Source organism: Leuciscus leuciscus (genome assembly GCF_965113295.1).
Source record: "Leuciscus leuciscus genome assembly, chromosome: 18".
NCBI classification, from domain to species: Eukaryota; Metazoa; Chordata; class Actinopteri; order Cypriniformes; family Leuciscidae; genus Leuciscus; species Leuciscus leuciscus.
The window spans coordinates 17,354,241-17,491,538 of NC_138742.1; the positions used below are offsets into that span (position 1 = coordinate 17,354,241).

General features: G+C 38.2%; 2 protein-coding genes across 20 annotated transcripts; both read right to left on the reverse strand.

Annotated features, from left to right (window-relative positions):
* Positions 1–11,563: 11,563 nt before the first annotated feature.
* Positions 11,564–114,697, reverse strand: rap1gapa (RAP1 GTPase activating protein a). Of its 19 annotated transcripts, none has more exons than XM_082146418.1 (27): positions 114,501–114,697; positions 73,233–73,268; positions 55,434–55,527; positions 43,863–43,898; positions 41,679–41,726; positions 41,200–41,238; positions 40,890–41,075; positions 39,573–39,676; positions 37,560–37,638; positions 37,287–37,340; positions 36,975–37,058; positions 35,932–36,032; positions 34,745–34,874; positions 32,266–32,421; positions 32,100–32,171; positions 30,395–30,481; positions 28,511–28,651; positions 26,621–26,764; positions 22,962–23,039; positions 21,100–21,209; positions 20,102–20,197; positions 19,549–19,665; positions 18,017–18,152; positions 17,783–17,894; positions 17,574–17,677; positions 17,333–17,380; positions 11,564–16,441 (listed from the first exon to the last, which is right to left on the reverse strand). In XM_082146418.1, exons 4-26 carry the CDS (start codon positions 43,878–43,880, stop codon positions 17,372–17,374), a joined length of 2,205 nt encoding a protein of 734 aa, XP_082002544.1. In that variant the 5' UTR covers positions 43,881–43,898; positions 55,434–55,527; positions 73,233–73,268; positions 114,501–114,697; the 3' UTR covers positions 11,564–16,441; positions 17,333–17,371. The 19 variants fall into 19 exon arrangements, with proteins under 19 accessions (XP_082002544.1, XP_082002540.1, XP_082002556.1 ...); XM_082146414.1 differs by lacking the exon at positions 114,501–114,697 and adding an exon at positions 92,359–92,543; XM_082146430.1 differs by lacking the exons at positions 20,102–20,197; positions 114,501–114,697 and adding an exon at positions 92,359–92,542 and having other exon boundaries at positions 19,549–19,662.
* Positions 114,698–126,088: 11,391 nt separating this feature from the next.
* Positions 126,089–136,240, reverse strand: slc2a1a (solute carrier family 2 member 1a). Its single transcript, XM_082146433.1, has 10 exons — positions 135,955–136,240; positions 133,414–133,509; positions 132,024–132,184; positions 131,698–131,938; positions 131,451–131,613; positions 131,189–131,376; positions 128,735–128,839; positions 128,537–128,638; positions 128,239–128,442; positions 126,089–128,156 (listed from the first exon to the last, which is right to left on the reverse strand). The coding sequence occupies exons 1-10, from the start codon at positions 135,970–135,972 to the stop codon at positions 127,968–127,970; spliced, it is 1,467 nt and encodes a 488-aa protein (XP_082002559.1). The 5' UTR covers positions 135,973–136,240; the 3' UTR covers positions 126,089–127,967.
* Positions 136,241–137,298: the final 1,058 nt, after the last annotated feature.

The following is a 137,298-nucleotide window of genomic DNA, read 5'->3' on the forward strand; positions in this document are numbered from 1 at the left end:
CTACTAGGTGCTTATGATTTAAAGTAGTTAAATTACAGAACAGTCCCTTTAGGCAGCCATTTTGGTTACAATCCGCCCAGTGAGATGAGTTTACTAATTCATGAGTTAATATTTTACCCCCACCTGTGGTACAAATGTAATTTTTGTTAAAAATCTAATAACATGAAACCTATTCTAGAAACATTCAACTTTTGAGTTACCCCTCAACACTGCCAAAGCACAATGACCCACTGAAAAATGTGTTCAGCAGTACTTTGCTTACGCAGCAGCAAACTTATCATGCTATTTATTATGACAGCATCACATCATAACAGTCATCTGACAGTAAGTGTCAGCACCGGGTCAACGGTATTATCCCTGGCCCAACTGAATAAACAGGGCACTCGGTTCCATGCTGGTGCAGCTAGCTCTCATGCTAGAGCCGCTATTATCATGGCATGCTCCATTGCTAACTGGAAACATTATTCTGCTGTAACAGCAAACTCCAGAGGCTTGTCAAACTGGTTGTTTAACAAGCAGGTGGTGAGGTCCTTCTCTCCTAAACCTCATTCTGTTTGAGTCTCAGCCCCACTTACGTCTCCCAGCAACCCAGAACCACAGCCACCAAACATGTCCTGCATACTTGAAAAAATAAATAAAAAGAAAGCAGCCTCAATTTATGTGGAGGGATTACGACAGTCGGAAAACTGTCTGCGACACTCCGTAAGTGGACTAAAGAGCTCATAGCGACATGTTCAGCAATTCCATGCCCATTTTTGCCCAAAAAATGACAGACTGACATGCCGGTCCCACTAAAAAATATGTGGTCATTAATGTTTTAAACTCCTCCTACTTCTGGGCTAATCTGAGGAGTCACAGGAAAGAGTGTCTGTGAGAATTTTTGATGATACACGATTTGCAGAGTTGGAAGCGATGTTGGAAGGCTTGTGTTGATTTGAAACTTTGTGGAAACACTGATCTGTAAGACAGACAATGTCATATAATATACCCATTTTATATATATAGAAAGCAGAAAGCAAAGCTGCAGTAAATTATAGTGAATAATTTTGTTTTGGCTTCTTCCATGTTATATTTCCAACTTGAATGCATGATATCTCATAACAAATCTCTGAGGTACTCAGGAGGACTTAAAGCAGCATAATTTACTGGAGGTCACATGAGCGGATATCTGTCTGCACTCCCATTGGTAGTTGCTGTATTGCTGTTCATTAGAATAAAGCTTAAACCCACAATGCTTGATGGTATCATGAACATGTGATGAGTGATTCCATTAGCTGAAGGTACTTTTATTGAGTACTCTATTCAGTGCCTGATATCACTTTGGCTGCATCCAAAAATCACATAAGTAATTACTTCACGACTGTGTGGATCCGGATGTACTACATCTTATCTATCATGTGACCTACCAGCATACCAGTTGCATCACTTCACTACCATTCACAACTCCTCTCCCGTGGCCTCATTTGATATTAAAGTGTCCATCAGATGTACACTTCAGAATCTCGACGGAAGTAGCTATACATTTGGACATACTCTTTTCACATACAGTTTTTCGCCCTCTGCGTAATAGGGAACCGAATAGTTCATGATTTTTATTTATTAATGCAAGTTGCTTTTATTCCTTGTTGTGTTAAGACCACAGTAAATCCACAGTTTAGTGAATGTAATGTCAGCGTTCGAGTTTGAATGTTTTTATTATTCAGAGTCAGTATGATGTTGCTACTCACCTTGAAAAATCCCTACACAGAAAGGATAAAGGGTTTGAAATGGTTGTAGTTCATAATACGGTCCACGTGTGCGGTGAACTAAGCCCTTGTGTTTTTTCATCACCGTTCTCACAGATCGTAAGTCCAATCATAACTTTTCCAATGTGCCAAAAAACACTGGCTTTCAGATGGGCTCCTGTCTGGTAGGAGAGGCAAAGAGAGTGTGAGTCTATATAGTGTACAATCTATCTATCATAGGGTCGTGACCCTGGCTGAGGAGGCAATTGGAGGACAAATGCAATACCTTTCTGTTTCTTTGGTTCTCTCTCTCACTCATTCCCTCTCTGTCTCAGTGTGTCACGACTGTTGCAGGCTGCAGCTGTTCCCCTTGTTTTCTTTGGGTATAATGAGGCAGTGCCGGTGCTGCAGGTTCTCATGATCTAATAGTTGAAGCGTTCAGACAGAGTTCACTCACTCACTGCTGTTTTTTGAGGGGAGACCACAGACGTTTCCTTTGAATGTCTGCTCTCATATCCTCTGTTGCTTTCTCTTTATGAACTCTGACGACTGTTGAGGGTCGTGAGAATTTAAACAAGCGTAAAAAAGTGTAAGAGACGAGCAATACTCTATACTAACTGAAGTATAAAGGTGATAAACAAAATAAACTATTTTCAGTAACTATACAAAAAGTTTAAAGTTTGGCCACACCTACTTTTTTTTGTAATTATATATATAATTTATTGTTTTCACTGTTGGATTCACATTTTGATAACTAGGAAATTAAAGTATAGTTATTATGTAGTGAACATAAGATGTAACATAAAGCAAAAGTAGCTTGTTTTAAATATATTAAATATTATTAGCGTTTAAAAGTTAATAATAAAAATAATGCATCCATCCCTCCATCCATTTACCAAACCACTTGTCCTAAAAATAATAATCCATCTGTACATCCATCCGTACATCCATATATACGTCCATCCATCCGTCCATCTTTACATCCATACATCTGTACATCCATCCATCCATCCTGTAAATACATACATGCTGCACATACTGTACAAACTTAATGTACACATACATACTGTCCATACATACATACTTTACATACATACATACATACATACATAATGTACATACATATGTAGAATTAAAATGAATTATGTATGGAACTGTTTTAGTCCTGTTTTAAATATGTTAAATAGTATTAGCATTCAAAAGTTAAAATGAATGACCAAACAAACAAACAAACAAATTTAGAAAGCCATATAACTGGGCCTGAAATAAATCAAGTTAAAGCTGCTCTACTAGCAAAAGCAAATGAGATGAGTTAAGCAGAACTGCTGCAACTCATTGACAAAACTTATAGTATATGCAGTGAATCACCTCTGATCTGAACGCACAGCACTCTTATGGCAATATATTCCTCTCTTAACTCAGACAAATAGATTGGATGTTAGACCGAGACTCAGAGAGTTGTGTTCATTCATTCATTCAGTCTAATTCCAAAGTTACAAAGACACAACGCTTAGACAGCAAAGAGCTGTAATAAGCACATCTTTTTTAAACATATGTTTAAAATATTATAAGTAAGCAAGTCAGTGTTAAATGTATTGTTCATTAATTCATGCTCATTCATAACAATAACGTTAATTTATTCTAGAAATATAAATAGTGTATATATAGAAATTAATATTAAACTAGATTAATAATATATATTTTAAAATATCGCTCCAGATCGACAGTACCACATCATTGTTTGAGGTTTTATAACACATACTGTGTGGAGGTTTAGCAAGACGTGCGTTTAACCCCTCTTCCCTTCCTCTAATAGAGGGGTCATTTACTTCAAAGTGACCTCAGCCGCTGTAAAAATATGATGTATTTTCCTGTCGGAGGTTGAGACTTTGGCAGTGAGTTTAGTCTGTAATGTTCAAGGGAATGGTTTTCAAATTTCACAGGGGCCAACATGATATTAATGCAGAGAGACACTTACAAGATGGGTGAAGATTCTGGGACAGAGGAAGTCTTGACCCACAAGAGGGGGGCAGGGAAGCAGTACTAAACCTCCAGACACTCCCTCTGCCTTTTACTGGCACATAAACCACAACAGATCTTCCTGACGGCATCATGCACTCCCCTCCCGTAAATAGAAAGCTTTTCCTGCCTGTCATGCAAACAGCATGGATGCAGTCTAGACGTTCTCTAGTTAGAGCTGGTGTCAAATAAGGAAGCCTGGGCCTGAGCTAAAGTGAGGTAGACATTGCTGAATGCTGTCCAAATGGAAGAAATAAGGAGAAAATCTCAGCCAGATGTTATGAAAAGTGTTTTGTGAGAGAGGTGAGCATTAAGGTTAACAACACACCGATTTGAAGTCAAAGTCAGTGGGGGCCGCGTAATCTGCTCTGACAAGACAGTGTGTGTGGGCTCTTCATTAAGGGGTCTTTAGGGTCTTCATGTAAAGTTTGTAACATACTTTGGTTAAAATTCCTCAATGGTTGTGTAAAACAACACCCTTTTTACCTCCTCAAAAACAGCTTTGTTCACAGCGACCCATTTTGGTGCATGTCTCTTTAAATGATAATGAGCAACTGCTCACCCCACCCATCTCTTCCATGGGGGGTGTCGACACAAGACAGGCCCTGTTTACACGAGAACGCTCGCGGGTGAAAACGTAAAAATATTTTATCAGATGTGCCTTTCGATTAGACGGCGACAGCGTTTTTGGGGCTTAAAAACGCAAAAAAGTGAAACCACCCTCCAGAGTGGAAATCTTAAAAACGCTCCACCGTCGCGTTCCCGTCTAAAGGGTAAAAACGCAAAAGTCTGCTAGACTGCTAGGTTGTACACAGGCGCGCGGGCTTGGTGTTGTTGTGTGGCAGTGCTTCACATTGCCACCTAGCCGCCTGGAGTGCATACTACATCGAATTTCACACACTTTTGCGTCACCATATGCACGCAGATTTCCCCCCCATAACGCTCGTCTAAACGCAGAATAAAAAGTGATAACGCAACGCCACTTTTGCGTTTTCTCTTCAGATCGTTTCCGTGTAAACATAGCCTTAAAGTGCTGCCTTGGCAGACAGTATACAAATGGCTGAGGGCGGAAATATGCTAATACGGGACAGTCCGTTAGTGGTCGTGGGCGGAGCATGAGCAATATGACATCATATTGCTCAGAAAATCCAAACGGCTTGATTATTGAGACTGTTTAGGCTTTTTGAGGGGAAAAAAGAGGAGTGAATGGATTTTTTTCATTGTATGGTGTATGCAAACACCATATAAAAGTGAATTTTGCATCCGATGACCCCTTTAAAGCTGTTCTGTAATACCTATAATAGCTGCGGTCTATAATACCTGGGAAGATCAATATGTTAGCAACAGCAGGCAGCACATACTCATTCCTGGGTATAATCACCTATAATAAAATATTTGTTTGCAAAATAGTTGCTTGCCATTTTGGAGTATGCATCAGAGTGCATTTAAATGACCATCAATAGTGAAACATGCTTTTTCCCTGCAAAAAAAAGATAACAATAAATACATTTAAAAAATAATAATAATTAACAATAATTATAAAATAAAACAATTTAAATATATCAAACATTTTTGTAAATAATGGTACACAACTGTTCAAAATGTGAGGTCAGTAAGATAAAAAAAAAAAAAAGAATATTCAGCAAGGCTGCATTAAATTAGTCAAAAGTGAGTGACAGTATAGAGACATTTAGGTTACACTTTATATTCGATGGTCCACTTTAGACACTCTACTAACTATAAGTAACTTTCTACGTGTCAACTAACTTATAGTTAGTAGAATGTCTAAAGTGGACCATTGAAATAAAGGGTTACTGAGATTTATAAAGTTGTTCCTTTGAGCTTTCTATTCATTATAGAATCCTAAAAAAATGTATCACAGTTTCCTTAATTTAGCAGCACAACTGTTTTTAATATTGATAATAATAATAAATGTTTCTTGCACCCAATCAGCATATTAGAATGATTTCTGAAGGATCATGTGACACCGAAGACTCGAGTAATGATGCTGAAAATTCAGCTTTGCATCACAGAAATAAATAACATTTTAAAATATATTAGAATTGAAAACAGATGTTTTAAATTGTAATATTATTTCACAATATTACCATTTTACTGTATTTTTTATCAAATAAATGCAGACTTGGTGAGCGTAAGAGACTTTTGAACGGAATGTTACAGCATCTACTAACAGGGTAAGGCTAACCAGCCAAGCCTTGAGCACCTGGCACTTACAATGTTGTCCACTTACGTCATTTTCTCCGAAGACCATCCTATCCATCACACTGACTTTCAGGAAATGTCTGTGCGAAGACCTTGGCATTTCAAGCACGTCATTTTATCAGACTGGTCTATTTCTAACTGTAAACCATGCCCACATCATCAGATTCTGTCTCTCACAGTTGTCTCGAAGAGATATTTATGTATGACTGCTAGAATATACCCTTCCATCAGTGAGGCACTCTGCTGTGTAATGTTGCCTGCTATTTTGTCCATGTGGTTCTAGGAATGTCTTTCCATGTCCACTCGTTCAGTCCAGCTCAAGCTTTACTGCACAGACCACATGGAAACATTCTTCTTCACATAAGAAAATGTCAGGAATGACACAAGACTTCTCAAGTCTGACTTGATCACATGATCAATGCAATACTGACGTCTCCCACTAGAGCAGAGTAATCTCTGCACCAATTCAAACATGAATTTTTCATCAAGTCACCATGAAATAAAAAATGGAATGAATTTGGAATATTGCCTTATTTATTATAAATGATTTATTTGTGCACATCATTATTTTTAAATTCATGTGCTCTCACAATGTTTAATCAAAATAACTTTCCCTCCCTCAGTGACTTCTCTACTCTGATGATGTGTTTACTGGCATGAAGGGGTGGGACAACCTGTCACTCACACGACATCACAGCAATAGCAAACCACAACGATCCAGTCGTCGACCGGATAGACGAAATCAAGTCCCGCCCCTTTTTTTTGTCTTGTTCCAGAAGCCGTTTCACTTGGATGTACGTCTTGAAGAAAATACTTCCGTTTATATAGCTATATGTATATATTGGAAAAATGCACAAAAGAAGAATTTTAACTAGCAATCTCAGACTTGCAGCATATGAGCTATTAGGTAAAGCTGTGAGAGGATTAGTTGGTATAAATAGATGACCTCTGTGTCAGCTTAAACACTCCAATGGTAAAGTGAGAGGCAAAAATGATATTGTGATGAAAACTAAACATCTTAAAAGATGTTAAAAGCCAGCTAATTAGACTCTGCGAGGCATTGAGGAGTGTGTGAGCGAGGGCTTTGAGTGTGACGGGACAAATGAGCCACTAAATGAGGGCTGATGAAAGCAGTGTGAATTATTCATATTATGGGACAAAGTGTGAAATGATTATCTCCATCCAGTACAGTCCCTTCAGTTCACACTCACGCCCAGCTGCTTGCGCTTCACATCTACACACCAAACACGCGGGCTCAAAAACCTTCAGATTTTGAGCTTCACACTTCTGATTCGGAATGAATATTCTTTTTGTGGTAATCAACATTATGCCACAAATGTTGTCAACTGAGCACAACTCTTACTGAACCTGGAATATTCCTTGAAGTCTGGAGAAAAACCTGGAGAAAAACAGCCGTGGTTATTAGTTTCACATGTAGGCTACCAGAAGACCGTGTCATAGCAGCTCATAAGAAGGTCAACAAGTTTGGAACGTGTAATGTAGATGGGCAGTCTAGCCTTTCTGTGACGGCAATGAGAATTATGTAATTGAGGAATGTACAGAACTCAAATAGTATCATGTGATATGTGATCATGTGATTTGCGCTAGCATGTGCTGATCACTGGTGCATGTATTATTAACAGAAAAAACCCCACTAAGTTTACCTTTACAAAGCTTAAATTATCAGCATAATGTATAGCCAATGCAAAAAGCGTAAATACTTGCACAACCCTGTTCATTTTATTCCGCTGTTCTCTGTCTCACCTGTCGTCGGCTCTAGTCATCAGAGCCGTGTTGACAGGCTCTGCTCGTAAGTCTATGTTTCGACCCTGGGAACTGTTTTCACAGTGTAGGTTGAAAGAACAGCACCGGTTTACAAGAGCTGGAAGAGAACCTGGGACTCCTCCAAACTCTGATTCATGGCCACCCTCACACCTTACCAGCTGTGCCTGACATCAGTCCACATCAACATCCCACCTTTGACTCAGTGGACATGGGAACAAGTATTTAATCAATGTTTCACAAGTTCACACTTATAAATAAGATAGAGTAAAGAGTATGCGTATTTGGCGTGGGCTACTGTCCGAGTAGACGATGAGCTTGGAATGTGGCCTGAACCCAGAGTACTCCTCCCTATAGGCCTCCTCTCATGCTGATTGGATAGACATGTTAATTGCTGATTGGAATGACGTGTTGATTGGATAGGTTATTTGTCGTGTTCCTCCCGAACTTTAATGAAACATCATATCATTATAGTGAAAGTATCCTGTAGGCCTATGATGCAATTATTTTTGTATGATTTGTCTTCTGTTGTAGTATTTATCATTATTTTGAACGATTTGCTTTTATTTTTATATTTTCAGTGTTCATTTTCAAGTTTTAGTCATTTTAGTACTTTAACATTTCAGTTTAATTGTCAAGACAACATTTGTAATTTTTTTTTCGTTGAAAGCTTTTTATATAACATTTGTATTTTTGTTTATTTCAGCTTTATATCAATTACCCAAAAATTATTTTAATAGTTTTAGTTAACAGTAACAACAATAGCATAATGCTCAATAAAATATTGCTGTCAGACTCAGGAACACTTTTATCCAATTTCAACCTTGGTTCACATTTTTAGCAGATGAAAGGGTGCCTTTGATTTAGTTATTGTATAATTTTTAAACTTGATGCACAAATTAATTGGACATAGTGTTGTGATTTGTCTGTCATCAGAAGAATCGGGGAACCTTATGCGCAACAAACTTCCGTATTCTGTAAAACAATTTGCGTTGTTTCCGTTCAGGTCTTTTGTATGTGCTTTGTTAAATATAAAGCCGTTTTACTCAAGATAACTTCAAAGGAACGAGCAAAGATGAGCATAACTGATGTCCATCGCATATGCAGATTGGTATCGACATTTTTTCTTCTTCTTCTCACTAACATTTTGATATGCAAACTGAATAAAACACCAACAAATAAAATAAATAGATAGGTTAGCAGATTACCTTAAAAATCAATAGACATCGCCATCAGTTCGCACTGTCATTAACACTTTGTCTGACAAGCGGATGCAATGAGACATGTTTTCCTGTTTGTTCATGTGACGTCCGGTGTGGTGAACAAATGAGTCCTATCAAAGCCCGTCTACGGAAAGCCTGTTCACTCCAACGCCCTATTAAGTCCTATTGGTTGTAGTTCCAATCAGAGTTCCACTGGGGGCGCTCGCCATGAGTGCAAAATGAATGGGAGTCTATGGGGCTAGACGGCTAAATTTGTCTCTTTCACCCAATTGTCGTTGAGAAATCTCAGATTTGATTGTAGGTTTTGCAAGTTCAACATTGGTTATAGGTCGAAAGTTGAATGAACGAGTACTTATGTCCTTTCGATTTCTTACAGGTTGAGTTGTTGTTGCCCATAACACGCTAGCATTCTGCTAATGAACGCTGATTGGTCAATGAAGGACTGATTACGACCAGAGATACCGCTTGATGGCATCGTGGCATCCGAAGCGGGACCAGAAACAAACAAAACAAAAACTCTTCTAGCACGTGTATTTTCCTGTGTCAGCTGTGTTGTCGATGCCTCGACAGAAAAGAAAGTGCAGAGCGCGAAAGCACCAAAGTGATTGAAGGATTGCCGTGAAGCAGTATCTCTGGTTGTACGATGTGAATGACATCATTGACATTTTGAAAGACTTTTTAAAGAAAATAATTGACTCTAAAAAATCTAACACCAAGCAATGTGTAATTTCTTTGCATCCCCTTTCGAAAACAACATTCAAATTACTAGACAAAAAATTATATCCTGAGAAAAGTGGATTTTGAGGTGTATAGCGCCATAGACCTCCATTCATTCTGCACTCGTCCTGTGAGCGCCCTCATATGGAACAAGAGTGGAATTGCAAACGGAAGTTTATTGAGTGGCACTTCTCCCCTCATTAGACTTTCTCTGGTCCTATTGAAGAGATGAGTCCGAGCTTAGGACCCCATTAGTATGCCAGTAGTATGCCTGATCTAAATCTGTTCTCGCGACAACTTGTAGCTAACTTGAGCTGTTTTAGTGTTATTATCATAGGCAGTAAAAGAAATGGACACTGTGACCACATTGGATTCAACAGAGAAAAGTGAAGTCAATTAGAAGCACTCACTTCCTGATGGCTGAGCGTACTGCGCAGACTCAAACTGAGCTCGACGACGTAGATGTGACGTGAGCAACCTGTCTGTCTTCTTGTAGCTGTGCCAAGAGAAATCTGAATCATTCCCTTCCGAAACTTGCAGAGACGGAGATCGTGAGTAGGAGGTGTCCATGAGCTAGCAGCAGGAGCAACTTTTGCTAAGTTTTCTAATTCATTATTTTGTCATTTTGCCTCCACGTCCCCCCGATTGCCGGCTAGCTTCTCCTCCTGTCCATACGGTAATTTCTCTACTGTGCGACAGAGAGTCGCATGGTGGTTTTGACGCAATCGTTAGCCTATTTTTACAAAAACTGCTTCCAGGGGGCCATAACGTAAGATACAAGGTAATGGAGCAAATGGAATGCTAACAGCAGGTGATGGTCTGCTAATCAATGGCGGCCCCCAGGGAAGCTTCAGTTTCCGGCTGATGGATTACCCCCTTGGTTATTATGTGGTAGCTTTATGTAGAATGCTAAATCCTGCTGCTATATGCAAGGTAAGATTAAATTAAATTGTATATTGTATATGTAAATTGTATATTCTATAGCTAATATTTAAAATCTCAAGTTGCGTCAATAGCAGAGGAGAAAGACAGCGAAATTAAAAAATACTACTGTTATTGTGTCACGAAATGTAGTTTTAAGAGTTTCTTAGTCAAGAATGTAGTGTGTTTGAAGCTCAAATATGTTGTTTATTTATAATTTAAAAAAACAATAACAATGAGAAATGTTTAATTTTACAATCTATAGCTTCAGTTAAAAACTAGTATATGAAACATATAAGTTAAAATACATTAATGACTCGTTATAATGTAGTACAAACGTCTTCTGTAATAAAGTGATTTTGTATGATTTGTAACCAGGCACTAAAGCGATTACCCATAAAATGTGCTTTGAACCAATCGGATTGCTTGGGTCCTAAGCTCGGACTCATCTCTTCAGTAGGACTCATTTGTTCACCACACCGGCATAAGCCCTTTCCATCATGGAATATAGTTTTTATTTTATATCTTTTAGAAATGACCACGTTTTGCATCATGTGAATATTGCCCTCTGCTGGTGTGGAGAATGTATTTACATTTTTTTAAAAAAAAAGTCATTTACAGACAGTGACTAGGTAATTTAACATATTTATAGCATTATAAATGTGTATTCAATAAAAAAAAAATATGGAAAACTTTACTAGATTTGCGATGTTGAGAACTGTGGAAACAGTCTGTGAAAAGGGTCCATTGACAAAACACACCCATTGCATTTCAAGCTTAGTAAGAATCACATACAGTACTTCACACATATATGGTCACATGCATAAATTAATTCCTCATACTTGTGCTTTAATACTATAATCTATATGGGTATGCTTTTAAAAGAAAACAGAAAAGCACTGATGTATATCTCAAGTCATTCAGCTATGCCAAATTGGAAATCAGACAAGCATGTTCAATGAAATATCACACTCAAGTTTATTTGTTTCAGATTTTCTGGGCAGTATGTACAAAAAAAGCAGTATTTACAATGATGATTGCACAGGAAAAGGTCACAGAAGCAGCAGCTCAAAGGAAAGCATAACAATGTCTAAAAATTCATACCCTGTCATCAGCATGGATTTTGTGCTGCGTCTCTTTTATTTCCCCAGACAAATATGACTTCTGCACAGGAACAGCAAATTACAGTCATATACATGGACACTGCAAATAAATGGTAGAATCATGTCTCACCACAAGGGGGCACAGAAGCCCTGCGCAGAGCAAACAAAAGCAGACTAAAACATATTTCAAAAATATTTGTTTTTTATTGATACACAACTGTTCCAAAAAGGGGTTTTAGTTATAGTGTTAGCTATTCTTTGTAGTTGTTGTGATGGTGTCCAGCCTTTTAGCCCAATATTGGCTGTGTCTGACTCTGAAACCTCAGCTGCCTAGTCAATCAAAGACTTGACAGGCATAATGAATCTGCTTTCATATAGGCTTCCAAGGCACCTTAATGTCATTTAATTATATATATATAGGTTTGTGGAGTATTGTTGGCAAAAAGTACACATCTGTACTGCCTTCAAAATCAACAAACTGATGGCAGCTTAGACAAAATATTGCACAAATATTGGATTTGGATGTACCTTTTTCCCTTTCTTACCTTAGTATATTGCCTGCAACTCAGTTATCAGGTTTCAGACAGAGCCAATGTCTGAAGGTGATGATACACAGGGCAACTTTTTGAGCAATGTTGCTGGGAAATCTCGCCTAGCGATTGTTGCTTGGGCACTTTCCCATTGAAAATGGGCAATAAATATATATCTGGATAATTTAGATCGGTCGTGGGCCCTGTGTCTCATCTGGTTGCCCGTTGACGGCAACATTGCCCAGCAACATTGCCCAAAAAGTTGCCCTGTGTATCATCACCTTGAGTATGCCATCAGGACGGATCAATTATGGGAAATGTATAAAACAAACATGGATCAGTAATGGCGACTACATTTCATCTTAATGGTGTAGGACGAGGGGCGGTATAAAAGCAGTTTAATGGAAGCCAGTAAGGCCAATCATTTATCAGAAATAGATTACAAAATATTCTGCTAAGCTTTCCCCTTCATATATTTTGACACTTAGAGTAAGGCAACTCCAAACCACTCTGTCATATTTAGGCTCCATTCAATGCTTTTTGCCTTCAACAGAAAGAGCAAACATCACATTGACTGATTTTTGGCATTAATGATTGGTTTATAGATTAGCAACAGCACATTTGTTTAACTCACAAGTCTTGTTTAGACTTTTTAAAAGAGGACTGGCACCTTGGCACACAGCTCAAACATTAAACCATCTGTATGTTCAAGCGCAAAGCAAAGAATAGACAGTTTGAATTGAGTCAACATAAAGTAAGAATCTCCACTAGGGATTTTTATACAGTTCGGAAAAAATTGAGAGAAGAGTCACCATAAGGAATGCCGCACTGAAGATGAAACTCAAGACATCGCAGCTTTTTATTTATCACAAGCTGCTTATGTGGCAAACAGATAAACAATCAACATGTCGAACTGGTGCATCAAAGCTGAGCATAAACCATGACATACACTACAGTTAGTCCTGCTTGGTCAGCTGGTCAGAAAGCTGAGCTGAATTAGTGTGTTAGCTCACTGTTGTTGTAACACTGACATGGCTGAATTTATTATCTGTTTGAGGGTAAGGTAAGGCATCTGCAATGTATCATGTAATACAGTGCTATGCATAAGTTTACACACCCATGCTAAAGTTGACTAAAAAGAGGAATAAAAAATTATCTTTTGGAAATTGAACTTAATGCCTTAATTAAAAAAATTTGGAAAAATCCAACCTTTAAGGACACCAATTTTCTTTGTGAATGAATAATGTATCGTAAATAAATAAATGTTCTTCCTTAAAATACAGGGTGCATATTTTAAGGAATTAAAATAGCCCCACATCATCACATAGCCTTGACCATACCTAGAGATTGGCATGGAGTACTTTCCATAAGATCATCTCTCAATGGAAATAAACCAGCTATTAGGCTAATTGAAATAAAACCATGCCAATCTCTAGGTATGGTGAAGGCTATGTGATGATGTGGGGCTATTTTAATTACAAAGGCCAAGGGAACTTTATCAGGATGCATAGTATCCTGGATCTATGAAGTAACTGGCCTTTAAAAATAAAAATCTGCCTGCCTCTATGGGAATTTAACATAGGGGTGTCCAGACTTATGCACCCTGTATTTTAAATTGGTAAATTGGTGTCCTTAAAGGTTGGATTTTTCCTAATTTTTTTAATTAAGGCATTAAGTTCAATTTCCAAAAGATGATTTTTTATTCCTCTTTTTAGTCAACTTTAGCATGGGTGTCTAAACTTATGCATAGCACTGTATATTCAGAGGGTGTCTCTCACACTTCACCAAAATTTCATGTTTTGATAATAATCAAATGTGAATATGTTATTTGACTCACACTCATTAAATGCCCCATTTCTCCATGCACAAGTGATAATGGCAGATAGACACATTATTTAAGAGTAACAGCACTTTTCAGTTTCTGACATATGAGAAAATCTCACCAATAATTATGTGCTATATAAATAAAAGAGCTATGGGTGCACATTACTGAGAATCAGTACCATATCAGTTTTTGGCTGATATTAGAATTTTTAAATATCAGTACTGGCCAATATTGGATGTATAATTGTTTTATTGGATGTATACTGTAATTTGTATAATTGATTTTTTCCTTTATTTGTACATTTAGATTACCTTTGTCATGTAATGCTCACTTAAAGTGCCCCTATTATGGATTTTTTTAAATGACCTTTCATGTAGTGTGTAACATAGCTGAGTAAAATAACTGAATGAAAACATCCTGGAAAGTTTTTAATCTGAAAGTGCACTCTATATAAAGTCTCTCAAAAGTAAGAGTCGACTCTGAGTCAATTAAATGAATCGTTTTTCAAACGAATCCGAAGCCGTTTCGTTGTGACGTCAAGACGAAACATTAGTATATTGTCCGCCCACTTAATGAGCGCGCAGACACCAGGGAAAACTTGAGCCTCAAACACTGCAGCTGATTCCTGTGGATACTGGATAGCATCATGTCGAGAAGACGCTGTGCTCTACAATGTGAAGGTTAAGCCAGTTTTTTTTCACTGCCCAAGGACGAGCATGTGAAGTGGTTAAAATTCATCTTTACCACGATACCACAGAAGTATAATCCTAAACTTTTGCTGTGTTCCCTTTATTTTACTGACGACTGCTTTTCAAATCTCAGTTTGTATGCACTAATGTATGCACTGTTATTGATACAGTTCCCACATGTTCACTGCAATAAATTAGAAAAATACTCTGTAAATAAATACGTTTAAGTAAAATAATTGGTTTGTTGATGGACATACACTTGTTAATGCTGCTGGTGAGGAATTATAGTTGCAACATCTCATAATGTACCTCAGACTGAGTAGTGTATCACTGAGAAACGTCCTGCTCGAGTCGTCCTTGTGTTGGAGGTTCGGGTTGAATTACTAGTTCTTCCTATGTTTCATCATCGGACTCGCGCTCGGATTGCTATGGTAAAACCGACGTCATTGTTCATTACTGTCTTTAGTTTACGGTGTAGAATCGCTGGGCGTTTTTGTTTTCGATACACGCGCTGTACGCAGTAAACCAATCACAAAAGACTGAGCCGTCTGGCCAATCAGAGCAGAGTAGCTCGCGGAAAGGAGGGATTTAGAGAGACTGATTAATCTGTTGAGTAGTTTGAGAATCATTGAAAAATGTGGTGATGTGCAAATGACCTTTGATGCATGTAAACCTGTTGTAGGAGACTCCAAAACAACATTAGGAAACTTTAAAATAGCATAATAGGGGCACTTTAAAATTAATCTTTAAAATATCAAATTTTATACTGTTCATTCTAATGCTGTGATACCTTACTTAGTAGCATTTAAAAAGTTACATTTTATTTTTATTTGTTGTTTCTTTACAAATAAGTATAGCATTTTAATATCTGTCATAACATGAAAATAATTAGCAGCTTATCAGATATATTTCTAATATCGGTGCACCCCTACTCAAAATACTATGCAATGACTGAACTGAAATTCACAACACAGCTTTTTTTATTAGTTTAAAAACTTTTTGAGTGGAGTTACTCTTAAATAATGTCAAAAGATGTATTGCACAGCTGTTATAAACATTAGATCAAGGGGTTTTACACCTGAAATCTGACTGAAAGAACATCAATAATATCAGAATATGAGAAATGACCCTGTCCCAAATAGTGCATTTGATGTGTACTGTACTTGCAGATGTGCGATGACCGTATCAAGTCCCATTTGTCATTTTAGGTTTCAGAGGAATGCTCTAAGCACCCTGTTGCACAGCCCACCATTTGGGACAGGGCTGAAAATGCTTTCATCGTGCAAGCAGGTAAAATGTCCTTGAGGAGAAAAACTTCACAGAACTGAATTTTAGCACAGTGTTAGGACTTCAAACAACCTGCTAGTTTAGCCACTCATCCGCACAATGACATGTCATTAGACACTGCTACAGAGGAGGTTCTCATTAATTTACTGATGTACTCACAAGGGGGTTAAGGACAAGCCTGAAGGAGGGCTAGTGCACAGTTTCTGGCTGCATATCCAACTCCTTCCTGTTTCTAGTCAAGTCTGCGAGGGTAGTGAGTGTCCTGATGGAGGCATGGTCACATGATCATGGTTCCGGGCCATGCATGTTGTCACTCATGCAGCCGACTGGTGTCATCGTCCTCTTCATCAAGTAACCCGAGCTCTCCTTGTCTCTCTAAGGTGTTTCTAATGGAAATGCTGTTCAAACAATATGCTGTGAGACAATAATCAGGCCACTGACACCGCTTTTCCACCGCTGGGCCGAACTGTTCTAAGAACAGTAAGGAACGGTTCTAGTTTTCTATTTTAATATATAAAAAATAGAGATTTTCAAGCAGATTTTTAAAGCAGAAACTGTGATACATTTTTATTTGATGGATTTTAATTTGGATTTGATTTGATAGCATTTATTTAAAACAGAAATGCACTGTTTACTATAATTGTACTGTATACTATTAATTATAAATGCATTGCAATGAGATAAATGAGTTTCCTTCTTCTGCTGAACACAAAAGAAGATATTTTGAAGAATGTCTGTAATCAAACAGTTCCATAAGTCAATGGCTACCGTCAACTGTCTGGTTACCAACATTCTTCAAAATATCTTCTTTTTAGTTCAACAGAAGAAAGAAACTCATACAGGTTTGGAACAACTTGAGGGTGAGTAAGTAATGACAAATTTTTCATTTTTGGGTGAACTATCCCTTTAACCTAATCTCATTTAGTAAATTATTGATTACCTAATAATGAATCTCAGTCATAAATTTACTGATTAATTAATTTTGTTTCCATATTAGTTAATAGTAGTAGATGAAGTGTTAATGTAGTACTACTCATTTATCATGCATAGTTACCAATTAATGATGGACGATTATCTAAAGTGTTAACAGAAAAAGTTATGTGGTCTATCTGTAAGTGTCCTGAAATTTGTTCTTTCATTTAGCCTTACAAAAAACATAATCCATATGTAAATGACCCAACATATGCATCAATATTCATAACTTACATAACTTTAGTCTTAATAATATAATATAGGCAATACAAAAGACCAGCCTGTGATATTCAGTTTAGAATAACAGTTTATCTAACCTGTTGATGGATGTCCATGAGGCAGTCAAGCAGGAGAGGCTAGCAGTTCTGCACAGACAGTCACAGAGTTACCACTTACACAGACAGAAATAAAGAATGGCAAAGTACATTCACTTGCCCAAAACTTGACTAAAGAAGCTGTCATTCTTTATGTGCAAACTGCATGCATTTACACACTTAAATCTGCATGCAGATACAACACTTAAATTCAGCATCTTTAGACTAGGCTAGCAAGACTCACCGATGTGGATTTGGGGTCATGCGGTCGCTCAAGTTTGATGCGAATGTCTGTACGGTTCTGCTCCTGGTTTCTTCCACCATCCTGCTGTTGAGTTTTGCCAGGGGCTGGAAAAATAATACATTTATTATATAGAAAGACACACAAACACTACACTGCTACACAAATATATTGTGTGAATGAAACTCTTTTGTACAGCTTGTTTCTCTCACCAGGAGAGCTCCCCCTACTGGTTGTACTGGTAGTGCTCATGTTGTCCTCAAGCCATGTGCTGTATGTCAATGAGTCTCGTTTATGAGGAGTATCTGCTGATGACAGACTCTCCTGAATGGAACAAATTCAACAAATTTCTCGAGACATACTTACAATACATATGAAGTTTGTTTAAGTGTTTCTAGAGATGTTTATTACTTGTAATGCATTATCAATTAATGTGCTGTTCTCACCATGCCGGTGTCATAGTCCTCTGTAGCTTCTGTTTCGTTCTCCTCTACCACACTAGCAAAGCTGCTGGCATTAGAGGAGGAGCGGGACAGGTCATGAGCCTCAGGAATGGACGGAGCCCGGCAGTAAATGCTTGAACTGCACACACATACATACAAACAAATAAAAACATGCTCTTAATGTATTCACTCATAACAAGCATGAAACTTCCATAGTTCTTGCTGTCAGATCACTTACATCCCTCAAAATGCACAACCTACCAAGCACCAAATGTGAGTAAAAGCTGACTTTGGTAAGTAAAGAAAACTGAATACTGTTAAATGCAATGGAAAGTGTAATAATAATAGAGTGTTTCTTCCACTGTGGGCCATTTTGGCCTTATGGAAATTTTCACACTCTCACTAGTTTAGTTTGATGTCCAACAGTGGACAATTTTAACAGTGTTCATTAACATTTCCACAACATCTCAAATTACAGAAGTGATGAAGTTAGCTAGCCAAATACACACAATTAAATACTATTTTTCACTTTTGCATAATAAAAAAATAATAAAAATTCAAGCTTGTTTGGACACAATTATTTTATTTTTTTGGTGTAAATATTATGCTTATTTACAAGTTCATCATTTTTATTTTGGGGGTCTATTTACATCAAAAACATAATTTTTTGCATACCGTACATTGCTGCAGAGCCTCTTTTCACCCTCTACCTGAAATGCTCTGTTTTAGTCCCTGCCTCTTTAAAGCTTGCTTTTCTGAAAAAAAGCCCAGTCTGCTCTGATTGGTCAGCAGGCCTAGTCTGTTGTGATTAGTCAACCACTTAAGGGGCGGTCAAACTGCACTATTCGTTCAACTGACTTCCATTCAAACGCATGCGAATGCGTCAGACCGGAAACGCAAGCTAATGCAAAAATGGTCGCATTTCGCTGCGTTCCAAAGTTCACGTTTGGTGAGCTCTGACCTGCGAATTCGCATCACGTGAAGATCAGTAGAAGATCGATACGTCACGTGGCTGAATACATATTTATTTATTTTTTTTCAGTAAAGTCAAATTGATATTTTTTACATTTTGAGTGTATTCCTATTGGTTATATGTTGAATTCATGTTAATTAAAAAGACGCTGCAGAGTGTGACGTCATATGACGACCGTTGCAGTGTCCGAAGAAATTTTGCAGGCTCAAAATCTAGTGTGGCCGCGGCTTTATGGCATGTGTCGGAAATGTAATGCCCCATCACCATAATCGAATTTCTGCTTCTGAGGCTTCATGAGCAGCTGTGAAAAGCATTATATAGTATCTATGACATCTATATTCAAAGTCCTCGCAGAAAAAAAAAAAAAAAAAAAAAAAAAATCACAAATAGCTATATTTCACACTAATGGAAAGGCAAAATAAAAAAGAATAAAAGTTGTACTCTTCATATAACAAAAAGCTGAAATCAACCCCTGAGACGTAAAAATATGGTTTAAGGCAAATTCATAGTCTGATCCTCACTGATAAATGTGAGCAAATCATATAATCACTTTTCACTTTACCTGTTCTTAGTGATGAGGACCTCAGGAGAGCTCTGATTGGAGGAGTTTTCAGACTTGGGTTCCTGGGAGGCGTGGCCACTGTCAGGAGTCTTCTGTGTGTTGGGGGAGCTCTCCCTACTAACGCACACACACACACTGACCGTTAGAGGGCAGCATAAGCATTATGTTTGCAAATCTACAAGTCAACCATGAGGTGAAGGAATCCAAGCTCAACTGCAGTCAACTAAAAATTAGGTTTGGTTAGATACAACAATACATGCTGTTTCACATCACTACACTGAAACACATGAGTTCAGAGCAACATCATTCAAGGGGCCTGTAAGTATCAAAGCACATTTGACAAAGGCCAGCTCATGCAAAATCCGTACAACAGACATTTGATTGGCTGAAAAATGAGCAGACCACCAATCAGCTAGCATAGATTTTGCATGTGCGACCAGTTGAATGTGCTTAAGGCCATAATTCATAGCATTTCAGATGCATTTCTATGGCCAGGTAAGGTAAGCAGCTAGTCTATGGTTAAAGAGGTGGTATTCTATGGTAGCATTTATACTTGGAGGGATCCACGATGAGCCTCCCATTCTTGAGAGTGACGCTGGGTAGAGAGAGACAGAGCACTGTCCTGTCCTCTGACAACAGAGCGGCAATTCTTCACCAAACACATAAACACACATAAAAGGAAGGAGTTCAGTGTAATATTATGCTTTATGTTCTGCCTCTTTTTGTATCAAATGTAATTTTCTCAAAAAGAGGTAAATATATATCTTAAAAGTATTGTTTATAATTTGCATGTACATGTGCATGATCAATAAATGATGAAGATTGTTGGAACATTTCGATTCTGTCAGTACTGACAATTTCATCAACCAGCTTAATAACTCTCTTTAACTGGCCCAAGCCATCAAGTCATTCTTTTTGTTGAGTCCTGCTCTCGCCAAAACGCACACAAACTCTATCATTCAAAAGTTTGGGGTCGGTAAGATTTAAAAATATATATATTTGAAAGTCTCTTATGCTCACCAAGTCTTCATTTATTTGATAAAAAATAAATAAATAAAAATAAAAACAGTAATATTGTAAATATAAATTGTAATGAAATGTAATTTATTCCTGTGATGACAAAACTGAATTTTCAGCAGCCATTGCTGCAGTCTTCAGTCACATGATGTTTCAGAAATCAATCTAATATGCTGTTTCGATGCTCAGGAAACATTTCTTATTATTATCAATGTTGAAACAGCTGTGCCTTAATATTTCTGTGGAAACCATGATACTTTTTTTCAGGATTCTGTTTTTGGTAACATTACAAATGTCTTTGCTGTCACTTTTGACCAATTTAATGCATCCTTGTTGAATAAAAGTATTAATTTCTTTGAAAACCAAACTTTCAAATGGTAGTGTGTGCACGAATTTCACAGAAGACCTTTCTTCTGCAAGCAGGTGTATGCACAAGGGTCACTAGGTCTTGAAACCAGTACTGTCTGAATCTGTGATACTATAATGCTCCACAATTGCAGCTCCAGAAGTTCAGAAGTGTTCTCATCCTCTTACCTTTTCTCCTGGACCTCCTGGATATTCTCAATGCCGATAGCGCTGCTACGTCGAGAGTTGAAGGGTCCTGACTTTTTCCTAGTTGGGCTTTTTCCAGGAATGATCAAAGACTGTGGGAGGGAACAAGAAGTTCAGTGAGCCGAGGATTCAAACATAGATATCACCTTCACACTGATGGCCACCATGTGGTCTCAAAGGAAACTTTAAAGATATTACATCCTGTATAGGACAGGTCTATTTTATACCACTTGCAACTGTGGTCTGTAATTTCTTATATCGTCCAGTCTTTGTGAGAACAAAATACACTGTTTCGTAGTTTGACTGGCAGGGTGGATGTGAAGTGTGTGCTTGAGGGTTTGGAGATGAAAGATGGGAGCAGGATCTCCTGAGCTTCACTGGACGGCTGTGTTCTCGCTGGGGACACTTTGTTCTCTTCAAGCTTGAGCGCTGGGATTTTACAGCTACTGCTTTATGACTTCAAATGAAAGGCCTTCAAAAAAGGCTTTTATCTAAAATGGCTTCAAAGGCTTCGGAAAGACTCTGTTGCCCTTTTCTTTTGTGTTTCTACACTATTAGCTCGCAAAGAGTGTACAATTATCAGACGAGGGGATAGAAATACACCAAATAGTACACAACACCACATGACAAGAAGTGACATTGGACATTCAAACATACAGTAGCAGAGCAATGCATGACACACAGGAAGTGATGCTGAAAGGGGAGCTTGAAGAAACACTGAAATAATGCTGCTAAATGTAGATGAATCTAGATGTACATGGGTCATTATAAAGAACAGTGCTAATGGATATAAAAATGTGCAAAATGACTCTCTGACTGAACAATGCTTACAGTAGGATATGGTGTGTTTACAAAGACTGGATTATGTGGCATGAAGATCTGCATGGAACAACTGTTAAAATGATGGATGCACGATATAGCAGGTCCATATCAGTTATTGGCCGATATTAAAGATAATTTTATTTATTGTTATTGGCTGATATTGGGTATTTATTTGTGAATGCTCATTTCCTCTTCTTTTACAATTAGATGAACTTTTTCATAATGTAAAGCTCACCTAAACCTCTAAATAATAATTAATTAGTTAATAATAATCAATTTAACAATGTAAATGTAATACTTAGCAAATCTCAAAATTAATATACATTTTTCATAATTTTATGATGCTTCACTTGTAGCTTTTAAAATGATAGATTTTACTATTTTTATTTATTCAGACAAAATAGTATAGAATTTTAATATCGACATTTATCGGTAATCTGCCATAAAAAAAATGATTATATAGAATATTATTGGTTATTGGTATCTGCCATCATTTATTGTTGCAACAAATTAAAAATGAAATAAATAACTTAAATTAAATAACAATAAATTAAAACGAAAAAGATGTCATTATAATGTTAGATGTAGACTTGTAGATGTAGTCAAGTTAAATGCCTTATTCAATAAGAAACATAGGTGTGTTGCTGTGCACACACTGGTGTCATTTGTTGCTGACAAAACATTGAAAATATGTATTTCCAGACAATTTCCAGCTGACAAACAAAAAATCTCACTTATTATAGTTAGTACTAAAAAATGTAAACAGTGCAAACAATTAATCTGAATGCGCATCTATCCCTCAAATCCTCGTCTTTATTTGAGTAAAATTGAATTTGGCATCAGCCCTGACTATGAAGTTCCATAATCCTATTTTTATATTGTTAGGATGAGTGCATTGAGAACAGAGAGTTAAAGGGCTCTCGCTGACTGTATCAGCAGCTGTATGGTGTAAAAGTGATGTTTAGGTCATGCAGTGAGAACGAATGATGCAGAGGAGAGAGGAGTGAGAGTTATACATGAACCTCTTCTATGGTTCCTATTCCTATGGCACTGCCACGCCGTCCATATTTACTGGGACTTTTGCCTGGGACAAGCAATGACTGCACAGAGCCCACAGAGAAAGAGAGAAAGAGAACGAGAGAAATTATGAGTCCATGCAGCAGGTTATGTGTTATACAAACAAAGTAGGCTACAGACATCTGTTAGAGGGAGCATGAACAGGAAGAAAAAAGCTGTCATAAGCACAACAGAGGTAGCCACATGAGGAGAAAAGGGCCGGAGGAACTTCAGCAGGTCCCGGGACCTGTGAAGTACAAGAAAGCAAAAGTAGTAGCACACAGCACACCATTGGAGACAACGGGACAGTTGACATTTTAACACGGTTTAACAGTTAGTCAGGTTAACATTATTGGAACAGGTTAAGTCAGACGACAAAACTCATACACATCATACTGTTAAATAAACATTAATGCAATGTTATTTGTAACTGAGCTCTATTTAATTTGACAGTTGCTATACAGTTTGTTACATTGTTATTAATTTTGCATATTGTTGGATTAATGCACGCAGCAGCTCCATTTGGATTTTGAGGACGTTTCTATTTACAATAAAATAAATGTGTACGAAAAATTTAAATAAAAGTAAAAAAAAGAATAAATAAATAAATAAAAAGATAATTTACAACACTGTCAATTTTACTATCCATAATTCGTGTTTATGTTATTAATTTTGATATTGGTGGATTTATGCACTTTTCAGTATCGGTGTGATTGTAAGCATGTTTTTATTGACTTGGTTATGATAGATCATTTTGGTATGTGTTGGGGTGTCACTTGATGTCCAATGGACATATACTTTAATATATTGTCCTGAAGCAAAACCAGTTGAGAACGGTCACAGGAACCTTAATGGGGTCCCCTCATCGACGGCCCTGGCTGTTATAACATAATCACCATAGGGGGATGAATCACTTTACGCAATTTCTAATTTTCACCTCTGAGCTTTGGGATTGAAGTCCCCATAGTCAAAATATGGTCTATATTCTTCATTGCGTAACCTGCTGTGAAGGTCAAAAAAGTTCATTTGACTGACGTGGCATATGATAGTGCTATAAATAACAGAAACATTAACTGTGACAAAGGCATGGCTCAGTAACTCTGAAGTCTGTTCCAGCGTGAGTCCCTCTGGGGAAAGATTTCACTAGGCTCATATGAGTTTTGCTTACGAGGGGCACTGGCATGACTTAGCATGGCCTTCAGTGTGTGATAGTCCCCAGGGCAAGGAGCAGCACCATAAGAGCCACTGCACTTGATGGAGCAAGAGCTGGATGGCCGAAGAACGCCGTCTCTGCACTTATCCTGTGCGATAACCATACTTACCGACAGCACACCTGCATATTAAAACATTAGCACAGCAGAATCCATTCAACATACACACACACATATAATCCTCTTTGCAGGTCCTTATGTGGTGCTGATGTGCGGCTGATCCTGTGGGGGATGTAATAGGTCAAAACATTCACAACTGTCTTTATACTAACATTGCTGGCAGGCCGCCTTATCCTACATCTAGATCAGATAATATTCATTCCTGAGAGACACTGGAAGGAAAATAACAAAATAAAAATCTCACATGACCCCTTGTAGACTATCTGACAGTATTTCATTCCCTCATGAGCAACATGCAACACATTCATAACTTTATATCATGCACCTCTCAAAGGATCCCATCTCCACCATAACACACAGACACACACCTCCTGTGATGACAGAGCGGTTAAATGAGTTACAGTCTTCTCTGGGGAAAACTCAAATTCAGGTAACATGCTTTTGGGTCAATGACATATTTATACTTAAAAAAATAAAAATAAAAATCTATTTTAAAACATCTGTGCCAAGCTCTCAGAAATGGATTTGTGATGGATTTGAAAAACTTTTCAATTTAATGACTTGAAAAAATGTCATGTGATCCAATCATTATTATTTTCAAGAAGGTTTTTAAATATATATATATTTTCAAGGCAATACTAATATAATTTTTTTTATGAATCTCACAAATTGTTTATTCATAAACATAATACATTTTTAATGGGAGTCACCACGTGACATTTTGCAACCTGAACTAATCTTATCTGATATTTTAAGAGATGTATTGATCTTGACATACAGTCATAAGGGTCTTTAAATTAAATAATAATGAATTAATTAAAATAATGTAACTTTTTTTTATATTAGTAAGTAGTTTTGTTCAAATAAATTCTTATATTACTGTTTAACATTTATATAAATTGCAACATTTCTTTTAAAGGGGTAATGAATTGAAAAAAACAAAACATTTTCCTTGATCTTTTGACATAAGAGGTCATTGTGCTATAAAAAAAAATCAGAGTTTCAGAGATCAAAACTTCCTCATTAAATCCCAAAACAGCTTTTAATTGGAAAAAAACTCCCAAAATGACTCGTTTTGAATTTTGTCACATTATTACATCATCGTGCGACGAAACTCCACCTCTGCAGAAGATCAACGGCTACTTCTACATCATTGCCTCTTTAGCCCCGCCCACCAATTCACACAAGTGGCCTTCTTTGTGATCCCAAGCAAGGATGAACTTTATTTTGTAACACAGTAAAAGTCATCCTGTCAACTATAACTGTGGTAACTCCAAGAACTCACAGTAAACTTAATTTGCCACAACCAAGACCTATAAGCATATGTAATATGCATAAATGTTTCACAGTTGGCTTATGCTTCAACTATGTAGAGATAAACACCTTTCTGTAGTGTTTTCCTTTCAATACAAATATATAATGTAATAAAATATGATACTATCTCACAAATACATAAGGAATAAATATAAATAAAGATGACTAATTACCAAGCTGTAGCCGACAAGTGTCCTTGGTATTTGAGGTGTAGGTCTGTCTTTTAGTGTTTGGTTAAAAACAGGATAGAAAATGTATTATTACTTCTAAATTAGGATGTTTTTTTTTCATGTAAAAATCGGAATAAAAATGCTAACATTATAAGTGGACCTCAAGTTCATGCCCCCTTTAAGTTTTCTTTTCAAGAATTTTATTAAGGCTTTTTTTTTTCATCATGAAAAAATTATCAAGATAATTGTATCACCCTGACATTTTTGACAAAAAATTTTTTTTAATAGAGATTAAAAAACATGCTCATCATAAAATAGGTGTATTGAATATGAATGGCTTTTTAAATGTCTTTTTGAATAAGTTAATGTCATTGACCCTTTTAACTCAGGAAATATTGACTGTTGAGAGCAGCGCACACGAGCAAGGCCAGTGAATTAAGTGATCCTTTCAAGAAACATTCCTGAGGTAAACTCAACGGTAATAAGTGAAAGATTCCAGTGAAATACAGACTGAGAATATCAGTGGCTGTAGAGATGACAAAAAAAAAAAAGAATGATGGGAATGAGGAAAAAAGGGACTCGTGCATGAGGGCAATTATTAAGTTGAGGTTGTTTGATTAATCATGAAACATTTCGCCTTTGTTGTGTTGTTTGTCTTTAGTTAGTTTAGCAACTCAAGCTTAAGTTTCAGTGTAGTCAGGAATTAGTGAAATATGTGTAACCAGGACTGGGTTTTTACCTCATAGTGGAGGGTAGTGAGGGGACTAGCATAGTTTTGCCCTTTGGGAAGCCTGTAGGGGGGTTACTTACTATCCCAGGGGGTTTGGGGGTCTCTGGTGAGAGGTGGTTGATGTTGTTGTGGGTGAAACTGCCGCTGTGACTATTGGAGACTGTGTACTTCCTGATATTGAGGCCCATGGTGTCCAGAGACTGGCTCCTGCTGCGGATCACCCGCTACAGCACAGGGAGAGATGAGGAGGAGACACGGTGAGCAGCGGCAGGTCAGGGTGGGCCAATGGAGTGGGTCTGAAGCCAATCAATCAAGTTGCTAAAACAACTCAAGCAACACCTGAGTGAACCACAGGTGAGGAGAGAGTGCAGTTTTGTCCGTAAAAGAAAAAGCATGTGGCCAGAGAGAAGAAGGATGACATGAAGCCTGAGCACAGGAAGTCATTGAAAGGATGGCTAAGAGCTACCGAAGCTAGCTGTGTAAGAGTGTAAATGGATATCGATTAAACATCACCCGCTAAAGTGCTGCCCGATTTTTAAGGGAAAACTCCCAGAATGCCACAACCACAGAAGAGCTGGAGAACATCCTTTACGCTAATGTGTTTGTCTACAGACAGCTGCTGAAGAAAACTGTGTGAATGAGTGGTTGCGGAAGCAAATAAAATAGGTTAAAAGAGATAATGAAAATGATTTTTGAGAAATCTGATAGATTTTTATGTCTGGATGACCACAATCAATGCGTGAACACCACTGGACACATTCAATTATAAACCCGGCTGTCGAGCACATACAAACAGTCTGTCTATAATGAATTTATAGGCCATTTGAATTTTGGGCAGAGAAAATTCTGTCTTCTTGAATAATAACCTCGGTAACACTTTAGTTTAGGGTCCAATTCTCACTTTTAATTAGCATGCACATTACTAGGATATTGGCTGTTTATTAGTACTTATAAAGCACATATTAATGCCTTATTCTGCATGACCATATTCTACATCCCTTTATGCTACCCAATACCTAAACTTAACAACTACCTTACTAACTAATAATAAGCAGTAATTAGGAGTTTGTTGAGGCAAAAGTAATATAGTTAGTTAATTATAATAACCCTGGTATATAGAGGTTATGGTCACATTTTAGATTAGGGTTCAATTCTCACTATTAACTAAAACAATAAAAAGCATTTCCGTTACTTGAAATAAAATAAATGTTAACTGAAATTAAATAAAATACAAAAAAAATATTTTATTTCAGCTAGTTGCCAAAGCAACATTTCTCATTTTCATTTAGTTTAACTTGATGTACTAAAACTGAAATAAAATAAAAATTATACAAAACTATCCAGACATACGACACAATTTAAAAACTTTACCTAAAATTAAAATGACAACAGAAAATACAAAAAATTGTATTTAAAATATATTTAAAAAATCTCAATGACACTAAAATAACACTACTATATACTAATCACGCATAATTCTACATATTACAGGAAAATATCTGTGTACGATATAATTAATCATGTACTACTGATTAATTTGCAAAGTATTTTAGGAAGCAAAATAGTGTAGAGCCCAAGATAATTCTCATGAGTGTATCTATGTTCAACAATGTGCTAATTGGACTAATTAGTGTAAATTATGGTAATGAGTGATTTAATTTAGGTAGCATTGGATACATCACTTGGCAGCTGGAGTCATAAAGGCGGCACCATCTAAATCCCAAGAGAGAAAAGAAATGCTACGGTTCATTTAGAACAACAGCAGCAAGATCAAAAAAGACAATCTGAACGAACGACTCATCTCACGTCCTTTAAAGAATCATGACTGTAAAACAACCAGAATACACCACGTCCACCATTCACACACAAGCAACAGTAATGCTTCACAAACATCCCCATCCTCCTCTATTCTGGATGTACAGTAAGTGACCTCACAGAGACCCCCAGAGCCCGGTGTCCTCGTGGATTACCTTGAAAGATTCAAAGAAGCCCCCACCCCCTCCTCCTCCATTCTCCAGTTTGTCCTCCTCTCCTCCCAACCCCATCATGGCCTGACTGTTGATGTGCAGCTCCTCATACAGCGTCTCCAGCAGGGCAGACCGGGTGCGCTCCTAGGAACAAACAGGGTTATTGTATTTGAATATAAATAGTAAAAGAATGTTAGATGAGGCAGTATGCATTTGTTTTATGCTGCATAATCATTATATGCTGCATATATCTTAAATTATCAACATCAAATTTTCCTGGGAATTTAACCTATTAGCTTGGTGTTGCATGTGTCTTGCTCTATGAGTGAATGTGAAGTAAAACGTTCCTGGATCAACATCCTTTTTGATCCTGGAAACACATTCCAATCAACCAATCAGATTTAAGGGATAGGTTTTGGGCTTTATGCACAGCTACACTACTTCCTGAACTTCAGCCAGCTCTTTATTTCCTGTCTGTCATAATTGGACAAACTGATTAATCCAGGTGTGCCTGACCTCAGTAACAATAATCAGACACACCTGGATTAATCAGTTTGTCCAATAATGACAGACAGGAAACAAAGAGCTGGCTGAAGTTCAGGAAGTAGTGTAGCTGTGCATAAAGCCCATTGAACGTACCCCAATTATGGTTTTCCGAATATTCCCTTTCATGCAGTGTGTATTATAGCTGTTTGTGAATGTAAAAGTTCTGCAAAGTTGTAAAGTCGAAAGTGCACGATAAACAAAGTTATTGTCTCCCAAAAGAAAGAATCGACTCTGAACCGTTTGTATGAGTCGTCTGTAATTTGAATCCCACTGCTTTACGGTTATACGTCACTAGATAAAACATTTGCATAATGCCGGCCTATGTTGTATGTTGTCCGCCCGCGAACAACTTGACCCGCCCTTAAACACGTAATTTCCCAAACAATGTGGGATTCGCAGAACGCTTGCTCTTGAAAGATGAGTCAGTACCAGCTTGCTCCTCAGAATCACAACTTGTAAGTATGAATAATTAATTATTGATGTATATAATTTCTACCGGGTGTTCAAAATTCTCCGTTTTGTGTTTTATATTGTGTAACTCACTGAAATACTTCTGCTAAGCAGCTGTGGACCACTTTGGTTGCAGCTGTGCACACTGGTAGTGGTTGAGTAGAGATTCCCTGATATGATTGTAAAGAGCTTTGGGTGTACAGTAGTACATATGAAAGCACTATATAAATGAATGAAATTCATTCATTCATGTGCACTGCAATACATTTTGAAATATACACATCAGTTTGTTGATGAACATACACTTGTTAATGCGGATGGTGAGGAATTACAGTTGCAACATCTCATAATGTACCTCAGACTGAGTAGTGTATCACTGAGAAACGTCCTGCTTGAGACGTCCTTGCGTTGGAGGTTCGGGTTGAATAACTAGTTCTTCCAATGTTTCATCATCGGACTCACGCTTGAATTTATATGGTAAAATTGACGCCATCGTTACTGTCTTTAGGACTATAGGACTTAAGGACTGAGGAAGCCTTCTGAGCTGAAATTTAGGTAATCTGTCGAGTTGCTTGAGAATCATTGAAAAATGTGGTGATGTGCAAAGTATATTATCAGAAAATGGAAGTGTTTTTTGACCTTTGATGCATGTAAAACTGTTGTCGGAGACCTCCAAAACAAGATTAGGAGTCTTTAAAATAGCACAATAGGGGCACTTTAATGTCAAGTTTCTTCACCATTTTTCTTCACCTATCATTTCCCGCTGATTTTAGGACTATGTTTTTGGACAGGATTGTTGTTCTAGGATCAACAAAAGATTTTGATCCAGGAACATGTCTTTCTTGTGATGACTATATGAGCACTGATTTCTGACATCTTACAGTCACTCACCTCTAATTTGGCAAATTTTTCAGCTTTGTAACAAGCGTATTCAGCATTGATCAGCTTGGAAAGCAAGAATTCATGAAACTCTGGACCCTGTACGAGACAGAATGATGTAGGAGGATAACAAATGAGAGAAAGACAGTTGGATGGAAATTAGTGTTTTTTTTTGTTTTCATTACATACTGTACAATACTGTTCAAAAGTTTGGGGTCAGTTTTGGGGTCAGTATATATATATATATATATATATATATAATTATTTCAGTCATGACAACTCTCTGAGTGTTTGGCATGGTAATAGCTATGACAATGTTGACATGTTTGGTCTTGATGGAATGAATCTGAAGCTGCTGCAAAGCAAGTACGCTTCTTGCTACTGTCACAAACATGTAATACATACACAACACTCTGCTGTGAGCAAGTAAGACCTGCTGCTGCTCTACAATATAGCATACATGAATTACCCGTAGCAGATCTATACAGGTGAAGCTGGGGAAGGTGGAGGGTTTCTGAAAGTGCGCTGCAACTGCTACAGCAAATGCATCTAAAGTTTCATGACAGAACTTTGCATTTCAAACAAAATGTTTTTTTTAATCTTCTATTAATAAAAGAATCCTGAAAAAATATTAGTTTCAACTATTTTCAACATTGATAATAATAAGAAATGTTTCTTATTTGCAGCAAATCAGCATATTAGAATGATTTCTGAAGGATCATGTGACAGTGAAGACTGGAGTAATGATGCAAAAAAAACTAGCTTTGCCAACACAGGAATAAATTACATTTCAAAATATATTTAAACAGACAACAGTTACTTTAAATTATATTTCACAATATTATTGTTTTACAGTATTTTGACCATATAAATGCAGCCTTGGAGAGCATAAGAGATTTATTTCAAAAACATTCAAAACAATCTAACAGACCCCAAACTTTTGAAAGGCAGTGTAGTATTTGGCAGATACTTTTTCCTTCCAAATGCCTCTTAAGCCTGGAACACGCCAAGCCGACAGTCGGCCGTCGGGCAGTTTTTGTGCTTTGGCCGACTAAGTTTTCTCAGTGTGTTCCACACCGTTGGCTGAAATTGGTCCTCGACAGCTTTATTTCGGCTGATTCTACATGTTGAATCGGCGTCGGGCCGTCGGATAGAGAGAGAACTCTGATTGGCTGTTCAGCTTAGTGAACGAGTCAGTGTGAGAATAATAGCAAAACAGCGAGCAAAGAAGTCAAAACGGTACAGATAGAAGGCTGTTCTAATGTTCCTTGACGAATATTTCAATATTAACATGAGCGGAGTGGAATAAAGAAAGTGTTTTGCAGGATTGATATTCAAAACGATAAGCACGCACTGCTTTGTTTATGGTTTTTGTGTCTCTGCATCCAGCAGCGTCGGTTTCCCTTTTTGAATGATGAATATAGACGAATATTGCTGCAGAAATAGACTCATTTACACGCAGGCGCAGAACGTGCATTTTAGCTGACAGTCGGCTGTAGTTCTCTCGGTGTGTTCAAGTGCAGCTTTTTACCCCAACGCGAGGCGACAACACAGTCGGCTTTCATCAGCGCTAGTTCGTCGGCGTCGGCTTGGTGTGTTCCAGGATTTAAAGAGCATTTTAAGCACTGAATATATTTAATCAATGCTTTCCTTAAGAACTGAACCCATGACTTGATGTTGCTAGTGCAATGCATCTAAATTAGATTAATCAACTCACTTTCTTAAAAATGGCTGGGTTGGGGAGGGGTGGTCCGAAGAATGGGACGTCATCTCGCGCAGTTACCGAAACCTGGAGAATGACAAATATGTGTATCATTTAATGACTCACAGGGAAGTGTTATAGAATCTCTAGATTGCAGTAACACTGTGATGATGTACAGTACTTTGTAGAGGACGTTGTCAGAACAGGCATTTTCCACTTGCACCACTATATAGGCATGCAGGAAGTTGGAAGCAATCATGTCTGGCACAAATGGAGTGCTCTCCTCTTGAAACACGATGGCCACGATGTCATTCCCTATATGCCTCTTCCTCTGCAGCTATAACAGGACACAAGAGAGTTTATTTTCATAATCCTTCATTTAAAATCTCCTCATGTAACTGCACTTTTAACATGATTGCAAACGCAAATACTAAACAGTTGTTAGAGTGGGAATTCATTTAGAAAATGTTTAATGGTTTAGCAGCTTTCAAGTCAAAGAATAATTCAAAAATGGGTCCTGGATGCTGATTGGTCAATACAGTGTTGCAGCTAAAATACACAATATAGTAATGTATGATGCAAAACACCTATTCATCATCATAAAGGCCAACAATTAACCTTTAACAAACCTACACTACAGTTAAAAAGTAATATTGTGAAATATTACTACATTATTACATTTTAAAATAGCTGTTTTCTATTTGACTATATTTTTAAATGTTATTTATTCCTGTGAATTTTCAGTTGTCATTACTCCAATCTTCAGTGTCACATGATCCTTCAGAAATCAATATGCTAATTTTATGTTAAAAACACATATTATAATCAAGCTTGAAAACAGTTGTGCTGCTTAAGACAACTGTGATACATTTGTTCAAGGATTCTTTGGTCAATAGAAATTTATTTGAAATGGAATATAAATGTCTTCAACTTTTGACCAATTTAATGTGTATTTGCTGAAAAAAAGTATAATATATTTGGAAAAATGAAGTTATGCTGAGCCCAAACTTTTGAACAGTAGTGTTCTAAAGAACACAAATTATAAAGAATAGTAGCACATAATAAATTAGCTTAAATACAGTTTTAATGAAAACATGTGTTTTCAATACTTTTATTATGCAATATCTATTATATATAAAATCAATAAGGCACTCAAATACGTGCTACATTGTGCATAGCCTGTACATATTTTATACATGAATATATTGACAATGTAGCTCAACATTTCATACTTTAATGCGTAGGAATGAAATGAGCCAGTCCAAACATAGGTATTTGATGTGGTAAACAAAACCACAGTTGCGATGAGTGCCGTTAAATGCTCTTCGGGCTGACATCTCATGATAAATCCAATTCATTTTGAAGGTTGAATTTATGTGTCAATGATGCCATGTGCTGAAGTTGTTTTTCACAACATGTCACAACAGATGGCTGGCAAGGACAAACACAGAGGTTGTTGCCGCTCATTTAAACATGGACATCAGTTCACCAACTTGATCTGCTGTCAACCTCCAATCACTGCAGAGTGTGTGCACACATGACAGCAAGAGAGAGAGAGAGAGAGGAGCTCGGTTCATGTGTTCTAAATGCAGAAGATTCCCTGAGGAGTAAGCTCTAAAAACACTCTTCCTCTGAGGGAGCAGCACTGCCAGTGAAGGTGCAGAATAAAGGTCACTTTATGAGTCAACAATCATCTGCCAGCACATCAGCAGAGTGTGGCTGCAGGAAACAGCATATTGGAATGGATTTCACCCCTCCTGTCCATCCAGATGGCTTATACCTATGTGGCTTGTTTTTTTATTTATTTTATTTTACATCAGAATAGTATCTACAGAGATGGATCATTAGGGACAACTGATTATATTTTGTCATACTAACGCTTACAACATTTGTACTGATTAAAGGTTCTAAGAAAGGGATAATGTACATCCAGCTGGTTGTTAACTCAGAATAAACACAGACAGGGAGATCAGATCTTGAGATATTCTGAGATAACAACCGGCTGTATGTACATTATCCCGCTTATTACACGGCTACTTGCCACATAAGTAAATAATTAGACACGAAATATTGATCTGAGTCTAAATAATTTATTAGGTCTTTAAACGCAACACTTCCGCGGAGAGAGCAGTTGCTAGCGCTGCAAGTTCAAACTAGACGGACATTTAAGGAATCCGGTACAGTCATACCACTTATTACACGGCATTTTGCAACATAAATAATTATGGGGATAAGAGATATTGATTTGAGATTAAACTGTTTTAAATTCGTACCTGTTTGTATCTTATAATTCAACAGTGTACAAAACAATCGTCGCAAAATGGCAGCAGCTGCGTTTGTATGAAACAAGAGAGAGCGAGTCCACGATACTGGATGACATAATTAAATAACTGTACACAAAATATTGACTTGACTGAGCTCACCAAACGCAAAACTTCCATGAAAAAAAAACTGTTCCTAGCAAGCGTATAGCGCTGCTGACTTCAGTAACCCGGATGAGCCTGTGTTATCTGTTTTCAGTGGTTGTTATCAAGGAATAACATACCGCTGGATGGCATGATTGACCAATCAGAATCACGTATTCCACAGAGCCATGTAATAATAACAAGGAAAGCACATGTGATATGAGTTAACCCACAGCTTGGTGCGATGGTGAGTACCTGCTGTGTATCGCCCTCTGTGTAAGGCAACTTAGTTGACACATGGAACATGATCTCCTTGTTGTGGAAATTGTGGTACACAGACTCAGAGCCTGTCTGTCCATGTGTCACGTCCAACCCTCCACGAAACCTAGAAGGAAACATATACAGAGGTTTGCAGACAAGACATTAATTTTAGCATTAGCATTAGCATTAAAAATCACATCCAAGATTTTGTATCCTTTATAATAGGGATATACTGTATTCATAAAGGTTACAAAAAGAACACTCATGGACGAACTCACTAAATGGTATTTTATGGCAATATATGGAGGAGCCAAATTAAATTAAATTAAGGAATAAATTATTTGAAGGATAAACGATAGAGAAAAGTGACTGGTTTTTGATATGTCTATTTATTTGTCAATTTTGAAAGATTTATATTATTGTATTATTTGTTGTTAAATTTCAGTATATATATATTTTTTAATTAAATCAGACAATTTAAGTGATTCATTTGCATTTTAATTTTAATTAATAAATAATAATTAATACATTTATTAAATTAATATTCCTTTATTATTATTGTAAATTAATTCTTTTATTTAGTTCTTTACAGTGTTGTTTAAGTATTATTTATATACAATTGTATACTATTAGTACTATTAGTTATTTATTAATATTTTGAATTAGTTTTTATTTTCATTTTTATTAAATTTTCTGTGTGCTTTTGTCATTTTTGTTAGTTTTTGTTTTTCTTTAAACATTTCTATTTAGCTTTTCAGATCTTAAAGTTTTTTTAAGTTTAAATTTTTCATACAGTATTTATATTATAGTATAATATTTATGCTGCATTTTTTTTTGTTGCTTTATTTCAATTATTTGCAGCAATCCAGTTTAATCAGGCACTAAATATGCAGACATAGCACCATAAGAATTTAAAGTCACTTTCTTTTTCAAAGAATAAACACTGCAAATTGTAGGTAGATATTTTGTGTGATATTTGGGGGTCAAGCAAGTGCAAATAAACAACTCTAAAAGCAAGTGTAATTTATTCTTTGTGAAATCTCTCCTCAGATGCGCACTTTTAACTCCAACATCCAAAGCTTCTATTTTAATTAATGCATGCAGTTATTTCATCTAGTGCATCTACATTTCGCTCGTGCCGTACTGAGAGAGAGTAAGAGCGTTCTGTTTAGAAGTGTTACCCTTTGAAGTCATGGAGCTCGATTTTCTGTCCCAGAAACTCTAAAAACTCCACCAAAGCAGGACCCTCCTCGTTATTCCCGAACAACTCCTCCTCTGAGGTCTACACAGATAAAAACACATGATGCTGATAAGATTTAAGCAAACATTTGTACCCTTGGCAGTAGACACCCACCAGGCACAATGGTTCTGTTGAGGTCTATGCAACAAAGAAGCTTCATGCATTATCATAACTTCAATTACAGAACAAAATAAAGTAATTCAGCCTTTCAGATATCCCAAATCACAATAGCAAGACCACATAATGTTACAGCACAAAGCCTGACATTCAACAAAACCCAAATGAAATGAACCCACAAACAAAAAAGCAAAAACATCTTGATGAGGACAAAAGCAAACTCTAAAATTAGCAAACCTAAATGGCTCATCATGGGTCAATTAGCTTGATGCAAATGCTAATTGTTCCTCTGAATAAACATAGTCTCCCATTTAGAGTCAAATAAGGGCAAGCGGAAGATTTGAGGGCTGATCCATAAGGTGCATTTCGAACATGAGCACATCCCATCAAAGGCCTTGGTGTTCTTGCTGCACACTGGAAAGGTTGAGTATGTAAACACATCGATCTGTGAGATGAAGAGGTTAGTCAGGCCTCCGTTCTGATGCTAATACGCTAAGGGTGTTACTGGCAAGCCTCCTCGAAGAACCTCTTAAGTACCTCTCGCTCTCTCTCGGCTCCTCTCTGCGGCCTTAAAGGTCAATGACTGTCCTAATGTAATCAAAGCTCTTCTCTGGGAACAATAGCCTTATGATTTTAATACAAGACAAATGAAGACAATGGTTTGATTGTTGTCTAAGCAGAGGAGCCATTGTGAGGTCGAGAGCAGGAAGGACTACTTTGTTAGATGGTTGATTCAAAACATCCAATTTTCAAAGGTGGTGTTCTAAATAAAGATGAATTATGAAGGTGAGTTACAGCAACAATTCATCTCTGTGCATCTGCTAAATGACAGGAGCAAACGGAGATGAGGCTTCCCATGCGACTCACCTGTCCAAACTTCTGATAAATGACTCCAAACTTGAAGTTGTTGCTTATGACGTGTTCGTCGAATGTGACAATGAGTCTGGAGGCCTGCGGGAGGGGTAGATGATTTAAATAGCATGATAAGTGTCCTTTAGGTACCGCTCTGTCAACACTGCAAACCCTTGAGAGACGCAGAGCAACACTTCTGCTGAAACTAGCGTATTTCCCAGTGCCACACTTAAATTAACCAGGACAAATGATTCGGGATCATGCATTGGTGTATAAAGCTTATCACTATGCTGCAGATGGGTCATACAAAGATGTATGGTTGCGTACCTTTGGGTAAAGCACCGGGAAAAAGCGGTCCACGTTCACCTCTTCACAGACGAGCTGATAATAACGAAAAGACAAAGCACATATTGATTCTCCTCATTCTCATTTGATCTTGCAAAAGTGAACACTATGGTCATCTGTCCAGGCAGGACAGAACAGACTCATGGGGGAGTGAGACAATCAGTCATGTCACTCAGAGAGAAGTGTGATGAATTGGAGGGCATGAAAACAATAGTGCTGACCCCTTCACCCCCTCCTCGCATGATTCACTCTCACCTTGGCCATCTGGACAATGTTGGGGAATTCGGTTAGACAAGATATTGGAATCACATCGTGATACGTTTTCATTTTTGTTCTGTAAAAAAAAGAGAGACAACATAAGATTAAAGTTAAACTGCAATATACACACATTTTATAAAAATACAGTTTTCAATTGTAGTCTTTAAAAAAGGCATCTGAAATAATAAAGTGCAATGTAGTGTTGTCAAAAATAAAGATTTTTTTGATACCGAAATAGCCTATCTGAAATTCTTTCAATACTAATTTTCCACAGAATAGATAACAGATACCAGCTGCGCTTTCTCGCCCTCTCATGAATCTCTCCGACAGCGAGTTGACACACAAACCCGCCTCCCCTCACTCACATTTTTCATTTGGTCCGGATGAATATGAATCGCCATGTGGTTGCTCATATTGTACATAATTGTACATAATTTTACTCATTACCTGAAGTTTAGTGCTCACATCCAAAGTGCACACACGTAAAGCAGCCTCTATTTTTCGCTGCTTATTGCGCTTAAACAGTCAGATACACACAAAATAATGTCAAAATGCAGGTCTTGGCAAGCATTCTTGTAAACACAGTCAGTTATATTTTAAGTGAATGTAAACAGTTGAGAAAGAAAATGCGTGTGTAACAGTATAATGGATCCGTCCGTCAGTTCTTAAAGTGACAGCAGCCTAATATACTTGCTGGCAAATTATGAGATAATATAAAAAATATCTATATGGCAGTTTTTCCCCATGGTATTGATGCCAAAATTGGGGACTGTAGTAACTTTGGAAAACCACTAGCCACAGTGGCTGGTGAGCAAAATATATATATATATTTATAAAACGGTTAGTTCCAATCCTTGATTCTGATTGGTCAATAGCTGTGTTTTATTCACGATAAAACGCGGCTATGACCGCTTCACCCAACGGTTCTATGTATCACTACACAATACCCCTATAGCAACCACTCTTATCTTTGATCTCATTGATAGCCTATTATTCATTGAAGCTAGAGTCGAGATCGAGTAAACAAGTGTACCTGCATTGACAGTAGACATAGCATTTTCCTTCAGGTCAGTCCTATATTCATATAAAAAAATCTGTTTGAATGTCCGCTGCCATATCTTGTCCTTTTAACAGTTAAGGGGTTTTCCCGTGCCCTAGTCATTTCTGTGTTCACAAGTTTGAGTCCTTTCAATGTAAAAGTCTTCACTACTGACTGACTCGTATATATATATATATATCTTACCACACTGACAACAAATAGTTTTAGGCATAAATAGCTAAACTTAAATGTAAAAAGACAAATTTATTTGAAAATCTAATTTTGCATAAAATAACACGTTTTCATGTATATATAATTCATTAATTAAGTTAATTAAATATATATATTTGTATTCCCATTAACAAATTGTTTGTTCTTGTATTAGGCATGAAATAAAGCATAATTCTGAGAGGTTTATAAAGCAAGAAAAAAACTATTTCTTGTTTTCCCTGGCAGTTCAAAAACACAGCTTCTAATGATATTAAAGCACAACGCAGCCCAGACCTACAACAGTGACACTTATTAACCGCTCCAAACTCAGTGTCATTGTGGCATCATTAAATGTGTCACATGGATTTGATAACAAGAACATCCTGCTGCCATCCCTCAACCCACACACATTGGCCTATATTGTCCATCTGGTGCCTAATGCGGAAATGAGGGTGGCGTGTACATTTGGCCTGTTTAATCTGCGAGAAAAGAGGTTTTATTGTGGGTCCCAGGAAACATTCACAGTTGTTGTCAAGGAATAGATATCAGTGTGTTCTTTTTAATGTCCACAGTAAAAGCCAAAGTTCAAAACAAAGTAGTGGAGCTGTGCCAGAAACTAAGCCCTTCATTAGCCCCCCTCATTCACACGATAAAGACATTTGGCAGGACATGAGGCCAGGAGAAAAGTGATTGATTTGGGGGAAGGGAGAAGCAATCTAGAATGGATGGAGAACAAAAAAGAGGAAAGGAAAAGGTCATACCTGAGCATGAGACGGAGATGCTCTTGGTCCCCGATAACATCATATTTCATGGAGAACACCAGGTGGCCCAGGGCACTGTCCACTGTATAATAATTAAAGTGTTCCTAATGAAGGAGCAGAAGGCAAAGCTGTGAGCGTTCATTCATCTTCACACTTGCAAACTCATCTCAGTTTTTAGTCTCAACACTCCCCCACAAACCTAAGGGCTAACCGACCACTTCTTTATGCACATTAGTCTAATTTATAATGGATATTAGATGTGAATACATTACGCCCATTGAAGCTAAACCTAATAAATCTTCATTATGTCTGGCTGCTGCAGTGTCACATTGCTCTATGTAATTAGGTTACATTTGCTAACAATTATATCATTGAAACTTATTCAAATGATAGATGAGTGGTTCCATTCTGAATGTTTAGCTTTTTCTATGCATTTTCGACACTAATTTTGTGAGCTATATTCAAAGTCTTCTGAAGTCACACGAGTTGTGTGATAAAAAAATTAAATATAAGTTGTTCTCTTGATTTCTTTTGGCCTGGTCCTGGTTCGCTTAGCATGCCATTCACACTGTCATTTTCAACACTGACCCTAAAAATATAAAACAAAAAACAGCTTTGATGACGTATATTTTGCAAATGAACATCCAAACCTATGCTGTTTGCCGGGCTAAATGCAGTCGTTGTATGTGCGTACATATGATGGTATTTTTTATCAGTTGAGAACTCATGAAGAACTTATAAAACGTGTAAATGTCTGTGGTCCATTTTATATTCATATTACAGCCGAACCGCACCAAAGTTCGCTTAGAAGCGGACCAATACCCCCTGAAAAGGTGGGTCTTGTTCCGCTCGTTTGGTGCGCACCAGGGTTCGGATGGCAGCGTTCACATTTATTCAAAAGAGCCGCACTAACAGAGCAATCACACTAGAGTTTCTTTTAATCAAACCAAAACTGCCAAGTGTAAACACCCTCAAAAACATGCTGAGTAGAGCTAGGGCAGACTTGCAGTTAATAATGACTTAATAATTATAAATTTTTGGCTGTTCCTCTCACAAAGCTATCAAATGTCTTTAGTGCAAACGTATAGTGCGTTAATATAGTGCCTGAAACATATAGTGCATATGGAAATATAATACATGAATGGACTATTTTATGACAGATATTTTCTGCGTTTTTATTTTAATTAGAAAATTCACTTCTTGTGTTCCATGCAAGAAAGAAAGTCATACAGTTTTCTACTGACATGAAGGTGAGTAAATGATGACATGATTAACCACTTTTGGCTGAACTATTACTTTGTTTAAACAAATCCTTACTTTGCCCAGAAAATGTTTCCTGTAGATCTTAGCTGTGGTGTTGCACTCCAGTTTGAAACGTGAGGTGGGAGACAGGAGCTGCTCCGGGTCAATCCCATTGCTCAGCTCGTGATTGGTCCCTTCGATCCAATAACCCCCAAACTGGGGCAGCAGAATCAAGGGAAATGGACTCTGTCTGCCGAGAACCTGACAGAGACAGCAAAGAAAAACAATTACGTTGACAGTCAATCGTGCAAGCCCACAATAAATTCCACTGAGAATACGACTGCAATAACAATTTCTGTCAGCTCTTTATTTTGAACTGGTTTACCTCATGGACGCTGGGGTAAGGAATGTAGTCTTCCTCAGTCTGTAACACAATGATGTTCAAAACATTAATTATGCAGGGGATTCATTAAGTTGCAACAGACCGTTTTTAAACTCCAATGACCTAAGGAGCAAAAAATACACTGCTTGCTCATCTGCTGGTTTATTTAAGAGAAATAACTCACTAACTGTACATAGTACAATCGGTTTGATTCTTTACTGGCACTGAGGCCTCAGGCCAGAGAATATTGCTCAGCACCAGCTAATCTTATTTGATTGCAGTTCCATTAGTGCAAGGGAAAGTGGGCTACGGATGTCTTTGAAAACTAGATGCACCAGCTTGACTGATAACCAGCTCTTCTATTTGAAGCCGTCTGCCCGCAGATAAAACAGCAGCCCGTGGCCTTCAGACAATACGTGTTTTGTATTATTGTGAGTGTGCGTGTGTACAGGGACAAAAGGGAGCCGGTGAGGTGAACGTACTTTGAGAGGAGGAGGAAGAGTGCTTCGTTGCTCGTCCATTCTGTTGCTCTGAAAGATAAAAAGAGAGAATCTGTCAGCCCTATAGCAGCCCTGACAGCCCACGTGTGAAAGCAAAAATAACCCTTTGGTTAGATCTACTCAGGAAGAGGAATCTAGTCATACTTTTATGCCTTTTAAAAAAGAAAAGGAAATATCAGTTTATAAATTACAAGAATATACATCTTAAGAAAGACACAATGGGATTATCATTCCTAGGAGCAGTTCACTTCTATGCATGGTATTTTGGCAGGAAACATGGAGTATTTCGATTAATGTAATGGTTGCACTATTTTACAGTACGTGCATCAACGTGTACTTACAGGATATTCACCTAAAACAGTACTTGGTAATAAAAGGTAACTACATGGGTTAAGGTTAGGTTTAGGGTAAGTACCTAGTTATTACAATTACTAATAAGTACATTGTATGTACAGGACTGTAAAATAAAGTGCTACCAATATAATAATTTGTCAATGTTTGCAAATGGGGCTTATATGAGCTGCAATTAGCAGAACAGTGCAATCTTAGCAAATTCACTTTATAGCAAAAATAAAAATATATTAATTAATGTTATTATTGTAATGTAATTTGTTCTTAAAGAGGTCTGGAAAAAAAACAATACATTTTGAGAAATTATTTCACATTAAAAGTGTGATTTACAAGAAAATATTATGTAATTAATAAAAAAAGAGACTACAATTATCCACACGAGATTAAACATCAGTGCAAGGATAAAACAGGCAATCGCCAGGGGAAAGAATGCATGAAAAAAGTTCAACAACATAATGGGACATTCATAAAAAAAAGATTATGAAAGACCATAAAATCTTTTTAAAAGAAAGCTCACATGCATTTAAACAATATTATAAAAGAGCATATTTATATAGATCTATATTAGATCAGTCTTAGACAATGAACTGTTTTTTATTCTCTTTAATCAGGTTTTATGAATATGGCAGACAGTGGAACACAAGATCAAAACACGATTGTGAGCGTGCAGGGAGAAGACGTTCAAATATTTACAAGGCTATTTACAGCCATTATACAAAATATAACATCCTGAAGTAGCAAATATCAAATCATTTGTCCACTTCTTTAACTAAAATGCTGAAGATCAAAAAAAGAAACCCTCTCAGGGCTGAAAATGATTCTACTAATAACTGCTGTAGATTTTAAATGCTGCACTGAGATGCAACAGAGATCGAATTTCTGATCAATTTGATGACGAATTCCAGCAGACCAACTGTGATATATACATACCCACACATTTGTCGTTTAAAACATCCTGCACATCTAGCTGAGCTTCTCTTTTACTTTTAATAATGTCATCTAGAAGCAACCCAACAGTAAATCAGATCCAATTTCAATGTCATATTGTTCTCTGAAACATTAAGATGCATATAGTGCACTTATTATCATTAGACATCTGTCTGTCCTAAGTTAGAGATAACAAAAGTAATATCAAATGACTAAGATCAATATGTCTCTGTGTACTCAACAGCAGGATCTTGTATTTAAGCACCGTAGATAGGGACTAATTTGTTCTCAACAAATTCAAATCATGTTCTCATTGTAGATTTGCAAGACTGCGAGACTGTGATAATCAGGGCCCAACAATAAATATATTTTTTGTAATATGTATTTATAATAAATAAATAAATAAATATAACTTTAACTTGCCCCATAAAAGAATAAAAAATTACTTGTTTCAAAAAAGGGTTATATTTTTAATTTAACACAACAATCCAAATTGCAAATTAAAAACTACGTAAATTAGGTTTAGTTTGCTATAATTGCAATGCAGATTTATAATTAAAAATCATAAATTTTTTATATTTATATGAGCAATGTTGTTTGCAACAACAAACATTTTCACATGCACATGAACAATGAGCATAAGATACAGTATAGTGTCAATGCAGTGCTGGTTGGGTAAATGACTGGCCCCGGGGTCATCCTTATGGTTTTTAATGAATAAATGTCCTCATTATTTACTGGGATGACCTTCAACTACAGAAAAAGACATGCAAGTGCAACTATGTAGCCAGTGAAGACAGCTGATTCAGGGGTTAATGGAAAGTATCTACATCAAGGATGAAAGGCAGAGGGGAGGAAAAAACGAGAAAAGTAAAAGAAACACATTACCTGCATTTTCTCAATCATTTCAAATAAATCAGTAGTCTGGAAGAAAGGAGAGGAGATGAGATGAAATGAGATGAGATGAGTTCAGAGTTGACCCCTAGATTACATTCTCATGATGTGAGAGGGGTGTGGCTGACAACACACACGACACACTGCAGTGTCGGATACACACACCTAATGAAAATATCTCATATATCTCTCATCATTTAAAGGAACACGTCGACTTTTTGGGACTTTAGCTTATTCACCGTATACCCCAGAGTTAGATGAGTCCAGACATACCCTTTGCATCTCCGTGCGTGCTGTAACTCTGTCTGACGCACTCACCGCTAGCCTAACTTAGCACAAAGACTGGAGGTAAACGGCTCCAGCTAGCATACTGCTTCCAATAAGTGACAAAATAACGCCAACATTTTCCTATTTACATGTTGTGATTTGTATAGTCACAGCATTTACAAATAACAAGGTCACATGAGACACAGCCATCTTCTAACCGTATACATACTGGGAACTATTCTCAGAAGGCGAAGCACTGCTACTTGGGCGAAGTGATTTGCTCACAGCACCTGAGAAGCCCTGTGGTGAGGAGCAGACAGTTCGCTCAGAGTTGGAGTAAATCACTTAATCACAACATGTAAATAGGAAAATGTTGGCGTTGTTTTGTCACTTATTGCGAGCAGTATGCTAGCTGGAGCCATTTACCTCCAGTCTTTGTGCTAAGCTAGGCTGGCGGTGGGTGCGTAAGACAGAGTTACGGCACGCACGGAGATGAGAAGGGTATGTATGGACTTATCTAACTCTGTGGGACACGGTGAATAAGCTAAAGTCCCCAAAAGTCGGCGTGTTCCTTTAAAGTACTCAGACTGCAGCCATACTCCTACTTACAACAAACTGCATTTTATTAGCCAGTTAACTTTATCAACTAACTTATATAAGTAAACTCCTGTAAAAGTTTTTTTTAATGGGATGGAAAGTTTTTTCCACACAATACAGATTTTAAAATGCCCCTATTATGCTTTTTCAGATATTACATTTCACTGGCTGTGTAATGTACAGTAGCTGTTTGTGAATGTAAAAGGGCTGCAAACTTTCAAAAATCTAAGTGAACAATAAATGGAGTTATTGTCTCCCAAAGGAGAGAACCGATTCTGAACTGCCCGAAACGAGTCGTCAGTAATTCCTACATCATTTTCTAACAATTTGCATAATGCTAGCCTATGGTCTTTATTGGCTGCCCACAAACTATGTGTACTTTAACCCGCTCTCAAACACTGTAGTTGTAGCTGGGGCCTGGAAGAGTTTGATTTGTGTTGTTTACATGTTGAGAAGACGCTGTTTTCTGCACTTTGCATGAGGACTCGGGCTTGAATTGATATGATCAAACCGACAACATTGTTACTGTTTGTATCTCTGTGCATACAAATGCTGAGGAAGCTCCAGAACTGAAATTCAGATATGGTAATGGTCGTTTTGTTTCTGACATACGCTGTAAGCTGTAGACCAATCACAACAGACTGGGCCATCTAACCAATCAGAGCAGAGTAGGCTCTCAGAAAAGACGGATTTAGAGAGACAGGATCCTTGTTTGAACCATTACACTGCAAGAAAAGAGGTGATAATGCAATGTATAGTATGATAAATTAAAGTTTTTTTTTTTTTTCGTTTTTTTTTTAATCTTGGATGCCTGTAGATATATTGTAGGAGACCTCCAAAACTAAATTAGGAACCTTTAAAATAGGGGCACTTTAACACTAACACAACCTTCTTTAGGAGTATGAAAGTGTTTTTGGATCCTTCCATGATTTATTACGGCCAAGTACGTTCAATATTGGCTGGTGGATACGTTTGTTTTGGCCTAACTCATGCAGAATACAGTGGGACTGGCATTTCCTCTTTAGCCCAATGGCAGCATGATTTTTAGATGGAGATAATGTATAGAGATATATAACTCATTCAACAGCTCTTATATTTGGAAAAAAAGGCTTATAGCTGATTGTCTTTGTAGCTATGAAGTTTATTATAATTGCATAAAATTATAATTGGTTATAATTGGCTGCTGAAGTAGTTTGTAATCATTTCCCATGTGCATATGCCAATTAGCAATATGACACAGAAGCAGAAATGATTGAAATTCATGGCACATGTGTAATATTTAACTTCTACATCTCAAATGCACTTGTTTTGTTTCCTAAAACTTCTAATTATTCATTTTGACTGATTCCCACAAGCATTACCATGTTCTTATCTACTGACAGCTGATGTGACTCTAGTGAGCTTATTCTAGCCTGGAAAACGTCCAAGACACAGACAGTAGAGTTCTGTCCAGCCTTTGGGACGGACCCAAAGACAACATGAACGTGAGTGGAAACAATTATCTTCGATCTGTGGAGATTGTAGACTGGATGAATTTCTCACAGTCTTGAACAAATACTTTGTGTCCTGTAGCACATTGTTGAGTACATTGTGTGAGTCCTCCACCATCGGCAAACAAACCCTACAGCTGTCTTGAAAACAAACTTCAGGAAACTGAACCACGTCAGGTGAAATAGCAGAGTCCTGCACCACAAACACATTACCAAAGGGCCTCTTTAGCCAAATGACTAACCAAACACCAGATAGTAAAGTCATTTTATAATACTACTAAACTCTGAATCATGTCCACTTTATGGTACACAGTAATTAGTATCCTCCCTAAACAAACATCCACAGATGAACAAACACCTATTGGATTACAGAAATATTATAAATATAATGAAATGATACAATACAATATAATATTGTTATATATATATTTTACATATATTAACCTGCACTGCAACATAGGAGGAAAAACATTTAATCTTTTGAATCATATAGCAGATGTATGGATGTGAGGACCATTTAAAAAAAAGGCAAAATCCATTTGATCTTGAGATAAAAAGGTAACTGAATATGACGGACAGTGATTAGCCTTGAAAAAATAAATCTGCAGCAAAATTATAGTGCATGTCAGTTTACACTGATAGCAGCTCTGTCAGTGATGGGAGAAAATCCATTTTCTCTTTTCTTGCTTGCATTAAAAATTGCTGCACAAGGAAAAGGAAAACCTTTGATATTTTTCTGTAAGAACATGCAAATGTGTCAGGTAAGCAGCATGAAATATATCCTGAGATGCCAGAACTTGCACAAATCAAATATATCCTGCTCTCTTCACACTCATAATCAGTTATTTAAAGTAAAATGATTTATTTTACAGTTTACTTGCTGTTGGTTTTAGCAATATTTTGCTGCACAGAATTAACTATTAAGAATAATGTTGTTCAAATTCTACTTTTTTCCCCAGTGTGTGCTGAACTCGAACACTGTTGCAAAAACAGATCTTAACCTCCCAGCATATATCCAATGTAATATTTTTGTTTAGACTGCAGATTTCACATACTTACTCCATCAGGTCTTTTCCAGTGAGTAACTGTCACTTGCAGTGGGTTGAGCTGTGCATTCAGACTTTTAGCCATTTAAAAAAAAGTAAAATCCAAAACCTCTATTTGAAATTTTCTACGTCAAAAAGCAAAATATGGTGTGGAGGCTGCAAAGCTACAAAGTCCTCTGTCCTCAGAAGTGACCAGAAACATTCAGCCCAGAGAGCTCCAGCAGGTTCCATGTCAATAAAGTGAGAAAACTCCAGCAGGGCAGCACTAGACTGCAGTGTGTACTCTGGGAGGTGCGTGCATGTCTGTAACCTGAAGTCTAATTGTGTATTTAAGCATTAAGATCCTTTAACTCCAGGTGCTCTGGACTCAGGGAACACTGAGTTGTGGAAGAGACGTTGCATACCTACAGAATTAGCTTTCTCTCCGTCTTGTACTTTTTCTTTCTGTCACTGGGAGGGGTTCAGGATAAAACTGAGCTGAGCTTGGATCTTTTCTCTTTCAGTCAGACAAGCCTGAGCAGAGTCGTACTGACTCGTCAACTCTGTTCCAAAACCTAGTGCAACATTGTAACCAGGGTTTGAAATTAATACAATCTGCCAAAATTTTTGCCTAACCCTATCCATACCCCTACACCTTACCCTACCCATTACTTATCCCTAAAATCAGGGGGAAATAATGAAATGGTGAATAATACTTATGTAGGAGCACCTTATCCTGATTGTAAGCCTATATTTCACATAAACTGTAAACCTATCCCTCAAATCTGATTGGTTGATTAGAATGTTGTTCCAGGATCAACAAAGATTCTGGAACATGTTGCACTCACGCATGTTGTGAAATCACGTTCACCTGTCAATACAATGAATTCAGTACACAGACTTTTGTGAGGAAACAGTTGATCAATGTTGACATTTTCTCTTTGTGCACAGGTTTGTGCCACATTAACCAAACTAAAAAAATTTCTTCTGATCTCAGAATAGTTGATAAAAGTAAAGACATGAGTTTGGCTAAAGTGAAGTAATGCCTAGGTGATCAACATGCAGAGGCCATCCTTATAGCTAATTTGACCGCTGAGTCTTGGGACAAAATCTCAAATAAAGAACGCTGTCACCTAAGTGTGCAATTAGTTTAGGCTTGCCAGAAAAGTATGATGAATGATGTCTCAGAGGGTGTAAAGGAGAGATGCAAGACTGACGGCTTATTATGTCAGCGGCTGTTGTTAATTTGACTGGCATCATTATTTGAGTGAATTGTCCCATTTAAACTCTGATCGGCCTTTAACACTTCAACTCTGTTTGGAGATTTCAGCAGAGCCTGCCCAATGATCATTAATGACTTTCGCCTGAAAAGCAATTCACAACATTTCCAGGAACCACTGATACACTAAAATATTTGATCTATTTAAAATGTAACAACCTTGTTTGATCAGTAACTGCCTTTTTATAAATCAAAAGAAATACTGACTTTGCATTGGAACAACATGTTCTAAAAAGACTAAGATCATGAATATATTAATTAGTTCACATTGTAAGCTAATCTTCTCGCATAGCTTGGACTCATTGAAGATGCTGAATAATAATATATTTTACAAGAGGAGGACAATAAATTGTCCAATCCTTAATTAATTGTACAAAAAATTGACTGTTATAAATAGCTCAAATATACCCAAAAATAAATCTTTGTTATTTTATGGCTATGCAAACAGATGAATCAGCACATTTGGGTTGAACTATAGTGACTTACTGTTGAGATTAAAGTGAGTAGAAGATTTTTCCAAAATGTTCTGAGGATTTTTTTTTTTTTTTTTTTTTTTTCATAGTTATTTATGATTCATGCCAACCTGCCAGACAGAACTGGCAGTCTATTCTAATAAAGCTTAAAGTCAGTGAGTGGATTTGGAAATGGAAATGCCTCCAGGGATCAGCAGAAATGAACAAATCTATTTAACTGGTCTTAAAGAGACATTGTGACTACATTTTAAAATAAATGATAAAGAGCTGGTATGGTTATCTGTGTTTTAGCCTCAGCCAAATAACAACAAAAATATACCAATGGATTTTTATTTTTATTTTTTGATGAAAAGAAAAACAAATAATCAGACCAACATTTTTCTTGCACAACAAATCAGCAAATTATAATGATTTCTGAAGGATCATGTGTCACACTTTAGATTAGGGTCCAATTCTCACTATTAACAAACTATTAACTACAATGTTTGCCTCAATAAACTCCAAATTACTGCTTATTAATAGTTAGAAAGACAGTTGTTAAATTTAGTATAGGATTAAGGGATGTAGAATATGGTCATGGACCATATTCTACCTTATGAATATGGTCATAAGGCATTAATATGTGTTTTATAAGTACTAACAAACAGCCAATATCCTAGTAATATGCATGTTAATAAGCAACTAGTTAATAGTGAGAATTGGACCCTAAACTAAAGTGTTACCGAATCATGTGACACAGAAGACTCGAGTAATGATGCAGAAAATTCAGCTTTGTCATCACAAATTACATTTAAAAATGTATTAAAATAGAAAATTACTTTAATATGTAATAATATTTTGCAATTACAGTTTTTTCTGTATTTTTGATTAAATAAATAAAACCTGGGTAAGCTCTAAACTTCTTTCCAAACTTTCGCCACTTTATACACAGAATGTCATTGCATTATATAATTATATAATGCAATGGCATTTCTTTTTTGAACATGATAGTGCAAATACACTTCAATCAAAATAAGCTTTAGGTTACATTCCAAAAGATAAAAAAAATTATAATTGAATGTTCAAAATGATAATGAAGATAAAAATTTATCGGAAACTTTCTGGTTACAACCATTGATCACGGGATTTGCTTATAAAAGCAAATATGGCTCCGAAAATTGAAGTTAGTCTGAACGTAATGACATTCAGACATTTTTGAATGTAGCTGAAGTGTCCAAATACATTTTGTGGCCACTGTTTCTTGAGGAGAAAGTTCTTTTTCTTTTTTTAAAAGTGGACTTCACTAAAACTTTGTTAGACAAACATGTGGAGAAAAATGTCCTGTCTTTCAACAGAGCTCAGAGAGAGAAAGGCATACTGATGGGCTTACTGGACGGATGCACAAGGATGTCAGAGGCATTATCTCCACTGTGAAATCAGGCCAATCCTTAATTAATAATCCCCTTCATGTGATTCTCTAGTCAGTCTCTCTCTCTCTGTCCTGTCCATGACCATCCTCAGCTCAGCACAAATTAAACTAAATTAATCTAACTTTAGAAGATGCTGCTATTAGACTAGCAGAAAAGCAGTGCTTCTCTCCAGAGCAGCTCACTATCTTCTAAAACACTGTTTCTCAAGCGGTGTTGCAGGCCTGTATGGATACATAGGATCTTGTTTTTTTATATATATTTTTTGGGGGGGGCTTTTCAACGTTTTTATGAGATTAGATAGCAAAAGGAAATTATTGGGGAAAGAAATAGGAAATGTGAGACAGCCACTGTGAGCGCTGTAGCTTTTCCACATCATAAGTTTTGTGACATTTATTTTCATTTAGATCTTCGCAGATGCTGCCAATCATCTCAGTTATAAGTTGCTAGTGTCCATTCTCTTTACAGCAGAGGGGTGTCATATGGAAGCAGGCAGCCCCATATGCTCCTTGTTTTACAGCTGATCTAACACACGCTAACACTGCAGGCCTTTGTTGCTACTGCGTGTTATAATTTTTTGTGCTTTCGAAACAATTAAAAAAGAACGGTGAGACATTCCCATTAGCGTTCAAACAGCAGCGCCTCACAGAAGGGCGTCTTAGGCCTGCAGCATGTACGTCAGAGGTGAAAAAAAGACTTGCATCTCACACTGGGTCAGAATTAGGTGACACGTAAAACTAAAATCCTCTCTGACTTGGCAGTCTCTTATGTAAATGACATCAAACTGCTCAAAGCACAATCCAGTGGAGAACTGCTCTGGCATTGCAAATATGCAAAGTTGCACAAACACGTCTCTTGGTGGATATTTGTAAAATGATTAAAGTCAAATATTATTTATGTGCAGGGTCCAAATTTTACTTTTTGATAAACCTGCCAAATACAGATGAATTGGGAAAAATTTACCAACAGAATAAGTACAAATAAGAGACAAATAATCACTAAGTAAACCCATAACCAACAGAATAAGCACAAATTAGATTTATAATCTTGAATGTTCTCACAATGAGATGGAATGGAGAGCAAATTGAGACTTTTGTCTCCTGAGAAAATGATCCCATAATTTTAGGTCAGAGCTTCAGAAGAGATCAGAAGAGATCTCAACAATGTCAACGATGCTGGATTTCCTGAAGATACACACGTCTGCAATCAAAGTCAGAGATTTCAATAGGAACTCAAACATTTCTCATCAAATTCTCAGACCTGTTTATCTGACTACTATCCACATTAATAGTATTACTTTATACTTTTACTCAACAACTGTCTCATTTGTATCTATACTGTATATCTATACTGTACTTATTTAATTTCAGCAGAAACATCTGGCATAAAGCTGATATTTAAAGGGATAGTTCACCCCAATTTTTGGGGGGTGAAATAATTGGCTCACCCTTATGTGTCATTTCAAACCTGTATGACTTTCTCTCTTCTGCTAAACACAAAAGATATCTTCAATGTTGGTAACCAAACAGGATTAGTTATACTGTAAAAACATTTTTTTCATGATTTGTGATTTCAATGAACTCAAAATTTTAAAGTGCCCCTATTATGGATTTTTGAAAATGACCTTTCATGTAGTGTGTAACATAGCTCTAAGTGAATGAAAACACACTGAAAAGTTTTAAATCTGAAAATTGTCAAAAGTTATTGTCTTTCAAAAGTAAGAGTCGACTCTTTCAAAAGGGTCATAAGCCACTTCGTTGTGACGTCAAGAAGAAACATTAGCATATTGTCCGCCCACTTATTGAGCGCGCAGACACCAGGGAAAACTTGAACCACTTCAAACACTGCAGCTGAGTCCTGTGGATACTGGATAGCATCATGTTGAGAAGACGCTGTGCTCTACAATGTGAAGGTAAAGCCAGTTTTCTTCACTGCCCAAGGACGAGCATGTGAAGAATCAGTGGTTAAAATTAATCTTTACCACGATACCACAGCAATATAATCCTAAACTTTTGCTGTGTTCCCTTTATTTTACTGACAACTTCTTCTCAAATCTCGGAGTTCAATGCAGGATTCGTGAAACGCTTGCTCTTAAAAGATGGTGTTCAAAATACGTCGTTTTGAGTTTTATATTGTGTAGGTCTCTGTGTGGGTTTATGTTACATCAGTCATTCACGATAGAGCTCGGCTAATGTATGCACTGTTCACCGCATGTCCACATGTTCACCGCAATAAATTAGAAAAATACTTGGTAAATGAGTAAGTACAAGTAAAATAATCGGTTTGTTGATGGACATGCACTTGTTAACGCTGATGGTGAGGAATTACAGTTGCAACATCTCATAATGTACCTCAGACTGAGTAGTGTATCACTGAGAAACGTCCTGCTCGAGTCGTCCTTGTGTTGGAGGTTCGGGTGGAATAACTAGTTCTTCCTATGTTTCATCATCGGACTCGTGCTCGGATTGCTATGGTAAAACCGACGTCATTGTTCGTTCGTTTAGTTTACAGTGTAGGAAGCCTCAGGACACGCAGAGCTGACGTTGTTATGGCAATGGGTGTTTTTGTTTTCGACACGCGCGCTGTACGCGGTAGACCAATCACAACAGACTGAGCCGTCTGGCCAATCAGAGCAGTGTAGCTTGCGGAAAGGAGGGATTTAGAGAGATTGATTCATCTGACGAGTCGTTTGAGAATAAATGAAAATGTTTTTTTTTTTACCTTTGGTGCATGTAATTTAAACCTGTTATAGGAGACTCCAAAACAACATTAGGAAACTTAAAAAAGCATAATAGGGGCACTTTAAAGCAACCAGGTTGCTTACTTTTTTAAGTTAAACCAACAATATTTTTTACAGTGTACCATGCATTGATTAAAAAACCCCACAACAACACACTTTTATTTTTACAGAAAAAAGAAAGTCATACAGGTTTGGAATGATGGGGGTGAGTAATGACAGAATGCTAATTTTTGGCAACATTTTGGCTTTTTTTTTTATATAAACACAACCAAGAAAATATAAACATATAACGAGCAGTAAAATTGCCTCGAACATATGGAATGATGCTTCTTTTCCACATTCTTTTCCATTTACCAAAGGGTAGACTAAAAAATTCATATGATTTTTGTTTTAATTTAATTGACTAACAAAATTTTTTTTACTAGACATGATCTCCAAAGACTCTTTTCATTTTCCATTCATTTCTTTCTCCCATTTCATTCACGTGAGATTACCCTCTGTTGTGTTATAAGCTATGCTGCAGAATTGTGGATGCAGTTAAAGCACTCTGACATCACCCAAACTTTATCCTCTTAATCACAAGCTGAGCTCACCGAGTTTAAAAGCCCTAAAATCTCCTACACACACACCGAGATCACTCAAACTACTTACACTACACACACTACACAAAGGATCTTATTCTTTAGCCCTGCGCTTTGACAACCTGACCCTCATATCTAACTTTGTCGGACACAATCGCCAACATCGACAAACAATTCCAAACTAAACATGGCTCAACAGTGAAACTAATAACATTTGACTTAAAGAGGGTTTAAATGGCCCTTGTATTATTTCTCTCAGGACCCTGTTTCAAGTGATAGGCGATTTTTGGATCAGCAGATATAAAAAAGCAATACATTTGATTTGTGCAGTAGCTCAGTATGAAAATAAAAAAACTCTTTTCTTATTAAAAAATAGATTTTAGCTTTCCATCAGCTTAAGTTCATCCATGCAGTTGAAATTCATGCATGAGTCACAAGTCTGGCTGTGTAAGTCATTAGCACAAGCACTGAAGCTTCAACACTTGAAGGTATATTTTAGAAGCTGCTTACATGCTCTATCTGTGTATGATTTTTTTTTTGGTGAACTGATTGTAGTGATGCACTTCAGAAAAGGCATTTGGATATACAAAGTGAAATGGTTAGTTCACTCAAAACTAAAAATTACATCATCATTTACTCGCCCTCATGACATCCAAACCTGAATGAATTTGTTTCTTTCATGGAACAAAGGTGATTTTTTTTTTACAAATATCCTGACCATTTTCAGTATGATGAAAGTGAATGAGAACTGTGGCTTTCAACCTTCAAAATGGCAGAAAAAGCATCATTAAAGCATCACAAATTCATATGATAATTTCTTGCATCCATGTGTTCTGGAGTCATAAGAAAGCGTTGTGAGAGAAACAAAACCGAAGTCGTTTTTCATTGGAAACATAGGTCTCTTTGCTTCATGAAAGTTAATGAGAGAAGTAGTGATTTAAGGAATCAGTCTTTTGAGTCAGATCTTTACAATGAATCAATTAATCTTGTTCACAAAACCAACCTGAATGATTCACAGATTTCACACTCACTTATTCGATCCGGTCACTTCGACTTCATTCAGTCAGTTTCACGCACAAAGCTATTGGATGGGTTCAAAATACTTGGAATGTTGTTTTGTGTGTGTGTTTGTGTGAAAGTTTTGAAGCTGGAAAGTTCCATGATCATTGTAACCACTTAGAAAAGAGTAATTTTTTTTTTTAAATTCTCCTTTAATGTTTAATACCATTCAGGTTTGGAACAACATTAGGCTGATTAAATGATGATAGAATTTTCATTTTGTTTGAACTGTTACTTAAAGGGTCACGTGAGCAGTTTTAGTTCACAAAGCTGAATCCTTGGAGCTATAAGTCACTGACTAGCTGTCAACGGATAAATGACCTTTCCTAATCAATACTATTTTGACAGGCATTAGTTTGTCTCATGAAATAAGGGGTGTGACTGAGAAACTGGCCTGACATTTGTTAATTAACAGCATTTGACATTTAATTACATCACTCTCATTTAACTGCATGGCATGTCAATCAGAAAAGTCCGTAATCATCCCTCTAAACACTGGCCTCATGCAAATCAGTATTAGTTGTACACAGGCTCACAGTAATGTAGCAGATGGGTCAGAGGAGGTGAGACAGACTCAGCAAGCAGAAGTCAAGCATTGGCAGGATGGAAGGACTCTCAGCATGCAGGCTGGCAGGAGCTTTGTGATACCTTGAGGAACGCAGGGCCGGTGTGGGGCAGTGATGGCTGGAACAGTGAAGGATCTAGTGTGTTAGAGATGCAAGGCTCTCCTCCATCCTGTTTCCTGTAATGAGGGAGACAGTTCAATTCAGTTCTGTTCAGCAGTACACATGTGCATAGACACAAATTACACCACAAAATAAAACAACACCAGTGGTTCTCAACCTTCTGAAAGGGTCACAGCAGGGGAAACAATGTGAAATGCAAATAGTTTAGGCCTGTCAGTCAATGATTAATTGCCTTAGTTTTCACCTTGTTATTTATTTTATAATTAAAACACATTAAATTACTGTTAACTTGACAGCCCTAAAAAAAAGCTTAATGACTTTATAAAGGGAAGAAAATGGTTCCCATATACCCAAATGCATCTGTCATTATAGATAATATAATATAATATGATAAATATAATTTTTTGTTGCTGAAATGAAAGGCTGTCTTGTCCAATCAATCTTTATAGTTATTTAGCACAAATTAATCTGTCAGTAGCAAATCTAGCCAATACATTTTAATAATATAATCGTAACATGAGGATATCGATACACCCCTATATAATATAATATGTTTGTATTGTGATGAGTTACCACTTAATGTCCAATGTGGGACCTGATGCAAAATCACTTGAGAATAACTGCTCTAAATGAATAGGGTCACTGCATAGGGTCACAGCAGAGGAAGCTTTAGCATTGTAATAGCCTGAATAATGACAGTTGTATCACAAACCCCCCTCCCCCCACCCCACATGGCCGTACGGTCAGCACCTCTGTGCAAGCTTTTGCATTTATATTAGCAGGTTTCTCTGAGTGCAAAGCTCCATGGAGTTGTAGAGGTGATGTGCAATATATGCGGGGGTTGGTATAATCACATTTTTTTTCAGACTCCTATTGTTTTGACATGAGGCCATGATTAAATTTCCCATTATACTTTAGTTGAGGAGAAACAGATTGTATTACAATGCAGGCTAAATACGGTGCAGGACGATGTAAGTGAGCTAAAGAATGGCCCTGAATGCTCCATAATAAGACAGCTGGTGAATTTATTCTTTGCTAAATGTTTTCATAAAAAATTACCCTGACAGACAATACACCAGAAAGTCCAACAAGATTACGCCCATTGCTGCAACACATATCCTCCATGGTAATTCAGGAAATGGAAAACTATCAAATCTTCAGTACAATTAAATGGAATTGTACGCTAACACATACCTGGTACAAGTATAAGTGAATTATGCAAATCATGTACTGTAACTGAGCAAATGTGCCCATAAAAATAGTACTGAATGCAATCTGCATTCTGCAATCTGCATTCAGAATTAAATGTGCCAAGCAAATAGTGCTGTGTTTTGCGAAAAAGGTGGAATCTGTGAGTCTGATCTGAACACAAACGAGGCGTATTTACGCTGAAAATGTAAATAATTTCTATTTAAATGCAGTGCAGCAGTGTTTCTGTGCATTTAACATCTGGTAAAAAGGTGGTGCAGCTCTTGACTGAAATTCATTCTCAGGACCTGTGTAGTACCATATTCAGGCAAAAAGACTTATCTGAAGATCCATATCTGGGAAAATCCTTCTTTTTGACATCAAGGAGGGGTTGTAATAGTGTTAATAAAGTTGAGAACTATTTCAAATGTGCACCTCTGATATCTCTCTAGTTTGTAAGAGAAAGTCAAAAGGAGAGTCTGAGCTCTACGGCAGCAGCCGCCCTTGCTTGTATATTCTATCCGCCATCCATCAAAACCAGACAGCTACTTTATAGGTAAATTAGATTTTTAAAATATGGCCATTTACCGCAAACCATCATTTGATGCTTGTTTTAAGTTCACCTCCAAACCTCCAGATTGCACCATAACTCACTTATGGGAGTTTAAGTGAACTTTTGCCTTTAACTCATCCATAGATGTCTAGGTGGCGTGGATTTTTGCAGTGGATAATGGATGTGATGTAATGTAGGAGTGATCTGCAGTGCTGGAACACAGACCTTAAATGAACCACAGGTCAGCGCCAAAACAAATGATGAAACAAAATCTCTCCACGCAGCCAACATCCTCGCACAGCTCATGCTGTATTTTGTCCATTTGCTGATATGCTCTATTAGACCAATTTCCATTTACTGCCCATCCTTTAAATTAACCTCAATGAATGGATCTTGGAACTGCATATCCCACTTTAGCTTTAAAATTGATTATTAAAAGCTCAATATGTGGTGGTGAATTGATATAATGTAGCGGTAACTTACTGTACTATTAAACTGACACATATATCTGGTTGGTTTATTACAGTACAGAGTAATTCGAATTCAAGTGTACTAATTCTCTTCCTGCACAGGCAAGAAATTCCCACCGGACTGCTGAGGGAACGCTCTCGCTCTGCATTCTCAACCGGGATCATTATTTCACTCCCTACAGCTGAGCAGCCCAGAAACCAATACCATGCACCAAACAGACAAAATCCTTGCTGAAATCTGCCAGCATCACAGCCCTGTGAAACTACACTACTGGAGTACAGCCATGAAATTATACATAACATTATATCAATCGTTATTTAATGCTCAAACACAGCCCGTTTTGACATTAAAAAATCTTTCAAAACATGATACATCATGGGAAACAATTGCTATTATATTAGTTCAATTAATTAAATTATTGTATTAATTAAATTATGATTTTCTTGATGCAGTTTAGTGTAATAAAGTTTACTTCATAAAAATACAGCCAGATTTTCCAGTAAAACATCTCAATCTTTTTTTCAAAACATATTAGTCATGATGTTTAAAGAATAGGGATGCACAATATATGGGTATATCGGTTATCAGCTAATAGCATGCTTTAATTGATCGGTATTCATAACTGATACGTTTGAGTATGATTTTGGATATTCAATTGTGCAAGTCATTTTCCATATTTTCTCATTTAGATGACCTTTCCCTAATGCTCACTTATAGTTTATTTTTAAAAACACAAAAAATGTAACAGTTAAATATAATCTATAAAATGTAATCGCAAATCTCAAAAAGAATATCATTTTACCTACTGTACATTAAAATGTTGATGCCTTGTACTTTTAGCATTTAAAAAAAAAAATCACTTTAGAATTGAGTGTTTTTATTGTATTTAGACAAAACAGTATCACATTTTAATATAGACTTATCATGATAATTTTTTTTTATAATTATTTGTAATTAAAAATAATAATTTTATAAAATCATGGTTAATGGCATCATCCCAAATTTTAATAGTGGTGCATTACTATTACAGAAGTGCATCATGAAGTTAACATTAGCAGGCAGACAAACTGACAATACTCACCTCTTAATCTCTAATTTGTGATTAATTCACCAGCATCTGAGCATAGTAATTGTCCAATTGATGAAGACATGAAATATTGATCCTCTCAGCTGCTAATATCTAAAAATTGAAACCAAACCTCTTTCTATCCCACCCACCCTCTCCCCCTGCCTTCCTCTCGGTTTACTGAGCGAAGTTCGATTGAGAGTAAATCAAGATATTTAAAGTCTGCCAATAAGAGGAATGCAGTTACATGAAATTACATAAACCATTAACTCCTGAGGTTCTGCTACCACGCAGCAATGTTTCATTACCATCTCACCTCTGTCTTCAGCGAGTTTGCGTAACCACAGTAGATGCAGGATAAAACAAGGAGGAAGAACTATAATGAAATATGAACTATGCTCTCAGACGTGACACTGGAGAAAACTACAAAGCACTAAAAGCTCACAAGTCAGTTCCTGGTTTCCACGAGCAGCGCTGAAGCTTGGAACATGACAAAAGATGTTGGTAGGTCACCCGTTAAGAAGTTAATTGTAAACGATGATCCGTGAACGAACGTCAGTTACTGCTCGCAGATGCGCTCAGTGCTGTCTCTCTACTGCATAGAAAATCTCCCAACATCTCTCTATATAAGTTAATGAAGGCTCTGGCAATCTGCTCGTCTCTAAAAGCATATTGTACATGACACAGTTTATGAGCCGCACACCTGCCAACTGCTTTGGCCGCCCCGCCAATCTCCTAACCAGTATGGCAAATGCCATAAATACCAAACCCCGTACAACTGTCATGCTTGATATTCCTGCACACAGTTACTCACTGCGTGGATGGATGTAGGATCTCCTCTCCCGTCTGCCGGTGAGCTTCTCAAGTCAGCCACACACCTGCTAGAAGCATTGATCCTCCCACTATCACTTCTTTTGCTGTCTGTATCGCTCTCTTGCTCTTACTCTACTGCTCTTTTCCTCTCTCTTCTTTCTTTATGTGTCTCTCACCCTCCCCGTTCGCGCTCTTACGCACCCGTCCCCTCCCCCGCTCACTCACACACTGAGGGCTGTCCATCTGAGCTGTCTGATGGGGCTGCAATTTGCATTCATCGTGCTTTGCCTTAATTAAACACACACCTCCCCATCACATACTGTTGCTCAGGCAACGAATTCACTTACAAATGATGTCCTATGTCTCATTTTAAAAAAGTGTAATCCTACCGTAACATGCTTTTTTAGACAAATTGCTCTTTGTTTGTTCCTGACATCCTCTCTTGAGCCTCCAGGGAGGTTTTATATATTCAAGAGCTTGTTTCTCTTAAGTTAAGGATCAATTCAAAGCTCTTAATGTAAAAGAAGTGGATTAGATGAATGAGTGGGAATCTATGGAGACAGTGTGGTAGTGGTAATTTTCTTACAAACACAATATGGGAATTTAATAAAGGAAGTATTATCTTGAAACAGCGTCCCGGCTTGTCACACTAGAGGGGTGACAGCAAACATCGTCCATAGATGGAACAATTAAAGATGAATCCTTTGTGTGCCATTTTAAACCTGTATGATTTTCTAAGAAATAATAATGATGTACATTCGTGTAAGGTAATTTATGAATCTAAGGCTATACATATGGAATTATATATATAATTCCAGTTTTGAACAAGACGTTTATTATGTTTTGGAAAGAAGTCTCTTGTGCTCATAATAAAAAATACAGTAAAAACAGTAATATTGTGACATTATCACAATTTAAAATAACTTTATATTAAAAGTGGTCTAAATGATTCCTGCACTGTATTTAAATTCTGAGCTAGATCAACCAATTCAATGAAAAGATCCACCTCGAAAGGATGATTTGTCTTTAATAAATCATATTTGACAAAAAAAAAAGGTTTTATTTAATATCGGACATGAATCCACAAAGATCGATTTGAATATACCATTCAAGATGCTTGAATCCACAGAAGAAAGAAAGTCATACAAATGTATAACAACTTACCAATTTGGAGGCAGAATACCCATTTTGGGTGAACCATTTCTTTCAGATGCTTCTAAAAACACAACCAGTCAAATAAGCCAAGGTAAACATATACAGACAGCACCTTACTGCATCAGATGTCTGTAAAGACAACACATATGACAGCAAAATACTGCTGTCCACAGCATAACTCAAAGAGATAACGCAGGATTAGTGAGCATAATCTGCAGGACTTGGAAATCAGAAAAAACACACGGCTCGTGTGCAACTCATTCAGAGAATAAAGAAGATCACGTTAAACTGAAAGGGTTGCTATTAGAATTTGAAGATAGAAAATATGAAGATGGCATATTTATTATTAAAATGTTATTAGAATGTTGAAGATGGCAGATAAAAAGACAACACAGCTTATGTCAAAATCAAAGTCCATCAAAAAAATTAAAGGAGGAAAAAAAAAATATATATATATAAAATTGTCATCTCACACGGAGTCTTTCAGACTGCCCAGAAGCTGTCATGCAGCTCATATCTGATCTCTTACTCTCCCTGATAACTTAAACCACTTCTAATGGAGGCCGTTGAGCCTTGCAGGTGTTGCAGCATCTCCATCTGTCCTCTGAGAGGTGGAGAGCAGTACAAAAATGATGTTAAAACAGAGATCGGTTAGTGAGTTTACAACAGCCTCAGAGAAAAAGCTGTTTTTCTGTCATAAAATAGATTCGGTTCCTGACTCCGTATCTGTCTTTAGGAAGACAAAGACAAAACAACAAAAGCAGAATGACTCAGACTAAAAATATGTTTGCCATATAAAAATTGTAAACTGAATCGCACAGACCACAAGATCTCAAACCAATACTTGGATTTGTGTAGGTGAGCTTTTATATGCTTTTGAATGAAGTGGCAATCTCTGACAGCAGCATTACTAATACATTGTGCCGTTCTGACTAATAAAGGCTTAGACTCTTCCTCCAGGAGTCCATGCCTGCATACTCCAAGAATATTAATCTATTCAAATGATAATCCAAAATGTCTTAGAATATATGAATAATAATGTGACAACCCAAACTTAAGCACAGGGGGGGAAATCTCAAAGGAGTTCACTATATTCCACTCTTTCTTTCATTCGACAAACAAAAATCAAGAGTGAGAAAAAGTAATTTGCGCTGCACTGTTACTTTGCCGTACATTTATTGATTATAGACAAAGTCTATAAAACATGAAACTCTAGATGATGCAGGCTGATAGGTCCTTAACTCAATCTGTTTGCAATCACATCATTCTCTATAGGGCACAGCTGATTGGTTCCTGCTTTATCAGTAGCCAATGAGCTTGCTGCTCAATCTTCAAATACTTGGTCAGCATTTGCTGTAGCAGTTGCAGCGTGCTTTCAGAAACCCTCCACCTTCCCCAGCTCCACCTGTATAGATCTGCTACGGGTAATTCATGTATGCTATATTGTAGAGCAGCAGCAGGTCTTACTTGGTCACAGCAGAGTGTTGTGTATGTATTGACAGTAGCAAGTCCTGTACTTGCTCTGTGGCAGAAGCAATAACCAACAACAGCAGCAGCATAGCAGATCTATTCCACCAAGACAAAACATATCAACATTACATCCATTACCATGCCAAACACTCCAAGAGTTGTCATGAGAGAAATGTTTTTTATGCCTTGCAAACTTAAAGATTTGGGTTTCTTTGATTAAACACTGTTGTTGCAAATTTTGCAGATTGTCACCAAGGTAAAGTTACTTATCTTTCTGACGTAGATTTTGTCACAGTTTTTTCAAAATTACAAGAACAAAACAAAACACAAAAAAAGCCCAAAACAAATAACTGCTGCACATAACCTCAGCCACAAAACTCATCTGCGTGTATTTTAAGAAAAATCCATGCTGCATAACCTCAGCAGACCCCCATTGCTCTCTCTCACTCCCTCCTCCCTCCCCAGTTCCCTTATGCATTTGTGAAGAAAACATTACTCAGATTAGCACTAGCTCCATCGGAGTAAAATTGAGTCATGTTCAAAACATTTACACAACAGGATCACAACTGCTGCCACTGACCTCATCTCATATGTGGGTGGTACGCTTTAAAAAAACATCTCCACATCTCACCTCTATACAATTTGCATGATCCGGTTGTTGGATAAGTCCGATGATGGGCTTTTATTTTTAGCTGTAATATAATCATACTATCGCATCTCCCACTCTGGTCTAGTAATGTATGGTGATAGAGGGGCTGGATGACAAGTGCACCACATGACGCAGTGACATGTTTTCATCCTCTCAGGGGCAGAATGATGTAACCCGTGAAGGCCTGATGCTGTGTGATCAGGAAACGACCGCTATAAACACACAGGACTTGAAGGTCCCATTGACATGGAAACACCCTTTGGGAAGATGACACATGTTTATATGGACTCCCATCCTCCAAGCGAGCAGGTGCAGTCAGCGCATGCACTTCATTATCGGTAAACATTGATTTCCCTTAAAGTGACTAGTAAGCCTACAGATCATCCTCCTGTTTGTTGTTAATCCCTCCCTAAAGCAACATGCATACATCAATCAAATCTATTAAATTCCAATCTATTAGGGAACATCCACAGAAAGACAATTTGGGGATTCACTGCATGACAAATAAATAAATAAAAAGACAGTCTGTCTTTCACCTTTTCCATTTGATCTCATCAATCTCCTGCACTGCTTTATGATAATTCACGCAAATGAGGCAAGATAGGATTTTTCTCAAGTGGTTTTGCTTCAGGTACAAGAAATAATATGGACATCAAGTGGAAAACGAAGTAGCAAAATTATATATATTACATATAAAAAAAGTATAAAAGTTAATCTGTTCATGTAAGCATATCCTAACTGTGCATAATTATATTGCATTCTTTGTCTTCCATTGTGCATTGTTTTCCCTGATGAACCACCATTTGAGAGGCACTGGGCTAAACCATTCACATAACGACTAAACAGTCCACTGTCACTACTGAACAAAGTTATTAATATCTTTGTTTTTTGCAAAAAGAGGATGTGAAGTCCAGAGCATGCACCATGACTCAGTGCTTCTCTCAGCCAGAGAGAGAGAGAGAGAGAGAGAGAGAGAGAATGAGATGTCTCATGAAGCATGTATCCAATCCACCATTTACAGCAATTAAAGTCTCTCGTTCTCTCTCTGGCTCAGCGGAAGAGAACCCAAATGACCCACTCCAGGAGGACACAGATGGGGAATGGATGTACATCACCTGCCTCCATCTGGCCTTGCAAAAACTCAAGCAGTAGCATCTGAAATTAACTCCCAATTCCTTCATGTTGACAGCAACTGTTTGAAATACATTATGCAACTCATTCAGAGATTTTTTTTTTTTTATCCAAACTGTCTGGATTAAATCTGCTCTTATGTGGAACTATTGAAAAGAAAACCAGAAAAAGTATAAACCTATCAGGTTACTGCAGACGGTCCTGTAACAGCAGAAAATGTAAGAAAGGCCCCAGAGGATGACAGTAAGAAAGGCATCTGAATCTTACACTGGTTGCTGTTCTGATATTAAGCCTACTTACATTTGCATTCCTCAACCTGCTAAGGCTAGAAGCATCCTGGGGATCTGAGTAGTTTTTCACGCTTGTTCAGTGAACCATAAACAATTATTACACATGCACTTGTGGAAAAGTCCTTAAGACACTAACAGTTCACAGGCGGTAGACAATAAAGGCCATAGTGACAATAACCTTCGACACTAAAGTGACCTTCCTACTGAATCTGAAAAACACCAGAAAGATCCTCAAGGGCCCAGATCACTTGTGTGAACATCCCATAGATATAATATAATAAAATGATTATACCTTTTATATGCAATTTGGCATATTTATATTAATCATGACACCATCCGAATTTCACATTTATTTCTTCATCTTAGTGGTCTAAACATGACCACACAACTGCTGTTTCTGTGGGTACAGATAATTCCCTCCACTAGCTGCCAGCCTGCTGAGTCTGTAATGGGTCAGATGAGTGAACCTCCAGAAGTGAGCTTGGACTGAGCTTTGATGCGTGGCACATCAATCTGACATGCCTCTCATCTTCCCATGTCTCTGCCATCAGAATACCCCATGGTGACTCTGGCCCTGAAGGTATTTTGATGGAATTAACCCAAATGGGCATCTTCAGTTTGAGGAGGAGGAACTTGTACATCACAGCATGCTCGGGTCTGATATTTTTTATGTGTGCTGGTATCTACACCAATAAACAAGCTGCTTTCCCCCAGGCCTAAGCCATCATCATTTCACATGACTTTATATATTTCTCTATAGAGATCTCAGTGTGAGCTGAAAAAGCAAAAAAGAGTGGATATTTGTTTATATATATATCTTCATCTTCTCTAGAAATTAACTGCTTTGCAAATTCTTTTTACAATCTTAAGGGATAATAGGAAACCTTATCTAGTGGAAGTCGAGCAAAAAGCTTTCTATTGGAGTTATTGCCTGTACAAATGTTGATTTTGGAGAAATGCTGACTGTCGGTCTTCGCTAATGCTCCCCATAAATTGAAATGACATTACTTTTTTTCCAGTTAAATAACTGTGACCCAAAATTGTGAGTCAATGTATCTTCTCAAACTGTGACAATACTGCACAATCACATTTTGATGACACGTGTGAGCATTCATGTGTCCCTGTCTTTTACTGCGTAACTCTAAAGCTCCCTTGCTACTTACAAAATCGTCAACTATGCCACAAAAGGAAGAGTGATGACTTATCTTCTCTTTGTTTAAGAACCTCTTTAACATTCTGATAACAGTCATTATACACAGATTCTCATTATGCATAACAGAGATATGGATTGAACATGCAGATATGCATGTTTACAAGAACATTTTAATTGCCTAACCGGAATATGTGATTAATAAAAGATACTGTAGGACTTCAAGGTATTATCAAGGTGTATTCATCACCAAAAAAGCTTTTTAATACACCTGAAGAGTGCATATTTCTGCATATCTTGACCTGCCATGGAAGCGTCAGGTTGTTTTTAATACACATTTTGTGTGCCGTGTGATTTCGATGGGTTTCCATTTATAAATGTTGTCTCAGCAAATCAAGGACTAGCTTGTCACATTGCTGCTATATTTAGTCAGACAGTTGCATGTAAGAGACACACAGAGACAGTCTGGGCTGATTAAGTTTGACAGCTCTCTCCTCCCTTCTCCTTGAAACTCTAGCCAAAAGATTCAAATAAATACATACACAGATAACTGAGTGTAAGAGATCATGCAGTCTCACCAGTACGCTGTTCTTCTGCATGCAAACTGTGAAAAACTAAACAAATATAGTCCTAAACTTCAACAAAGCCCACTTCTTTGCTCTAAAACTTTGAATCGTGGCAGCTAAGTGAGAAAAAGTGTCAAACATCTCAGGAGCATCACTAGAAAAAAAGTATTTAATAACATTCTGCTTCTCCGAGACTTGTTTACATTTACATTTACATTTATGCATTTGGCAGACGCTTTTATCCAAAGCGACTTACATTGCATTTCAAGGACTTAATGGATAAAGTGTCTGTATTGATAATACATTTGTTAAAATGTATGTTGTTTTTTTGTTTACAATAAAATTAGCGAAGTTGCATGTACAAAATACTGTATGATAGTATCGTACATTTATGATAGAATATATACAAATTCAATTCACAGCATCTTCATAAATTTAATTATAGCAAAAATACACCTGTCACATTTATAAATTTTGGTTTGTTCGTAGTTTCTGTTTTCATGGACTTTTGGTTTGTTATTTTAAGCCCAGCCAGTCAACAGTTGTCATGGACACTCATCAGATCATCACACCTGTTCGTTATCATCTCATCACTGTGTATTTAAGTTGCTCGGTTTCAGTTGTCGGTCGATGTTTGCATGTTGTGTGTGTCTACCCCTGTTTCACACACGCACTGTTAAACCTTCTCTCTGTTCCTGTGTTTATTGTTTAATTACAATCACTTCGTATTGGATCCTGCGTACCTTCGTCGTCCTCCGTCTTCATCTGGTGACAACACCAGATGAACATTTTGTATTAGAAGTAGAATAAATGTTAATTTATGTTTTGTAGAAAAGGTATATCACTATCTTGCTTTGACCAAAGTGTTCTGAATGCACCTGACAACATACATAATTTCGACGTATCAACTTGTAAATACGAACTTCCCAGGAGGACTTGAACACACCAGAATTGCCAACACAGTGTTAAATAATTTATATATAAGCAAAAACATTCTGCACAACCTGTTTCCCAGAGGGCTGTCTGGGACAGGGGGACAATGTGTGCCCTGTATTATTGTACAATAGTCCTCATACATCTCTGTCTCATTTAATAATGCCAGACAGAACTCAGCTCTACATCGGTTAGACAAATGTGCTCAATTATATAACGTGAAATAGAAAAGACTGACTGCGACTTAAAAGCGGAAAGTCTGAGGAAACCGTCTCTCTTCACTGTGACACCTACACTTTGTGATGAAAGAAGAGTAAAATGATATACTGACATGATATATTTCTGCACTTTATCAAAGCCAGGGATGTATCTTTGATGTTAGGGAAGTAAAAAAAGGGCAACAGGAAAGACACTTGATTGCTTTCAAACATCCCCTCAGAATGTCAGCCGCCTTCTCATAGCCGCAGGTCATTCAGAGATTAATAAAAGAGTTAATTGGAAATATCTACAGCGCATGTATCATTTCCACTACTGGAAGAGAGGTGAGTCTCTCTGGACCTTGAATGGGTTTAGCTGACCTGAGATGGGGTTAGATATAGTGTGGGACCAGCAGCCTGAAATATGAGAGCCGTATTGTTCGCTAAGTGCTTCCGGATTTAGCGCTGGTCTGGTATTAGGCCGGGATGCTGTTGTGAAGGGGAAGACAATATGGTACAAAGTTGCAAAACATGCAGCTGGAGTATTCATTTACATGCGGGAGAAAGAGAAGGTTTGGAGTTTGATCCTAGCAAACCCAGCAGCAAACATAAAGGGATCATTTATCCTAAAATTCTGTCAATTCTGTCATCATTTACTCACCTCGTTTCATTCCAAAAACTGTATGAGACATATAACATGAGTTATCTATCCCTTTATAATAATAATGTTTTAATGAAAATGTACAGCCTAAATATTTTAGTTTAAGTTACAGTGTTATTTAAGCATTGTTTATATGTTATTATACTATTTTATAGTATATTACTAGTTATACTAGTATAGTACATTTATATTTTCAGTTTCATCTTAATAACAAGTAATTTTGTTATGTATGGATGCTTGTTTCCGCCACAGAATAAAACATTTTAAAAGATAATTGAAACTTTTTATATCACAATCGCAAGTCTAAATCTCGCAATTCTGACTTTATAACACGCAATTGCGAGTTTATATCTCGCAATTCTGATTTCTTTTCTTGGAATTGTGAGATATAACATAGGTTAAGACTGGAGATAACTCCAATTCTGAGAAAAAAATAACTTTTTCAGAAGATTTTTCAAAAAGATTTTTCTCAGAATTGTGAGTTTATAACTTGCAATTGCAACTATATATCACACAATTCTGACTTTATAGCTTGCAACTGCAACTTTATGTCACGCAATTCTGACTTTATAACTTGCAATTGCGACTTTATATCACGCAATTCAATATCACTCAGAATTGCAAGATGTAAACTCGCAAATGAGAGAAAAAAAGTCAGATTTGTGAGATTAAAAAGTCACAATTACCTTATTTATTTTTTATTCTGTGGTGGAAACAAGCTTCCATATGTGCTATTTATATTCGCTACTAAAACTAATTCTAATTAGCTTTAATTTATTTTAATTTCAGTTTTAATCATTTTAATACTACAACTTAAACTTATTTTAGTTAGTTGCAAAGAAAATTTAAAATTTTCGTTCAAGTTTTTTAAATGTAATTTTTTCATCTTTATATTTTATTTAATTTACTGAAAATGACTTGCAATAGATTTAGTTCTACTTGACCAAAACAGTGATGTGTTAAGCGTCTTATAATGACACTTCACACATCACTGTTATTTTCATTCTTTTTCTTCTGGGAAAAAAATCCCAAAATACTGATGACTCACCCTGCACTACTCAGATTTTCATCCAATCAGATGCTCTCTACAACAGCTATGTTTACATGCACCCAAATAATCAGTTTAAAACAAGAATGATGCCTCAATATTTGCTAAAAAGTCTCTTCTGACATATACAGAGTAGGTCAGCTTTCTTTTTAGACAGGCCTAATGCCCTAATGTCCCTAATGCTAGGGGTGTGCCAAAATATCGATATGGCGATATCTCGCGATATTTACTCCTGCGATCGATTCTCGATGCGCTCTTGCCAAGTATCGATCTTAAAAGCCGTTAGGGCGGGCGTACACGGTGCGAGTTCGGACACTCGGGAGGTCGTGATATTGCACATGTTGCGAGTCAGTTTAACTGATAATCGCGTCAAAGCAGCTGGTACACGGCACGACTGTCCTGCACAAATTTTATCCCGAGCCGGCAGCAATCACGTGGGCTTTCGCGCTAAACACAGAGACCGTCATGTTGCATGCAGGCAAAGCTTCAGATAGAAAAATGACATAAATGTGTGTGCAAATGATTTGTTGAAAAGCAGAGAACAGTAGCCATTCCTTTCAACATAAAAACTTGAGAGAGAGAGAGAGAGAGAGAAAAGTGTGTGTGTGTGTGTGTGTGTGTGTGTGTGTGTGTGTGTGTGTGTGACAGTGTATGCGCACACTGTATGGTTGCTGCCACTGAGGTATAGCCCCATCGACGTGGTTGTGTATGATTTGGCAATAGGGGACAGCTGGTGAAAATCGGGCCAACTCCACGAATTTTTTAAACATGTTTAAAAATGATCGGGAGGTCGGGAGGTGCTCGTAACGTGCTCGGCTCGGCTCGTAATTCCTCTCACACGCTGCGAGCCGCGACCATGCGAGCATCACCGATTCCACTCGATTTCCACCTAGTGAAAAAAATCATCTGCGAGCAAAACAAAAATAGTGTCTGTGACTATTTTGTTGCAACTGATTAGACACAAGTTGTTTTTGTTATTGTGTTTCATCCCAAAAAATAAATAGAGATTCATTTTCCTAATTAAAAAAAAAATCTTTTTATTTCTTAAAACATGATATATTGTGAGTTATTACTGATAATATATTGATTATCGCAGTATCACCATATCGTGATATTATCGGTATCGTGAACAATGTATCGCGTATCGTATCGTGAAGTACCCAGTGATTCCCAGCCCTACTACATACAACAGACTAGCAACTAGCAAGTATCAAAGTTCATGGCTGTGACAAACAAGGCAACTGGCTATTTTTTTAAGAGAGGATGCCTCCAATATGTCTTCAATAATATAAACTTAATTTCAATTCAAAATGCATCAACACAGGAACGAAAACTACGCTACTCTGGCAATTTCATGCCGTCTTTAACCCAAGACCTAAAGCTAATGCTGTTATATGCACGTAATGACAGTGACCTAGATTGCTCATATGTTACAAAGAGAGAGAAATAGTCTGAATGTGAGAGTGCAAGTGAAAGAGACAGGGAGATAAAGATGTCTTATCAACAGATAAAAGTCTCTTGATTGACACACAGTAGGCAGCACCATTACTCTAATGCAGCATCATCGCTGAATATTGAAGCATTCCTGCTGGATCTACGCACAGATTGCTTTGTGACGCAAAGCAAGGTGTCTTCATTAAGCAAACCAATCTAAATCCATTCATGCTAATGTATGCCACGTCCAAGAGCACAATCCACACGTAATGACCATTAAACAAACACTCGCTGCACCGCTGGTGAAAAATTTACATTCTTTTCATATTCAGATCGGCCATTGAAAGACCCTTCCGAATTCAAACTCACCAGAACTTCTTCGGCCTCCTGATTCGAAAGGGAGAGCAAGGCATTGTGGATCTGTCAGGCTAATTGAGATCGGTCTTCCTTACTGAAGGTTTCAGGCAGTCACTTGCAAAGGGCCTATAGATGGGATTATGACCTATTTCTGGATCACAGAACAGTCAGATCCTGTCTTGCTCTGACAAGCTAATGAGTCTTCTTCCTTTAAGTGTCTTCTTCCTCCCAGACTCATCCATAGACTCAAAATATGTATCATTTGCATATCTTTTTGATGAATTACTACCTATATTAACAGTTAGAATAAAAAAAGATATCACCTAATGATACATTTTCGATACTTGTGAGTTCTCTGCCTTACTTAAGGTCATAGATTAGCTGATGATAGAGAACGTTTTGCATCCTGTTCGCACAAGCTCCAAAAAGTTAATAAACAAACCGCAGTTCCATCAACAGACTGACTGTCAAATCCCATCACAAAGCCACTGATGCGTGATGTTAAACGCTGTGATCGCCATCAAAGGTCAGTGTCATTAGTCTGAAGATCTATCCTCAAGTTGTCCTCAACTGCTCTGTGCCTTCAGGAGAAAAAGGTGAGGAAGGATGGATGCGTTAGGTCTCTCGTCCTGCAAGCTGTTTGATAGAGAGGCGTAGACTGATGCAGGCCGGTCCTGAGGTTACACGTGGAGGGACGGATGCCATCGGAGCCGGGAATCTGGTTTATCCGATGGGTTTGTCAGGACTGACCTTCAGGCTGCTGTCCATCTGCACCTGGCATCCTGAGCAGACCTTTACACACGGCCTGCCAGCACACACTCTCACTCACACAGACAGGGGCGTGAGAGTGCCGCATGTGTGCCTCAGCGACTCTGTCCTGCCAACACTGCAGAGCTGTCTGCTGTCGCTGTGGCAACAAGACTGCAGCATGTCCTCTGCGCTCCGGACCTTTCTCGTCCCAAAACCACTGCATGCATCAAAAACACTTCATTTGTCTGTCCTCCCTCTGTACAGCTTTGTGACAGTCAATCAACCCTACATGTCTTGACATTTAAGATACAGAGTAGAAACCAACAGTACACAGGTTAGAATTTTAGAACTGACTTTTATCTCATCAGCTGGAATTAGATTCTATCTGCTGTATCTATCTGTCTATACGTCTGTATCAATTTGTCTGTCTGTCCGTCTGTCTAGCAATCTATCATCTATCCTTCTTTCTGTCTATCTTATCTATCCTTCTATCCATCTCTCAAACAATCAATCTGTCCATCTATACGTCTGTCTGTCCGTCCGTCCGTCTGTTCATCTGTCCATCCATCCATCCATCAATCTATCCATCTGTTTATGTATACATCTATCTGCCTATAGTATCCATCTATCTATCCATCCATTCATCTCTCTATCTGTTTGTCTATCCATCTATTTATCATCTATCTGTCTGTCTGTCTCTGTCCGTCCGTCCGTCCGTCCGTCCGTCCGTCCATCCATCTATCTCTCTGTCTATCTGTTTGTCTATCCATCTGTCTGTCTATCTGTCCGTCCGTCCGTCCGTCCATCCATCCATCAATCTATCCATCTGTTTATGCATACATCTCTCTGCCTATAGTATCCATCTATCCATCCGTCCGTCCATCCATCTATCTATCTCTCTGTCTATCTGTTTGTCTATCCATCTGTCTGTCTATCTGTCCGTCCGTCCATCCATCCATCAATCTATCCATCTGTTTATGCATACATCTATCTGCCTATAATATCCATCTATCTATCTATCCGTCCATCCATCCATTCATCTATCTCTCTGTCTATCTGTTTGTCTATCCATCTATTTATCATCTATCTGTATGTCTGTCTGTCTGTCTGTCCGTCCGTCCGTCCGTCCGTCCGTCCGTCCGTCCATCCATCCAACCATCCATCTGTTTATGCATACATCTATCTGCCTATAGTATCCATCTATCTATCTATCCGTCCATCCATCCATTCATCTATCTCTCTGTCTATCTGTTTGTCTATCCATCTATTTATCATCTATCTGTCTGTCTGTCTGTCTGTCCGTCCGTCCGTCCGTCTGTCCGTCCGTCCGTCCGTCCGTCCGTCCATCATTCATCCATCCATCCATCCATCCATCCATCCATCCATCCATCCATCCATCCATCCATCCATCCATCCATCAGGTCTACAAATGTACAAACTTTTTGAATTTCTTTGAAAAATGTTAAGAACTATAAGAATCCCTTTGAATGATAATTTGTAAAGCAATTCTGTATCATGTTTCACTAAATTAAATTACTGTAATTCAAACTCAGGAATTGATTTCTAATTCTTGAATTCTTTTTCTAAATTCAATTCTGAATGGTGCTCAACAGTAACCAGGGGGGTTATTTAAACAGACAGCTTTAAATTGGCAACAAAATAAATATGAAATCTAAATGGTATTATGAAGAAAGAAGCAACTACAACAGTAAAGGGCTTTGGATGGTTTCCTTCCAAGTCACTTACAGCAGACAGAAATTGTCTTTCCTCTGTAACTGTTTCCAGGCTGATACCCCTGAGCAAAACAGCATAAAAGCTTGTGGTTTCTGGAACGGCTGAACAGGCTATGGCTACGTTAAATGAAAAAGACAGTACTTACCACAAACTTCTGGCTCTGGAAAATGTCTTGTCAACTCTGAAAGGACAAAAGACAATTTTAGTTAAAAACTCAATTTCGTGCACCTGTGCTCTCAACATAGTACAGCTGGTGGTCTGAATACCAACTACTGTCCTGGCATCACAAATGTTTTTTGTTGGATTTAGTTGAAAAACAGGGTGGGAATATAACAGGGCGGGGCGGGAATATAATGTAACAGGGAATATAACAATATAAGGGAATATAACAATCATAATTTTTCCATAGAAATCTAAAAGTTTGTTTACCATTGCCAAATGGCATATTCATCACCTATGATGTATTTATACTGTATCCGAAAACTGGTCATATGATTTCAATATGCCAGCCATCATATGGGGGTGACCATTCCCATGTAGAATAAAACAGCATTCACTGTTGTTGTAGTTTTTTAATTAAATACATTTTTAGTGATTTGTTTCTAAAGTGGACCCATTTCACCACAGTCAACTTTTGAAAGCAATTAAGTACCATCAAAAATTACATGAAAAACAGTCAGCAGTGACTAAAACAGATGTTAATATTTGACTAAATTACCTTTTTGCCTTATACTACGTGAACAATCTGCCAAAGCACATTGTGTGGGGAAAATGTTGACTCAGACATGATCCTGGCCACCAGCAGATGGTGTTGTGATGCAACACTTGCTTGACAACTGAATTACACTGTAAATCTGCACTTCTTATATGCATTACAGCACCACACACATAACATTAAAACCGCTTAACTGTACGACACATGGGAAGCAAACTGAAAACAGCAATATACTAACCCTAGTGAAAAATAAATATACAAAAATATATTTGAAATATATTTATTTTATGCTAAGTATACTACAAATACATTTACATATTTATGTACTTAATATAAATACCCTGCAATTGTACTTTTGGTACACTAATTTGGTATAGGTTTTTTTCACAAGAGTATATGTGTGTGTGTGTGTGTATATATATATTTGTTTCCAGACATCTCAGTTGTTCTCTATGTGTTTCCCCTGCTGATATTTAGATATTCTCATCTCCAGTGTGTTTTACTTTAAGTGTACATCCCCCCGTTCAGTCAGACAGGCGGTACAGTCCCCCAGCTTTATGGCAATCCATCTTTCCAAGAACCTCTCTGTCATGGATTAGGCTGCATACTATCAGGATTCATACTATACCAGCTAACATCTGAGGTATTCCTGACCCGGAGCCATAAATAGATGCAGGGTTGTTGGTCTTAAGACACAAAAGCACTAACATAATGTAAATGGACTGAAAGCATCACTGCTGTGTGTGTGTATTTTGTTGACAGCATGGACTTTGAATTTGCTATCAAATTCACACAAGAGGACAATCTATGTCACAGATGTTGATTGTCCTCTGACAGCCTCTCTTTTCAAATAAGACAGCTGATGTTAAATGCTGACCCCTTTAGCGGGACTCAGAGTCAAGTACATCAAACACATTTCCACAGAGGTACAGTGCTAAAATACAAAACTACATTTCCTGCTTATTTATAGTATATCCTCACCAAGTCCATACATGTTTTATGCTATTGACAAAGCGGAGGCAGTGTGTGGTTTCAAAAGGGGAGGTCATTGTTTCCGTTTTTATTTCACAGGCAATACTCTCTCTGTTAATGTGTCTTTGAACACTGTAAATAATGCATTGACTAGCATTGAAAATACTAACATTTTGCCTTGATAATGCTAGAAATTATAATATGCCACAAATCTTTTTTTCTTTTTTCTATTTATAATGAATATAATAGTCAGTCACAAGATCGTAGTTCTCATGATGCAAGGCGGCTTAAAAACAGCACAGCCTTTTGCTAAGAAGAAAGAGCCTCACACCAACAGTGTCACTACTTTATTTCATTTCCAGCTTCACTCTGACTCATAGCTTGTTTTTTTGTTTCATATTTTTTTGTGTACTACAGAGGGAGACAAAAGATGGCTTCCTTAATCCAAGTCATTTGAAAAGTCTGATAAAAGATCCATCACTCAGTTAAAGAGAGATTTTGTTTCACAGTTTTATTATCGGAACAAAAATGAACCCTGATAACAGTTCAGTAGGTTCATTAACCCTCAGCCAAACTGAAACACATCAGGCTGTCTAAATTTTTCCATTGAATGTAGGTGACCCAACAGTGAAGACCTTGGCTCAAGGCTCTGTTGCCTTCAGGCACCAAGCCTAAAGTATGCGCCTTTGGTTCACACTTCACTAAAATTAGTTAAAAGATCATTACTCTCATGTCGTTCCAACCTTGTATGGGTCTAAATGGAAAATTTCGAGTATTTTCATGCTGCAATAGGCTATATATAAAAAATTCTTTGATAAATATAATGTTCAAAAGAAGACCATTTATTGGAAATATATTTTTTTTACAACATTATAAATGTCTTTACTGCCAGTTTTGATTAATATGTCCTCACTGAATAAAAGTATTAATTTCGACCCCAAAGTTTTGGATGTTAGAGTAACTCTCAAATCAAATTTGGCAGCATGCATCAGGTTTGACATGAGTGATGATTGGTCATGAAACAAAGAACCAAATACATTCAAATAGACGTAATGACTCACAAATGACCATATTTTATTCAAATTTGTATTTTTATGTTTTCATTTTTGGGTACAATACTATAATAAGGTATAGTAAGTTCTTTCAAGTGTACACAAATATTCTCGACCAGGTTTTGAGCAACACTTTTTTTTTTTTTAAATCCTGTTGTTTTCACAAAAAAAAAAAAATACAGTAAAAATGTAAACATATTTACAGAACAACCTGTACATTTTACAGTATAAAACTGTAATTTACAAATAGGAAAATTTCTATTTAACCCGGTAAATCCAAAAACACACACTGCTACTAAAATCAATTTTGTACCTTTAATACTGACAACCACAATAATAATGCAGGTGGTAAATGAAGAAGCCACATGAAGAATCATGAAGAAGTTCATCACAAGTAGCCTGTCCACAAGCTGAGTTATACTAGCATACAGAAGGTGCAGTCATTCACGCAAACACAAAACACTATCATAGTAACACACCTGACATTAAAATAATGCAATAACATTCATTAAACAGAAGATGTGATAAACTATTAAGAAACATAATTATTTAAATGCAATACTTTTAAATGTGAAGTGTCACACACAGGATTCTGGGAATGTCAGTTTACAGTTTTTCCACTGCAAATTTGATTTGCCTTTTTTACTTGTACATTTAACAGTATTTTACTGTAAAAAATTACATGAAATGACCAGATAGATCTTTTACATTTTTTCCTGTATTTAGTACAGGAATTTACTGTTAAGCGTTTTTACAATATTTTAAAGGGATAGTTCACTTTGAAATTAATTTTTGGTATGTTTTAGCTTACCTCAAGGGCATCCAAGATGTAGGTGTCTTTTTTTCCGCAGTAGTTTCAATTTTTATATTTTTAGGTCAAACCGTTCTTGTCTGTCAGTCATATAATGCAGGTCTATGGTCATTATCTCAAAACACAAGCACAGAGTTCAATTTAAAACAATTCCCCGTCGTCCAAATTAAACAATTCCCCATCGTAAGTACACATTGATGGCCTAAGACACGAAACGAGCGGTTTGTGTGAGAAAACGAACAGTATTTATATTGTTTTTACCTCTTATACACAGCCATGTCCAAGTGATCTGATCTGACGTGTACGCAGACTGGTGCATAGATATATACACTAGATGTCGCCTTAAAGACATTCGTTCCAATGAACTGCCGTAGACAAGGCGACATCTAGTGTATATATCTATGCACCAGTCTGCGTACACGTCAGATCAGATCACTTGGACATGGCTGTGTATAAGAGGTAAAAACAATATAAATACTGTTCGTTTTCTCACACAAACCGCTCGTTTCGTGTCTTAGGCCATCAATGTGTACTTACGATGGGGAATTGTTTAATTTGGACGACGGGGAATTGTTTTAATTTGGACTCTGTGCATGCTCTTTGAGGTGGTGACCATCGACCTGCATTATATGACTGACAGACAAGAACGGTTTGACCTAAAAATATCAAAATTGAAACTACTGCGGAAAAAAAGACACCTACATCTTGGATGCCCTTGAGGTAAGCTAAAACATACCAAAAATTAATTTCAAAGTGAACTATCCCTTTAAAATTACACTAATTTTGTTACAGTGAACTAACGAACTCAACAGCTGTTTTTTTTTGTTTTTTTTTTGCTGGTAGGTTTTTATTTTATGCTTTTATCCATTTATAAGACCAGTCCACAAACATCAAACAAATCCACATAATCAGTCTGACAAAAGAAGACAGACTTCCTGTGTGTAGATTACAAAGCATAATTACTGTCAGTCCTGACGTTTGTGCTGCAGGGACGCTCATAGTCACTCCGGTTTAATTAGCTTCGCCTCATATCCGCAAATAAACAGTAAAAGCCCCAGTAGCTCAAACACATAAACGGCACATCACTCAATAGACCACGAGAGATTCAAACTATTGAAGCCCGCAGGGAACACTGGTGCCATCAACCTGTTTAAATTATGTGACAGATCTAGACATTTTATTGTTTGCTATATTCATGGGATTTACAATGTTTATGAACTTGCCAAATGTTCACAAATCAGTGATGACAATAAAAAGATGAGGATATATCAGAACTCCCATCATGCAGCCCAGAGGAGAATCATAAAACTTGATATTTTTCATCCTTGGACTCATGTTAACCTCCCCTCCTGTTACAAAGAATCCCCATAAAGGGGAAATTGAGTCTGGGTGTGGTAAAGCTATGAAGCAAAGCCTTCGATTGAGCCAAAATAGCCGCAGAGGATTACAGTTCAACAGAGTACGTGATAAATTTGAGTCATTAGCAGGCTAAAATTTTCAGACGTATTAACTGTGCGTTAAGCCAAATAATTGCCTGAATATATGAATGATCTTTTGACACTGAAATTCTTTCACAAATATTGTAAATGAATTATCTGCGACTATAAATTAATTGAAAATGTGACTCAACAGTTCACACTGAACTTAATCTTATCAACGTCAGGAAGTTTTCTTCCTCCTGAATGTTGCGCTTCGTGAATAAATGATGAATGTTGCAGGTTAATTGGATGGATTGCTTTTTAATTGCAAGCACATCATGAACAACATAGATAATACATAATCATACTGGACTTATTAGAATGTGGAGGTCTCTGCGTTCCTTTCTACTGCGGAACAAGAGAAAAGATGTATTATTCATCACTGGGATTCGGAGCATAAACTTGAGGGTTTTCTGAACCTTATGGAGAGCCGGGGGCCTTTCTGTCAGAATAATCTTCTGAATTAATTTAATAATGTACTATTGCTGCCCTCAAACCTCTGCAGGCGCACACAATATGAAACGAGAAGGTTGTGTTAGCTTAAATTTATAACACTGCAATAAAAGTTTCTGAGTGACTGAGGGGTGCAGTATGAGATACAAAGGAGACTGTCAATATTTGAGACCGTAAAAGGATATTTTAGTGGAGCTACACAGGATAAAATGACTTACTGAATCTGATATTAAAGCTGACTTGGCTCTAACACAAGCTCGTTGACCATCACGTCTTATCGTATGATCCCTGTGGTAAAGCAACATAGTGCAGGCGCATCATAAATCATGTTTCGAACACTTCAGGGCTACTGGAGTAGTGAGCACAACGAACCTGCTGGATGTCATTTATAATTTAGAAATCACAATTCGCAAGCCTCATTCAATTATGGTTCGGGTCATCTCTAAAGGAATGAGAAAATAAAAACAAATGGAAACAAAATAAATTATTAAAACAAATAAAGTGTGCGTTAAAGTTTATGTAAAGTTTATGTACTTTATGAATGGATGGATGGAAAATAAATTTCTGTCATGACAACTTTCGGCGTGTTTGGCATGGTAATGGCTATGACAATGTTGATATGTTTTGTCTTGGTGGAATAGATCTGTTATGCTGCTGCTGTTGTTGGTTATTGCTGCTGCCACAGAGCAAGTACAGGGCTGCGTTCAGCCCCGGCAAAACGTTGCACAACGTTTTTTAAACAGAAACGGTGATGCGTTGAACACACTGTTCTGATGACGCAAGAGTTGCAACTATGGCAGCTGAGAAGGCTCATTCTTTGTGTTCTTTGTGAAGAATTTTCTGAGCTTGATGAAGTCGGTATAAATATGTGTTTAATACTACAAAATATGCTCGATGTTACAGTTACTGCACTTGCCGCCCAGAACAAAAGAGAACATCCCAATCGAGTGAAGGGATTGCTGAAACTGAAATGGAAGCACACATCTTACCTAATTCAGACTAAAATACATCTATTTAGCCTCACATACTGACTTTATTTGTAGGTCATACTGTTTTAATACCCTGTATTTTCTTTCTCATTTTTAGGAAAAGCACTTAATTACCATTGTTTATTTCTATACCAAATATCATACACTTGCAATGAAGCTAAAAATATAAACAACTACATCATTTTGTTGATATCCTATATTTTTACAATAAAACTTACGACAAACATGTCTTCTAATATCCTCAGTTGTTGCGTATACCGAGCTGCATCGAACACATTTGTAAATTACTTTCCTTGAACCCATTGTGCGAGTTCACTTTAATACCCCGTGTTTTATATACATGTTGCTGCTGATTGGACTGCAGTTCTGACACACCCACCAAACAAGAGAAAACGTATCTCAAACCCCGTTGCACACCGGTGCACGCCGTTTCCAGGAAACATGACGTTCAACCCGGAAACCGTAGCAAAACGTTGCGCACCGTTTTGAACTTGAACATGCCCCAGGACTTGCTACTGTCAATACATACACAACACTCTGCTGTGAGCAAGTAAGACCTGTTGCTGCTCTACAATATAGCATACATTAATTACCCGTAGCAGATCTATACAGGTGGAGCTGGGGAAGGTGGAGGGTTTCTGAAAGCGCGCTGCAACTGCTACAGCAAATGCTAACCAAGTATTTGAAGATTGAGCAGCAAGCTCATTGGCTACTGATACAGCAGGAACCAATCAGCTGTGCCCTATAGAGAATGACCTGATTGAAAACAGATTGAGTTAAGGACCTATCAGCCTGCGCCAATAAATCTAAATGGAAAAAGCAGAGACACTTGAATGCTATGAATGAATTACTCTCTGATGGTATTAATTTAATAACAGTTTAATTTAATAATAATTTTTTTTAACTGAAATGTTAATTTGGTCCTACCCCCTTGAGTAAATCAGTGTTATTTTCTGTTATTGAAAAAGTCAGAATTTACAGCATCATTACATCAGTGTCACATGATCCTTCAGAAATAATTATGATATGCTGATTTGGACCTCAAGAAACATTTATTATTATTATTAATGTTAAAAACAGTTGTGCTGCTTAATACTTTTGAAATTGGGATACAAACAATTTCATTAATATTTGATGAATAGAAAGTTAAAAACAGCACTTATTTGAAACAGAAATATTTTGTACAGTAAAAATGTCTTTACTGCCACCTTTGATCAATTTAATGCATGCCTGTTTTCTTCCTCCCGAATGTTGCGCTTCGTGAATAAACGAATGTTGTGCAGGTTAATTGGATGGATTGCTTTTTAATTGTAAGCACATCATAGATAATACACAATCATACTGGACTTTTCAATATGTGGAAGTCTAAAAAAATTCATACTGACCCTAAACTTCTGAAGGGTAGAGTCAGAGGTTGCATTAACTGAACATTTTCCGTCATTTTTCTGATTAAGCGATTACATGAGACATGATACGGATTTCAATAAGTTGTACTGTATCTTTCAAAATATCCCGAGATATTTATGCTTGTCTATTTTGTGCTGTAACGCAGTAAAGAGGAAGAGATGATCGGTTCATGTGGCCACATTAAACGGTACTTATTGTTTGAATTTTGTAATTAAAATGATAGAATTTGAAAGCGGAGATTTTGTTACATATGAAAAGTAACAAAGCTTATTGCGATTTATTTCAGTTGCATGATGAAAACTGAAAACTGACGCAGTCTCTTTTCAACTTTTTCTTCATAAATAAGTAAATGCATATGCTTGTCCTGTAAATGCGTGAATGTGAATGAAAACATAAGCTATTAAATGTCTCATTTTCATATAATTGAAATATGAAAGTTAAAAATGACGTGTAGGCCAATAATAGATTATGACCGAAATTTTTACGACCCTGTCCGTCAAAATGACGGACAATGCGAAAGTCTAACGCGACCTCTGGGTAGAGTATAACGCTCTCAATATAGTAAACATAAGACATTCTTGAGATATTACAACAGAAAAAAAAAACATGTTTCTTCTTTTCAAACTCCACATTCTGGATTGTTTTAAGAAATGATGCAAGTGTCTTGTGGAGAAACAGTTTTTTCAGTGTTGACAGACACTATATAATGTCTCAGAATGTGAGTGTTTAAGGAGGAAGGAGTTACACCTGCTGTCTGGGGAACAGGATCAAGTTGACTGAGAGAACGGCCCTCTAGTCAATGCCAATACACTGTGCACCATAACAAGAACATTTTACAAGTTACATAAACACCCATCAATTTTTCATAACTCTGGAACACAGAGGAAAGATACCCCAGCAAAAAAGACCAAGTGCCTTGAGTGTCAGTGCTCTTGTTAAATAATGAATCTTGTTCGAATGATATACGTAATATGAAAATCAAAGCAGGACTCGATATCCAGTGTAAGCTCAGATGTCAACATACAACATCTGAAAGTAGCCATTGAAAGACAGTAAAGAGTAACAGTACAGTGGATGCACTGTACTGAGACGCTGAAGACACACGCATCGCATCGGTACCAGCCGCGAGTCTACAATGTGACAGCCAGATTAATGCATACGGGTGCCTTAACACATGCAGACTGTCTCGCAGTTCTTCAGGTTTCAGCAAAGTGTGTCGCCTAGCTGTGATGTCCACATTTGTGTGTTACACAACAGCACAGGTGCAGAGACTCATCAAGACAGCAGCAGCACCTGTCATGTGACACAGAAGGTTGGAATGCATCAAACGTGTGACAGTCAGAGCCGGGACATTTGAAAATTTCACCTAGGGTCTTAGAGGTGAAATCCCTAAATAAATGTAAATTACGCTCAGTACTGATTGAGGGTACGTTTCCTTTGCATTTTAGACAACAGACAACAATGTCAAAAAGATCCCTGTTCACATGGATCTGCGAAAACGACAACAAATACAGTATTACGCATGCCAGGCCAGTAGTATCCGATGTCACTTTGTAAAGAAAAACTGCGCGCCTATAGACTGAACACGTAATACCCATGGCGTCACGTTTTCACAAATTCCCGTTGTTAAGTTTACATGGAGACAATAATGGCATTGGTTTAAAATACTTTGAAACTCGTTTTCAAAAGTTAGCATTTTCGAAAACCCATAAAAAACGTATCTGTTCTTAGTTGAAAACGTATCGGTTACCTAACGTAACCTCTGTTCTCTCTAGAAGAGGGAATGAGTATTGCGTAAGTAGCTTACGCTGCGGGAAAGTCATCTTTTCTCGAGATCTGAAGCCAAAAAATTATCCTTAATTTTTATAATTTTGTCAACGCAGTGCAGCAGCACGCAGACCTAGGGCAGGCTTACTAGCGTGCCCATTGGCTGCCCTGCGGCAACTGCAGCAGCCTATCGCTGAGCCTTAGACGTGACGTCACGTCCAATGAGCGCACTTGGCGCGCCTCATGCGTCACAGCCCGCGAAAGAGGGGGTGTGGCTTAGCGTACATAAGCGAGGCTCAGAGGCTGCTTCACTGGTTTCTGTCGCTGAAGCGAATGAGCTCGTGGCACGAGCACGGCAGGTTATGCAATACTCGTTCCCTCTTCTAGAGAGAACAGAGGTTACTTTAGGTAACCGATACGTTCTCTTACGAGAGGTTCTCTCGTATTGCGTAAGTAGCTTACGCTGCGGGAACTCCCTTGTCAACGCCGTGCGCGCCCAGCATCCACTAAATGAGTCCAAGGGGAAGTCCGGGGAACACGATGAGTGGGAACCGGGCGGCCAATAGAATGGCTAGCGCAGTACATAAGCACACACTAGGGCGCTCAGAGCGGCACGGCCGGTCTGAGCTGATAAACCCCTGTATAATGCAGCTCAACCAGGAGAGCTAAATCAACCGCAGTAGCCCGCGCACAGACAGTGGGCCGGCCTATGCGTGACTTAGACTGATAAAACTTTCGCCTGCAAGGCAGGAACTTCCAGGTTGTAAAACCTAACAAATGTCGAGGGGCAGGCCCAGCCCGCCGCCGTACAAATGTCATGAATGGAAATTCCGCTGGACCAAGCCCACGAAGAGGCCATGCCTCTGGTGGAGTGAGCCCTGATGCCCAGAGGGCACTGCAGGTTTTTAGACGCATAAGCAGCTGCGATAGCGTCCACAATCCATCTGGACAGGCTGTGTTTCGAGGCGGCGAGACCTTTGGTGCGCCCACCAAACGAAACGAAAAGCTGCTCCGAGCGCCTGATAGCGGCGGAGCGTGTGACGTAATTTCTCAGCGCTCTGACCGGGCAGAGGAGATTACCATCGACCTCGCTGCCGGAAGGCGGCAAGGCTGAGAGAGAAATGACCAGTGCTCTGAAGGGAGTGCCCAATATTTTGGGGACGTAACCATGCCTCGGTTTAAGAATGACTTTCGAGTCATTAAGTCCGAACTCGAGGCACACGGCGTTAACGGATAACACGTGAAGGTCTCCCACACGTTTGACTGAAGACAGAGCTATCAGAAAAATGGTTTTAAACGTGAGATATTTCATATCCACAGTTTCCATGGGTTCAAGGGATGCGCTTTCAGGGCCTCTAGGACCAGCGAAAGATCCCACATAGGAACCGAGGGGGGTCGCGGGGGGTTCATCCTCCTGGCTCCCCTAAGGAAGCGGGTGACGAACTCGTTCCTTCCTAATGCGCGGCCCAGCGCCCGAACCGGCAAAAGCTGAGATGGCCGCAACATAGACTTTGAGCGTGGAAGGGGACATGCCCGTGTCCAGCGGCTCTTGAAGGAAACCCAATACCTGCGATACCCCACATGCTTGTGGATCCAGCCCCTTGGCAGTGCACCACTTTTTAAACACAGACCATTTAGACGTGTAGAGCCGCCTCGTAGAGGGGGCTCTAGACTGGGTGATCGTGTTCACAACCCCTTCTGGCAGGTCAACGGGTATCCGTTGAGTCTCCATGCGTGCAGAGACCAGCGCTCTGGATGGGGATGCCAGATCGAGCCGCGGGCTTGAGAGAGAAGGTCTCTTCTCGCCGGAATCAGCCAGGGGACTGTGTCTGCCAGCTGTATTAGCTCCGGGAACCAAGTCTGGTTCTCCCAGTACGGGGCTATGAGGAGCACCGTGTGGCGCGCTTCCCTGATTCTCCTGATGACTTGTGGCAACAGAGAGACCGGCGGGAAGGCATATAGTGGGCCGCTGGGCCAGGTCTGGGCCAGCGCGTCCCGTTCTTCGTAAAGAACTTTGGGCAGTGAGCATTGTCTTTTGACACAAAGAGGTCGACTTTCGCTTTGCCGAAACGGCGCCATAGTGACTGGACTGTTTGGGGATGCAAGGACCACTCCCCATGGGGAACATTGTCCCTGGACAGTCTGTCGGGACCCTCGTTCAGGTGCCCAGGCACATGCGCGGCTCTCAGCGAGCGCAGTGAGTGCTGAGCCCACACGAGGAGGCGTTCCGCCAGGGTGCAGAGCATTTTGGATCTGACGCCGCCCTGGCGGTTCACGTAGGCCACTACTGATGTATTGTCCGTGCGGACTAGAACATGGTGACCTTGGAGGACTGGGAGGAAGTGCCTGAGCGCTTTCTCGACTGCGAGCATCTCTAGACAGTTTATGTGAAGGAGATTCTCCTGGTCTGACCAGCGGCCATAGACCGGTCTGCCTTCGAAGAGCGCTCCCCAACCTTGGTTGGAAGCATCTGTCGAGACAACCTTCCGGTGCGAGATCGCTCCCATCGTCACCCCCGTGCGATACCATTCGGCTGCCAACCAGGGCTGTAGGGCTGAAATGCAGCCTTGATTCACCCTGATTCGCGAGCCGCCGGCCGCCCAGGCTCGGTGAGGCACGCGCGCTTTCAGCCAGCGTTGAAGCGGGCGCATGCGCAGTAAGCCCAGCTGAAGCACTGCTGCAGCTGAGGCCATATGCCCCAGGATTCGCTGGAATGTCCTCAGCGGAGCCTGGCTGCCCACCTGGAAGGATGCGGCGAGATGACGGATGCAGCGCGCGCGCTGCTCCGATAATCTGGCCGTCATAGCCACCGAGTCCAGTTCTATCCCAAGAAGGAGATTGACTGGCGGGGCGATAATGAGCTTTTGGTCCAGTAAACCGAGAGACCCAGGTTTTCCAAGTGGCTGAGAAGCGCTGTTCTGTGAGACACAAGCTCTGTCTCTGACTGCGCCAGAATAAGCCAGTCGTCCAGATAGTTCAGTATACGCATTCCCCGTCTTCTGAGGGGAGCGAGAGCCGTGTCCATGCACTTCGTAAATGTACGGGGTGCCAAAGACAGGCCGAACGGCAGGACTGTGTATTGATATACCCGACCGTCGAAGGCGAATCTCAAGAATGGCCTGTGACGGGGTGTTATCTGGATCTGAAAGTACTCGTCCTTCAGATCGAGAGAGATAAACCAGTCTCCTGGGCGAATTTGCGCTAGGATTTGTCTGGTTGTGATCATTTTGAACGGCCGTCTCAAGAGGGCTTTGTTCAAATGTCTCAGATCTAAAATAGGTCTTAGCGCTCCGCCTTCTTGGGTACGAGGAAGTAATGGCTGTAAAGCCCGACTCGCTCAGAGAAGGATGGACCTGTTCTATAGCCCCTTGTGCAGCAGCCTTGCTGTTTCTGCCTGAAGCAGATGCGCTGCTTCTGAATTCACTTTTGTCTCCGTCCGTGCTAGAAAGCGCGGGGGACGGCGAGCGAATTAAAGCGAATAGCCGTGTTCTATAGTGTTCAGCACCCATTCTGACATGCCCTGGATAGCTCCCATGCTTCTGCACGCATAGCTAGGGGTCGAATGGTCTCTGGGTTCAGATCGCCGCACTGCGCGAGATGGGGAACCTGTATCAGAGAAGATGGGGCGGCGCGCGCGCCGCCGGTGCTTGAACACGGGGGCTGGTAGACAGTAGTGACTGGCTGTACAGCGTATGACGGCTCGATCTTTATGGATGGGGCACATTTCGCTGTTAAAAACCCGTGTCGCGAGAGCGGCATGAGGGGTATCGTGTTTGTTCGTAAGTGCGCGCACTCGGGAGCAGGCGCAGGGCTTACATTTGTCACACAGCCAGTGTTTGAGAGCTTTAGAGGGTCTGCAACCCGGGGTAACTGTGTGGCAGAGCGGGCAGTGGGTAGGTGTGGGCACAGAGTCGTGGACACATTCTCTACGCTTATCACTCGAGCGGCGCGTGCCTGCTTTATGAAAGTGCACTCTGAGCGCGTTACCAGGGGAACCGTGTTTGTGTGTAGCAGTGAGCACGAGGGTGTGGGCACATTTTCTACACTTATGACACCTTCGGCGTGAGCCGGACAACCCGAATTTATACTCTTATGAGATTTATCTGGGCTGCCGTAAAAACGCATTTGTGTGCAGGCGAGCGAGTTGTGTTACTGGCTCGTTGGCTGCGATGTAAGCTGCTGCAGTAGCCTCCTGTAAGGGGACTGACAGAGCTGGGCGCTTTGATGGCTCATATGTTTAGACGCTCATAAATACTCAAGCACCATCCTAGTGAGCGGGCGGATGCGAGATGCGGGTTCGCTTTCTGTATGTAAGAAAGCTGGCCGCGAGCTCGGAGAAGCAAACAGAAAAATGTTATCTGCCGCCAGAGCCGGATTCGAACACGGGTCTCTGGCGTGAAAGCCTAATGTTCTGCCACTGAGCCACAGGGGCACACATAACCTTTCAGTTAGCGCAAGCATATGACAGAGCGTCGTGTTTTGTTTCGGCGTTTGTTTGCAGGCGTGCGTGTATTAAAACAGGCTTGTTTACTGCAGTATTAGTATTTCCAGCCGCCTGAACTTAGAGGGGACTGAGAAATATGTAAGAATTGGAGGTTAGTCCGGCCTAGGCGGGACGAAAACACTCTCTCTTCCTCTTTTCGCCGGTGCTCGTGACGTCCGCTCTGATATCCCTTGAGAACGGCGCAGTTGCGCGGCTCGAACAAAGGGAGAGAGAGCGGGAAGATGTCATCATGTGCTGTGACATCGTTTGTTTGCAGGCGTGCGTGTATTAAAAACAGGCTCGTTTACTGCAATATTGATATTTCTAGTCGCCTGAGCTTAGGAGGGGACTGAGAAATGTGTGAAAATGGGGGTGGGTCCGGTCTCGTGGGACTAGACACTTTTTTCTCCTTTCGCCTGTGAGTGACGCGCGCGACCGAGACGCGGGGTAGCTTTCTTATAACGTAAAGGAAGCTAGCCCGTGACCGTCCACTTCTGACATCCCTGTGAGCGGCGCCTGTTTGCGCGGCTCGAACAGAGGGGGAGAGCGCGGGAAGGGGCGAGCGTCATCATGTTTTGCGTCAGCGTTTGTTTGCAGGCGTGCGTGTATAAAAACAGGCTCGTTTACTGCAGTATATGTATTTCCAGTCGCCTGAGCTTAGGAGGGGACTGAGAAATATGTGAGGAATGGAGGTTAGTCCGTCCTGGGTGGGGCTAAACACTCTTCTCTCCTTTAGCCAGTGACGGGGGGTCTTTTTTGTAACGTAAAGGAAGCTATAGCCCGAGACCATCCGTTTCTGACATCCCTTGTGAGCGGCGCCGTTTGCGCGGCTTGACAGAGGGGGGTACAGCTGTCTATGATAGCAGCGTTGTCTGCTTCATCCCCTGAGGCGACGGCGGTGCGGACGAAAGCCGGCCGCTGCGCGTCGGGAGGTGGGGGGAGAAGGAGATAGCGAGGCTCGCGGGAGGGGCTCCGGCGAGCGCTCAGCTACTATATCCGGCTCCGGAGGCCTCTGAGCGCGGCGTTTCTTCTTACGCGGCGCGGTGGAGGCAGACGGAGCGAGGTCCAGGCAGAGAGCGCAGATCAGATGGCGGTCGCTGTCGCTGAGCGGGGCTCTGCACGAGCCACAGGAGGAGCGAGGCATTTGCAACAACGCCTCGCGCTCTTTTAGATGCAGTGTGTCGCGGGGCGAACACACAAACACACACAACGAGAGCAAAAAAGGATATAATCCGCCGGATAGCGGAGCAGGCAGGGAAGGCTGAAGGAGGCGAAGACGGCCGGCTTCTTCAGGCTGATATCCTCGGCGTGCTGGTCGCTTGTTTCAACGGCGGCGGCTTCCTCAGAGTCCAGCGATGCGGAGAGCGTCGCTGAAGAGACAGAAATCAGTGAAGCAGCCTCTGAGCCTCGCTTATATACGCTAAGCCACACCCCCTCTTTCGCGGGCTGTGACGCATGAGGCATGTGACGTCACGTCTAAGGCTCAGCGATAGGCTGCTGCAGTTGCCGAAGGGCAGCCAATGGGCATGCTAGTAAGCCTGCCCTAGGTCTGCGTGCTGCTGCACTGCGTTGACAAAATTATAAAAATTAAGGATAATTTTTTGGCTTCAGATCTCGAGAAAAGATGACTTTCCCGCAGCGTAAGCTACTTACGCAATACGAGAGAACCTCTCGTAAGAGAACCGTGTTACAGTATGTAAACTGCCCCTAAGAAAGCAGCATTATATTAATCATTATTTTATATATTTTCATATTATGGCAGATAACCAATAAACGGTTGATATCTATACCTTTTTGTCAAACACTACCGTTCAAAAGTTTAGGATTGGTAAGATTTTTTTACGTCTTTGAAAGAATTCTCTTATGCTCACCAAGGCTTGACTTATATGATCAAAAACACAGTAAAACAGTAATATTGTAAAATATTATTAAAATATAAAATAACTGTTTTCTATTTGAATATATTTTAAAATGTAATTTATTTCTGTAATGCAAAGCGGAATTTTCTGCAGCCATCACTACAAGTTTTCAGTGTCACATGATCCTTCAGAAAATGTTATAAATGTATTTTCTATCACTTTTGATCAGTTTAATGCATCCTTGCGATGAATGTTAAAAAAAGAAAAATAATTATTGACTGTTTAAACAGTAGTTTAAATTAAAATCAACCATTTTAAATGATACATTTGAATTTAGACATCACAAAATTAACATACAGTATGAAAAATAGATATTCATTTGAGATTTGAGATAAGATTATATTTACCAGTGTTATTAAATTATTAGCAGTTTTAAAGATGAACTTAAACTGAGAGTTAGATGACAGCAAAGATGATCTAAGTGTAAATATAAAGGTAATTAGCATATACAATTAATATCGAATAAATTAAAAACATAGATTGTACCAAATTCACACACAAAAAAACAACAACACACACACAATGGAAGTTTGTGTATGCTGTTTATCGACCAATTCTAGTACTAATTCATCAAATGATGACGATATGATGGTAAATTCACTTTAGAAAATTGGGCACTAAAGCAAGACAGTGTATGGTAAAAAAAACAATGCTATTATCAGGTGCAATTCATTCTTAATAACTTCCCCTGCTGAAAATGAGTTGTGTCATTACAGTCATCCATGTGATGTACAGGAAGCGTCTAACAGCTGCCCTTCAGAACTAATCAACGGTCTTTGTCTCCTCAAATAACACTAAAATTAATCCAGCCATCTTCAGTCACGTCTTCGATACAGCCGCTGAATGTTAACGTGACTGTAAATTCAGATGAAGATCAGACGAAGGGCAGAGGGGTTAGTGTTGGTTTAGCGACCTTCCTGAGAGAGGTGGATGAGTGGCCACAGACCATTGAGAGGTGCACACGTGGTCTTTGTAATGCAAAACAAAAACCTCATGAAAACGGTTCAGCTGCCTCTTCAAAATGCCATTAGAAAAACTAATGCTGACAAGCACCTTTAATCTTTGTCATTTCACTAAAATCTGCATTATATTTGTGGTAATGGAAAACAATGTACAACCCAACATGGCAGAATCAAAGGAAAATGGCATGAATAAAGGGCAATTTTTCTACTGAAGTCGTTCGTCTTTCCAAGCCACTTCTTTTCGGTTCGCTTCCTGCCCCATTCTTTGCCCCACTGGAACACTGAAATTGGGCATAAAGAATCTGCTGACCTCCAAGAACCAGTGATCGGCACCACTGGTTGCAAAACAAGTAGCTTTTCCAGATGGCTGTTTCTAAACAAGGTCCACTTCGAGTTTTTTTTCAGAGCTCTGGAGTTAAGTCCGATGACTCAACCCAGGTGCCAAAGTGAGGGAGAGAGAAAGACGAAAACAAAAAGCATTTCATGATCTGGGACAAAGTCTGAGTCTACTGTTTATTTCATTAGACTCCATTAAGAGTCAATGAGGCCAGAGAGATGGGCTAGCATAGCATCACCAGACTTAATTTAGAAAATGATTCCATCTCTCATTCTGAGGTCCCCCAAGGATCCACATGCAGATGTGATCCTGAACCTGCATAATATATCCACATTCTGACAAAAGGATAGTGGAATCAGTTCTGTAACTCTTTATGTCTTGTGAGGAAGCTACATCACATAACACATCACATGAGTTATTCAGTATTTGTCTAGGTTCTGTAAAGAGGTGCATGTTCATGAGGCCATGTAAACACCAATCACCTGCAAGCAAATCTGTTAACTTGTTATCTACACCCTTTGCAATTTTCAATGATGTCTTTTAGATTTCGCAATCTTCAGGACCAAGAAAATGTCAAAACACCGCCAAAGACAATTTACTGAGCGAAATGAGAAAAAGGATCAATACGGATAATTCCCGTCCATCAACAAAGTCAGAGAAGCAAACACTTAAAAGTTCAAGCTGCCCTTTAAAGTGCTGTATAAACCACCAGTTGAACTTTTGGTCACATTTTATTTTAAGGTGTCATTGTTACAGTGTAATTATATATTTAAGTACTGATTAATATTAAGCAACTACATGTACTTACTATAGGGTTAGGGTAGGATTAGGATTTGGTTGAGGGTTAGTTGCATGTAATTATGCATAATTTACTGTTATTACTATGGTAAGTACATGTAACATATGTAACAAGGACACTGTAAAATAAAGTGTTACTTATTGTTTTAAAATGTCTATTTAATTTTCAATACGAAAAGAGATTAACTTATTATTTTACATTTAATGATATTTTATAAATACATTTTATTACTCTTACATGAATTAAAGTGTTATATATAAGTATATATAAAGATTTGTGTTTTGTAAAGAAATTCATGTGCAGGCACAAATTATAATGGTCTCCAAAACAATTTTCAAGCATTTAATCATACAACTTTATAGATCAACCGACCATGACAAATAAATTCAGTCAAATGTGTCTAAACTGGAAATGCATGCATCTATTTAAGGACAGTCCTGGTGGGACAGGTCTGATCAGATCAGCTATGCAGGCATAGATAACACTTGTCCTTGACAACACAGAGCTGAAATATGGCAGCCTTGCACCTGTTGAGCAGACAGGATCCTTTAACAGGCAGAGGAATCTCACTGGAGTCTGTGGGTATTCAGTCAAACAGAAACTCAGGTTTGAATTCCTCCCTACTGAATCAACAGATCACTTAATGAGGGCTTAATCGAATTCTCAAGGCCGGATTGATAGGGCAAACAGCTTGTGATTACGTTAACCTCCCTGGTTGCTTCGCAGACACAAGGTTTCTGCATGGATGCATGTCTGCTTCAGTCAACCGCAGTGTCTAATTCAATCCAAACTCAATTACACTCTCCGTTATAATGGCCTTTAATAACATGGTTTACTTGCAGGAGAGCAGTCCACCAGAGCCGACGTAATGCATTGCACACTGAGAGAGCAGTCCAGTCATTCAAATATATACCAGTGATGAAATCAAGTCTGCTTGTTGCGATTACACTGTGCTACTGCTTTTACAATGTATTAGCATTCAAACATGCCATTATCATATCTCCCTACTGAGACTGTAACATCAGTGGCTGATATCCTGACAGATTCTTTATAATCACCCTTCACATCACAGAGTAAAAAGAGAAAAGTGAATGTGAAATGTTTTGGTAAACAGCGTTTGCTCTTACCCGCCGTACGCTCCAAAAGTGAAACTCCTCTTTCTCTGCGGCATCTTGGCTAATGGATACAGCTGAGTGCAAAACAGAGAGACAGAACTCTACAGAGACACCAGCACTGCCTCTGTCTCCCTGGACTGACTGAGTAGTCTGTGACTGTGTGTGTGTTTTCGTGTGTAACTGTACACATGCAGCATGCTGTCCTTCCTTTCCACTCCCCTGGCTCCCTCTCTCTCACGCCTCCTTGGCAAATAAGGGACTGAGAGGCTGGCTCTGTCCACTTTCAGTCGCCCCGGTAACCGGTCCCCACTTCTCATTCATATCTTCCTTTAGAGCTATTGTAAACAGTCAGAAATGGAGCAGCAACTAATGTCTTCATAATGTCATGATTGATATATCATTATATACTGTTACATGTAACTTCATTTTAAACATGAATTAGGTAAACAGCTTAAACACCTATCTTACACCCTTACAAACTTTTTGCAAGTTTCAGTCCGACGCAGTTATCATTTTCATGTCCTGCGTTACATTGTTTAAATAGCAAATGCATTTGCGGCCATTGTGCGCCCATGGGCGTGCTGGTCTGAAAACGAGGTGTGTTCTGGCGCATTGTTGGCGCGTTGAAACTGTGTCCAACTGAAACCTGGTCAAAAGTCAATGGCACAATTTTTTTCTTTTTGTTATTTAAAGAGCTCGTTAGTAATGTGTGCTTATAGGCGGGTCCACAACGTGCGTACATTCTGCTTATTAAACACACAGGGACGCACAGCAGCACACAAACATGCCAAATATTAATTTACAATGTAAAAGATAATTATTGTGTATATAAAGATATGGTGGAATCCGGTCTGTCCCGTAGATGGTCTGCTTGCGCACTTTTACCTCGTACACAAGCAGTTCCGTTTGCGCTCTGGAGACGGCTTCGGTCCTTCCACTATCAAATTCCGGGGGACGCCGCTGGAAAAACCAGCAATGCAAGTTTGAGAGGTGGCATCCCGACAAATCTCGCGAGAATCACGACTTATCACGACTCATCAACAACATATGAAGCAGCCTCTACAGAAGACACTAGCACACATTTCATATGTGAATCATGGCAGAGTCAACGAAGAAAATGCGGTCCACTCGGTCAGGCTTTCACTCGTTGGCGAGAGCTAAAAAGCAGCAAAGGATGCAACAGCGATGCTGACCTGGCGTTCTTGTTGATGGACTAGTAAGTAAATCTCTTATTTGTAAACTTGCTTGCGTTCTATGTTGTATGTTGTTGCGCTTGCTTGTTGTAGGTCATTTTTTACGAAGTTGTTCATTCATCCATTGTTGATAATAAGACCAGTCCACTAATTTCCACATGTCTAGCTAGCTGTCGATTAGCAGAGCTATTAGCAGACTTGATAACAAACACTTGTTTCTCTTACGTGTTTTTGCGTTATGTTTTATTGCCCAGCTTGCCTCACAAGCAAGTTTACCAGCTGAACACAGGTGTTGTGATGTGTATTTATCATGTAGTCCTTGTCTCATTCAGGTTTCGTATGGCATGTGTACTGTGCTTATGCAAACTTTAGCTGGCATATTTGTATGAAATCGTGAAACATTACCTCGTCAGTAGACATCTTCGGAGGCTATCTGTGCCTGCTCGATGTCCGATGCTTCCATCCTACTGAACAGGTACTGGTATACAGGGGGGAGGGGATCAGGTCATGAGTGCAGAGACTGCTCTGCGTGAGTGGGATTTACGACAGTAACGTTAAATACAAGTACGCCACAGCGACTCTAGGGGTCGCTGTTTGACAAAAACGGAAAACTGCATAGTGTGTCTTTAACGCAAGTAAATCCCAAAACACACCCATTACTCATTAAGAGAATAGGGACAACCCTTTTAGACCTTGCGCCAACCATTTTTCCCGTCGTTAAACTAGCAAAAGTGGATTCGGACACGCCCTAACTGAACTTGCGCCCTGCGCTTTAGACCATGCGCTTAGATCATTAAAATAGGGCCCTAAAAATGCATATTTATATTTTATATTTATTTAAAATATATGATGATGGTGAGATCATATCTCTGTGTGGTGCAGGCCGGCTGATGTCAGACTCCTTGTGCATACAAAAATATCTCTGGATTATTGCAATTAATGGCAAAAGGAATGCTTGGAAATGAAAACTGATATTTCCTACTCACACACTACAGCAAAATATATAAATAACTGGCTTAAAACCATTTTTTCTTTGTGGAAATACTAATGTGCCTAAGACTTTTTCACAGTATTGTATATTAAATAAGTAAATTAAAAATAAAATCCCTAAAAACTTATACAAAAATTTTTTTAAAAAGGTACATATCATGCATCCCAAAAATCATTACTGGTGACGCTTGTGGAAAACAAAATACACACTTCAGGGATCATGTGTCTCCTAAAAACAGCTGCTCAAACAAAAGTGTTTGTCCACTGTTGACACAGAGTTGTGTTCTTTTTCAAAGTCACTTAACTATTTACCTAACTGCACACTCCTTGAGCCTTGGACAAAGTCAAAGGAGAAGTGTATTTGTAGGTCAGTCATTAAGTGACTTGCTTCGCACAGAAGGTCTTGTGGGACTGAAGTCCGAGTCTGGCAGTATGCCTCTCTGATTATTAAGCAGCACACAGTTGCCCTGTCCCATGGTTGAGTTTCAGGATTTATCTGCCAATAGCAGTTTAGAGTCTTCTTCGGCTTTTGCTGGTACATGTTTTTGTCCTTTATCAGGAGTGGATGGCACACAGGCTTCCAAAAGAACGCAAAAGCTGTGATCTCCTCAGAGATAGTCCTAATCGTCCCTGACGTGCTGTTCTCAAACCCAGACGGTCTGGAACATCTAGCCAGCGGCTGAAACCTCAATGACAAGAGTGTTAAACTGCTGATTCATCTCAAAATCCAGGTTCATGACAGCATGCTCGACAAAATGGCTACTTGGCATTTTTCAACTGATTCAAAGGAACTAGCAAAACTGCACACAAAACACATCCAGTAAACATTTAAAAATGACTGTGTTATGAAGCAGGGCGAGATTGCTAATGAGAGACACATATCAGCGCCACACGCGAGTCCCTTTTTTAGGAATATTAAGGAATGAGGACATTTCATTCTACCGAACTACCCGCAAGTGCTGAACTAGTCTGTGTGTGTGTGACTACTACTCAAACAGTTTATTTGATGAATTTAACTTGTGAGGTAACGCAACGCTGTTTAACTTAGTCTAAAGTAACACTATCATACTAAACAGCATTTGACTGAGTTGAAAGTTATAATGTTATTCTAGTTTGTTTGCTATATGAGACTAGCAGTAAGCTAGATCAACATTAGAATAACATACTGATCATATTCTAACATTTCATCATGTTGAGCTATATACCATTAATCATTTTTATGTACATATGCTCACCTGTCTAATAAAGTACATACAAGAGCGGCGTCTCGTCAAGTCGTGAAGCTCTGTCAAGCCCAAGTTTGTCGCGGACACGGAGCTCTCTGCATCTCGAAAACGCCACACCGATATTGATCCTCGTTTTAGTTCTCCCTTTGTCCCAAAATCTGCTTGCCATGGTCCATAATGTTTGAACGAAATAACAACAGTGTGCCACTAGACATTACGCAGTTGTCCACATCTGTCGCCATGGTTACTATGGCAGTACAAGCGGAAACCAGGGATAACGCGGATATTATGTCATTCAGGCGACAAGTGACAAGGGACAGGCACTATTTAAAATTGTGAATTTCCCTGAATTTACAAATCCTTCGAAACATTTAGGATAATGGAAGTACACAATTGAAAGAAATATATAACACTTTGCAAGTGGTTTTTGGATATTTTGATACAAAATTCTTACATATTGTACCTTTAATATGTGCTTTATAAGTATTAATAAACAGCCAATATCCTAGCAATATGCATGCTATTAGCAACTAGTTAATAGTGAGAATTGGACCCTAAACTAAAGTGTTACCATTTCGATTTTTTGGTTGCATGTTTTTGTTTTCTTTTTTGCATGTAGCATGTAGCATGTAGCATGCTAAAATTGGCAGCGTATAGGCTGTGTGTGTGTGTGTGTGTGTGTGTGTGTGTGTGTGTGTGTGTGTGTGTGTGTGTGTGTGTGTGTGTGTGTGTGAGTGTGTTTAACATACATACAACAGTTACTTCTGGCCCTTGAATCTGATTGGCTAAGAGGTCTTCATGCGATATTCTACCAGTATCACCAGTATGTTTCTTATGCTCAAATGGCATTTAAAAAAAGCTAGACCAGCTAATTCGCATGTGCAGTCCTAAGCGTGGGTATCAGGTTTCTATGGGAACCAAAGTTTCTAACGGCAACTCTGCAGTGACGCAATGATATTGCGACACAGCGATTGGCTCTTTTAAGGCAAATTCACACCGCACAGACAAACACCAACAAACACCATCAAACAAGTTGGCCATTGGACTTTTCATTTTTTGAAAAATATCTGTCATGTTCACACTGCCCCAACAGACACTGACAAACGGTAACAGACGCCGACAGGGGTAACAAACGTGTTTGTTGCCATTTGTCCGTGTTGTAGTGTGAACTGTCCGCCAAATTGCGCGTTGCAGTTTCTCCCATTCATAAATAATAGGAGTGCACCGTCTTTTTACATTTATAGCAGTAAACCCACTGTAATTTTACAAATACTATGTTGTTGTATTTTTTTTAGGCAAGAATGTAGTTGTTTAAACTTAAAATATGCGGTTTATAATTTTTGATACATATATATATATACATATGTGTAGCCGCAAATTCTGTAGCCTCAATTCATTGAGATTTACGTATCTAAAGAAAGTCCAGCTACATGAAAGCCCTGACGTGCCCTATGATATATTGTCAGTCCGCCCACAGAGTAGACAGGCTGTCCTCACTGACTCAGATGGCTGTTCTCAGCTCAAAGACATTTGCTCTTAGGGAATAAACTGCCAGGTAGACATTGATCAGACCCAAATACTGTTTACGCAGCTCTTATTTTTCTGCTTCGGGCCACCGCTGTTCATCATTTCAGCCCCAGATGCTCCAAAGTGAATGCTTATTGTTTGAGGGGCAAACTGAAGCCATATCAGTCACATCTCATACAAATGAACGTGGCAACTCCCGTTCACAAGCCAATAAACTCTCATGTCCTTCACAGCCCCTGAGCAAATGGGATTTGTGAGTGTGAGACCAAGGGACTAATATGAACTGTGAACTTATTACATGTCGGTGAAGACAGAAATCAGAGTCTAGGCAAAAACTCACAGGCTAGAGTCTGAAAACTCCTGAAATAACAGAGACTTTAAAAAGCATGGCTCTATCAAAGATCTGCTTTCAGCTAAAATGAATAAAGTGCAGACTGCAGACAGTGGTGTGGTTGTTTATGAGCTGTTGATCCTGTGGCGTGAAAAGGTTCAGCTTACTTCCCCTCAAGCGGGAGGGTTAATTACACCATAACATTTACTCTCTCATGATAAACACCTTGCTTATGGCCACAGCATATAAAAGAGGTTCAATCATGGCTAAGACTATATTTCAACTGGAGAAGAGATGTTTTCAAGGGAGAGGTATTTAGAGGGTAATTGTGCTGGAAATTATCTACAGCCTATCTTTGCCTGCATGTCATTTAAATCAGACTTACACAACACATGCCAGCTACATTAAAACAAGATTACTTCCTCCAATACTTTACTCATAAATCTCTATTTTATATGTGTCTAGATCTTGTTTCAGAAAGGGGAAAAAAACAAACAGAACTACTTTTCACAGGCAGTCACAGGCTTGTGAAGTTTAAAGTGGCCATAGATGTGGCTGTTCGAATGGATTTTTAGAAGCGTCCACATGACCCCATGTCCAAGCAAGGGAAGCAGCCATGGCCTCCTGCACACTGTGCCCTTTCACTGGAGCTCAGTACACTACTGCAGAAACACTGACAGAAAGAGACAGTTGTTCAAGCATATAGAAAAACTAGGGGGGGGGGATATCATATTATTGCTTTTTAGGCCAAAACATTTTTTGTCACATACAGCAAACATCTCCTCACTATACGCTAGCTGCCTGTCCCCTGAACACACTGTAAAAAAATGCGGTCTCTGTAGACACCCCAGGCTCCACAAACGGCAAGAAAAACAAACTTGGCTCACCCGCACCACGAAATCTAACAAACTGTTCCAGCCAATAACCGAAAATAACCTTTAAACAGACAGACAGACAGATGTAAGAATGCTAAGAAGAGGCTAAACAGATTCGTTAACAGAAGACCATCAAATTTAGTTTCTCAGCAGACACTGGATCTCTCTCCTCCCAGGAAACTCTGTGCTGGATCAATGACCTGACTAAGTGACTGTTTGGCATATTCCGTGCCCATCGATCTTAGTGCCATGTAGAGAAGATCTATTATAGTAATAATGGATGCTTGGTACTATAATACTCCTGTGCCAGTTGGACCAGGCCTACAGACACAGGGTGAAGTACAAACAGAGTTCATCTCTATCTCCTGAGGCTGAGAGCTCAATCTTTCTCTTTCTCGCAAACGTATGCCTCATATATCAATGCATTTACGCTTGTAAATAAATCCTTAAAGAGATGTCAGTTGCACAGCCTGTTCAGAGCAACACCGGCACCTACTGGCAGATCATGCAACTGCAAGGAAAAGTTATGTGTGTGTGTGTGTGTGTGTGTGTGTGTGTGTGTGTGTGTGTGTGTGTGTGTGTGTGTGTGTGTGTACTTGTACAACTATCTTTGTGAGGACCAGTTTGAGTTTAGACCATTGGAGTGAGGACAAAGAGAGTAAAGTGAGGACATTTTGGCCGGTCCTCACTTTCTGAGACCCCTTTAAAGGCCTGTTTGAGGGTCAAGACTTGGTTTTAGGGATAAGGTTATAATTAGGTTAAAGGAGAACTCCGGTGAATTTTTAAGTTAATCTTGATCGTTTTACCTTTGTGAGTACTGTCTAGAGAAAAAAAAAAAACGAACCGGATCGGTGGTTGCAACGCGGAGCTGTTACAGTTAATGCCCAGAGCTCCCATTCAGCTAAAACGGCAGTTATGGGGGCATTAACCTAAATAGTGTCTTTGTGCCTCTAAACAGACACAAAATGCAATTAAAATGTCTGTCCAACATGAACAGGGCCCTTACATGACAACAAGATGCGTTTAGCAACTTAGCCATTGTTTAAACTCACCTAAATAGTGTTTTAGACGGCTAGCTGTAGTCTCGCGCTGAAGTCCCGTGGGATCTCAGTAGTAGCCGGAACACGACGCTCCTCCCACCTGCACTATGTGCGCGATTTTTTCCCCCAAACGACTTCAGCGGAAATCCCGCCCTGCAGCTGATTTAATTGGTTTAGGTTACAGTGACGATTGACATGACCAATGAAAACCTTAGAATCAGCTGCAGGGCGGGATTTCCGCTGAAGTGGTTTGGGGAAAAAAAATCACGCGCACTTTTTCCGGCTACAACTGAGTTCCCACGGGACTTCAGCGCGAGACTACAGCTAGCCGTCTAAAACACTATTTAGGTGAGTTTAAACAATGGCTAAGTTGCTAAACGCATCTTGTTGTCATGTAAGGGCCCTGTTCATGTTGGACAGACATTTTAATTGCATTTTGTGTCTGTTAAGAGGCACAAAGACACTCTTTAGGTTAATGCCCCCATAACTGCCATTTTAGCTGAATGGGAGCTCTGGGCATTAACTGTAACAGCTCCGTGTTGCAAGCACCGATCCGGTTCGGTTTTTTTTTCTATAGACAGTACTCACAAAGGTAAAACGATCAAGATTAACTTAAAAATTCACCGGAGTTCTCCTTTAAGGGTAGGTTTAGGGTAAGGGTTCAGGTTGGCACTTAGTTGTGATGGGTAAGGTTAGGGTAAGCGGCTAGAGATTGCATTGTGTCAATGAATGTCCTAGATGTCCTAGATGTCCAAGAATGTGTGTGTGTGTGTGTGTGTGTGTGTGTGTGTGTGTGTGTGTGTGTGTGTGTGTGTGTGTGTGTGTGTGTGTGTGTGTGTGTGTGTGTGTGTGAGAGAGAGAGAGAGACAGACAGAGACAACTTTAATACGCCCATGAACCGCCCACAATCCATTCCCTGGGTCACCTTGATTTTGCCAAGTAAGACATGTCCTGGTACAACATTCCTGCCCAAAAACATAGTCCTAACCCTATCCATAAACCTAACCCTACCCAAAATTTTTCCTAAAATCAGAGTGAAATAATAGGTGAATAACACTGATGTAATAGAAGCGCCTAACCCTGGTTGTAAGCCTAAACTTGACATAAACTGTAAACTTGTCCCTCAAATCTGACCATCTGATGTATTTTACACACAAAACTGGAAAGCAGTTTCTCACTCTGGCATGAAGCTGTGATCTGGCTTGATGGCTTCCAATAAGCACTTTTGAGGATACATAAAGCACAGCCTAAAAATGTTTTTTTTTTTACAACTCTAATTGTCAATAAAAATACATTTCAGTCATATGCGTCAGAAGTGTCTCGACTTGCTTGTGCTTAAATTTGAAAATGGATTCTTTCATTTTCTTTTAAAAAATGTGTCATGAGTCTCTCTTGCCTACACTATCTACACAAACGTGAGAGAAAGAAGAGGACAAAATACAGAAATAAAGATGAGAGAAAAGATAGATAGATAGATAGATAGATACTAAATTCAACAGACAATTGTTAAAAAACTTGAAAAAATATATATTTTCTTACATGTAATGAAAAAATCACTCACAAAAAAGGTTGTCTAACTTTCCTTGACATTATCATGCTACATACAGCAGGGCGATATCAACTATATCATCTTTCATGTCCAGTGAGGCCATTCAGAGAGTCATATGTGTAGTATCCCAGAAGGCGTCCAGCAGAGAGTGTGTTGCACTTACGCATCACAGCAGAGCTAAATTACTTTCTTATCTGCGTGACGCAGCAATACACCTGATGCTTCTAGGTATGCCTTACATAACTCAGCATATTGGTGCACATTCATTCAGAGCACACTGACTGTACAGACTAACGCTGCCCAGCACTGTTTGTGCATGGATTCTCTGAGATACAAACAAAAGGTTTTCTTCAAAGTTCCATTACAGAAGAACACGCAATCAGTCAATAAAATGTGATGAAGTTTGTTATAAACAACAGTAATAGTGCAATGATGAATATCTGCAAAGATTCGAGCCATACTGTTTGATAGCTCTCTGTGAAGAACTGAAAAAGATTTAAATCACTCTCCATTACACTGTGCAGTCAAATGCTCCAAACAAACATATAATCCTCTGATGTGAAATAAAGCTGAAATGAATAATAAATATTAGGATAAAAAAAGGAATGGTGAAGTAAAAATAAGTTGAAGTTGAAGTACTAAAATTACAGAAATAAATAAATATAGAAATATCAGGTTTTGGGTAAGGGATGAGGCGAGGACTCAAGATGCAGAACAATTGGCTTTTTTTGTTATAAAAAATAAAACAAATAAAAACTATATGGGAGAAAACTCTGGATCCAAACACAGGGCAGGGTAGGACAGGTTAAGGCCGGGCAAGGCAGGGCAAGGTAGGGCAGGGCAGAGCAGGGCAGGACATAACAACAAACTCATACAGGACTGCTCCCTATTTATGCTCCTTGTGTTTGCAGTCCTGTGTGAGTTCGTTGTTATGTACAAAGCAGATAAAGCAGGTATTCCAACCCCCAACTTCAGTATTCTCTCAGCTCTACTTCAAAGGATCTGAAACTCCACATAACCTGAACAAAGAGAGACAGGCAATAAGTCTGTGGGGTGCAAGAGTGTCTAAGACAGGATTCAGACAAGGGTAGAGAGCCAGAGAAAGTGAATATGCAGGGAGGACACATCATGATGGACTGTCCATCACTAAAGCTTGCCAGTAGTTTTGGCTCTCATGTAAGTGTCATCTTAATGTATCGTTCAGTAAAAGTAGGCTCTTCAGCTCAGCAAGAGGACAGGGCATTAAGTTGGAGCTATCTGTCAGTCCCAGATTTTGTATTTTCAGTCAGGCCGTCACTCTCAAAGGCCATCCGGTTTACCCAGCTTTCTCCTCACCTACTGTGACTTTTCTGCCTGGGAAGCTTTCCAAAGTAAATTGACATTTCTCTCAGAGGACTAAAGACTTGGAGTGTCGTTCTTCTGTTGCATTCTGATAACTTCATGAAGATGAAAGCACACAAACTACCTGTTCATCTTATGAATTTCATACATTTGTCCCAGCTATACAGTCCTTCACTCAAATTATATCAATTATAAAGAAGGAAATGCTGGTAAATGCTAATTAATCTCAAATCTTAATCTTCAAAAAGTACATAAATTAAGTTATGAATATGGTGCATTTTCTTAAAATTTTTACTTTATAGCATATGTTTTGGGTCTTATTGTCAATGGTTCATTGGTGCACAATATTTCAAAGAACATCGAGTTCTTTTGATCCCCTTCAAACACCTGTTTCGGTAAATCAAATAGCTCAAGTAAAATATTGTAATTCGATTTTTTGGCGGCTTTAAATATAACAGATGACAGTTAAGCAGTGAAATAAAGCATGCAAATATTCAATATAAAGCAATCACAACACAACAGAATAACAGATTGTCTCATTTAGAAAAAGAGTGAAGATGACATCAGTGCTGAATAAGTGGCTTCAAGGGTCACTTCAGCAAATAAACAAAATAAGCTTTTCCCACAATTCTTTGCATTGAGCATATGTCAACAGGCATTCTGCAGCCAACAAGCCCATTCAATTAATGAAACATTTGGCATTTTTCACCACACAAAAGCACATCCTAAACAACAAAGTGCTTTGCTGGTAATTAGATGGGCAATTTAATTTCTTAGAATGCCAATGCTACATAAAGCAGCCTGTTTGTTTGCCAACCTGCAGAGTAAATCTGGCAAACTAAATCAAACTAAAATCTAAATCAAACTAATCTCTCAGGGTGGAGAAAGGGACGACATCTTCGCTCCTGTAGCTTTGCTTCAAACCGTAGCTCTTTATCAAAGACTTCTGGCTCATTTAATATCACAACAGCTAAGGCGAACACGGAGCAGTCAGATCTAAGCAGCTGGACAAAATCTGACTTAAAACTGAAAGTAGATCACAAGTGATCTGCAAACAAAATATTGTTTTGTAGTAATAGACGCCATTTCCATCTGTTTACTAATGCCGCAGACAGAGATGACATGAATGGCAACTAGTTTTTCTCTGCAAAAAATCTAAAGAAATGAAGTGCAAACGGCATAGCTTACTCTAATGACATTACGGTGGGGATCCGCAATGAGCCAAGCTGCTAACTGAGATTGGCAGAACATCACTGCTAGAATCCATGAATACAGATGAAGAAGTTTCATAATCAAGTAATAAACATGCTCTAATAGATTGTGTCGCTATGTAAATCAAAACAAGAAATTACTTAAGCTGATTTTTTAAGGGCTTCGCGTCACCAGTTATAGAGCAGGGGTAGTTTTTAGAGTTTAAGATTTTTATTTCTTAATGTTTTTGAAAGAAGTCTCTAATGCTAACAAAGGCCAATTTTTTAACAAAAATACAGTAAAACCAGCAATATTCTGAAATATCATTACAACTGAAACAGCTGAATTATATATATATATATATACAGTACTGTGCAAAAGTCTTAGGCATGTTAATATCCCCCCCCTACTTAAGAAGCTAAGGCTGCGGTATTTTATTCTGAGCTTGAGTGACCCAATGTGCTTTAAAAACATATATTACATACACTTCCAAAAAAAAAAAAAATTCTCCATAAAAACAAACAAATTAATCTTCCATTTGAGCCACTTGAGCTACAATTAGTGTTTATAAATGAGAGGCATACTTCACGTTTGATTTTTCTATTCATTGTGTTATAACCATAATCAAAATGCTATAGTTCTTGAGATTAATGTTATGCGTCCTTTAGAAAATGTATATCCTGCCATGACCTGACCTATCATGCCATATAACTGTTTCAGGATCAGAAAACAATTAAGCTAAAATACATAGATTCAATTATTATATTGTTTTTTGAGTATTCAAAAGTGTACAATAACCACTCATTTTTTACTAAGTTTTTAAAACCATAAATGTGATCAATGTTTTGTTTGTCATATTTTTCTGCTCATATTACCAATTCATGATAAATGACCATATAAGGGAGCTGCTTTTCCCTCAAAAATAGTAACACATTGAGAATAAAAAAATACAAACAAAAAGACTTGTCAATTATGCTTAAAATCAGATTAAACAATTAAGAAGTAACCATGGTGATGTTTAAATCTCCTTTCATAACATGACATAACATCTAAAATATTTCAACTAACAACAACAATAGCAGGTTTCTTATCAGAAACTGATTTACGGACCTTATTCCAGATGTTAAGCATCTAGCAGAACCTGGAAAGGTGCCATGAACACAGATACAACATTTATCAAAGGGAGAGCAAGTGTTTTCAGAAAGCACAATAAATCATTGTGATACAGAGAAACAGATGTATGGCCTGAAAATAATGATAACCACATTAACCATTAGCCTGCCGGACACTAACGGACGGTGTACGTACAACATATAGTACGTCCATTTTTCAAAGTTTATGTGTTCATGGCTCTGATTTATTCACTACATAATCGCAAGAGACATCATTTTGAATTAACCTTAGGTCACCTTGAATAATAAATAAGAGTCAGGCTACATGTGTGCACTGTTCTTACACTCAAAAGCACTCCTTCCAGGTTCCAGCCTTACCACTTCAAGTCCCTCTGGAGAGATCCAGCAGCCAATTAGCTGAAGCCCTGAGGCAGCTTGACGCATCTCAGGCAGGATCCAGGGTGACAGATCTGTTCTTGCTTAAAGCTCAACTCTGAGGAAGAGCAAGCTACTGCAAACAAATACCTCATCTAAAGCAGCACTATTCATCCAACTGTCCCAACAGAGCCTACAAATCTGAGGAATGAGGTTTTGTCTCTTAGATGAGCATGCAAAACATGGCAGAGTGCTGAGTGCACTGTATGGCCCTTTATCTGACGACATGCTGAGCGGTCAAAAGGGATACTCTTCTCATGGAAATATGCCAACTTCTCATGCACAGAATGGACTTTACTATTTTGCAAGTGACTGAGCATTACAGCCAAACTATTGTCCCTATTTTAAAAACAAAGCCTTACAAGGTAACAAAATATAAATAAATAAAAGAATGGCAGACATTTAGGCCAGAGTGGCGAAGATACAAATTATTTTCTTTGTTATTAAAAGATAAGAACAAAGATACACATAACAAAAATGAAAATTGTCATAATTTACTCTCTCAAGTTGTTTTAAACTCAAATAAGCTTCTTTCTTTTTTTGAAAATAAAAGTTATTTTGAAGAATGTGGCTAACCAAACAGTTGCTGGTCCCCAGTGACATTCATGGTATATATTTTCCTAATATGGAAGTCAATGAGGACCAGCAAATGTTTGGTTAGCCACATTCTTCAAAATATCTTCTTCTTTTTCAGCACAAGAAAAAAATGAATACAGGTTTGGAAGGACATCATTTTTGGGGGGAGTGAACTATCCCTTTAAGGACAAGTGGCATTTTTACTATTAGGCTACTGTCACTTTGTTTAGTATATTGGGACGGAGGCGCCAGAACTGCAACTGATAGAATACACTGTAGCACAAAATTTCTTCAAAAGCAGATCGTGGAGACATTTTAATGGTCCACCATCAAAAAATCGTGAAATCACACATCTATGTAAGCTTAGCGTTAAGTTCTGCCAGGAAGACTCAATCAGCGCGTCATGAATTAACTCACTTCTAACCAATCATGTGTTAACACTCTCAGTATAAAAGAATGGTACTTACAACCGTCTGAGTTCGCAGATACTGACGGCGCCAATTACCTCCATCCTCCCCAACCACCTCCAAGATGGTCCTTTCCCTCCATCCTCCCCACCACCACCAGGATGGTCCCTTCCTTTGCCTCCAGGGGGTCGGCTGCGCCCCTGCCTTCATCTTCAGGCGGGATTTGCAGATTCCGTTACCCTCGCATTGCTTGCTAAGGACGGGGCCTACGCCAAAGACTATGCTTGCTGAGCTATTAATACATTTACTTGTTATATCATTTTATCTCCCGAGTCTTTCTGGTAGAAATATATGACACGTAAGACTAGGGAAGCATGAGACATAATCACATGATGGCAAGGGAAACACATGAAAAACAGAATTTCTAAATAATACGGACACCGGCATAGACACCGACACCGGCACGGACACGGACACGGACACCGAGACAGCGACATGGACACACCGTCATACCGGCACGGACACACGGACGCATGGACACACTGGCATGGACACACTGGCACGGACACTCCGGTGAGGACACACTCGCAAGGACACACCGGCACGGACACACTAGCAAGGACACACCGGCACAGACACACTGGCAAGGACACACCGGCACAGACACACCGGCACCGGCACGGAATGGACACGTGCATGGACATCGGCACGGACACACCGGCACGGACACAACGACACGGACACACCGGCACGGACACCGGCACTGACACGGACACACCGGCACAGACACCGGCACTGACACGGACACACCAGCACGAACAATGGCACAGACACCGGCACGGACACGATGTATACAATGATTCATGTACAGTCAGATGTTCTTTGTCTCTGTGTTAGTAAATCAAACCAGTCCCTAAACGGTACGGATGTGACGGTGAGGATATTTTCCCACAGGTTAATCAAAGTGTGACAACACCTGTTATACCGGGATCACCGGGGGGGGTTTAAATCACTAATTTGAAAGCGAAACTAAAATGCGCACGTCCGCATGGGCATTCCATACCTCACCTTCGCCAGTTTTCTCCAGCACGTTACAGAACAACTGACCGCAATTGGATCTAGCAGCAGTAACAATCTGACCTAAGACTGCTTATGGCAGCATGGGCACCACTTTGTTTGATCCTGTCAACCTGCTCCTCTCCAGGACACAAGATGGCCGTCTGATTGAGGATTATGTGGAGGAATTTTTAGAACTCTCCTACATGGTACCTTGGAATGAGGGCACCTTAAAAACTGTGTTTTGGAGCGGGTTGGACTATCATCTTGTCCAACAGGTTACAACGGTTTCAACAACCACTTGTTCCCTGCAGCAGTACCTTGGGGATGTCCTGAGGCTAAGGGGATCATCCTACACAGTAGGTGAGGTGGAAGGAGCCCTCGCCCCACCATCCCAACTGGTGCATTCCTCTTCAGTCCTTCAGTCTCCAGCCTCTGTCCAGAGTCCAGTTAAGGCAAAGCTCTCAGCCAAGATGGAGAGTCCCTCTGCCGTCCCATCATGGCCGCCCTTCCGTTTGGATCCTCACCTTCATCAGTTTTCTCCAGCACATTAACAGTTAGTGTGCAGAAATCGAGTTTCAATGATGAGGTCACGGCATTCATGCGCTCAACATGTCTGTGATCGGCAACAATGCTCATCACTGCAACCTTTCATGCCATGATCTAAATATAATGCTATAGATCTAAATATAATGCTATAATCAACACTTTTCAGTTCACTATTAGTTAACCTTGCGAGCTGTAATAATAAAAACGTGCTAAAAGTTATTACATTTACAAAGATGTTAGCCAATCACAGCAGTCTCACACCAGACACGCCCCTTAAAACAGAGAGCTCAAACCAGAGGGCTAAAATCAGGGTAGCAAAAATGGCTTTTATTTCTAAATTATGAAAAATTTTTATGTAAAAAATCATACTAACATTATAAGTGCACCCCGGCAAACATTATAAAACAATAAAGCAATCCAGTTCATGATGACCCCTTTAATATGGGACAGACAGATAAATATTTTATAGTCAGTCTTAGTGAAGTGCTGACTTGTTAATGGTTACAACTATAGACCAGCAGCTATTGATTTAGGTAATGGAAAAAAGGACTCTCTGTTGTCTAAGTTTGACATTATGAACAGATACAAGGACACCTTAAGCCTGGGCATGCATATTTCATGAACACAACTGAGAATCCAAGGACCCCATCTGAACTATGAATATGGACAATGTTCCTGCTTGTTCTGTTTTTATACATCATTCCCACACAATTAGGGAACATTTAAATTTGATCAACAGAATGCAAAAGATCTCAATCCCTCAAAGGCAAACACAGCTTTTCACCTTAGAGTTCATGTTTTAACCTTGAAAGGTGATTTTTAAATTAGGCTTTCTGGGATCACAGCTCACCAATAAAAGCCCAACAGAGACATGTGAGCCAACAAGCTTTGGCCTTTCACTAAAAAGGTGTCAAAATCTAAATTTACTTCCTGTTCCCTGTTCAGCATGCGAGTCAAAGGCAGGGTAGGTGATTTGTAGCAGAAACATTTTTTGTTTTGCTGGTTGAAAGTCTCTTCACATCCTAATAGCAATCACTAAATTAAGTGGCCTAAATGTATTGTGGATCTAGTGAATCTCATGCTTTCAAACCTAGCTGCTATTGCTAGCCTCTCCGAAAATTGCCTACCCCACCTTTTAGTTTTCACATATCAGAGAAAAAAGGACACTGTGTGTATCTTGATCCACAGTACATATTGCATTAACCCCAGCATGAATACAGCACAGTGTGAGGATGGAAGAGAGAAAAGACTACATAAAATTGTTTTCCCAAATTCAATAAAGTCCTCCGCCAACATGTCTTTTAAGTACGTAATCCATATCAGAAACCCCACTGCTGGTGAAAAACATAGCACGAACACAATGATCCTTTACTTTGAGCAGGCTCTGCTGACTGTTGTCAGTCTCAGAAAGCACACTCACAGTCTCTTTTCTGGCCATCTGATCCGTACAGTACTTCATACAGAACAGCAAGTGCTGGCTAAAAATGCTGATTCAAACTGATTAGCTTGCTACTAAATGGTTTCCACAAGAAATATTAAGAACTGTTTTTAACATTGATAATAATAAGAAATGTTTTTTGAGCTTTAAATCGGCATATCAGAATGATTTCTGAAAGATCGTGTGACACTGAATAATAACGGCTGCTGAAAATTCAGATTTGCCATCATAGGAATAAATTACATTTTATAATATTTTCAAACAGAATACAGATATTTTAAATTGTCAATATTTCACAATATTACTGTTTGTACAGAATTTATCAAATAAATGCAGCCTTGGCGAGACTTCTCATTAAAAAACATTGTACCAACCCTAAACCTTTGAATGATAGTGTATATTTTACTTTGTTTCCTGAGTTATTTCTAGGGGTGCAACAATATTGAAATTCTGTTTGAAATTGCTAAATATTTCATGTTATGGTAAATAACTACTTTGTTTAAAAAGGAAAATGTTACACATACACAGTATTTCAATGCAACAAACAGGAGGGTTAAATCTTTACCTTAATCTATTACCATCTCTTAATACCATCAGTGCTAGATTATCTAATTCTCAAAAAATTAGAAACAATTAAATATCCAATATTGGACAATAAATATCCAATGTCCAATACCAATCAATTAAACAAATTGTGGATGAGAATACTGCATTATTATTTCCATGAGCTTATTTCAAGCCAGTTTGTTATTGTGCTGTCATGATTTAGACTTAATAAAAAAAAAAAAGCCAAGCAAAAAAAAAAAAACTGTGACTGATTCGTCACTTACATCATGTAATGGTTTCTGCCTGTTTAAGTGGCCATTCTTGGCCAGCTGGGCTAGACTTACTGTTTGCTGCAACTCTGGATATTCTGAATACTCTGTTTCATAATCAAAGAGAAAAAAGAGGCAGCAAACAGATCAAGCAAGAAATCATGACTAAAATATTCTTCTTGTCTGAGTCACTGGAGAACACAAGTTCACATGAGGTAGAACATCAGACTATCTGCTGATGAGCCACACTGTTTAAGATGCTGTGCTGCTGTTGGGGCCGGATCAGAATCACAGCTGAGCACTCAACAGGCGGAGAAGCAGATGTGCTACACCATGTGATATCCACTTTCACAGAAATAGTACCTGAAGATGCAGCCTCCATTTTTAATCTTATGTACAAAGAGTGTGGACATCTCAGATATGTGCCTGACAGTTTATTCTGTTGAATCACAATATCACGTCAAGTTATAGCTTATCCAGATTCAATCATCTTTACAACACAGGGTCTATAGACATTCTGTTGCCTATGAATATATGAGGGGCAAACATTATGCTGAATATGCCAGATATTAATTTGTAAATGTTAAGCAAACATTTCTGAGCCATGAGAGTTTCTGAAGAGCAGAGGGATCTAATCTACACTGACCATAAGATAAATTGAATTCTGTCATTATGGAACTCATGAATGCTTTGTGTTAAAAATTAGGAATCTTCCAAAAGTTTTCTAATTAAATATATGATTATTTCTGAACATTGAGACATATGGGAGAAAGGAAAAGAGTGTAGTGAAGTCAAGCTTAATAATGCTTTAGATGATTGCAGCATGGGCAATTTCTTGGCAGTCTTGTTCTTTCAAAAGTCTCATAACATTTATATTTCAGTTGCTTGGCAGACATATTCCAGCACATGCCAAGTGGATTTTGAATGCAATCCTCCAACAAAAAAAACTAAATTATATAATATACTGTATCATATAATAATTATAATCAATAAAAATAAAAAATAAATTATATTATATAGAATAAGTTAATAATTGCATACAAATTTGATAAATATACTATATTCTATATATAAAATTTAGTATTTTATAGATAACACTTTAGGCCCTATCTTGCACCCAGCGCAATTGACTTTGTACACCGACGCATGTATCATTCCTATTTTGCACCTGCGCACGGCGGACTTTTCCCTCCACAGACGCACGTCGGTAAACTAGGAAATACATATGCGCTCCCCGGGGCGGTTCAGTGCAAAGAGGAGGCGTGTCCCAGCGCAAACGTTCCCTGATGCTATTTTGCAGGTTTAGAAAACAATTCCGCCACTGACCAGGAAAAACCTAGTCTAAAGTCTAGCGCATGTTATTGAAATGCTATTTTAAGGGCGCATGCTTGGCCATAATCAATGTAGCGTGTGCACAACGCGGCGCGCATGCACTTTGATTCTCTCATCAACACAGAAGCAGCAGTTTCCATTTTTGCAAATCATCCATTATTACAATAGATAGATAGATAGATAGACAGTTTATTATAAAAGCATAAATCTAGCTTACACATTTACCCAAAATATCATACGCCTGTTTAACCGAAGTTAATTTAGGTGGGTTTCTCCCATCCCCAATGTCACTTCTCTGTGTTTTACGGCCCTGACGAGAACGTCGGTCTCCTCGGCTGTGAACCGCTGCTGGCGTGCGCCTGCAAATCTGCCGTTATAATAGCAATCCGCTATAGAACAAGTGTGCCTGCTCTTAAAGGGAATGTGAGATGTCGCTCTGATTGGTTTATTTCACGTTACGCCCAAACCACACCTATGAATAATGAAGCTACTTCAGACCAACCCATTTTAGATTTGCGTCGGGCGCAAGAGTGCCCAAGACCCGCCCACAAAGTTATTTGCATTTCAGATCGTTAAAATAGGGCCCTAAATATTTGATAATCAAGTTTTTTTTTGTTAAAGTCTAAAATGATGTGGCAAAATCAGTCTAAATACGCTTTGTATCTTCTGCAGATCATTTGGTTTAAAAAGAAATTTCCATCACTATCTTTTTTATGTGGCTTTTCAAAAAAAAGCAAACCTCAAGACTATAGAGCATCAGAGCAATAGAGCAGGACATTGTCTTCAATTCAATAGCTTGGTGCGTGTATCTTTGTCTTGACACTATTTGCAGATTCCTAACTTACTGTAGATCCAGAGCAACATCTCTCAAGGGTGTTTGTTTGCCAAAATTCCACATCTTGCAAGAATTAAGTCTTGCAAGATTTATTTCATTCAAAGAGAAAGTTTCTGTTCTTGCTACACTGCTGCTTTTTATTTGATTGAATTACATATACTTAAATAGATTTTAGTACATCTAACAACTAATTAGAAAAGGAACACTGTGCAACAACAACAAACGCAGAACTACTGACATTCTGCACCGTGTAGGCTACATTCTGATATAAAGGCAAATGGAGAGCAACCCACAGACCCTCTAATTTTCCTTTCATTATTTCAGCTAAGATGGTTTTGGGAATGGAAAAAGACACATATAAGAGCATGCAAGCCTTTTCCCCTTATGAAATACCGCTGACAGTGCAAGCAAGAGGCAGAAGCTCGACTGAGATGAGAGGAATATTACAGCATCAAACAGAATGGCTCAGAAAGGACCAAACACTCACCAGGAACTCAATCTCTCTATGAATGCATAGATTTAGGCTAGAAATCTTTAAAAAGGAGCTAACTTTAGTTCAACAGAATGAGTGCTTGTGACTGACTGCTATATAATCTCCTTAGCACTTACACTGTAAACATTTAAAAAAGATATTACGCTGCTTCCTGATCTGAGCTGAAAAATATTTTACTCAAAAATAAAAATAAAAAGTCTGTCACAATTTACTCACCCTCATGTCATTCCAAACCCTGGAGCTTTTCAATCTTCAAAAAGGATGCAAAATATATAACTTTTTCTGAAGTCACATATAAGTTTTATGTATACAATAGTTTTATGGGTTTTCTTTATTTATTATTCATTGAAATCTGACTGGTCAGGTTCTCAAGATCATCCAGCCACAGCAGTTCTAAAGTAAAAATCTCACTTTTATTATTAGAAGATTATCAGACTTATATTTCAGCCTGTTTCTCACACAAAGTAATCTGATAGTCTCTAGGAGATGTGGGATATGAGTCATAAAAACTATGGTGCTTGTTTTGGAGCATGACAGTCCCAGACAGACCTCATTTAGTTTCATTATTATGAAAAAAGCGACCCGGAATATTTTCTTCAGAAAAGAAAAAACCTTTTGTATTCCACATAAAAAGTCAGGTGTGTTCCGAAGGACGTGAGTCAGTAAATAGTGGCAAACTATTCTGTAAAGTTGGCAAAGGCATGTAACGGAAATTATATTCTTCTCTATTGTGACGTAGGCCTATATCCGAATGAAACTACTGCTCCTTGAACAAGAAAAAAATGTAGGACAGGACTTTGTCGGATGGTTGGATGGTTGTGGTTTATGTGATCACATGTGAGTGACAGGTTTTCCAGCATCCCTCCACCACCCCATCTACTCACTTCTAACTATTCCTATCCTAACCTGGGATGGGGGGAGTGCTCTGGGTTTAGGCCAAATTCCGAGATTTGAGCCCTCGGACAGCACACCAAATACGCATAACCTTTACAAGGAACCTAATTATATGGAAGTGTGAACTAGTGAAACACATTATCAGAGAAGAGATGTTGTTGAAAGAGGGGTGGAAAGTTCATATAAAAGATAATGAGGGCACATGAAAAAAAATTCTGTGCACATAACAATCATGTATAATAAATAGGCTACTGCAAATTCCCAAAAAAAGAAGAATTTTGTTTAGGCTATATTCATTTTTACATATTTCATAGCTATTATCAAGAGACAGTCCTTTTGAATAAAGAGTTAATTTAGTCTAAGATGGCAGTTAATTCTATACCACAGAAAGTAGACTATATTGTAGGTTGTCAGAGAAACACTAGTACACCACTGAATCAACAAAAGGCAAAAGCATCTGAAACTCAGTGTTTGTGCCATGCGTTCAACCTAAGTCAAAATAAGACAATAATCACATTAAACTATCTACTGTGTAGCCTTAGGTGTGTATATACCATCATCACTCAAATTCATATGCTATAGTCACGCTTTCATCAGCAACAATCCAGTAACATTCTACGCAGTCGAATTTAGTCTTCGCTATAGTCTTAGTTTTTATAAGGCATGTTCGGGCGCATACAGAATTCGCGGGCATCAAATGCGCGTGCAGCATGTTTGATTTCCAAATCAGTTAAAGCACCAATATTAAAAACATTAAAAGAAAATACTGTCAAGAACCAGCTTATTATATTTTTAAATAGGCTACAAAACGGAAGAATATTTTCCCCATGTAGCCCACAAGCTTGTTACAGATAAAGCGTAAAACGAAGAATCGTCTTGCATAAGCTGTATTTCTCTGCATTTATTTTTCCATATCTCACAGCAAAGTATAAAAAGTATGTCGGCTTACCTTCTTCTGTCTTCTTTGGTTTACTTCTCTTGTTTTCACCAATGTGAAGTCCAGTGATGCGGGCGCACTCGTTACAGTAAACTACACTGTGCACTTAAAATAGACCATCTGTAGACACACGAGCAACGGAAAGGTCCACTATACTCTGCCACAGTATAACAGTGTAGCAGGAAGGTTCGGTGATGTAGGCTACTGAATAATACAGAGCTCTCCTTTTCCTCTCACACAACCGTAAGCTACTCCTCAGATCGACGCGGAGGACTCTGAGACATCTACACATGTGACAGCACTGATCCGACCCAGATTGTGCTATATTAATATAGGCTCTATAAGCACTGTTTACTGAATGGGCTAATATTGAGTAACAGAATTTTTTTTATGTTGCTCCTTTTTTTTAAATGTTTTATTGAAAAAGAAGTATTCCCAGCACACACACATCGCAGAGACATCTATTTGATGTGCTTGTTTTCATCTGGAAGGCGTACTTTTATTGTTTGCTTAACTGCAATGCGTCTATGAGACATTTCCTGTCAGATGTCACCAAGACATTCAGAAAATGTCTTTAAGATGTTTATGATTTAGAATGTAGGCCTATGTAAAACTGACTTTTTAAAGATATTCATCAGATGTTTGTACACAGCAGATGCTTTCCAGACTAAGCGATCTTTATAAGACATCTTGGAGAAATGTGCTATCTGGGTTTTTAATTGTTACAAGAACAGAAGTTTTACTACAGCGGCCGGGTCTTTGAGGTTTAAGATATTATGTGAAAAACATCACAAAGAATAAAATTACTCCATATAAAAATGGGACACATATTTGCACTACAAAGTGCTTTTGGCTCTGAATTTTATATTTCTGAATCTGTTTTGATTCTTTTTCTAGCCTGTCAAATGCAATCCATTTTTATCCATGAGTGTAAAACTGCATCCTTGATTGCTCTTTTCATTTTAAAATCCTAGGTATGTTATTATAAAATCTTGAGACCCATGCTCCAACCATGACATTACCATTCCCGCTGACATTTCAAATGTCAAAGGGTTGCATTTCTTGCGGTTTTGATGTGAGGTCTGACTTACCCACTAAACCCTTAAATAACTCTGACATTTTGTTAAAAGAACAAATGTAAAAAAATAAAATAAAAAAAAAGGTAAAAAGTAATTTTGGTGTAATTTTGCTTATTAAGACTTCAGGTAAGGGTTGCTTTACTTTTCCAAGAAAATGGCATCATTCTTCAAAGCGCAGTAACTGTCTGTTATTCTTTGTCTGTGTAAAAGGAGCAGCTGAATCTGTTTAATTTATAAGTTTCAGGATTTTAAAGTAAAAAAAATTTCATAAAGATAAAAGTATGTGCTATTGACACAGTAGTAGTATTTATTTCCAAAAGTTTTGTAATATTAAAAGATACTACATCAACTTTAGAGAAAAATCAATGTGTGGTCAAAAGGGGAAAACAGAACATGTCATTGGCTCATTGCAGTCACTTCATATTTTTTCCAGAAAGATTTGTTTTCCTTTAAGGCCTCTTGACATAGACAAAAAAATGTCTTCATTCTTCCAAACAGCCATTCCCATTTATTTGATATTTGGCCATCAAAGTTGTGCATGGTTCAGTTTGTCACAGATAATCTTCTCTTGCCACACAATGTCACCTATAGTTCAAAGATGATGAAGAAGATTCAAATAGAAGTGTCTTTATTAACCCAAAGTAAACTCTTTTTAAAGCTGCAGTCCGTAGCTTTTTTGGGTTAAAAATTATCCAAAATAAAGTTTTGAGCAATTACATAACCAGTGTACAAAACTATCTGCTTGCCTTAGCTCGATTCAAAATGGTAAGCTTGTAATAATGTATTTAATTCCAGTGGTACTGGTGGATTTCCGCAGAAAATTTGAGCATGGCTTTGCGTCATTACGTCACTGTACACATAAAGAAGGAGTCTCGGCTAGTAGGCTATATTGCGTGTGAGGATGTTGGAGGTGGAGATGTATAGCCTTTTCTCGCAGCACTTGATACAATTAAACTTGTCAATTTGATGGCAGATCCAGAAAGGTTCAAACGACAATCACCAGTGACAACTATAGATTCACCCGTTGTAAAACGCAAAAGACTTCGGAGAAAAAAAGAGACTGCAACTGGCCCATGCGAAAACAAGGATAAATATCGTGAAGGCATTAAATGTAATCACGCAATGCTGATGTTGTTAACATTAACAATTTGAGAACAAAGTACAATTTGCACGGTTTGACATGATATGATAAGCGAGCGATAGATTTAATCAGCGCGATTTACTTCAATGCTTTTTTCCCCTTAACATTAGTTGGTCAGAACAAAAGTGGATGTTACTTGTTCAGACTACATTTTCCGGTGAAAATTCTTATGTTGGTCATACTTCCAAAAAGTAGAATCTGTGATTGCGAATGCCATTATCCACACCGGCGCGGTGATTGACAGCAGCACATTCTCCTCAAAACATTGGATTCATCCGCGCTGTGCCATGCCGAGGCACAACGCACGTAAAGTTGATAATTCTGCGAATAACTGCAATTGCAGATTTCGAACAGAGATGGCGACAAAGAGGAAAAACTGCGGACTGCAGCTTTAAACTAACTAATCCATAATGATGCGAGACAGCGTGCAAGCACAAACACACAAACAATACCGGACAACGAACTGAATGCAAGGAGGAACTTAAAGGGATACTTCACCGTTTTTTCATATTAAACTATGTTATTCCCTTAACTAAGACGAGTTGATACATACCTCTCTCGTCTCAGTGCGTGCACTCAATCGCTCTGGCACGCGGCAAAACTTTGATAGCACTTAGCTTAGCCCAGTTCATTCATTAGGGACCAAACAGAGATGAAGTTAGAAGCGACCAAACACCTCCACGTTTTCCCTATTTAAATACAGTTACACGAGTAGTTACACGACCAAGTATGGTGACACAAAATAAAACGTGGCGCTTTTCTAAGCGGGTAAAAGGATAACTATAATGTATGGCGGAATAGCACTTGGGAGGACTTCGACTCGGCGCAGTAAAAAGTCACGCCTGAAAAATCCTCTCGCCCTCTCCCCCTCACTTCTGTCATTAGAACCAACGTGACTTTTTACTGCGCCGAGTCCAAGTGCTCCCTATTCCGCCATACATTATAGTTATCCTTTTTACCTTTTATCCTTTTATTTTGCGTCACCATAATTGGTTGTGTAACTACTCGTGTAACTGTATTTAAATAGGGAAAACGTGGAGGTGTTTGGTCGCTTCTAACTTCATCTCTGTTTGGTCCCTAATGATTAAACTGGGCTAAGCTAAGTGCTATCAAAGTTTTGCCGCGTGCCAGAGCGATTGAGTGCACGCACTGAGACGAGAGAGGTATGTATCAACTCGTCTTAGTTAAGGGAATAACATAGTTTAATATGAAAAAACGGTGAAGTATCCCTTTAAATACACAGAGATAATGTACTGAATAAAGGTGTGCTCGTTAGTTACCATGGATAGTCATTAACTAACTAGTGGCGGGAAACAGACAACAAAGGAGACAGGAGTGAAGAGAAATAAACTAAAAGTCCATGAAAATGAAACTAAAGCTAAAATGAACATTATGGTGACACAGAGCTGAATCAGCAGCCATTGAATGATGACTGTTGATTTAAGGCTGTTAGTTGCTGCATGTAAACATAATGACTTTAACAAAATTTGCTTAGCAAGAGTCTCTTCAAATTGTTGCTGCACCATGGCAGTATAGACCTGAAAAAGAAAGCTTTGTGCTAGGTCCAAAATTGCATACTGTAGCTGTAGCCTACTGTATTTAGTTTGAAACTTACTTCACGACCATTAAAAAAGTAAATTGTATAGCCTATAGCATGGATATGGGTAGAATTAACGAAATTCGGACATAGTACTACATCCTCCGCTGCATTCACAACAACCTCTCCCATGGCTTAATGGGAAAGTGTCCACTCCAGATTCTCGGCAGAGAATTTCGAATTTCACATTCCGAAAATAAAATCAAGCTTGTTTATGTTTTGGTCCTAATGGTAAAAAAGGACAGTGTTTCTTCTTAGAATATACTGGATGGATGGAGGATTGATGGATGGATGGATGGATGGATGGATGGATGGATGGATGGATGGATGGATGGATGGATGGATGGATGGATGGATGGATGGATGGATGGATGGATGGATGGATGGATGGATGGATGGATGGATGGATGGATGGATGGATGGATGGATGGATATAAGAGCCACAAACAACAGCAACAATCCAATTATTAATGAATGAAAGCAGAAAGGCATCTAACAAAGCTTGAAATTTTCAGCTTTTAGGCAGCATAATTGTTCTTTCTGTATTACTTTATTATGTTTTCATGGTATATGCTTATGGACTCTAATGTCCTTCAGCTATAAGCTGCTCATTCTCATGCTGCCAGCCAGATCACATGTACAATACGACGACACATGCATTCTTTATCATATTTTTTTTTCTATTTTTCTTTTCTGTTATTTGAGCTGATAAACAATGCATTCTTTTCCCTGCGGCTCTCTCAACTGTCCATGCACATACGGCATACCACAAATGAAAATAATAGGATGGTTGTCTTTTTGAAATACATGACTTTATATAGACACAGGCTTCTGTCAGATATTGCACAGACCTTGCCCTGAGGCTTGAGATCACGCGGGTTACAGTGTGATGCTGGACTGAGGTGAGTGTGGGAGCTTTTCAGTTTTGATTCTGTATTATGCTAAAAGTATGGGTACAACTATATGATCATAATGTTATTGGTCAAATTGACCTTAATTGGATTCAATACAATTAATCAAAAATCACACATGGAAGAAAAAAAGAAAAAAATCAGGAAAAAACAGTGAACCTTTAACATTAATATTTCTCAAACATTGCAAAAAAGTAAGCATGAGAACAAATGGTTATTAAAACTGTATTTTTACAAAGATTGGTTTGATTTCCAGCTAAATTCATATGCATGAACTGATAAAAATTTAAAACTTAAAGCGTCTTCCAAATGCAAATATTCTCTTTTGTCATACAGGCTTTGAACGATATGAGTGTAAATAAATTAAGTATTTTAATAATTTTGTATAATCATAGGATGTATCACTGAAGTAAAATCCACTTGGCTCTGAAATAGACCCAATATAACAGTTGCACTCCACTCACAGCAGTGGATGGGCTTTTACAGTGAAAGCCATTGATTCTTTCATGTGTTTATCTCAATGCGAATCCCTTCACATCAGCCCTGGCTGACTCTCTGACGTCCACGACTCACATCAAAGACGGCCCCTCAGGAGGACTTTTCAGCCCAGAGAACAACACACACTTCTAACACACCGGCCCTCCCCCGGTTCCTTCAGCACGGTCCTACAGCTCGATATTCGGAGAGAGAAAGTTAATCACACTTCTCATGCCCTGAACCGGTCTTATACATAGTCATTATCTTCGCCTTAATGAAATTCAGAGCTCCCTTCCTTGTTGAAGCTGCAGAGAAGCGGAGGAGTACCAGACAATAATGTCAAAGCTCTTTGTTGCATGGCAGGGACTGGAGGATGTGATACAAATTGCTCTCATAATTGTTGCCATCCAGAGAGTTAGAAAGTCACCTTGTTTTTCTTTTTTTAACAGTACCCTGCAATTATCAGGAAATAATAACAGGGCCGTCAGTGTCAAGACTTTCTTCCTGAACAAGTGCAATTGTGCGAGGACAACAAATCTGAATTAATTTGGCTCCTGATGCATGGATAAAGAACTGAGGGGTTTTTGTATTTATTGCAAGCTGTTCTGAACATTCCAACTTTAGACATCATTCATTCTCAACCCAGATCTCCCTGGGAGGAAGCAATCCGAGACAGGCTGACCTATTTTAATGTATATTTGATGGAAAAGGCACTTACACTATGAATTGTTGATGCTAGAAAAGAGAAGAACCGAGTTCATTTGCACCACAACTGTCACTATTAGCATCCACATTAGTCACTATGTTTGTGATTTATATTTTACTGTTTTGTGTCTTGTTGACTCCATTTGCCCTTTTTAATTATTTTCATCCATTTTTTAAATATGCCTAGCTACATAGAGCTGAAAATATATATTAAGCAATCATAAACATAATCAAAATGAACTCAAGTGAAACTTAATTCAGTGTTTCTCCACTTTCTCTTTGAGTCATTTCAGTTATTTATGCACAGCGCATCATTTGTAATTTTCCCACCGCAATTTTTTTTGTGGGATTTCTGCAATATTAAAAATGCTGTTCTGCAGAGACTTTGTTATGGGGTGAAACCATAGAGAATAAATTCACACAGTGAATGACATAAACAGCTGGAGAGACAATGATTACATAAACAAAAGCAAATTAGCATGAATTCCTTTAGCTGGAATTCAGAGCGGGAAGCACACACTGTTCTTCCTCTATTTCATAAATATTGAAAAGACCATGAAATTTTTAAACATGCGCGCATACATGCACACACAAATATATCTCTGGAATCTGACATTGGTTTCCATATAAAGAACAACTGAAAAGGCATCCGATCAAGAGAATGTGCATCACCCATGTGCCCCACCAGCTCTCTGAAGATTCAACCAACTTCTCTTCATATGCAAATAAAGCTCTTAGAGTAAAATGAGCAAAGACATTTCCAGCAAAGATAGCTGATTATCTTAAAGTCATGGCTGCAGTGGTATTTTCATCTATCAGGCATCCTTTGTGCTCTATCAGAATAAATTACATTCATTTTCTTTCTTGATCTGTTTCAAGTGAGTCTGTGCCCATAACAAAGCAATTGTAATCACTGAGAATTTTATATTTGTATTTCAGTTTTGTATTCAAATTCTATTACAGTATTGAAACACTTTAATCTCCAGTCTAAAAACATTTAATATCCCTATTCAATCATTTTTAATGAGTTACATTTTTACATCAAGTATAGCCTAATGTATAATCAGTATAATGAAGATGGCATATGATATTATTCTGGCATTAGATGAAGTGGGATCTTTTAAGTGGCTCTGGGAATTTCACTGATGAAGGATGTTTGTAGAAAAGCAAAAAAACAGCTTTAATGTTCAGACATTTCTAGTTAGCAAATGTTATTAGTTAATTAGTTAAATTAGTTAATACTGAATTGCTTATTAATTTGTCACACCTTGTTTTTCCACATTCAGACATGTATATATAATACATAAAAGCATGATACAGGACTGCCAATCTACATCAAGAAACTGGCAAAACAAGCAAACAAAATTGAAAGTTCTCCAAATATTTTCAGCTCTAAATAAAATGACTGAAAATGTGAATGTGAATGTTAAATTATAATATTTTTAAAAGATAAGTGATCAAGTATAAAATAATGTGTACTTGATATTTATGTAAATATTTTGACATAACTCAAATGCTATAGTATCAAAGAACTATAATAAATAATTCACAAAATCATAAAATAAATTCCATAAATAAATAATACACTAAACTATTAAACAAACCCTACCAAAGGGGACCTATTATGCAAAATTAATTTTAACATAAATGTGTGTTGGCAGTGTGTACACAACCACCCTATAATGGTAAAAATCCACCCACTCCTTTTTTTAATCCCCATAAATGTGTCTCAGTGTCTCAGAATAAGCCATTTGCAGAATGCATATGCTATTTGCATAAAGTGCGCACTCTCACTTTCATTTCAGTAGTGAGAAATTCAGTGCCGTGATCATTTCATTTCAGTGCCGTGATAAACGTTAGGCCTATCGCTCCGGAGACTGTAAGCTGGGTCACGAGCACAGATCCATCCATCCTCGAGTAACAGCGAGAGTAAATGAAGACTGCATCCAACAACAAAACACCTCAATTGCTTGGGAGACATTCTTGCCTACAGCTGCTCCGGCATCGAAACAAGGTTGGACCGTGTACAGCTCACTCAGGGCGGGGTCTATGCTAAAACTGCAGTGTCCGTTTAAAACGCATGCAGATAATAAACTTTCATGATGATGAAGAACAGCAATGTCAGGTGAAAGTGACCACGATAGAGATGATAATCAACACCAAACAGATGTTTTAGTGTTTGTCAGAGTATATGAGGCATGAGCTGTAAAGGCTCCGCCCTCTTCTGGAAAGCAGGGTGGGGAGCAGCAACTCATTTGCATTTAAAGATACATGCACGAAAACAGCATGTTTTTCCTTCCCTTCTAAAAGGCATTTAAAACATGGTATAATAAGTGATCTGTAGGGTATTTTTTGCTAAAACTTCACAGACACGTTCTGGGGATACTTATATTAGATCTTGTAAAAAGGGGCATAATAGGTCTCCTTTAAAGTAAGAAAATTGAGAAAATGCTGTAGTGTAAAGCACAATGTGTACAATTCAGGCTCCATGTTGTCTCTTGGGTTGTATGGTCTGTGAGTCATATAGATCCTGTATGAGGAGCATAGAGGGTGAAAAGATCAGGCTCTCATTCAAACTAGGATGGTGTATCTAGCTCTACATCCAACTAAGGAACAAATTGAATTAGCGGACTGTGAAGAGAAGTCATTCCGCATCTCTTTCACTAGATTTATTATACACATCGCCAAGCGTTCTGTGGCCTACACTCTAAAAAAATATGGTTCTTTACACAAAGTAACAGTTCTATGTAGTACCGTATTGTCCTGAAGAACCCTTTATATGCTGAAATGGTTCTTTAGGGTTCTTTATTCCCACCTTTTTGTTTTTCAAATCTGTAACTGTCAAAGCCTCCTCATTACTGATTTTCTGGAGCATAACTACAGTTACTACACAGACTGTCAACATACTCTCAACAGGTAAATGATTTCTTTCTTAAAATGTCTATAAATTATAACTTTAAAAATTGTACCAATCATTTCCTAACATTCATGTCTTTTTCTCTTTTAGTTTAACAGAACATGTAAGTGTGAGCAGCTCTGTTCAGTTAAGGACACTCATCTTCTCTTCTCCACAAAGTAAGTAACAGAGATATGGAATTTATGATCCATATTGTTTGAGTGTTTTTTTTTATGACTTTATGCCTAAACATACCCAGTCCCATACCCATGACTTTATATCACTTTTTCCTTTTAACGTGGTAAAGGGCTCATTCTGTCCATTTTTGCTAATTTTGGCCTTCATGATTTTTTTTGTTACATAATCAAATGGAAGAGACACAATGCAACTCTAAACTCAATTGTGTATTTCAGATGCTGTCACGTATCATAACCACATCATCTGCTGAGAGAAACTGCCACTGAGAATACACACATAATGAAGGACGTAAAGACATCATAGAGGATTGTGAAGATATTTCACTGGAACTTGGTCTTCATTACATCTATATCGTGATCAATGTCAATTGTTATTTATTAATGTATTCAGCTAACAACTGTTATTAGAGCACTGTAATTTTTGCTACAATCTGCCATGCTAATAAAAAATAAAAGTACAAGAACAAGAACATGCAGTTTAAAAAAATGTAAAACCCAAATAGAGGCAACAAGATATAAGACCAGGCCGATCGATGGCGGAAAAAACAATGTTAATTAATAATTGATAAAAAATTATATTAATAATATTAATATTATGAAGATAATATAGGCTACTAATAGTAATGAAAATAAATATTGTTGAAAAGGTTATTTATAACACCATTAAGGTTATATATAGCACTTTCAAAGCATGTTTTTTTTTTATGGAACCTTATATAAAGGGTTCTATTTAGCACCAAAGAGGGTTCTGCTATTGTTACAAGCCGAAGAACCCTAATTTGGTACTGTTTAGAACCATTTTTCTTAAGAGTGTAGTTCTGCCTCAAGGCATAGGCTTTACTTAAGGTAAATTAGAGGATTTTGTTTGTTTGTTACACTCTTTAATCTTAAAAAGGGTTGAGAAAATATTTTCCAGTGTGATGAAATTGTAATGTGGTGAGAGTTTGGCTATGACTCTGTGATTTGAAATCAGAGGGGAGCTGATGATGAGAACAGAAGCTGCAGAGAGAAAGCAATTAATAATCTCTTCAGCAGACTGTGTCTGCATGACTGCACATACAAATTAATGGATTTCTTCTTCCCCTTTTTTTAATTTTGAAAAATCAATTCAGGTTATGCCCACGCGGTCAGCATTCCAGCTGCAGCGTCTGCATTTTTATGCTTTGTTTAGTTTTTAACATGACATGGAATGGACTTTTGCTGTCTCTCATTGATTGTATCCCTAAGGAAATTCTTTGTACAAAGGTAACTGTTGAATTGTATCGTGTTGCTGTTGCCTAAATGTTAAAGCTGGTGTTGAGTTCTACAATATTTTTGGTGCCACTTAAATTGTTGATATCCCATCAACACATGCAAACCCATAATTTATTCTGGCAGCATGCTGCAATCTGTTGCTTTATGACAAAATCACAAGACACCCGTGGTGCTGTCATAATAATAATCATTATGACCCTGGCTCTGTCCATTACGTTAAGAGGATTGTGCAGGCAATAAACAAACTGGACCACTAAACTCACTCACTATAGGTCTAAATGCACATTTCTTTTCCATCACAGTGAACCAATTAAGATGGATGACCTCTATTGAAATGCTTTCCTGTATTACATAAATCCGTAAGACCTTACCTTCATTCTGTGGAAATACAAGCCAGAAGACAGAACGATCATAAGATCATACATACATACATACATAAGATCTGGCTAGTTAGAAGGTCGTAGCAGCAAACACACTGTGATGATCATGCTAAATTTCTGACAGTCAGAAAATAATTGCAGGGTATCTTTGGTCGCAAGACCGTGACAACTGCCGTCTTTGAACCTCTCTCACTGTACGATGTAGGACCACCTCTTAGGAGCCACAGAAATCACCGTGATTGGTCATCTTTCTTCTGGGACAGCCCAAAATCGTATTGGGCATTAGAGATAACATTAGTTGAAGAAAGGACATACTTCTAAGTGCCTTGAAACGAGCAGCTTTATTTAATGATTTGAGGAAGACCGGGTGGGACATAGGCTAGGCTATAAATAGGCGCTGAAGCTGCTGCTGAAATCGGTCACTTGTTCACACAATTACTATATATATATACAGTATATGAATGGCGCATAGTATAGGGGATAGGGAACGGATCATATGCTCGAGTTGGAGAACGTATCTAACTCATTTGAATTCTACACAAAATGTTATATTTTAAAGTGATATGGATAGGATTAGGAGGAGAAACGGTTAGCCAGACTCAGCAATAGAAACAGCACTGACAAGTAGACGAGATAACATACCAATGCCATGCACCAACATAAATTAGGCACACATACTTTACTAAATACACTATTTTGCTTTAGTAACAGTAACATTAAATCTAAAAGGGAAATCTATTAGACTGTGCCTATCACAAGCTGTCAATTGCGGCTTTGCCAAGCTCTAGCCAAGACGTTCCATGACATTCCTCTTTTTTTTTCTTTCTGTTGAACATAAAATAAGATATATTGACAAATCTCCTTTTTGTTTTTTTGGGTAACCAAAACTGTTTGGACTTGTATACCGCCCAGATTGGATTCTACAAGCGCAAAGAGAAATACTGCCATCTTTTGGTGTTGGGAATAATTGTGGATTTATTTATGAATTTTATTTATCTTAAACACCTTTATGTAAACATTTATACTAAGCAATGATCTAAACAGAGACAAAACAAAAAAACAACAACACATTTTTTCTCTGTTGCAGTTTTTTTTTAATTTGATTTATTTCTAACTAAAAATGTATTATTTAGAAAATGTAGGATACCCAGCAAGGACATGTATTGGCACTTGTGTTGGATTTCTAATGCAATTTCTGTGACATACTGAACAAAACCATATCTCATCTTTTAGGAAGTTTAAAAAAAATTCTAAGTACTAAGCATATCTATTACAAAATGCTTTAGTAAACCTGAACTTATCCTCTGGATGAATGTAGCACATATAACTTTATACATAAAAATACATATTTTTTTACATAAGAAATATTAGAAGCCTGTTTCATTCATAATGCCTAGCATATGTAGAATAAATAACCAGGATGTGAACAATTATTGCACTTTTGCTAAATAAACAATATACTCAATTCTCATTATCACATAAGCATCATAAACATTATGCACAAATCTAAAAATATCATTTTTTATATCAAATATGTTAGTTGAGTTAATTTATTAGAGGTCAAAATTAGATGGTCTGATTTGGAAGGACATTAAACCTCAGAGTATTGGAGACCAAATCCACACTTCTGAAAAGCAGGACTGCAATATAAAATTAAATAATTGTTTTGCGTTTGTATTCCTTGTGTTAGTATCTTGACACTCCTTGGTAAAGCTACAGTTCAAGTATTAATAAACATGTATCATAATCTGAACCCATTATGTTGCAATATGCAGTTATAACATAATTATGATTGATGTAACATCAGCAGACATATAAGAACTCATCATGTGTTAACTGGACAATAGCAAAGAATCGTTAAAACAGTTAAAAGTGCAAGTATAAGAAAAAAAAATCTTTAAGTTAAATTGTGCGAATTGAATCATTCAAATAATCTAGTAGATCACAAATATGCAATAATCGTATTCATATGCATGTGAACTTACAGAAATACTGATTATTATTTAGATTTAGATGCTATTCACCATTTCAGAATGAGAAAACAAACATTAAAGTAAAACAATCAGTGAAGGTTAAGATGTGAGAAAAAAAAGGACATGCTGCTGTTTAGCTACTGTATATGAAGTGGGAACGATGTGATGAAGTGTACTACTGTATATGAAGTGGAATACTAAAATACTGCATGCTACACAGCATATTATTTTTAAAATATAGTATGTGAAAAATAATAGTACAGTATCTAAAAATATGGAAATGTATGGAAAACTTGTATGCTACAATTTTTGTTTTTTAAACTGTAGAAAGGTACACAGTTGTTACATTGTTGGATGTTTTACATTAGAGAAAGGTGTCTGGTTACGATCTCAGAAATAAATATGGTTATTTTGCCATGCTTAATATAACTTTGTATACAAATATTCACTCTTTTGTCAGTCCAGTGAAATAATGAGTAAATGGTTAGAAGTAGTGTGTACTGGTCAAATAATGCACAGTTTGGCAAATGTTTAGCAAGTCATTTGAGTACCCTGCTGAACAATCCAGCATAAACCAGCATGAATTCCAAGTTGGTCCAGGCCGGTTTATGCTGGTTAGAGCTGGTATAGTGCTGGTCATACCGTTCTCAAGCTTGTCCACCAGCACTCCTGCTTTCAACATACCTTATGCTGGTGACCAGCAGTGCTTGATTTTTCAGCAGGGTATTCAATGCAATTGGAAAAATATGTAAAGTAAACACTTCATAACCTACTGCATTCCTAGTAGGAGTAATAGGGTAGTTTGCCATTGTGAACAGGACAGTCACTTGGTTAGTCTATGGCAGTACTGTATAAACAAGACGCAGAGCTCAGAGCTGAGAGTCTGCTCCCAGTGTATTCAGATCATCTCGGGTATACTTCTCTGCCCCTGAGCGAAAGCTTGCCGAGATCTCGTCAAATGATCGGCCTTTGGTCTCAGGAACTTTGAAGTAGGTGAAGACGAAGAACATCAGCAGGAGGACAGTGAAGATGATGAAAACATACGGGCCAGTCAGTTCCTATAAAGGGAACAAACAGTGAGTATTTGTGAGTGAGAACGACGAGAAAAGAAAGAATATTACTGAGTTCATGTTTACATACCGCAACATACTGGAAGGACATTCCCACCAAAAAGTTGGCAAACCAATTGGAGAAACCAGCGACAGCGATGGCAGAGGGCCTGGGGCCTTGACTGAAGAGTTCTGCCACAATGAACCATGGGATCGGACCTGGTCCGATCTCGAAAAATGCCACAAAACTGAAGATGGCTACAATGCTGACGTACGACATCCATTTAACTTCTTCCTGAGAAAGATGATTAGTGAATAAACATTAAACATTAAAGTTTACACCCAAAACTGTAACAGATGCTGTAATATCAGTGTGATCATATACATACTAGTAGTGCCATAGCTATGGTCATGAGAACAGAAGACCCAGCCATTCCCATCAGCCCAATAAGATGTAGTGATCTTCGGCCAGCTCGCTCCACTATGAACAGCTAAATCAGAGGGGGATACAAGCATTTTCAACTAAAACTCTGTCACGGGTCTAAACAAAAGACAAATTCACAATAAATAAGCTCTTACTAACTTACCGACACCACTGTGAAAGCTGTGTTCACAACTCCAGCACCAATGGTGGCATAGACTGGCTCAGACACCCCTGCTTTCTCAAATATAGCAGTAGAGTAATAAAAAACCTGAAAAACACAATTACATTCACTGAACATGCAAATCACTGTTTATGAAATGGCAGAACCACTGTAGTCACATGGACTATTTTAACTATGTCTTTACTACCTTTCTGGCTCTTGAAAGTTGCAATGATGTTGCTGCCTATTGGTCGTTCAGAAACCTCTCGGATTTCATCAAAAATATCTTAATTTGTGTTTTCCGAAGATGAATGAAAGTCTTACGGGTTTGGAACGACATGAGGGTGAGTAATTAATGAAAGAAATATACATTTTGGGTGTACTAACCCTTTAATATGTGCACTAATGGCCAACTAACCAGCATTGTAATACATAACAATATTGTTTATTATATTATTTGGAAGAAATTAGCAAATAAACATTCGTGAATAAGTTTAGGTAATTTTCCATTGGTTTTTTCTTGCCTCAGGGTTTTTCCAGTTTCCAGAGAACACCTTAAAACCCTTAATACATAACTAACATCCCCTCATGTCATTTCAAACCCCTAACACTTTGGTTAATGTTCAAAACCCAAATTAAGATAATTAAAACCTTTAATTAAACCTGAGAGGTTTCTGTTCCTCCATCGTAAGTCTAGGTTAACAAAAACTTTCAAAAAGGTCCAAAAAAGGTCATAAAGAGATCGTAAAATGAATCCATACAAATTGAGTGGTTTAATCCAAGACTTGTGAAGGTGCATGTGTGATGCACAAGAACCAATGACAAGATTTTGTGTTCACCATATGTGATGCGCTCTATGTATGTGTGTTTGTGATTAAAAGCCTAAATGAATCTGTTCATCATATAAAACAAGTGTGTTTCTTCACACTTGCATTAAACTTTTTTTTACCTTTTTGAAAGTTGTGGATCACCTTGATTTTCAATGGAGGAACAGAAACCTCTTGGGTTTCATTAAAAGCATCTTAATTTGGATCTCGAAGATTACCGAAGTCTTTTAGGGTTGGAAACACATGGGGGGTGAGTAAATGATGACAGAATTTTCATTTCTGGGTGAACTAACCCTTTAATAGTTCTAATGTATAATTATGAATAATAATCAGGGTTTGACATTAAAGTAATGTACCTTCAAATAATTTGTTTTCGTCTTTAAAACAGAAAAAAACAAATGTATCACTTATTCGACCCTTCTCATAAAAATACAAATAAAAAAAACTAATCTCATGTATTTTTTTCACATTTTTATTTTCTAATTTTTTTTCTTCTTTTTTTATTCTTTTTTCTTATTTTCTAATTCACCAACTGGAAACACAATAAAACCAAAATGGATAAACAGCTTGAATATTAGATCTCTATATGGGCGGGAATTAAACGCCCCTTTCCACTGATTGGTCAACCAAACATCAAACCGTGCCATCATCAGTTGTTCCCCAGTTCCGCGCAACAGGATAATAGTCATCCGCTGCTACAGGTGTACAGATTGCGGCCAGTGAAAATGCTGAGTGGCTAGTAATTATGGAAAACCACTAGCTGGTGAGCAAAAAACTTAAAGGGGTGGTATAATGCCCTTTTCACAAGATGTAAAATAAGTCTTTGTTGTCCCCAGATTGTGTATGTGAAGTTTTAGCTCAAAATAACCCACAGATATTTTTTATATAGCATGTTAAAATTGTACATTTTTGAGGGTGAGCAAAAACGCACCGTTTTGTGTCTGTTCCTTTAAATGCAAACGAGCTGTTGCTCCCAGCACAGAGGGCGGAGCTTCAACAGCTTGTACTCACACAGACATGCACTGAAAATGTCAAAAACTTTTAGCATTTTATGTTCAAATCGGATTCAGACAATGATGGAGAGACTCAAGAAGAAGTGACAACATGTAGAATGCAACAGGACGTTTCTGAATGGTTAGTTGATGAATTTATGCAGCTTATGTGTAGTTATCTTCTAGTCATTGATTAGCATAATCAATCACTATAAATCGTGTTCCGGGGGCGGGGTTTATGTAAATTTTAAGGTTGGTGATGTCACTAACCCAGGAGTAATGTTGTGTAGTTCTTACCAGCCGTTTCTTGTAGTCCTTAAAAAGCGATTTCTTTAAAAGCAAATATCTCCCTTTGCTTTGAACTTTGAGCATTGTAACTTTGCAGATGTTGTTTATGCTCAAACAGCAACATTACACACTAACTAAAGTTAGAAAAGTGAAATCATAATCACCCCTTTAATGTCAAGCCCTGATAAGAATGATATTAATAAAAATAAATGATGCTTTATTGTTTTATTTCCCTTTAAATAATAATTATTTCTAAGATAAAAAGCAATTGAATTTGAAAAAAAGGTGGATGGATAGATGGATGGATTGACAGATAAATACTAGATAAGGAAATAAACAGGAAAACGTACAGCATTGATACCGGATAGCTGCTGGGAGAGCTGCAGCATGATGGCAATGAAGATGGGCTGGCGGTAGAGCGATGAGCGGAACAGCTCAGGGATGGTGACCTTCTTCTCCCTCATCATCTGCCTGCTCTCCTCCCTCATCTCCTGCATGTCTTCTTCCACATCATCAGTGCCACGCAGCTTCTTCAGCACTGTGGGGATGAGTTAGTTAGGCCGACTGCAAAAACCCTAGACAGCATCTTAAGTTGGGCCTAAACAAACTCACCACTCTTGGCTTTGGCCTCCTCTTTCTGGTTGATGAGGAGGAAGCGTGGGCTCTCGGGGCAGAAGGGCAGCACGGCACACTGGAGTAAGGCTGGGATGAAAGTGAAGCCAAGTAGGAAGGGCCACATTGTTGAGGTTCCCATGATTTCTTTAATACCAAAGATCTATAGAAAAGAAGAACAAAAAGATCTACAGTCAGAAAGGCTTAATGATGGTGGTCTCAAAATAAAGAAACCACTTTAATTAACCTGTGCCATGAGGATGCCCGTAACAATGCCAAGCTGATGAAGTGTACCAAGCGCCCCTCGTAATGAAGTTGGGGCGATTTCTCCTACATACATTGGTACAAAGCCTGTGGACAGGCCAGAGTAAAGGCCGACAATGAAGCGTCCAATAATAAGCATTTCCCAGGATTCAGCCAGCTTGGAAAAGCCCATTAAAGCAGCAGATATGAAGGCCAAAACATTAACCATGAGCATTGAGTTCCTCCTGTTAAAAGATTAGAAAGAGAAAGTTTAAAGACACACGAATCCAGAATACAATTTGTAAAGTTCTGATTGGATAGTCAAGTTACCTGCCAAAGCGGTTTACAAAGAGTCCCACTGAGAAGGAGCCGAAAATGCCACCTACAGAGAAAATGGCCACTGATACAGACCAGAGCGTAGTTAAAGTGGTTGACGGGATGTACTCTGAATATCTACGATGCCACGTCTCATTGTAGAAAGTTTCGATGATCTACGAGAGAGAGAGAGAAAAAAACATTACTCCTTGGGTATGAAAATCATTAGAGAGAGTGTTAATTTGATTTTTTTTTTTATTCACACAAATTATTTATGTTTGTATGACTTCAGTCAAGTCATTTTCTCCAGCAGTTCCACATTGCAGTCAGCAGAGGGAGCAGTGTTACTTACTGACCGCTGAGTCAGAAAGATTGCATAAGAAGCTGCTTCATTAAGCTTGATCAAGTTAATCATCAAACATAAACAAGCCTTGACTTATTATTGTGACTTACTTTCTTCCTAAATAAATTAAAAGAATTAAAAAAATTTAAAGAAAATCTATTCACTCACAAAGTTGAACATGAACAGCACCCTTCAAAAGTTTGGGGTCAGCGAGATTTTTTTTTTTTTAGAAAGCAATATATAATTCTATTCAGCAGTGATGCATTAAATTGACAAAAAGTGAACATTAAATTAAGCAGCACACCTGTTTTCAACATTGATTTCTAAAGGATTATGTGACACTATAGACTGGAGTATGGCTGCTGAAAATTCAGCTTTCTCATGACATGAATAAATTACATTTTAAAATATATACAATTCAAAAAGTTATTTTAAATTGTAATATCTCATAACTGCTTTATTGTATTTTTGATAAAATAACTGGAGCCTTGGTGAGCATGTTGACCCCAAACTTTTGAATGGTCAAAAAATGATCACCAACAATTTACTTCTTAAATCTTTAGATCCCCATCACAGTAATGATGAGGTCCTTACCATCTCCTTGACTTTTGACTTTCTTTCTTTATCCTGTTAAAAGACTAATGTAACCTATGACACATGATTTCTCATTCTATATATAGAATTCTCTCAAGCATGTGGGATTTATCCAGAACCCTAAGCTAATGTGACCCACAAAGGGTTCAAGGTCACTTATTCATTCATTATTCATGGTGAAAAAGCATCAAAATGTCGTTATAAGAACCTCAGCAGTGCTTGTCTATTATTAGAAGGCACGTGTGAATCAGCACATTTTAATAGGCTATTCTAGAAGGAGGGTTAATACAGCATACAGTTTACAGCTAATCTAAAATTAGATGCATTACATAATGAGACTAACATGCAAACATCAACAACACTATAACAATGAATACAGAGAAAAAAACTCTATATCCATTTATCAAATTGCCATATGCAGATATATAAGTGCTTATATGACACTGTCATGTCTGTATAAGTGTTCACCTTCTGAGGGGCATTGATGACTCCTGTGTTGTAGCCAAACTGCAAGGAGCCAATCACAGCACTCCCAACAGCCATCAACAGATTAAGTGTCAACTGCTGTAAGGGAAGAGGAACAACATTTGAGTTAAAAGCAATATTTTAATTTGGTTCGCAATTATTATAACGGAATCTTTCTGATTCAACCTTTTATAGAACAATATTGAGAATACTTCTGTTTAAGGCATAATCTAAAAGTCCAATGTGACTGATAAATAAATTGAATTGACTTTGTGAGCTTGATTAGACATTTTATGCAGGGTAGTTAAAACTGAATGTGTGTAGGCCTACTGATTGTGCAGTTTCTATGGAGTGTTTCACTCAATCAGTATCTAATCTAATAAAAATGGCAATGTTTTGAAGTTTTTTTAACCACCAAATAACAATGGTTCTCTTTATTCCACAGAACTGTGGACTCACTATGCAGTAACATGTTGAATGAGGGAAACTCTGTTGATTATCAATGATCCTATTACAGATCCGGCAGCACCTGAACCAACGCACGCACACACACCACGACTACTCCAGCCTCTTATTCCAATCCACTCGAACAACCGCAGGCTCTTACATAACATGCTCAACAGGCCTTCAAAGACAACCACTTTATCTTGAGCACTAGCACGTAGAGTCAGATTAACTGTACAAAAAACACTGTAACTCCAACATGTGATTTTATACATGCTTCAAAGCATTCTATCATGGAATCCAAGCGTCTACCCATCAACAACCAGTTATTCTCAAACTTAAGAAGGTTACATCAGTAGCCTTTTAATAGTTTTTTAATCTGGCCGCTGTGTTTTAGCAAACATTCCCTGCAATAGAAGGTAACTGCTGTGGCAGGTTCACGGTGGACCAATTGCGCCCCCTGGCGGTCATGCTCTGTACTGCTTGGACTCAGAATATTTGCATGTAACACTTAGGCTAAACTTAAATAAACTAAACTAAATATTATATATCCACAGGTTAATACATGCAATTAATTGCAGTTACCGTAAACAAAACGAATAAAAACAAATTTACTTATGTGTATTTTTTTGCATGTTCACTGGATAACGTAGGCCTCAAGTCCTTAGGAAAAGCTTAACATTCCAGATTAAATGAACATACAGAAACATAAATAAGCAATGCAATGTCCACTGAGCCACTGAGGCAAAGGGGTTTAAACTTTAAAGGCTATTTTTTCCTTAAGTCTTGCCCAATTAAGAGCACTGCTCTCTTATGAACACGCAATTATAAAAATAAACCAAATTTCATGGTTATACAAAAAATTGTCAGTTATAATGAACATATGCACATACATTAATCAAGTGCAAAGCACTGGTTGATTTTGGGAAAAAAAATTTGGGGGAATATACACTCTTAGCAATAAAAAAGGAACAAAATCTGTCTGTGGTAATAGGCTACCCCAATGTACATAAAAAGTTAATATTAGTAAACTATACCTCAAAGGTACATTTTGGTACCAAAAGTGAAAATATTAGTACCTAAATGGTGCATATTAGAACCTTTTTTAAAGGGTACCGTCCGAGTGACAGCTTTTGCACCATTTATTTCGGAGCGTGTGAAATAAGGGAATCAATATGCTGTGTAAACAGTTAATGTTATAAACTAATTTGACAATTCATTTCGACATGCCAATCTTCCTAATGGTCCTTCTAGATCTAAAAGCAGGTGTTTGATGCACAAGAAACTGACCATTGTCTCGAAATAGCAGATTTTCTCTTATTTTGTAAATATTCTGTAAATACTTATGCAAAGCAGCATTGTATTTTTCCTTAGAGACCTAAACTAACCCTGCAGCTGTTCTCTTGTTCAGAAGAGGCTGTGATCATCTTCATGTTTAGCCTTCTTTCATCACTTTACTTTCCTGGCAAACAAGATATATCAGATTTATGTCAAAATGTATGATTTATGTGTGAAACCAAGGGTTAAAGTAATTAATCTGCCTCTCCCCTAAATATCTTAGCAATGCTGTGGTCTGGGAGGTCTTTAGAAGGTTTTAACACATATTTCCATTACTTATGGATTTAAACCTGGTGACATGAGACCATTGTTGCAGGAGACAAAAATGGGTGTTGGGAAAAAAACTGAGTAACATGGCTCAGTGTAACCGTGCAAAATTCAATCAATTTGGCGCACAGTTTTTATATTTGTCAAGGTACAGATATAAACCTCAATTCAAAAATATAGGTGATAAACTAAGAGTTTTATCAGTTCGCTTAGTCAAAATAAAGTGTGCTTTAATTTTTTTCTTTTTTGATCTCGAATCTCTCAAAATTTTTGTTTTAGATGAAATCTAATTTTGCTTACTTGGCAGTTCTTTTTAACTATTTACTGAAACAGTTACAACTCTCTCCCAGTTATATCCCTCGGGCTTTACAGGAAAACTTTCGAAATGGTAGGCTAGATGACAAAATTAGGTAATGCATCACCTTTATAAATAAAAGTATGGTTAAGTTAAATTATCACTACACTAGAATTATAAGGCAGGCAATATTACCTTACCTTTTTATTAGATTCCATGATGGCAGGTTAAAAGAAGTAAAAAAAAAAAAAGTAAAAAAAAAGTTATATAGCCTAATAATTATTTTCTTCTTTTCGTTGTGGTAAAAAAAAAAAAAAAAAAAAAAATCCTAAAATCCACTTAAAAAAGCAAATTACTTTCGGTGCGAAAATATCATAAATTAATATCCACAATGAATCAGCCCATTTGTCATTCTGAAAGAAGCTTATATTAGTCGATCTTATATTATTGTCATTTAGTCTGTCAGGTGTTTTCAGATAACTGCCATCAGTCGTGTAAAGCGCTTAATATAAATTCTCGAACACAGGTTCTGATTGGCTGTTGCTTGGTTACCCTGACCGTGTGACTATGTGTACACAGGCATGAATGGAAATGGGCGCCCCGATTGGCTGCTGCACGTATTCAACGGAGTGACGTAAATGCGTCGACTTTTCGTTGTAATCTGGACAATCCTGACTGAGAGCGTGTTTCTAGATTTGTACCAGAATGAACACACATGCCTTATCCAGATGTAATATGCATGGTTAAAAAAACAAAACAAAAAACACAAAACCTTGCATCTAAGACAAAAAAAAAAAAAAAAAAAAAAAATCTTAGACATAGTAATAACTTGCGCGTCCAGATGATATTTTGTCGCAATACATGTAATAAATAGAGACATTAACAATCTAAATGAGAAATATTGGCCTAATTATTTTTTAAGAAAGAATAAATATAAATATAACTTTTATATATCCTTTCTTATGGAAATATAGGATACTATATTAAATATAGTAAGTCATACTAAATATTGTTTGATTTGAAAACAAATACATTATGATAAAAAGTTAAAAGATAGAGAGCAATATATGGTAAAAATTACTTAAATCTTGATGTAGACAAAAAAAAAGAAATTTGCTTCTTTTCATATAATTTTCATTGTATAGACCTATGTTTTTAAATCTATAATTATTTTTATAATTTATCATACATGACTATGCTGATCAACTATGCCATAACTAATAGATTAATGCATCATAACTTAGTTTAAAATAGGCCAATGAAAATATCTGGCATGGCCAAAACATCTGGCTTTTTATCAGAGAGAAAGATTCAGCTTTCTATAATAGAATAATAATAATAATAATAATAATAATAATGATGATGATAATAATAATAATAATAATAATAACAATAATATAATTAAATTCATGGATAGGTTTGATAATCTGGTAGTGCTGGTAGCTTTTTCATTGTTATTTTATCCTGACACCATATCCTTGGCTTTTGTTCATCACAGTAGGAAAGAGTCCGGCACAATTGTATGCAAAAGGGACTCTTCTCTT

What these genes read in the sequence shown, in the direction of transcription:
- rap1gapa (XM_082146414.1), bottom strand. Translation starts at nt 92,402, where the DNA reads ATGCCGCAGAGAAAGAGGAGTTTCACTTTTGGAGCGTACGGCGG. An exon ending in CAGGAGGTCCAGGAGAAAAG is followed by an intron (nt 20,198 to 21,099) that starts GTAAGAGGATGA and finishes TGTTTGGTGAAG; the next exon opens with AATTGCCGCTCTGTTGTCAG. An exon ending in CAGTAGGGGGAGCTCTCCTG is followed by an intron (nt 17,678 to 17,782) that starts GTGAGAGAAACA and finishes TTATTTTTCCAG; the next exon opens with CCCCTGGCAAAACTCAACAG.
- slc2a1a (XM_082146433.1), bottom strand. An exon ending in TTTGTAAACCGCTTTGGCAG is followed by an intron (nt 131,939 to 132,023) that starts GTAACTTGACTA and finishes ATCTTTTAACAG; the next exon opens with GAGGAACTCAATGCTCATGG. An exon ending in AGCTATCCGGTATCAATGCT is followed by an intron (nt 128,840 to 131,188) that starts GTACGTTTTCCT and finishes TGTGTTTTTCAG; the next exon opens with GTTTTTTATTACTCTACTGC.